At 38.6% G+C, this 144,179-nt stretch overlaps 2 protein-coding genes across 4 annotated transcripts; both read left to right on the top strand.

Moving 5' to 3' along the window:
- The first annotated feature begins 44,868 nt into the window (after positions 1-44,868).
- UFL1 (UFM1 specific ligase 1) lies at positions 44,869-72,223 on the top strand. Of its 2 annotated transcripts, XM_070418058.1 has the most exons (20): positions 44,869-44,975; positions 46,138-46,283; positions 47,338-47,366; positions 49,319-49,416; positions 49,949-50,063; positions 50,856-50,986; positions 51,302-51,360; positions 53,432-53,578; positions 54,899-55,074; positions 56,220-56,399; positions 59,473-59,593; positions 62,128-62,244; positions 65,154-65,271; positions 66,522-66,688; positions 66,772-66,902; positions 67,798-67,878; positions 68,205-68,290; positions 69,486-69,666; positions 70,292-70,506; positions 71,022-72,223. In XM_070418058.1, the coding sequence occupies exons 1-20, from the start codon at positions 44,899-44,901 to the stop codon at positions 71,023-71,025; spliced, it is 2,379 nt and encodes a 792-aa protein (XP_070274159.1). In that variant the 5' UTR covers positions 44,869-44,898; the 3' UTR covers positions 71,026-72,223. The 2 variants fall into 2 exon arrangements, with proteins under 2 accessions (XP_070274159.1, XP_070274158.1); XM_070418057.1 differs by having other exon boundaries at positions 70,292-72,223.
- Positions 72,224-73,629: 1,406 nt separating this feature from the next.
- On the top strand, positions 73,630-106,453 carry FHL5 (four and a half LIM domains 5). 2 transcript variants are annotated; one of them, XM_070419305.1, is made up of 7 exons: positions 73,630-73,723; positions 74,265-74,286; positions 93,899-94,069; positions 95,321-95,495; positions 96,355-96,524; positions 100,391-100,577; positions 105,811-106,453. In XM_070419305.1, exons 3-7 carry the CDS (start codon positions 93,911-93,913, stop codon positions 105,972-105,974), a joined length of 855 nt encoding a protein of 284 aa, XP_070275406.1. In that variant the 5' UTR covers positions 73,630-73,723; positions 74,265-74,286; positions 93,899-93,910; the 3' UTR covers positions 105,975-106,453. The 2 variants fall into 2 exon arrangements, with proteins under 2 accessions (XP_070275406.1, XP_070275405.1); XM_070419304.1 differs by lacking the exon at positions 73,630-73,723 and having other exon boundaries at positions 74,158-74,286.
- Positions 106,454-144,179: the final 37,726 nt, after the last annotated feature.

The following is a 144,179-nucleotide window of genomic DNA, read 5'->3' as shown; positions in this document are numbered from 1 at the left end:
ATGATTCTTTCTCATCATTGTTGTTTCTCTCTCTCTCCCTCTCCCTTCCTCTCTGAAATCAATAAAAATATATTTTTTAAAAAAAGAAGAAGAAGAAACCTCCTTTACTTTCTACTCTGTTATTGAAAGTAATAGAATATCCCTAGGTGTTGTGGAGATTGGTGCCATAATCAAAGAAATGAAAGCTGCAGAGGTGATGATTCCTAACATATCCTCTTTTTACTCCCCTATTTAGCTGGTGCAAAAGCCTCATGTATATTCAGGGATACCAATGTATTGTCATTAAATTAATCAGGTTATGACACCAACTGCAGCTGCTGTTCCCAATGTGGTATCATCAATGGAGCAAATTGTCACAGCTCTTGGCATCTTTTATGCAGTCATTGACCCAGCAAACATTTTCTTTTCTATCTCAGGTAATAGAGAAAATTAGACATGATTAACCTTCACTCTTTTACTTTAAGGCTATGCCAGCTCTGACTCTCAGTCTTATGTACTAGAGGAACCTTGATTCCCTTGATATTCCACAGAATGCCATGCTAGTTCATTACATTGATGGCAATGTGTTAATTAGATCAGGTGATCAGGAATTGGTAATAGAAGATGGTTTTTGAAAGGCATGTGCATGCCAGATGGAAGTGAGATAAACACCTTGAAAATTCAGAGACCTGCCATATAGATGACGTTTCTAGAGGAGCGGTAGCCTGTGGCAGATGAAGATAGCCTCTCTAAAATAAGAAAAATTGCCTAACCTTAGCATTCTTACTATGAAGAAAGCGGCACAGTGCTTGGTAGGCTTCTTTTTTAGATTTTGGAGAGAATATAAACCATATTTAGATGTGCTTCCCAACTCATTTACAAGGTAATACATAAAGCTGCCCATTTTAAGTGGGTTCCAGAGTAAGAAAAGCCTCAACATTGGGTATAAGGTGTGGTGTGAGTGGCCCTGCCATTTATGTTTTATGTCCAAGTATAGTAAATGATTCTTGAAGTGACTTTAGCAGACAGAAGGCTCAATAGAAGAATCACAACACAGATTTTAGGGTTTGGGACTAAGAATATGCTATTACTTTCCAAGTACCAGTCTTCATTTGTAAAGTACATCTTGGCTTGGAACTCAGTCTGGCTGAGGCACACAACACCATGTGACTATGGGATCAGAGCTGTCCATCATGAATGAGGCTTTATTTGATGTGCCAAATTATGAACTTGGACACACGCAATAGTATTCCACACTAAAATTAAAATGGTACACTCAAGATCAGGCTCAAGATGGTCTAGTCTAGACCATCTAGACAGCATAAGTAAATTTCATGCGTTGGTTAATCAGACTGCATCGGACCTACCCCAACGCCTTGGTGCCTCTCCCTCAGCTACACTTATTAATTCATAAGCTGTGCTTTATGACTAGCTGATAGAGGAAGAAAAGCACAGATTTTTTAGGGATACGTCTACAAGGTATTATGTCATCAGCCAAGAGTAGATCAATGCTTTATATTTTTCTTTTCTTTTTCTTTTTCTTTTTTAAAAATATACTTTATTGATTTTTCACAGAGAGGAAGGGAGAGGGATAGAGAGTTAGAAACATCAATGAGAGAGAAATATTGATCAGCTGCCTCCTGCACACCTCCTACTGGGGATATGCCTGCAACCAAGGTACATGCTCTTGACTGGAATTGAACCTGGGACCCTTTCAGTCCACAGGCCGACGCTCTATCCACTGAGCCAAACCAGTTAGGGCACTTTTATCTTTTAAAATCATTTATTGTTTAAAGTGTTACATATGGTATTACACATGTCTCCTTTTTTCCCCATTGGCCACTCCCACCCTGCAGCATATGCCCCTACTTCCCTAGTGTCTGTGTCCATTGGTTATGCTTCTATGCATGCATACAAGTCCTTTGGTTGATCTCTTACCCTCCTCCCCCCACCCCGCCACTTTCCCCTGCCTTCCCTCTGAAGATTGACAGATCACTGCTTTATTACAACCCACTTAGGGTGTCCCTGAAAGAGAGTAGTGAAGGGAAATGCTCCCTCTGAGCAGAAATTTATGAAATAATATTTGCTCCACTTTTTGTAAAAGGAGAGTTTGGCACAAGTCTAAATTAATTATTGGTTAATGGTTAATGGATTGCCTATCTAGTCAGGGACCTTTAGAGATGCAAAGATTGACAACAATATCTGAGGAAAAGGTACACGGATGTGGTGGTCATGAAAATGCATTGCTCAGCTCTCCTGCTTTAGGAAACATAGTTGACTGAATACTCAAGCTATTGGTCTTCTGGATCCACCACCATATTTTTGTCCAGGCCACATGTCCAATGGGCTGCACCAAGCCAATGACTTTGCAAATGAATTTATGGATGCAGACACAGACTTTTTCAGTGGAATATTTTGACTTGAGGACTTCCCATCAGCCTGGGAAAACTTTCCTGTAATTGCATTGCAGCCTGAAACACTTTATACATTGCCCTTCTCTTTCACTCTCTTTCAGAGATGTCAGAACTACATTGAAGGCTTTCCTCACCATCTCTCATTCACTCTCCATTTTTCTTCACAGGTATTCCCCCAATAAATCTTGTACATGTTTTGGGAGGCTATATTTTAATATACAGTGATATCAGGTCATAATCCCTAAAATCTGTAAATGTACCTTATTTGGATAAAGTGTCTTTTCAGCTGTAATTGGTTAAGGATATGGGGATGAAGAGATTATCCTGGATTTCCCAGGCTTGCCCTAAATGCTATCATTAATGCCCTTATGGGAGGCTGAGCAAGATTTGACATAAACACAAGCAGCGAAGAGGGCAGTATGGAAACTAGCAGCTAGAGAGATATTTGAAGATGGTAATTTGAAGGTATGCCAGCAGCCCCCAGAAGCTGGAAGAGGCAAACAACAGATTCTACCCTAAAGCATCCGGAGGAAGTGAGGTTCTGCCAACAGCTTGATTTCAGCCCATTGAAACCGATTTTGGAACTACTGGCCTCTAGATATTCAAGAGAAAAAAATGTGTGTTGATGTTTGAAACTACTAAATTGATGGTAATTTGTTAGGGCAGCCTTAGGACCTGAAGTAACACAAATGGTGACACTTGCCCAAGAAAAGAGACAATGAGATAGGTTTGGGAATGAGTTCACTCCAGCAGACTAGGATGATCCCATTCTGAGTGGTGAATGGGGCATGGATAGTCCTTGCTCCATACACCACAAGGCAGCCCACTTGCTAAGGTCATCAATGGTGACCCGGAAAGCATTTGGAAGACAAAAAGGAGCAATACCTACAAAGACAGCAGAGTTGGCTGGTTACCGATAAATTGTATTGCTAACTACAAAGGAATAACAAGAAACCCAGTGCTACTAAAAAGCTATTAAAGGTTCAGTGTGAGAGCATTGGGAAGTTTAATAGCTTACAGAGTGGAAGAAAAGACACAGCTGAGCAGCAAATGAAAGACCTGAAAGTTAAAGTTGCAGAGTTCCAGATGATTCAATACTTAGTCAAGGAAGGTCTGTAGTCCTAAGGTCAGAGCCCTGGGAGGAAAACCCTGGGACCCTGACCCATACACTCCCGTGCTGAAAGATGTTGCAGACGCCTTTCCCATGTAAAGCAAAGCAGCCCTCTCAGAAGCTGCTGCAGTTCCTCTCCTGGCTGTCAGCCTGATGACCAGGGTTAAATCCCAGCATAAACTGCATGGTGCTATGCTGGGCCCAACAAAGGAGGAAGGAGACTAAATACCCAAGGGGTTGCACAAATAGCTACCTTACACCAGCAGAAGCTGGGAAAGTGTACTGGATTTAGAGAGAATTTCACCAAAGGGACAAGAATATACAATTTTGTGAACAAGGATGTGTTGACTTAGGCTGGAATACCCCTCAGATTATGCTCCACCGGAAGAAGAGGGCAACAATTAAGGTACCATTCAGCATGGTCATGGGAGAGGATCACTCGCATCACTGAGAAGTTCAATAGTGGCCTTCTTTTCAGGCCAGGGCTGACTATGGGAGAGGTGACCACAGAGCTGAGTGTGTTAATATCAATGGAGATGGAGTGCTGGTGGTGTTGCTTAACACCAGAAGCCAAGAGCCAAAATTACCTCAACAACTGACAAGGCCAGATGGGCAACCCAATAGCTTTGACTTGCTGGGAGTTAATAGAGCTTGACGCTTCTAGGGGTCATACACGCAGCCAACTATGATGCTACTTAACCTTTACAACCAGGTAATAACTCAAGAAGCAAAAAGCAGGAAGGTGAGGGTGGTCACTCCAATAAGAAGTCACAATCCCATTCAGTCCCCAAATATAAGCCATTCTTCAGACTCAGAACACATTAACTAAACAGATGAACTGGCACTTCAACTTTAATTTAAAGAAACTGAGACACAGCCAAGATAAACATCTTGTCAAGATCACACATCTAGTGTCAAGCAATAAACTCAAGAAGATATATTTGTAATATCTGTGGCAAAATGTTATTATGTAGAAAGAATTAATAAAGTATATGAATATGCATGCAAAAAATACGCAAAGGAATAAAGGTGATTAATAAATATATGAAAAATTTAGTAAACAAAGGAACAAATGAAAACAATGTGCTATCATATTAAAGTTGGTTAATATATTTTAAAATAATAATATACTTAGCTAAAAGTCAGGAGTATATAAACTGCCACAATCATGTCTGGAGGTAATTTTTATTGCATTTATAAAACAGTTAAATTTGGGGAATCATTTGACCTATTAATTATACATATAGAAAATTTATTATACATGCACTATCAGACATATGAAGAACAGTTTATTTACAAAGACAATAAATGAACATAAAAAATAACATCAAATTAGGAAAAAAAGCCTTAATGTTTAAAAAATTGGTAAAATCTTTGATAAAATCATGTAATAGAATAATATATGCCATTAAAACATATTATCGAATAATATTCAAATGACAGAAATGTTCACAAATCATTGTTAGGTATGAAAGGGAGTTTCAAAATAATTTTTATATTGGTATGCATGAGTTTTCATACAAAGAATAAGTGAAATTTTAATAAAATTTCAAAGATTTTAGGGAGCCTGACCTCAGAGATCAATTATAGCAACACCCTCATTTTTTATGAATCTACTGAAACCCAAAAAAGTTAATATTTTAAAGTAGAAACAAAAGAAATAGATGAGAGCAATTTTGAATCCAGAAAAAAGTGTTTGTGTGTATAAAAGAATTATGAAAGTGTATGCCAAAATGTTACTGGTATTTATTTACCTGTGGTATAAGTATAGGTAAATAATTATTTCATATATTAAGTTTTCCTCTATTTTCATTACTTTCACAATGAACAAGTAGGAACAAACAAGAAATGTTATTTTTAAAATGTTTTCCAAAGAACTAATGTGTGATTAAAAGCCCTCTGTTACAAACTTCTCAAGATCTGCTTGTAAAGACCTGACAGTTCTCAGGTGGACATTCATTAACTGTCACACAAATTCTTTAAGCTCAAAATCACCTTGGTCTGGTTGTAATTTATTTATTTTTTTACATCTGAAGCAACAATCCCATTGCATGAGTATAGGACTAGATTACATGAACAATGGTGAGTACATGAGTAAAATAAAATACTAGAATCAATAAAACTTAGAATAGAGTTTATGTGATGTCTTTAGCTATGTGCATAACTATTACTTTGCTGCTCAATAAATAAACCTAAGTTAAAATTAGATCACAAAAGTATTGTAATCAGTTTTTTTTTTTTCATAGCCAAACTAAAATTTGAAATTTTCCTCCTTATGTTGTCTCTATGAGTACAGATTTCCAGTTTTCCCCAGTGACATTTACTATTTAGTTCTCTTCACCATCATCGTCAGTATGAGTACCCTTACACTGCATTATCATGACACATTAGAAAAGCGTGGACCTAGAGCTCCAGCACCACTAGCTCCCATCTCAAACCCCATCAGTGCACTCCCAGGCTCATCACCACAATCTGAGAAGTCTTTGGGCAGCTAGAAACTAGACCGCCCCTGACACGCCCAAGAACAAGATGGAACTTTAAGGCCCTAGGAACTTTGAACCTATAGATTATCTAACCACTTCTGCTTAAATCACAATGGCACCGAAGTTGAAGAATGAGCCTGTAGATTATTCAGAGTATCAGTTCAGGGAGGTGTGGGTGGTGGGAGAAGATAGCATGAGGAATAACTCTGCATCTCTGGCACCTGAGAATCTAAAGACTGAGAGATCAGAAACAAGAGACTCACATTAAAGAACATGAAAGAGGCTATCCCCTAATGCAGACTCTAGGGCATTCTAAAAGATGACATAGGTTTTACCTTCAAGGTCACTCTTAAACATAATTTAATTCAAGGATAAAGAGGCCACTTGCCAAAAAATATTTCTAACCACTCATGACCAGTATTATTTTACATACACAGAGAAAGCCTTTATTCCACAATGAGAGAAACACAATGAAATAAAAATCCCCAGAAGAGTACATCAGAAGAATAAGTGGAAATTGTATGTAGATTAATAGCATTTTAAGGCCGGACCATAGAGATTAATTATAGCAACATCCTCATTGTATAATGAGCCTACTGAAACTCAGAGAAGTTATATTATGAACAGTATAAGTAGATCTCACAATAATGTAGTAAATTCCAAACCACTGGAACCAGAAATAAGCTTGAAATGTTAAAGAGATTGTTCTAAGACAAAAACAAAAATGCAAATTTTGTGTAGTGGTACATTAATTTAATTGAACCTGTAATTATGCAAATGTCTTTGGAAAACAGTGTTTACAAAACTATAAAAGAACTAGAGGCCAGTGCACAAAAACTTGTGCACTCGGGGAGGGGGGCCTCAGCCCGGCCTGCACCCATTTGCAGTCCAGGACCTCTTGGGGGATGTCCACCTGTTGACTTAGGCCCACTCCCCGGGGGATCAGGCTTAAGCTTGCAGTCAGACATCCTTCTGGCAGCCAGGGAGCCCTCGGGGGATGTCCAACTAAAGGCTTAGGTCCCCAAGGGATCAGGCCTAAACCGTTAGTTGGACATTCTTAGTGCTGTCACGGAGGTGGGAGAGGCTCCTGCCATCACCTCTGCACTGGCCAGCCATGAGCCAGCTTCTGGCTGAGTGGCACTACTCCTCGGTCTGACCTAAACCCTAGAGATTAATACTTCATTTTACAAATTTTTCTCGGTTTATAGGCAGCAGCAAACTCAGACCACACAGTCGGGTGTGCAAGAAATGTTGCTTTCTTTATTGTTTAGTAACCAAACCTAACTTCAACTTCAGCCCCCATTCTGCCAAGTGAAAAAACAAAAACAAAATATTATTTAACTTAGGTTCCCCACCCCCTTCTCTGGAGTTGTACTTCCATGTCAGACAGTTTATATCTCAGGCAGAGGTGCCAAAGAACCGAGCAGGGTCAAGGACATCTGGACCTCAGTCTTCTGTCTGGGCTCGCCCCCACCCAGCTGCCCTTGACCCTCACTTCAGAGCTCAAGTCCATGCTGATCCCTGGTATATTCTCCTCATCTGAGCCTTGAGGCCTCTTGAGTCCAATTCGCTCTCTCTCTCCCTCCCTGCCACCTTCTCTCTCACACACAAAGAGCTATTGGGCTTTCTGGGGTGAGGTCCTCTGACACCTCCTCAGCCCCGTTGCACGGACACCATCTTGGTGCCTGGGTCACGGCCACCAGGTTGTGTGGCTGCTCTCAGACCCTCCGTCTCCTGCTGCCTTAGGGAGTGACTCAGCAGGAGGGGAGGGTCACAGTCCTTTTTACATGGCCACCAACAAACACTCAGTTTTCCTTCCCTCTAGTTCTCCTTCTCCTCCTCACCCCAGTCCAGGCACGTCTATGTGAAGGGCAAGGGAGGGTGGGAGGCAGGGGTGTCTCTGACCCAGCACACAGGCTTCCAGATCCACTGCTCCCCCAGGAGGCCTTCCACGCTCTGGACCTCGACACCCAGAACCTGTCCCCTCTCAGCTGCAGGTCTTTGCCCTCAGTGGTCAAGTCTGTTTAGAGCAGTGGTTCTCAACCTTGGCTGCACATTAGAATCACCTGGGAATCTTTTTAAAATCCTGATTTCTGGGCCTCATCCTCTGGAAATTCTGTTTCTTTGTTATGGGGTGGGGCCACAACATTAGTAACAAAGAAACAGAATTTCCGGAGGATGAGGCCCAGAAATCAGGATTTTAAAAAGATTCCCAGGTGATTCTAATGTGCAGCCAAGGTTGAGAACCACTGGTTTAGAGGCTTGAAGTCAAGAAGAGCCTCTTTGTTCTCTGCTTTCTGGAGGCGGTCAGCGTGGAACATTCCTGTCTGGATTGGGGAGGGGTCTCTGGGTGTTAAGAATACCAGGAGGGGGAGCACAGACTCCTCCGAGAGCTCTGAGAGGGGAGAGGCAGCACCCCCTCACCTCTAACCCCAGGACGTTTCTTTAGAAGCAGAAGCCTCATTCCATGCAGGGGCCTGTGCTGGCTGCCTCAGTTTCTCAGAGACAAAGAATCTGATGAACGTCTTTTCCCCACTGCAGTAGCTGCTTCATTTGTTCGTTCTAGCATTTTTCATTTTTCATTAGCTGCTAAATCACCCCTGTGGCTGCAAACCTGTTGTGCCTGACTCAGCCAGCGGGGGGCTATGGGAGCTGTGCAGGGACAGGGGAAGGGGGAGGGACGTCTGGACTGCAGAGAGGGTCAGTGGTGCTTGCCAGGCTGTCTCAGAGGATGTGGCTTAGGTTAGGTCCTGTCCTTTGGCAACTTTAGGAGGGGAGGCCATGTCCTCCGCTCCCCACTTTGACTCAGGGGCGGAAGTTCTCCTTGCTCTCTGGCCTCATAACTCAGTGGATCATGGTGGGATGCGGCAAGCAGGCGGCTTCTGTGCCGGTTGCGGCCCGGGACCCAGATCCCCGGATCCGGGTCCCGGACTGAAGGCAGGCAGCTTCTGGGGTCGCACTCGGGGGCCTGGATGGTGGCTCACGCCAGCTAGTGCTATCCCGCCCTGCCTGCAGTATGCAAATTAGCCGCCATCTTTGTTGGCAGTTAATTTGCATATCACGCTGATTAGCCAATGGGAGGTGTAGCGAAGGTATGGTCAATTACCATGTTTGTCTATTATTAGATAAGATAGACCTCCAGCAGATTATTAGGAAACTTTGGTGATATTATGATAAGTCTAAAGACCTCTGGACAGAGGTGCGAAGATATGCACTCTCTTCCTATTCCACTCACCCACTGTATGGTCCTCAACAAGATAATGGACCTCTTAGGGGCTCCTCCAGTTACTCAAGTGTAAGAGAGTGGGAGGAATACATGATCTGGCAAGCCCAAATTCCACACAATACTATGAAAATCACACCTTCTGAAAATTTCTTGAAGACTGTGTCAAAAAATACTAGACTGTCTACACCTTTGCTTTTATTCACTATGAATCTCTTATGAATCCCACATAAGCAAAAAAACATATCATTCAATCAATAGATTAGTGCTATTTCTTTTTATTAAAATTGCCTTGATCTCCTATAGCATATCCCAAAATGATGCATACTGCAAATATCTGACACCAACTTAATAAATACTAGAATGATAAAATTCTAAGAAAAATGATAAAATGTATCCCACAAAAAAGAGACAAAAAAATACAATAACCACGTATCCCCATGAATGATGAGCTTATAAATTATAGAACTGGCCTGATAAAGCCTATGAAAATTTTCATAACTAAAGTTTAAAAATAATAAAAAAGTAATTCTCTCTGTAATTATAACTGATAATAAAAGCTTCTAAAGCAACACTAACTTTAAGCAAATACTATGTACTGGCTCTTCAAATATCCAGTCAATTAAAGCATTTCTTTAAAATCACGACTTCTGCTTAAATTCTATGACTATATCAAGACTTAGAAGATTATTTTTAATTACTCCTTGTCCCTTCATGTAAAAATACTTTGTAAATGGTTTTCAAAGGCTTGACATTGCCAAATGTTTCACCTCCCTTCCTCACTCTCTTTCTAAGAGTCATGGAGGGTAGTACAGTGGTTGGTGTAGTGCTTGTTAAACTACTCCTCATACTCCAGAAACAGGAGTTCCCAGAAGTTAACCTCTGACACACAAGTTAAATGTAACTTAACAGGAAATAATTTTTTTTCTATAATTATTGGAAAGAAAAAGAGTCCAGTCTTATCATTTTTTTCAAGGAGTGAATATTTTTCATTAAAATACTCAACCATCTGGAAAAATAATAACTGAACAAGTTCTGAGGGCAATTTAAAAAAATTATTTCATGTTTATAGAAAGATAGTAAATGAAATTCTCTCTTTTTTGTTAATTTATCCAGCAATATTAGAGTCTTGGGCACATTCATTCCCTCAAACGCCTAACCTCCCTGAAGGGCTGGTGCACTCCCAGACATTTATCAAGAAATGTTTCAGATTTTCAGCTGGCCTAATTTACAGTTTCAGGGAAAGAGCCTGACATCGATTTTGCGTGTAACTCTGACTCTAGTTGGAGTCCTGCACACAATGCAGTAGTATAACATGATCCCTCGCATAGCAGTCTCTCCCATAGAGATATTTTATGGTTTCCATTCCTAAGTTTTTATTTTCTGAATCATTTGCTCAGATCTTCAGAGTTTTCTCCCTAACTCCTCTAATATCATAAAGCATAAAGTTCAAAACTTGGGCCAACCACTTTTAGTTTAATCTTAATTTAATATTTACTACACAGTCTCCATGGCTGCAAGTGCCTACAAAGTCCAAACACTATTATTGGCACTAACTTTCCAAAAGAGAAATTATCAATAATAATCTTAAGACTAATTTAGTTTATAGCACTACTATTAATGAGCAGTTGTATATTTTTATTTTGTTGCCAATAGGAATAAACATTTTTTCTTTTCACAGAAATTGGTCATTTAGAAAAAGTTCTGTTTCAAGTTGCAAAATATATGAATTAATATGGCTTGTACTTTAAGGACATTTTAGTATCTCACTTATCAAGACTCCTTGAAGTTTCAAAGTTGGCTACTTTAGCTGCTCAAACATGTCAGGGATCTGGGTTGGCACTTGCCTCATGGTGACAAATGGCTGCAGCACCTCCAAGTCTCTTGGTCTCACACCACGTCTCCCAATGCATGAAAGAAGACTGTGGGCTTCACATCATAATTTATTTCCCAGAGCTATCGGCATGAGTAAAATTTCACCTTACCTGCTTGCATTCCAGTCATATAACTAAACAAACTCATAGTTTTGCTTTCAATGAAGTGGGAAGAAGGAACATAGGCCAGCCAGTCAGTAATGTCTATAGCTGGAACTTCTTGCTCTAATGCCACATTATCAGTTAATCTGTGTGAATTCTCTTGGGGTTCTCATATATGTACAGAAAGTTCCCAATAAACATACAGAGTATATATGTGTAGTGGGGTGGTGCTTAGGCACTCAACATACTTTTTTGCCAATCAAGGACCCCATCTATACTAATAAAAGGGTAATATGCTAATTAGACCGGGCAAAGCCATGGTGGCGAGGGCCAAGGCAGAGGTAGTTAGGGGCGATCAGGCCAGCAAGGGAGGGCAGGTAGGGGCAATCAGGCAGGCAGGCAGAGACGGTTAGGGGCAATCAGGCAGGCAGGGGAGCAGTTAGGGGCATCAGGCAGGCAGGCAGGTGAGCAGTTAGAAGCCAGCAGTCCCAGATTGGGAGAGGGATGTCTGACTGCTGGTTTAGGCCCGATCTCGCAGGGATCAGGCCTAAACCGGCAATCGGACATCACCCAAGGGGTCCCAGATTGGAGAGGGTGCAGGCCAAGTTAAGGGACCCCCCCCCCCCCTGCACGAATTTCATGCACCAGGCCTCTAGTTTTTAAATAAAGCACCATGGTCAGAGATGTTGAGATAACTTACCAATTCAAAAATACCTAATTACCTTTACTGTATCATTAACCATTAGCATATATTTTATTTAACTGTGTATCCATTCACATGAGTACTAAAGGTATAGCCAGGGGTCCTCAAACTTTTTAAACAGGGGGCCAGTTCACTGTCCCTCAGACCGTTGGAGGGCCGGACTATAGTTTAAAAAAAAACTACGAACAAATTCCTATGCACACAAAGGCAGCAAAAACACCCGGCGGGCCGGATAAATGTTTTCGGCGGGCCGCATGTGGCCTGCGGGCCATAGTTTGAGGACCCCTGGTATAGACTTCGAAAAATATTTAATACACTTGCAATGAGCAAATTATATGGTGTGTAAGTTGTAACTTTATAAAACTGTACATCCCACCCTCTAATAAGGTAATGCAGCTTCTGTGTTGGTGTCTCTCTTTGGAATGTGTGCCCTTGGAACCAGCCACCATATTTTAAGAAAGCCCAGGACTGATGGAGAGGCTACATAAAGATGTCCCAACCACAGCCCCAGCTAGGCCCTCTGCTGACAGCCAACATCAACTGCCAGAGAATGAGCAAGCCGGCGGATAATTGCAGCCCAGCTGAGGCTTAAGGCAACCTAGAGCCCTATCTTAATTCCTGACCCGTGGAAACCATGGGAGATAATAAGTTATGATTGCTGCTTTAAGCCACAAAGCTTTGAAGTAATTTGTTACATCAATAGATAGCTAACCACAACACAAATGAGTGCAAAATGATGATTATGGTGAGTTGTAAAATGAAAAGGTGAAAGTATATGATTGGGGATGAATTTATTTCTCACAATAAATTTTAAAAATTCAGGGAGTCGGATGGGCTTACATCTGTGATATGCTGAATAATTGGGCACCAACTGAATTCATTAAGTAAAATGACTTTTTTAGAGAATACGTGAAGGTAGACATGACATGGACTTATTAGACAAATCTCCCAGGTTGGTATTCCCTCTCCACCAAAATTAGCTGTGAGACCTTGGACAAGTAATCTCTCTGAATCTGTTTCCATGTGTGAAAAAATGGGTGTTTTAGAGGACAAATTGAGGTGATGCATGTTAAAAACTTAACATAGTACCAGACTTAATAAATGTTGGTCATTTTTGTTAATATCATAAAATACTTGGGGTACCACCAATAGCATGGCCCCAAATTATCTCTACTTATAAAGTTGCTATGTAACCCATGGATTTCATAGACATGGAAATAATAACTCTCTGAAGTCTTTCTGGACATATTATTTGTATAGTTTAAGAATCTTCACATTTTCTAATTCGTAATTAATTGTTCCAAGTCACTTGTAGAAAATAACCATGGAACTAAGAATTGCAGTTGTTGCTAAACAGCGGTTTCCACATATTTATTGTATGTAATTCATGGAATTAGATGGTAGTGAATATAATTTCAGATGATGCCTTCATTGCTAGAGAGGCACTATTGCCACATCACTGTTTGCATGACTATTTTACCAGGTGATGCCTTTCTCTACATGCTAGTTATGCTATTTTAGAGAAAAAGTGAAGTCAGGAGTCTAAACAAAGATGATCTAAACTGTGTCATTCCACTTCTTCAAGGACATCAGCAAGGACTTGCTCTCTGAGGACATTTATAAAATAAAGAACATCTTTCTATGATTTAGTGTAGAGTCTTACTGTCTCCTGCCTGTCTTTCTGTCCCTGCACCTTATATGATCCTATATAGTAAAACCCTAATATGCAAATTGACCAAACGGCAGAACAACTGGCTGAACAACCAGTCACTATGATGTGCACTGACCACCAAGGGGCAGATGCTCAACGTAGGAGGAGCCCCCTGGTGGTCAGTGCACGCCCATAGGAGGAGTGCTACTCAGCCAGAAGCCAGGCTCATGCTGGCAAGTGCAGCAGTGGTGGCAGGAGCCTCTCCCACCTCTACAGCAGCACTAAGGAGTAGTGAGCTGGCAGGCTGCAAGAGGGATCCTGGACTGCGAGAGGGATGTCCAACTGCCGGCTTAGGCCCGTTCCCGGGGCGCAGGCCAGGCTGAGGGACTCCCCCGTCCAGTGCACATTTTCCATGCACCAGGCCTTTAGTATCTAGATAATAAGAAGTACTCAGTAAATGTTGCTGACCTGAATTCAAGTACCAGGCAAAAAGTAGGCTCAAAAGCTTCAGAAGAATACCCTACAAAGCCTTAAGCATAAAGAAGTGATGTTTTCCACTAAGCCCAATAAAGCTACACTATACCTTCTGCTGGGCTTACCTCACTCTCTCCAGCCTTTTCTCTGGCTAGGACTATACAATAGAGACTAGTAGATAAGTGCAAAATCTCTGGAGCATGATGGATGAGTTAAAATCGCAGTTCTGCCACTTTTCTAGTTCTATTACCTTGGACCACATCACTTCCCTCTCTGAATCAGTACTTCGTATGCAAAATGGAGAATAGCAGTGCCTATCTGTTAGGGTTCTTGTGAGGAATAAATCCATAAGCATATGTTATGTAAATAGATTCAAACTGGCACATAAACAGTCAATAAATGTTAGTTGTAAGGATAAGCATCCAACCTGGCATTGTCTGGTGCATACCCTAATTCCTCCCCTTTGCTAGACTGGTCAGGGAGCCACACAGATGCTGCAGCAGAGACTGCTCTTTGCACTGCCACACTCTGAGAAGGATGGCTAGGGAGAATTTTCTTCCCACAGAACTCTAGTGAGCATGATGGATGGAGAATCACACTGATGGCCCTTGGAAAGCCCAGCTATGAGTGAAAACACAGTCTTATTTTATTTTGTGGGCAGTTACTTTCCTTCCTGTACTATTTCAACTAATGCCAAATATGTCTTGAAAATCCAACAAGTCCTTGATTTTTCTCAGCATATTAAGGAGTCTTATCAAGCTTCCCCCAAATCATTAGTAGTCATATTCAAGCAAGACACCTTTTGTGTATTTTTGACATATTATAAAGGCTTGAAATGCTGCCACCTACAGACAACTGTTTCAAAAAGAAAATCAAGACAGTGAAAGACTGCTAAAATAGAACTTGCACATGCATTGTCACTGTCATTTTAAAATTCTATAATGTAAACTGGTAATTTACCTGTTTTATATAAAATAAATAGGATCCAGTCAGATGGTTACTACACCTATTGTGATAATTATTTTATAAGGTATATAAATGTTGAGTCACCATGTTGTATACCTGAGATACAACTAAGATAATATTGTATGTCAACTAAAATTAAAAATAAAATTTTAAAAATGAATAAATAAGATCAAGTAAAAAAGTGAGAATAATTTTAAGTAGAGCCCTAGCTGGTTTGGCTCAGTGGGTAGAGTGTTGGCCTGCGAACTGAAGGAGCCCAGGTTCGATTCTGGTCAAGAGCATGTGCCCTGGCTGTGGGCTCTATCTGTTAGGATTGTTGTGAGGAATAAATCCATTGATGTTTCTATCTCTCTTCCTCTCTCTTTTTCTCTCTGAAATCAATAAAAATATATTTTAAAAAATAAAAAAATAATAAAGAAGAAATAAATAGCATCCTTCATAATTAAGATTTTTAAACCAGTTGTCTTACCAGCATTATACTATTATTGTATTTGTGAATGGAATGATCCCTCACTCAGAGCATAATGGGAATACACGGGAGTTAAAACATTTTGCCTTTGAGCCTATCACCCATGCCTGGGTGTCAGAGTCCCACCTGCTGTGCCCTGATAGACCGTATACTTTGTCAGGAGAACAGGAACCAGATGGCGTGTGCATGGGCTATTGCCTAGACTAGAGCCTCATTTACAGCTTTCTACATCTCTCTGCAAGTCTCTGTGCACACACTTTGGAGTGACCATTTTTAGACTTCCAGATTGAAATTACACAGTGGAAGATAGGACCTAAGTAACTAGTTAACTTCTTTGGTTACAATTAGAAATTTCATGAGGATCAGAAATTTCAATTTCCCAAAAGAATGTTTTACGAATAGTAGCCATTATGCAAAGGAAAAAAAAATGCAACTGTAAACATATCAAAGTTTTTCACATTTTTCATTACTATTTGACCAGTGCCTCCTTTCCAGCCTCAAATCTCTCTTGCTGACATGTTGCTTTTGTAAAGTATTACTGTCTTTGATTGTTGTTAAGCAAGCTTCATTTTTAAAAAATTATTTTTGCCACTAATCTTTTTTTTTCTATTTTTCTTCACTTGGCATTCGCGTACAAACTCCAGGAGTAGAATTGTTCCACAACCACCAACAATTGTCCACCCTATAATAAGATGGAATAAAACAGAATCATGGAGATATCAGAGGTATTTTTAGATCATTAGATAGAAAAATGTCACAGTTAGAAAAATATATGAATAATTTGAACTCCCAAGCAATGGTCTAGCTATAGTCCAACAGATACTGAAAGAATAAAAGCCAGCATGCCTTTTATTAGACGCTTGGCCAAGTAGCAACCAAATTTCCCAATTATCCTTACCCACTGCTTAGTGGCTGAAATCTCATATAATACATAATGCATTCAGATGTGAGATATAAACTTAGATTTCACTGTTCACAACAGGATGGGATTTGATTACACATCTTAATGCAGGCACAATAAAAATTATAGATTTCAGTTGGGAACAGGATCACAATAAGATAATGCTATATCACATTTGTCTGGAATCCTAGATCAAGGATAAAAAAAATGTATGTAATGAGAGGTTCCGCTAATTTTTTTTCTCCCTATCTTATCATGGTTTTGCTCTGTTACAGTCAATCTTGAGACTATTCCACTCTTTTGAAGAGAATGCAAATTAGGTTCTGGTTTCCCTGCAAATTCCACACTGAATTGAGTATTTGAAGCTACTTTATAATATTTTTTATAAGTAATGCTTTTGAATGCCTTTTGTTAATATTCTACTTCTAAAATGTAGACAAAATACATGAGGAAAGGATTCGTACGCCATGGAAATTACAAAAAGGGAGAAAACATATGGAAGCACAGCAAAGCATTCCTGAGATCAAAAACCCAGACACACACTCTCTCTTTCGTTTGCTCTCACTCTAACTCAACTCCCAAAAATACAAATGAAAATAATCAGAAATAGAGAGGCATGAGAGTAAGACATCTCTAAGCTACTGAGAAATGCAGATAGAGGTCAACATGTGATACTTGCATATTCATTCCTCATATTCCTAAGTGAGAGGCTTCTATTTTGTGGAAATTAATACTTTATTGATGTGAAATCTCAGAACAGGAAGAGATTAGAGCAGTGATGGCGAACCTTTTGAGCTCTGCGTGTCAGCATTTTGAAAAACCCTAACTTAACTCTGGTGCCATGTCACATATAGAAATTTTTTGATATTTGCAACCATAGTAAAAGAAAGACTTATATTTTTGATATTTATTTTATATATCTAATGCCACTTAACAAAGAAAAATCAAACAAAAAGATGAGTTTGCATGTCACCTCTGACACGCGTGTCATAGGTTCGCCATCACTGGATTAGAGGATGGAGTAAAACTTTTTCCTCTCCACACTCCTTAAAGGTTAGTAGATATTAATTATCCCAGAACTTATTAATAGTGAGAATGGCCTGACCAAGTATTTGTCCATATTCTAACAAGAAGGATACTCTTGTGACAGATTTTTTTTCTGATTTATTTTAATGGTCCTTCTAAAACTAGGTCTTAAGAGCTGGAAAATAATTCAAAAGCTATGCTTGAAAATTAGTGAATGTTCTTCAGGTAAAAGCACTTTGAAGCATACAATGATTCGTTCATTTAGCAGTCAGGGCTTCTGACCATCTACAATGAATCTAATGTATTGGGTTTGTAGAATTCTGGATAATATTAAATGATCTCCACATTCACCAAATCTTAATGACACATGTGATTCCAAACAATATACAAATGCTAAAAATTAAAATAAGTCAAAATTCAATGTTTTCCTAGCATTTTCTTCCATAATAAACAAAAATCATATCCAGCCTAATTATTACCAATTTTTTCCTGAAATAACTTAATGTGTAGTGTCATTATGTTATCAAATTGAGAAGTCCTATTCCCTCTTGCTCCCAGGCCCTCCTTTGATAAATAGCTTTCTTGCTATACCAGGGTGACATAAGCAAGGCAGAGTAGAATTGAAGGAAATTTCATTGACTTTGCTGCCCACCAACATCATGGGTGCAGATGCTAGTATCAAAAAAAGAAAAAAGCTCAAAAGACTAAATTTTTCTCTAAAGTGTTTTCAACATTAAAATATCTTTTCCAATTTCCTCCCAATTCAGTCCCTAACTCAATTCCCAAAATTTCATAGAAAGAAAGAAAAGTAGGAGAAAAGCACCTGTGATACTTGTTTATAAGGGTTCTACCTGATGTGCTTATCTGGTGGTGTACCATTTTGCCAACTAGTCTATAAAGTTTCCAGACTCATGCAGGTGCTCTAGATATTTTGGTGCCTGAGTTACATACATCTTTCATAGCAAATAAGTAAAGATAAAAATGTGCTTCCACTTTATCAGAAAGAGGATTGAAATAAGCCTGAAGCTAAAATGAAATGCAGAATGAAAGCCTCTATGGATGCATTATTAATTCATTTTTATTAATAAAAGAGTAAGTTTTTATAGAAACCTTCTATCCCCCAGAGCAAAGGAGAGCTAATAAAGTCATGCCAATATTCACTTTTAAATTCTGAGCCACTCCTCCTGGGGACCCACAGCTGTTCATCCAATTTGAGTTCTAAGCTACTAGGAAATTTAACTATATGATTACTAAAATGTCACAACTGGGGTCACGTGCATTTTCTTGAGCAAAATTTCAGAGATGCTCAGTAATGTGTAATATTCTCATTGAAACAGTTTCACAATTAATCAAGCTAGCATTCATCTGCTTTATAAAGGTGGACTAAAGTAAATATGCTTATTCTCTCTCACATACCTCTCTGTTTTACTCAAGTCCGCTGACTGACTCTAAAGGCAAAATGAGAGAAATCGTCTCTCTTCCAATTCCGGGAACTCTTCAAAACCAGTTTAATTTTTATAGCATATTGTTGTGCCCAGATTACAAGATTCCCAAGAAACCACATCAGGGAGCCAATTCGATGTAAAAGCATAAGAACCTGTATTCAAGCTAGCTTGAGCTCTCCATCCACCAGACCCACCGACACATCGGCTAGCCAAGTGGCCAAGAGAGACCGAACCCCTCCCAGAGACCGGTTATATAGGGGGGGGTTGGAGTAAGGGAGGAGAAAGGACTGCGCTTTGCCGATTGGCCAGGCACAAGTCGATGTCCCGTTCCTGGGTGTGGCTAGCAGAGTCTTAGACTTCCGTGAAGAAGCTCCTTGCCCAACACGTGGCCAAGGTAAGATGGAGGACGTAGCCCTTACCCTGGGGGAAGGTGGAGGGCGTAGCCTTCGCCCTTTCACATATCCTCACCATGTTACTTTTCTCCTCAACCACATCAAGGGCTTCTTGAGGATAGCTGAAACAACCCTGCATTCACTGCCTCCCATAATCTTGGCCCTGCCTGCTTTTCCTGTCTTAAGCACTGGTGTGTGGCCACTCAAACCCTCTGTGCTGGTTGGGCTCCTCAGCCCTTCGTTTTCAAGCACAATAAATTTACTGTGGCACAGCAATGTCCCCCAATTTTCTTCACTTGGAAGGAGCTTTCATCCATTTCTCTACCAGTCTGAGCCTTAGCCATGATTCCAGGGTCAGGGAAAGTCTCACGTTCTCTATAGAGTTGTTCCTAATCAGTCCATCTCACAGTTGTCTATACTTCCTAGGAGCTTGTATTGCATTTATGGTCTTTGCTAGCTAATTAATGTGTATCATATTCCCTGTGTTTTTTATTAACTACTTGAATTGTCATTTATCTCTCTCCACACATTTAAATTTAATAAGGATAGACACTTCTTTAATATTGTTTTGCCTTTAATTGTCCTCCTCCAGTGTACTGCACATAGCAAGTATCCAACAAATTTTGAATTTATTTAGATACACACTAAAAGCAACACAAGTGACTCATGCTACATAAATAACACTCCTTTCCAGAGAAACCTGCTAAACATTGCTCTAAGTTGCCAAGAAGAATCTTATCTCCTGGGTGTCATTAAAAATAGATACACACTATTGTGCTGAATGATATAGAGGAAAGCAATAACTTGGAAAAAAAATAACCAGGGTGTATGGGCCCCAGTACTCTTGTTTCATTATTTTTTAGATATTTCAATGCCTTCCAGACTGTAAACATCCAAAAGAGATAATTTAGTACCTGGGTAGGTGCTGTAGTCCCCAGTGGATGGGAAAAATGTAGTAACCCTTTGATAGTGAGTCCTATTTTTGATTCTAAAGTTAAGCCTGACAAATCTATGAAAGTTCTAGAATACGCCATTTAGCAATATCACATTATATGAGATAATTTTCACAATATATAGCTTCTACTGAATAACATTAGTCAGAATCTACTACCAATGCATCTCTGGTTCATCCTTTTAAATCCATCTCTGTCATCATCAACCTTGCCTTTTGATTGATCAGCTAGACCACTTAAATTTAATGTCATTATTGATTAGGGTCCATTTAAATACATCAGTTTGCTGCTTGGATTTATTTGTCCTGTTTTTTGATTCTCACTTCCTCCTCCCTGCCTTTACTTGGGGGGAGAGGGTTAACCAAATAAGTTTTAGAATTTCATTTTAATTCATATGTTTCCTTTTGAGCTATACTTTTTGAATTTTTTGGGTGGTCATCCTATGGATTAATTTACCACAGTGTAGTTAGACTTAATAGTGTATTAATTCATGTAAAATCAAGAACCTTGCAATAGTAAAATTCCATTGAACTACCTCTTATTCATTTGCTATTGTTGTCATATATTTTACTTGTGTTATAAATGTTCTATAAACTTCAGTCGGTTGCTTTGTTTAAAAAAAAAGACAGAAAGAAAAATAATATTTTATGTTTATGTACATGCTTTGCCATTTCCTGTGTTTTTTTTGTGTGTGTGGTTTTTTTGTTTGTTTGTTTGTTTCTAGGAGCTCCAATTTTCAGCAGGTGCTATTTCTCTCTGGCCTGAAGAACATCCTGTAGTATTTCTTGAAAGCACAGGTTTGATGATAACTGCTGGAGGCGAAGTCCAGCAGGTCATAATAAATGTGAGAAGTCCTCAAAAGGTTGAATGGACTCTTTCAGCAGGACTGAAAATCTGCATGTTATTACCTGCTGCTGGAACAGCTGAAGGCAGTTCGCCCAACCTGATGGTCTTTTATTGTTTACCCACCTTACTTTGATATGTATATTTGCTTTGCTATAGGGCACAATGTGTGAATAAAAAGCCTTGGGTCTGGAGATTCGGGGAGCTTAGTCACTAGAACTAAGTTTCCGTCTGGCACCCCAAAATGCCTTCCAAATTCATATTTCTTCTCTAGTCTCTTCATTCATTTATGCACAGCCCTTCTCCAGATTCCTGTACCCTTGTAGATGCGGAAAAGACCCCAGCAGATAACTAATACTCTAAGCTTTCATTTATCTGAAATTATCTTTCTTTTGCTCTCATTTTTAAAGAATATTTTCACTGAATATAGAATCCCACATTTACGATTGTTAAACAAACTTTCCAAATTTAAACTTATGTTTCCTTTCCAACATCACAGAGAGGTGCCAAAGATGTGGTTCTTTTTGTATTTATCCTGTTTGGAATATACTGAGCTTCCTGGATCTGTAAATTGATGTTTTTCACTTAATTTAGGCCATTGCTTCTTTAAATATTTTTACAGTATTTCCCATTCTGTCTTTTTTTTTTAACTTAAATTAGACATATGTTACACCACTTGATATCATCCCATAGGCCATTGAAGCTGTGCTAATTTTTTTCCCCCAGTCTTAATTTTCCTTCTCTCCTTCAGACTGGATAATTTTTATTGCCCTGTCTCCTGCTTCATTTAATCTGCTATTCAGCCCATTCAGTGATTTTTACCATTTGAGACACTGCATTTTCAATTCTACAATTTCTAGTTTTTTATAGATATCCTTTCTTTACTATTGCAGGAGGTTACCAAGAGGACATGACTGCCAGTTGACCTGCCAACTGGACACAGGCAATCAGTGGTTCTTACCCCTTCCCTGTCCTTAGAATACATGTTCCACCCACCATTCTGCACTAGGAGCCCTTTCAAGGATGCAGCCTTCAGAGAGCAATGTGTTGTTGAGACCATCTGGACTGTATATGTGACTGAATTCCATTAAGGCCTCCATGTAAGATTCTGGCAGGCAGGTATATAAATCTACATGTGTTGCCACCCAACACTTATCAACTCATAGGTAATTTCCCTTGCTTATTAAAATTGGTACCTACCAATGCAGAGTGGTCTGCCTCTTTCTTTGGACTCGCCTTGCCTTCCACAGACAAGAGCCCATTTTGAATTTCATCTAGGGAACTTGCTAAGTTAAAAATTAACATTTACTGAGATTTCTCATCTGTTTACTCTTTATACCATTATTTCATTTAAGTCATTTAACATATTTATAATATTAAATTTAAAGTTCTTATATGCTATTTTTGATATCTGATTCATCTTTTTTTTAAAAAATATATTTTATTGATTTTTTACAGAGAGGAAGGGAGAGAAATAGAGAGTTAGAAACATCGATGAGAGAGAAACATCGATCAGCCACCTCCTGCACATCTCCCACCTGGGATGTGCCCGCAACCCAGGTATATGCCCTTGACCGGAATCGAACCTGGGACCTTTCAGTCCGCAGGCCGATGCTCTATCCACTGAGCCAAACCGGTTTTGGCATGATTCATCTTTTTTGTCTTAATTATGGACCACATTCTTTTGATTTTACATGTCTAGAAATTTGTATTATATGTCAGATACTGTGTTTTATTGTAGATGCTGGAATCTATTATCTTCCCCATAAAAGTGGTGATTTTTGTTCTGGAAGGGAGTTAAAATCACCGATAACTTGTGGAGGCTTGGTAGGGTGCATGAATGGAAAACCCATGAGTTTTACCAAGCTCCCCAGTGAGGTTTATCAAACTCCAAACAGGCTTCTTTGCCTTGTGAAGCATCTAAAACCCTATTTAATTTTCCATCCTTTTAATTATTACTTCTTAAAAGACTTTTTGGAGTTTCCCCCATACATAATAAGAAATCAGCCAAGGATTTGAAAAGAATTCATCTTCATATTTTGAATCTTGGTTTTCATCTCTCTTTCTATGAATCCTCCTTTATGGGGTGTTCTAAATTTTCAGTCACTCTGGCCTCCTTGAACTCCATCCTCTCATTTCTCAAGCCCATAAGATTCTGGCTTTCAGCATCTTACTCTGAAATGTGAGCAAATGATCAGGGACCACCAGACTGTTGACAAAAGGGCCTGGAATGAAGGAAAGAGAACAACACACCCTGTAAAAAGAAATTTGCAGGAAACAAGAATTCTAGATTTTTTTTAAAAAAAACAACTCTTTTTAAAATCTCTATAATTAATATCCTTATAGATCTAAGCTTCACTTCTATAACAGTATTTAATAGAAATTTTAACTGAGGCACAAATACAGGATGAATACTAAATATTAAAATGAGTTAAAAGACAACATCCAGTAAAATGTAAACATTTTAAAGTGGTGTGGTTGAGAATTAGACAACTACAATCCACACAGGGGGTATTAATGGGTTAACAGAGAAAGGATTTGGGAGGAGGGTTACTCTGGGGATAGTTGCTGAGGATATAGAGGATCTTCAGTAGAAGCACTAAGAAAACCTGATCACTGTTCCAGAATTAGGAGGACCCAGTGGCTATTGACTGACTCTTGCCCAGTGGTTATTGACTGACTCTGGGGCCAGAGCATGCTGACAGGTTGCTTTGGTGGTGGCAAGAAAGAGGGATACAACTGCTTTAGGCTTATCTTCATAAAGATCATGTCTGATTTATTTGGACAGATGTGGCCACATATTAGAAAGAAAAAGCTTAGGAGCTATCTTAAGTGCTGTATAAAAATGTTGTCTAAGAGGAAAACAGACCTCAGCAGAAGAGAAGTTGGGGATGGATAGTTAAACTCCTAGAGGTTGACTATTTTATTTGAGGTGTGACAGCTCAAATGCAGTATATTAATTAGTCTAAACCAAGAGAGAGCCATACCAAAAACTTTGTCTTCAAAGAATCTATTAAATTATTGGGTGTGTTGGGGGAAGCAACATTAAATAGCTTCCTGGTCTACTTAGGACAGGACCAGCAGTAAAACGATTGCCAATTGCACAGAAAATATAGCCAAGGTGCTGATAATCTTGGATGTGTTGGTGATGCAGTATTTGAAGCAATTAGAGACTCTGCAGTTTGTAAATAATGATTGAAGTCCTGTGTTACTTATTAGAAAGGATAGCACTAATTACACTGAGTGGCCAGATTATTATGACCACCCCATCAGTACTTCGTTGGGCCACCTTTTGCCTTCAATACTGCGGCAATTCTTCTTGGCATTGACTCCACGAAATGTTGAAAGGTGATGCGAGGAATCTGACATCATGCCTGATGAATAGCACTGTCCAGTTCTGTGAGATTTGATGGTTGTGGAACCAGCTGCCTGATGACTCTTAACTTCGTCCCACAAATGCTCAATTGGATTGAGATCTGGTGATTGTGGGGGTCACCTAAGCAAGGTAAAGTCTCCCTCATGTTCTTGAAAGCACTCCTGCACAATACGAGCACCGTGGCATGGCGCATTGTCTTGTTGGAAGAAGCCATCTCCATTGGGATACGCCATCAACATGATAGGATGAACTTGATCAGCAACGATACTTAGGTATGTTGTGCTATTCAGACGTTTATAATGATCTGGCCCTCTAGCAAATTCAGGGCAATATTATAGCTAATTTGCCTACAAATGTCAGGTGGTCATAATAATCTGGCCACTCAGTGTATATCCCAAGCACTTTTTCATGAAATTTATATTAATTCATTTGATCTTCCCAACAACTGTATTAAATAGTTAATATTATTGCCACCATTTTGCAGATGAAGAATCTAAAGCCAAGAAAGATTAAGTATTGCTAAAGTCATACAGATGCTAAATAGCTTGGGATTAAGCACCTTAGTCTGGCTCCAGAGTTTGTGCTCCTGATTGATATGTTTGAGGGATAGCCCTCTCACTCTAGTCTAGGTAAATGGATTACTCCCTGTCACAGTCCTGATTATAACACATACAAAAATAATATTCTGACATGTTTTCAAATTCATTTTAAACCACATTTTAAGGGAGTAGGTTTCTATGGTTTTTGGTTGCCTTGATATTTTTTTCATTTTTCTTCAGAAATAGAAGCAGAGGAATCTACTCAAGGACTATTGCTACATGGGATTAGCCACTGGAGTGCAGAAACACCAGCTTCCTTATGTTGAATTAAGCCAATAAGTACTTTGTTACTTTGATCAAAAGTTTCTTGGTGAGATAAAATTTAGATTATATGCATAATAACTTAGAGTTAAGTTTGATAAGGGCTGTGTTTTAAACATGTGAACACATTAAAAATTAGCCTGGCTAGAAAGAAGAAAGAAAGAAAGAAAGAAAGAAAGAAAGAAAGAAAGAAAGAAAGAAAGAAAGGAAGGAAGGAAGGAAGGAAGGAAGGAAGGAAGGAAGGAAGGAAGGAAGGAAGAAAGAAAGAAAGAAAGAAAGAAAGAAAGAAAGAAAGAAAGAAAGAAAAGAAAAGGATATCAATTTTCTACTTGGAGTTCATATTTTTAATATGGCTGAGTTTGTTTTCAATCCAAGTAGTTAATAATTTCCTCAGTAATAAATTTCACAGTTCAAGTCATTCAAGACAAAGCTAACAGACCTCAGAATAAAAGTGAAATAGTTTCTAACTTCAATTATGTCTAAAAGGCAACACAGCCTCACAACTGGGATTTTCAGTTCTCTCAGGATATTACACATCTGGTTCCTAGGAAAAAGATCTAGGTTTTCTGATAACGCTAATTAATTTTCATTCACTCATTTACTCAACAAACATTTCTTGTGCTTCTCCCAAATGGTAGCATATGCTGAGCACTGGGAATCAAAACTTAAAAAGATCAATATGGTCTCTGCACTTGTGGAGATTGCAGTCTAGTGGATTCCTTAGGGTTATCTAGATTTACCTATTCCAAATGCCACTTGTAAATTGAAAAAGTAGAGAGTCAGGCATGTAGGAATGTTATATAAAAGGCAGTAAGTAGCTTCTGAATGAGAGCCTGAGAGGATTTCCTAGAAAATAAAGCACATGAGCTTTATGACATAAAGTTTAAACCCTGAAGTGCTTATTTTCTTTTCTCTTCAGATTCTCTATTTTTATTTTATACCATTATCATTTTGTAAAAAGCAGTAACATTTGTCACATTCATACATTAAAAACTTCCTTTAGCCATATTTTCAGCGAGCGGGTTTCTACTGATTTTGTTACCTGGCACTAGGTGCTTCCTTTGCCCAAGGCAGAAACAGAAGCAGGGGATAGATGAACTGAAGCAGCATGCGCTCAAAGGATTAGCGTGTAACAACTGGGTGGGTTGGAATTACTACCTTCCTTGAGCTTCCTAGATTGAGTCAAAATAATGAGTTTCAGAGATTTTTGGTAAAGAAGTGCATATTGATCCTGAAAATATTTTAGTCAGGCCTGAAATACATCGCATTCTAATTCTCCCTGTCTTTTAAAACAAACACCGCAATGTTAAAATAACAAAAAGAAAATATTGGCAACCTATGAAATCCCTAGTATCAAAACTGATTGTAGCTACTAAGTTATACAGAACTCTGTATTACCTAATGTTTTTCATGAACCTCCAGACATTTGCTTGCCAACAGCTCTGAGTTGCCAAGACCACTGGTATCAGATAAACTCCTTCCTTCCTTCCTCCCTTCCTCCCTCCCTTCCTTCCTTCCTTCCTTCCTTCCTTCCTTCCTTCCTTCCTTCCTTCCACTCTGGGTACTTCCTATGTCTAACTCCTTCACCAAATCATATTGGAGAGACTCTTTCTTCTTATTGTCTTTGAATTTTACATCTTTAAAAAACTGCTTTAACTTGTTCACTTTTTTCAACTCATTTTTCCTTTTATTGTTTCAGATCTCCTCATTTTTCTTTATTTTCTCTTATTTCAGAACCTCCTGAACCAAAGTTTTGTTTCTGTTTTTTGTTGTGTTGTTTTTTAGAGGTTATTTTTGTTGTTGTTTTTTCATGCAGAACATGCTAGGAGTGACATCATCAAGGATCTGTCATCCATGCCTCATTTTCTTCACAACAGGTGCTGTGGTGCAGAGCACTCTGCATAGAAATGTGGTAAGGCTTTTGTGGCAGCTGCCATGCTTGTTACCACAAGATCAATAAATGATTAGAACATCTAGCACAGCAAATGATTCCAGTGGCAGCATTGAGATGATGATACAGGAAACCACCTAAAATTCACACATGCACTCAAAAAATTGAGCCACAAATCTGTCATGATCTTGTCCATTCCTAATTCAACATTTCAACATCAGCTTTCCTTCCTCAGGGGATAAATGGGCCTTTTCCCTCAACCGCTGCTCTTTTTTGTTGTTGTTGTTAAAATATATTTTTATTGATTTCAGAGAAAGGAAAGGGAGAGAGAGAGGAAGAGGAAGAGAGATAGAAACATCAATGAGGAGAGAATCATTGATTATCTGCCTCCTGCATGGCCCACACTGGGTATCGAGTCCGAAACCCAGGCATGTGCCCTGACCAGGAATTGAGCCGTGACCTCCCGGTTCATAGGTCAACTCTCAACCACTGGGCCATGCCAGGCTCAACCTCTGCTCTTGATCTTCCTTCTGATGTACTCCAGGATTTCCATAAGTTACATTCCCTAACCCTTCCAACTTAGATCTGCTTTTCTTCTTGATTAGAAACATTCTTAAGTCTATTCCATCTTGAAAATGAATAAAACAAACCAATAAAGCAAAACAAAAACTCCCATTGATGCTGTACCACATTTTAAATTCTATTGTTTGGTGTTCATACTGACTCACTCATGGTGGCTTATTTCTTGAATATTCTGTAATTTTGACTTTTGATCCCAGTTAATTTAAATTTACGAAAATAATAAGGGGATCTGAGTTAAATATGAGTTTTTCTAGAGTAATTTTATTTGCTTCTGCCACACACCCCTGAACATTATTTTAACCTCTAAAATTGGGATTATATAAATCCAAGTACCAATTCCATATGAGGTCAGGGTTATATTTAGGCATTCTTAAGCAATACATTATTTTTGCCTTGCCTAGGGTCAAAGCCAAGGACAAACAAGTAACCTTAGCATGTATCTTTGCTGGTGGGAAGACTTTTTCCCCCTTAGCTTGTCTTTTCACTGAGAAAACATACCAGTGAAGAAACTGGTAATAGGAATCACTTTGCACAGGAACAAGGTATTATTGAGCCATGAAAATATAAGTCTCCTTGTATCAGAAAATACCTTCACCCACCCACAAATCTGGTGTTGGCTTACCACCCAAGATTCCTGATTTTTCTTTATTTTTGGAAAATGAGGAATTCCTTCTTGTGAACTTTTAAAAGTTGTTACATTATATCCAGCTCCTTCTGTTGGTGGTGATCTAGCCCTCTACTTTGCTGGAAGCAAAAATCCTCAAGTTTCTCTAACAGTAAAGATTTGAGTCCTGTTTGTCAAGGTGATGCTAGACTGAATCATTGTGATTATAGGAAGCTCCAAAATACCAAATTTTATATACCTACAAAACAAAACATCCTATCCTATCTAATAAAAGAGAAACATGGTAATTAGCCGTACAGCCGCTACCCTTCCCATTGGCTAATCAGGGAGATATGCAAATTAACTGCCAGCCAAGATGGTGGCCGGCAGCCAGGCAGCTGACACAAACAGGGAGGCTTGCTTGCTCCAGTGACAGAGGAAGCCAGGATCCCCGCCTGCTGCTACCAGCCTCTCAGCTGCACTCTAAGAAACATTGTAACAAATATAGAAGCTAAACAAAACCCCAGAAACCTCCTTTCAGTCAGCCGGGCTTCAGCCAGCCAGATTGCAACATTGTTTCAAATAAAGAAGGTAAACAAAGGCCAGATACCTGCTTTCAGCAGCTGAGGCCTAAGAGTTGGAACCAAGCCTCAGAGCTAAAGCTGGCCCAGAATTTTAAAAAAAGGAAAAAAGGACAGGTTGGGAGCTTCAGTCACCCGCCAGCCTGAAAACGGCCCTCAGCCCCTCACCCAGACTGGCCAGGCACCCCAGTGGGGACCCCCACCCTGAAGGGGGTGTGACCAGATGCAAACAGCCATCATCCCCTCATTCAGGCTGGCCAGGCACCCCAGTGGGGACCCCCACCCTGAACCAGGACACCCTTCAGGGCAAACCAGCCGGCCCCCACCCATGCACCAGGCCTCTATCCTATATAGTAAAAGGGTAATATGCCTCCCGGCACCGGGATCAGCGGAGCCGCGAGGCCTCCCGGCACCAGGATCAGCGTGACAGGGGGCAGTGTCCAAACCCCCTGATCGCCCTGCGGCTCTGTGTGTGACAGAGTGCAGCGCCCTAACCCCCTGATCGGCCCTGCTGTGTGTGTGACAGGGTGTGGCGCGCCAACCCCTCCCCCCCGATGGGCCCTGCTGTGTGACAGGGTGCGGTGCCCTAACCCCCTGATTGGTCCTGCTGTGTGTGTGACAGGGTAAAGCCATAACCTCCCCATCAGCCCTTCCCTGAGTGTGACAGTGGCTGTGCCCCAACCCCCTGATTGGCCCTGCTCTGTGGGTGATAGAGGGCGGCGCCCCAAACCCCTGACCCACCCTGCTCTTTATGTGACAGGGGGCACTGCCCCAACTCTCCTATTGGCCCTACTCTGTGAGTGACAGGGGGGAGCTCCTCAACCCCCTGATCGGCCCTGCTCTGTGCATGACAGGGGGGAAGCTCCCCAACCCCCTGCTCTGTGCGTGACAGGGGGAAGCTCCCCAACCCCCTGATGGGCCCTGCTCTGTGCATGATAGGGGGTGGCGCCACAACCTCCCCATTGACCCTGCCTTGAGTGTGACAGGGGGCAGTGCCCCAACCCCCCAATCGGCCCTACCCTGAGTGTGACTAGGGGTGGCATTGCAACCTCCCAATTCGCCCTGCTCTGTGCATGACAGGGGGCGGCGCCCCAACTCCCCAATCGGCCCTTCTCTGAGCCCAACCAGGGGCTGCACCTAGGGATTGGGCGTGCCCTCTGCCACCCGGGAGCGGGCCTAAGCCAGCAGGTCGTTATCTCCCGAGGGGTCCCAGACTGCGAGAGGGCACAGGCCGGGCTGAGGGACCCCTCCTCCCCCCTCCGAGTGCACAAATTTTTGTGCACCGGGCCTCTAGTCTATAATAAAAGAGAAACATGGTAATTAGCGTACGACCGCTACCCTTCCCATTAGCTAATCAGGGCGATATGCAGATTAACTGCCAGCCAAGATGGCGGTTAACCACCAACAAAGATGGCGGCTAATTTGCATATGTAGGCACAATGCTGGGAGGCGAAAGGGAAAGGACAGAAGAAGCCCCCTGCCACTGACGGTGATCGGAATCCCAGGGGAGAGCTAAGAGCCGGGGGCCCTGGGGGCCGCCTTTGCCCTGCCCCCCAGCTGTGATCAAAGAACCAGGCGCTTTTGCCACCCCGGCCAGTGATAGTGGGAAGCAGGGGTGGAGCCAGCAATGGGAGCTGGGCAGGGACGGAGCCAGCAGTCCGGGGAGCTAGGGATCCCTTGCCCAGGCCTAAAGCCTTGGCCAAAGACATTAGGCCTGGGCAGGGGTGGAGCCTGCAATCATGGGGAGCTGGGGGTCCCCTACACAGACCTAACGCCTTGGCCAGAGGTGTTAGGCCTGGGCAGGGGCAGAACCAGCCATCGCAGGGAGCAGGGGCGGAATCAGCGATCCCTGGCAGCTGGGGGTCTCCTGTCCAGGCCTAAGGCCTTGGTCAGAGGTATTAGGTCTAGGCAGGGGCAGAGCGGGAGATCGCGGGGAGCTGGGGGTCCCCTGCCCAGGCCTAATGCCTTGGCCAGAGGCGTTAGGTCTACGCAGGAGCGGAGCCTGCAACGAGGAGCTGGGGGTCCCCTGCCCAGGCCTAAGGCCTCGGCCAGAGGTGTTAGGCATGGGCAGGGGCGGAGTCAGCAATTGTGAGCAGCTGGGGGTCCCCTGCCCAGGCCTAACACCTTGGCCAGAGGAATTAGGTCTAGGCAGGGGCAGAGCGGGAGCTCGCGGGGAGCTGGGGGTCTCCTGCCCAGGACTAATGCCTCCACCAGAGGCCTTAGGTCTTGGCAGGGGCGGTGCCAGAGATCGTGGGTAGCAGGGGCGGAGCCAGGAATGGTGGGAGCTGGGGGTCCCCTGCCCAGGCCTGACACCTCTGCCGAAGGCCTCAGGCCTGGGCAAGGGGCCGATGCAGTGATCGGCAATCGGAGGGTGATGAGGGTCAACTCCTCTGGCCCAGGCATCAGGCCTGGGAGGGGGGCAGAGCCAGCAATCGGAGGGGGCTGGAGGTCCCCTGCCCAGGCCTGAAGCCTGGGTCAGAGGCATCAGGCTTGGGTGGGGGGTGGAACAAGCGATCAGAAGGAGATGGGGGTCCCCTGCCCAGGCATGATTCCTGGGCCAGAGGCATCAGGCCTGCGTGGGGGGCAGAACCAGTGATGGGGGGAAATGAGGGTCCCCTGCCCAGGCCTGACATCTCTGGCAGAGGCATCAGGCCTGGGCAAGGGTCTGATCCTGCGACTGGAGAGTGATGGGGGTCAACGCCTGAGGGCTCCCAGTATGTGAGAGGGGGTAGGCTAGGCTGAGGGACACTCCCCACCCCCCCCCCCCCCACCCAGTGCACGAATTTCGTGCACCGGGCCCCTAGTTTATATTATAACATTTTTTAATAGAAAGCAAAATTAGTCCAAGTTTCCTCACCTTTATGTTACCAGGACAGGTAAAACTAAAAATCTACTAACCATGGAAATTATATTTGACATAATTTCCACCTCAAACAGATACGAGAAAATGAAACCTTAAAAATTATCAAAGTGCCTCAGGTCACACAACAATTAAAAAATAAATCTAGTATGCAAATCCAGAGCTCCTCTTTTAAAAACACATAATAAGCAAAAAGATTACATCAGAAGAACTTCTAATAATGCAGTAATTGAGTAAACACTATAAAACTATCTTTAGAATAATAATAAAAGGAATATAAGACATACTAAAAAGTCTTTATAGAAAATGTTTAAATGTAGCCAAATTTTACAAAGAATAAAATAGAACTTATAGAAATGAAAAACCCAGTAATTGCTTCTGGTTTTCATATCCAATAACTCCAAGCAAAGTTCTAACCTCATTCTAAAAATAACTTTTAAAGCTGGCAAATATATTTTTTTTAATCTGCTTGATTTTATTTGAGGATTAAAGAGACAGGAATGACTTACATGACAAGGCCTAGGATGAGAAAGACAAGAAGAGCTCTGCATTTGGGGGCACTTTTCCTTGATGGGTTTAGAACATGATGTCAGAGTGTATGTTTAGACTATTTCTTACTTGTTTAAGATGGCAACATATAGAATTTCTGAAACCAAGCTCCATACATAACTAGTAATACCTTATGGACTTCTTAACATGTTTTTTATGTTGTTTTTCTCTACCAATTAACCAAAAGAAAGCTATCATAGACAGAAGTAAAATGTGCGATGCCTCCATATGGCTATTCTGGCTTTTCAAAGTATAGCTATAGAGTTGGATCTCAATTCTGCCTTTAGTGTTAGAATCATAGTCTTGAGAGTAGAACTACTGAACCTTTTTTCTCCCATATCTCCATCTATTCTAGTGTGTATCATTTGTGTGAAAGATAAATATCTCATATTGCAAGGAGCACAGATGTGCCTCTCCTTCTAGGATATAATGATGAAAAACTCCAGTAAGCATTCATTTTGGGAATGGATTTTACAGAATACCAACTCATACTGCAAAACTAATTTATCCTTTTGTGAACAACAAACATGCACCCAAATTTTTCCCCATGTGCCAGAATACATATTGTAACAAATAGAAGATTTTAGAAAAACATGTATTTACCAAGTTCTGGAGCAGTGCTTAATCATAGCAATACCATAGGTTTTTATGAGGAAAATCCATTACTTTAATATGTTGCAGTATCTCCTAATCTAGAACATTGTACTGCTACAGTATTTCAAAGAAGCAATCTTGTTATGAAAGTTGTTTTGACCTCAGGGAAGCAATAGGAAATCTCTAACTTAACTTATGAAACATTATGCATGCCTTGCAGAATTGGGCATTTCATTTCTGACCCTTTGTTTACTGTTTGCTTTTGTTTATTTATAATTAAGAACTTAAAGAAGAAAATTAAGCTTTACTATTTGTCAATGTAAAAGATTAAAACATTTGAACAATGCCTCGATGTTTTCCATTATATTTGGGGTTTGACCTAATTTCTGGGTTCTCTACCAAATAAAAAAAAATCAGTACAAACTGAAGAGTCTCTAATTGCTTCAAATACTGCATCACCAGCACCTCCAAGATAATCAGTGCATAAACAGCCTTACTTTTGTAACTCATGTCTGAAAGGAAAATATCCCCTTTGATATCCAAGTTTACCATCTTCATTAGTTTTCTGTGGCTGCTTTAACAAACTAGCACTAATTTGTGGCTTACAGGAACAGCAATTTATTTTCCCCACGCCTCTTCCAAGGTCTGGTAGCTCCAGCATCCCTTCGCTTGAGGCTGTATCACATTACCTTCTTTTCTTCGAGTCTGTCCCAAAATTTGCTTCTACCTCTCTCTTAATAAGGATACATGGGATTGTGGTTAGGGCTCCCCAAACGTAAACTTTTCATCTCAAGAGCTTTATTTTTATCACATCTTTTATCGTGTAAAGTAATATTCACAGGTTTCAGGAAACTGACATGTCTATCTTTGGTGCTATTTTTCATCCCGGCACAAGTCATCTGTGATTTTAATCTCATACTTTTCTGCCACTTCTGAGATTTTTCTCCCTTTGATACCCATCCTTCCCCCTGCCTCCTCCCTTTCCCTCTTTTATTATGCCTAATTCAATGATTCCTTCCTCTCATCCTATAATCATAACGTATTCATTTTCTAGAGTTGCCATAACACAATACCAGAGATTTGGGTGGTTTAAAAAAACAGATATTTATTTTCTCACAATTCTGGAGGCTAAAAGTCTGAGATCAAAGTGTTGGCAGATTTGGTTCTTTTGAGGCCTCTCCCCTTGGCTTGTAGATGGCTGGCTTTTCTCTGCGCTCATATGGTCTTCTCTCTGTACACATTTACCCCCAATTTCCTTTTCTTATAAGGACTACAGTTATACTGGATTAAGGTCCACATTACTGACTTCATTTTATCTTAACTACATCTTTAGAAACTCCACCTCCAAGGACAGCCACATTCTGAGGTCCTGGGGATTAGGACTTCCGCATATAAATCTGGGGGAACACAATTTACCCCATACACAGACCATCCTTTCCCATGCCGAGAAAACCAAAAACCCAAAATCTTCCATCTAAAGAACTACTCCCTCCAAGTACCAGCTGTAGCAGACATTTACTTCCCATCAAATCTGCTATGCTCCTCCACACTCCCTGTCCCTCTTGCTGTCAGGAGGAGCCTTGGGACTAATTTTTGGGAGGCAGTACTACAGTTCTAATGGACCTGTAGGGGCTTGGACGGTGAAAATGTGGCTATAAAGAAGAAAAGTAATTTCATTCTAGGTCACCGTCTTATACTAGTAAGACTGGCAGCAAATCGATTATGTTTGCTTCACAAAAAGCCATTTCTGTGATATCTCAGTTGCATTTTGTTCTCGTGTCCTCAGTTCTTACCAATGGAGGCTATAAGAAACAGTCTTATGACATCCATTATGCCATTTACTATGGGAAAACTATTTAGTGCATCTGCAAATCTCTTTGCTTCCCCTGTGGGTCCCTTTTCATCTTTTGGTTAATGGTAGTCTTTGTAAATGGGGTATTTGTTTATTTTTTGTTTGTATGTTTGTTTGTTTTTGTTTTGCTTAAAAGCCATATTTTGGATGCCAGTTATAGAATGTAGGCTCATGGGGGTAACAACTAGGGTTGTCTTGGCCATTCATGCATCCCCAATGCCTAGCCAGGTGCTCAATAAACATTTATTAAGTAAATGAGCGAGCCAACTTTATAAGGCAATGTGGTCTAAATATCTGCAGTTATTTTTCCCAAAAAATCTGCACTTTTTTTAGAGAGAGAGATTCTTTTTTAAAATACCTTTTTATTGATTTCAGAGAGAAAGGCAGAGGGAGAGAGAGATAGAAACATCAATGATGAGAGAAAATCGTTGATCAGCTGCCTCCTGCACTCCCCACACTGGGGATTGAGCCACAGCCTGGGCATATGCCCTGACCAGGAATAGAACCCTGACCTCCTGGTTCATAGGTTGACGCTCAACCACTAAGAACAGTGGCCAGGCCAGATGTGCACTTTCTATTCTTACTTGTATTTCTCGGCACATAATTGTTTTGTTTATCCTTGGTACAAGAATGATTTCTGTATAAATAATTCTGGCATGTACTTTCTTTAAATTATGAATGTATTTATTGCAAATGTTATAAAATATATTAAATAAACATTTAATTGACTGAAACGTTTAATCGTTTGATATATATTATTTCTACAAACTGGATACTTTTTGAATGATGCAATGCTGAGGCCAGTCCTAGGAAGAGACTTTCTGCATTCATTTTACAGCAGGCATCCAGAATGGGTTAAGGAAGAGGTTCTGAAAGTGTCAGTCAGAAACCTCCCCAAAATCTTCCAAGGGGGACTGTGAGATCAAAACTATTTTTAAAATAGTACTAAGACATTATTTGCCTTTTTCGCACTTATTTTCTCCCGAGCACATAGTGAAGTTTTTCAGAGGCTACATTATGTGTGATATCATAATAAATTGAATCAAGAAGGTAACTATCTTCTATTAAGCCTGTGAAAAAGAAATCAAAATGAAGCACACAATTTGAATGTGCTCTTAAACCAAACACTTAGAGACACATAATCACATTTTAAAATTGTCCTGATTTCCATGAAATGCTCTGTCCTTAAACAAAACTTAAGCTTTCTCCATACTAGCTTATAGCTTCCTTGTCAATCAAGTATGGGTATTTACAAACAATTCAGTTTATACAGGGCCACTGCTGTAACAATCACAATAGAAGCAATGCACTTCTGCATTCACGCTTTGTAAGCTAAGCCTTAACTGCGGAAAGCCCAGTTTCTACAAACTTTTAGTTTTGAAGTCTCCCTGTTCATGAATAGTTTCTTTTGAGCTGAATAAGATACTCATATCAAGGAAAGTTCTCTGTGTTTCCTTTCGACAAACCTATTGTTAAAAGGATTTGCAAAAACCTGAAACAATGCCAGTCTTCTCACTAAAATTGTTTTGTTCTAGATTAATTTAACAAAAAATATGTTATTTATGTTAATAGGCTTTTACCATAGTCATTTTCAATAGCTATTTTAATTTATTCATTTTAATTTTTAACATGGTAAATAATGGTAGATATAAGCTATATACAAAAGCTCTTTGGGAGATCCTCAAAATGTTTAAGACCACAAAGTTTCCTGAGATCAAGATGTGAGGACCACCGAGTTAAACGAAGGAGCTCCTTCCTCAATGCTGTAGGGAAACAAAACAAAAGTTTCCCCTTTCACTACTCCTTGGACCACTACTTCCATGGAACACCTATGATGTCACAAAAAGGCAACATCTTGAAACGAGAGGAATCTAAGTGAGGGCTACACAATAGACAATAGGTCTCCAAATACACCCCAAAGTGTTTTTTATTTTCACTTCCACCCTACATTCAAACCGGAATTACCTTCTCTCAATTCCTGAGAAATTAAAATGTTTACCTGATTCTCCTGGTACAATTCCCTATCAAAAAGGTTTCTGACATACTCCTTTGAGAACCTTATATTTCTGATGCCACTACCCAGAGCTATTTTTTATTTTTAATATATTTTTATTGATTTTAGAGAAGGGAGAGGGAGAGAGAGAAAAAAACATCAATGATGAGAAAGAATTATTGATCGGCTGCTTCTTGCATCCCTCGCACTGGGGATCGAGCCTGCAACCTGGCCATGTGCCCTGACCAGGAATGGAACTATGACCTTCTGGTTCATAAGTCGATGCTCAACCACTGAGCCACTGTGTCCAGGCCCAGAGATCTTTTTACATACGGCTTATTTCTTAGCAGTGTGGCCTTTCTCTGGAATGACAAATATATTTTCTAGAAGTGCCAACTCTGATATATTGTTAGTGGTTAGCTAAAACATTGTTTGAAAAGGATTCTGAGGCATTTCCAGGCTTAGCAAGACAAATACCATAATTGATTACTCTGGGTAGACTGTGGGTGCTAGAAAAAAGAGTGTTAACTTATGTGTGTGCATTTGCTTACTGTGTGAAATCAGTTGGAATTGCTATGGTCAAACAGATGTAAGAGTGAGACAGTTTTTAGTCCAAGTAAAAATTACACAGAAATATAGTTACCATGATTGGATAAAACCAATAAGATCACCCTCATAAACAAATTCAATCCACTTAAAATATAAGCATAGATTTTAAGATTCAAATAAACAAATTAATTTAAAAGAACACAAGAATTGCCTTAAAAGTTTGCAATAACATATCCTGTGCATCTATACTAGTATAACAGATTTTTTTTTTACCTTTCTCTTAGGATAGATGCCAACTACCCTTGACTTTGGCACTTTTACAACTTTGGCCAGAACTTACATTCAGAAGCAATCTCCTCAGAATGAAATTTCAGAAGGTGAATTTTAGAGATGCCAGCTGTGGCTCTTTACAACTTCCAGATGCTGTGACTGCTGCTATTATAGTGTGGCACCTGCTACAAGTTCTTCATTTCTTTACACTGTATCATCTTGTTGGTGTAATTAATAATTAATACATGGAGAACAAAAACCTGATACTTACAGAGAAGAGGCTGGTGGTGACCAGAGGTGAGGGGGTGTGGGTGGGCAAAATGGGTGAAGGTAGGCGAAAGATACAAAAAGAAAACAAAAGATGAAAAAGAAAGACACACGTTGTTGCTGGAGACTTGAGCCAGTCTGACTTTTTCCTTGCTTGGAAGGAAGCACAGATAACTATATATTTCTTTAGAATATGTTTCTATGAGTATTAACTCTACACACCACTGCCTTAGCAGTGATACAAGCCGGCAATATATTCTTTTAAATCACATTCTGTTGATAAAATAGAAGAATTTTCAGCCCCTTTGAGAACAAGGCCCAAGCACTGACAAGAACATTAACTTAGTCCTTTTTGGATTTGCCTTTTTGTCATTTTGCCTGGGGATTATACTGTGAAGAAGTATACACAGGGAAGGAAGTGAAGCCTGGAGCTAATAAATCTGGCTCTAAATATAGCATTGTGAAGAAATTGCGGGGGGGGGGGGGGGGGGGGGGGGCACAAAACCTGAAAAGACTAACGTAGAATTTGTTCCCTTGGAAACGAGAATACTTATTGCTTTAGAAACACAATTTTCCCAATGATGAGGCTCTATAATGAATTTCTGACAATATAATCACAAAGAACACTAGTGAGAAATAAATTGGCAGCATAAACATATACATAATTTTATAGTTTACATTTGCATGCGTTGACTCCATAGGTCAGACTGCAGAGATTATATATCAAAGATAAAGTGATGTGAACAAGAAGCAATGCCGGTTATTACTTTAATGATGAATGTGCAAGGTCACAATGAGTAGAAATTTGCTCCCTCAACTCCCAGAAAAACCTACAAATAATATCAAAATGGAGTTTTAAACCTCATTTTGGAATAAAAAGAAATATATATATAAAAGAACATTACAAAATCCTATATAATAAAGAGGTAATATGCAAATAGACCATCACACCCTCTCAAGATGGCTGCCTACAACCAGGGGTTAGTGAGGGACAACCAAATGATTGAACAAGCAGGTTGTGTGGGGCGACCAGGCCGGCAGGGGGGTTAGTGAGGGGCGACCAGATGACTGAACAGCAGGCTGCGTGGGGTGACCAGGCTGGCAGGGGGGCAGTGAGAGGTGACCAGGAAGGCAGGCAGGTGAGCGATTAGGAGCCAGTGGTCCAGGATTGTGAGAGGGATGTCTGGGATTTGGCCTAAACCGGCAGTTGGACATCCCCTGAGGGGTCCTGGATTGGAGAGGGTGCAGGCTGGGCTAAGGGCACCCTTCCCCCCCACCCCCGTGCATGAATTTCATGCACTGGGCCTCTACTAGATAATAGGTAGGTGGACCTGTAGGATTTAAATAAAGAAAAAGGTGATTATTAGGAAATAGCATGAGTTTCTTATGAATAGGTCTTGAAAAAATTTACTTCTAAGAGCAATAAATTTGAATTCTGAAATTCCATAAATAAGGTAGCATTCCATGATCTTCCTCTTAAACAAGTGGAGAAATATGGTATTTAAGCCAATCATCTTCAAAGGTACATGTTAAGCCTCTTTTATAAAGTAAATGAATTAGACGTAGATGCCCCTAAAGTCCCCTCTAGCTCTAAAATATTTTAAATCTAGGATCCTAATGGATCATTGTCACCAGCTTATCAGAGGAATACAGCCTTTATTCTCTCTTAATCAATTTTGTTAACTTGAATAAAAACTTTTGTGTTTGTTTTGTTAATCCTCACCTGAGAATATTTTTCCATTGATTTTTAGAGAGAATGGAAGTGAAGGGGGGAAGAGAGAGAGAGAGAGAGAGAGAAACATTGATGAGAGAGAGACACATTGATTGGGTGACTCCTGCACACACCCCTGCCAGGGCCTGGGATGGAGCCTGCAACCAAGGTACAGGCTTTTGACTGGAGTTGAACCTGGGACCCTTCAGTCCATGGGCGGTCCCTCTACCCACTGAGCCAAACTGGCTAGAACAATAAAGTCTTAAACCATATTTTTCAAACTGATAGGTGACAGGTATTGGCAGAAATAACATTGCTGAATGACGCATTTAATTTTTTAAATAATCTCAAATGGTTAGGACAGTTTGTTTTTCTTGGTATCCTCAGGGCATATCACAAAGGCTGGCATAGAGTAGACCTCAAACACTATTTGCTGAAAGAATAATGAATAAGTGGGTCAAACTAACAAGGTGAAATTTATCAAATAAAATTAATTTGTCCAGGTACAGAATAGACTAAGCCTGGTTTGATAGCAATTTAGATAAATACCAGTCAGATACAGTTCATTACCAGCTCAATTTAAGCCAAGAGTCCAATTAACAGAAGTATAATACCTAGGGAAATTAATCTCACTGTCATCTGCTCTAGTCAGGCTATGTGCAAAATACTAAATTCCTTTTGGGTACCACTTTCTAAGACTGACCTTGGCCAGCCAGAGTTCAATGAGAGAGGATAGCCAGGCTCTTTAGAAGTCCGGGAATCTTGTCAGAAGATAGCATTGAAGGGTCTGAGATGTTTAATGTGGGAAAGGAAAACAGGAGGGATATGCCTTGAATATTTGGAGAATTGTCATGAGAAAGATTTATTAGAGTCATTCTGTGGATCACCCAAGGAAAGAATATGAAAGCCACGGGGAAACAGATCTTGCTTTAGTATAAAGAAGAAATTTCTAACAGATCTGTCCAAAAACAAATTAATCTACCTTGCAAGGAAGGGAACACTTCATCATTTTAAGCGTTCAAGCAAAAAGTATAGTCTACCAGGACCTTGCAGAAAAAATTATTGCTGCAGATGGATATTAGCATGAATGATCTGAAGAGGCTTTCCTGACTTGATGTTCTGTGTGATTTGCTGCCTACCTCTCCAACATTATCATAATCTCCCTTTTCACTGACTATCTTCATTTTATTTAATACCGTATCAGGTCTCTCTTTGTACTGTCTATCATTATTCTCATTTATTCAGGAGGTAGTCTTATAATCTGACTTTCTTTGCAAAGATAGAGGAGGAGAAATCACTTCTTAAAAATCACAAAATCTTTGTTCTAATAGCCAATGGACTTGCATTTATTTTCATTCGCTTTGACTCTGTTGAGGTATTGTTAACTATTCCATCCTACCTTCTTGCATCCCTTATTTCTATCTTTTTAAATTTCATAATCTTCTTTAGTGTTCTTTTTTTCTCTTCTTCCACCCATGAATAATAGTGATTTCTTAAGGAATTGATGTTTTCTATGTATAGGATTTACTGCCATTTTTTGATGGTGGGATTAAGGTACTGTTAAATCTCTTACCACAATAAGATAATATGAGCAATATAATTTACATGGTCTCTGTAATTTCTCTACAATGACAAATAGTAAATGCAATTGCAAATAGTAAAGAGCCCCCCACTTATCGTGGTGTGTATGTTCCAATACTCCCAGTTGATGCTTGAAACCATGGAGTGTCCGGTATTTGCTGGCACCCTGCCCCGGGGGCGAAAAGAACCCCTCCCTCTCTTGGGCCGGTGAGAAACTGACCTCACCACACTGACGTCCAGAAACTGCCCCACCCCGGTGGAAAGTCCCTGCCGGACAAACGGCTCCTGGAAATGGCCAAAACCGCAGGACAGACAGCAGGTTTCACCTGACTCCGGAAAACCCCCACTGCCACCAGTTTCTGCCAGCATAAAAACTTGCCCCTGCTCCAGTCTGGCGAGGCTTCTCCTGCTCCCCTCTCTGAGCTGGTGAACCCGCCCGTGTGCTCCCAATAAAGCCTGTTTAATCTGGTCTCTATTTGGACTCACGGTTTTTCCTTGCGGCGGCGTAAAACCTAATATGGAGAGTACCTGACCTCACATGTACCGTGTTTTTTCCGATACATGCATACCCACGACAAAGTTTAATTTATAAATAATGCACAGTAAGAGGTTAATAACAATAACAAATGATAAAACAGACCAACATAACATCTACACTAATAAAAGAGAAACATGGTAATTGGCGTACGACCGCTACCCTTCCCATTGGCTAATCAGGGAGTATATACAAAGTAACTGTCAGCCAAGATGGCGGCCGGCAGCCAGGCAGCTGATGCGAACAGGGAGGCTTGCTTCCTTCAGTGACAGAGGACTCCAACGTTCCCCGCCGGCCTCTGAGCTTCAGTTGGAAACATAGTAACATTTATAGAAGATAAACAAAAGCCCAGAAACCTCCTGTCAGTCAGCCGGGATCTCAGAGCTGGAGTCGCAACATTGTTTCAAATACAGAAAACAAAGGCCAGAAACCTGCTTTCAGCCGAGCCTCAGAGAGAAAGCCGGCTCTCAGCTCCAGAGACAGCCATAGGAGGTAAATAAATGACAGAATGAAAAAAAAGAGAGAAAAAGGAGAGGTTTGGAGCTCCAGTCGCCCACCAGCCTGAAAACAGCCCTCAGCCCCTCACCCAGACTGGCCAGGCACCCCAGTGGGGACCCCCACCCTGAAGCAGCAAGATGGCGGCTAATTTGCAAACTGAAGGCAGGCGGCAGCAGGCAAGGCTGTGTGCGGTCTGGGACCCGGATCTGTGACCCTGCCGGGCGGGATCAGCGGAGCCTCGAGGCCTCCCGGCACCGGGATCAGCATGACAGGGGGCAGCGCCCAAACGCCCTGATTGCCCTGCGGCTCTGTGTGTGACAGGGTGCAGCACCCCAACCCCCCCCCCACGGGCCCTGCTCTATGTGAGACGGGGTAGAGCCATACCTCCCCATCGGCCCTGCCCTGAGTGTGACAGTGGCGGCGCCCCAACCTCCTGATCGGCCCTACTCTGTGTGTGACAGGGGGTGGTGCCCCAACTTCCCTATTGGCCCTGCTCTGTGCGTGACAGGGGGGAGCTTCCCAAACCCCTGATTGACCCTGCTCTGTGTGTGACAGGGGGCAGCGCCCCAACCCCCTGATCGGCCCTGCTCTGTGCGTGGCAGGGTGTGGCGCCACAACCTCCCCATCGACCCTGCCTTGAGTGTGATAGGGGGCGGTGCCCCAACCCCCCAATCCGCCCTGCTCTGTGCATGACAGGGGGCGGCGTCCCAACCCCCCAATCCGCCCTGCTCTGTGCATGACAGGGGGCGGTGCCCCAACCCCCCAATCCGCCCTGCTCTGTGCATGACAGGGGGCGGCGCCCCAACTCCCCAATCGGCCCTGCTCTGAACCCGACCAGGCGCTGCACCTAGGGATTGGGCCTGCCCTCTGCCACCCGGGAGCAGGCCTAAGCCAGCAGGTCATTATCTCCCGAGGGGTCCCAGACTGCAAGAGGGCACAGGCCAGGCTGAGGGACCCCCCTCTCCCCCCCTCCCCCCGAGTGCACAAATTTTTGTGCACCGGGCCTCTAGTACTGTAATAAAAGCTATGAATGTGATCTCTTTCTAAAATTATCTTATACACTGTACTCACTTTTTTCTTGTGCTGTGTTTGTGGCTGTCATCCATGTTTTCTGACTATGTGGCCAGAACACGGGCAAATAATTTTGTTTTTATTTTTGAGAGCACATGGTCTCTTCACTCTGTGCGCTACACTTGGCTTTATTATGTGCCCTACAGCATTGCCACATAGTGCCAGAGTTCCTCTGTCCTTCCATGTTTCATGCCCTGCTGCCTCCTTTGCACTTATGAACGTAGGTTCTATTGGGCATCTTCTTCCAGAAGAGCCTGGTTTCCTTGTAACTAAAGACTTGCTTTGAATGGTATCCTTTCTCCTTGATCAACTTCAACTGTCCTGGAAATGTGACAGCTTCTTCATTAGCAGATGCAGTTCTTCAGTAATTTTTATATTTTTTTAGTCCAAACCTATTCCTGAATCTGTGTAATTATCCCTTACTTGCAATAAATGGTTTGGTGTCACTCGTTTCAGAAAATCCCTTGCCGAAGTCTTCTGTATATGCTTTCTGGTCCAACACATTGCCATCAATCGGAACACATTTTCTGTTCATGTTTTCCACCCACAAATATAATGCCTTTTCCATTTTAACTAAGTACATATCATGCACTGTGGCTATAATTTTTGCAGGTTGAGGTGAAACAGCAACTAGCATGAATTTATTTTTCCTTTGTTACAATTTCACGGATAAAGGATTCTTTCTTACCTTAGATCTTAGCAACCTCAGCATAAATTTTTTTTCCACATCAAGTTGAGAACGTTCCAACTTCTCACTTGAAGAAAGAATTTATGGCTTCTCTTTGACATATCCGAACTGCAGCACAACTACTCTTGTGCTTTGGGGCCATTTTAAGTAAAGTAAGGTTACCTGAACACAAGCACTGTGAGAGGAAGGGAGAGGTAGAGAGAGACAGAAACACCGATGATGAGTAAGAATCGTTTATCAGCTGCATCCTGCACGCCCCCTACTGGGCATGAGCCCACAACCTGGACATGTGCCCTTGACCTTAATCGAACCCCGGGTCCCTTCAGTCCCCAGGTGGAGGGTCTATCCACTGAGCCAAACCAGCTAGGGCCATATACACTTATTACCTTGTGTTTATATTTCTTCATTATTTGATGGGACTGATCAACTCCATGGGAGAAATAGGAAAGGCTCTAGAATGCATGAAAATAATTTCCAGCCTTTATGGTATCCGAATTATTCATCCTTGTGCAAACAAATTACCTTCAGTAATGTCTCCTAAAATATATTAGGAGACATTACTGAAGGTAATTATATACCTTCTCTGAGCCCATGTAAAAATTAAACACGACTCCCTATAGAGGGGATGCTAATACAGGCGCCGGCAGAAGAAAAAGAAAAGTGGTTAATTTGATTATCACTGCGCGGGAATATTAGGGCTAATGCAAACACAGACTAACACTAAAGGAACACCTAAGGACCTTGGCCCAGAACTCTTGGCCCGGCTCCCCTCAAACCACACCGGGCGGACACGCCTCCCGCGCGGGGTGGGCGGGGCTGCGGCTCTCGGCCGGTCCCGCCCTCGCCGGGGCGCGCGTTCGGTAATTGCTTGGGCGGTGGAGTCTGTTGTCCCTCCGCGCGGCCCGTTCCGCCGGGCTCCTGCCGCCCGTGGGCTGACGTGTCTGCTGTTTCTCGGCGGCTCGACCAGTAGGGCCGTGATGGCGGATGCCTGGGAAGAGATCAGGCGGTTGGCGGCCGACTTCCAGCGGGCGCAGTTCGCCGAGGCCACGCAGAGGTGCCCGACCCCCCCTCTCCTTTGGGGCGTCCAAAATAGCCCCTGGGCGGCCACCCCCAAGATCCACTGGTCCCTGGACCCTGACCCCGGACTTTCCCAGCCTCTGTCGCCATCCCCGTCTCACCCCCACTCCTCGAGCCGGGATGGTGGTTCCGAGTGTAGTTCTTGGCCCGGAAACCCGAAGCCTGTGCTCCGATCCCCCAGACATGCCCCAGCCTAGTGCTAGCGCGTCCCGCCCCCACGGGGGCCCGGGCTGCGGGCTGGGAGCTTCCTTCGTGTCCCTTTCTTCCTTCGTGCCATCCGGTCTCTGTGGCATCATCGCCTTTTGTGCAGTTCCCGACCTAGGAAGAGCGCGAGAGGCGAGGGCCACCCCCTCGCACAGTACTTTGCAAATAGTGTGTTGACTCTGAAGAGACATTTTGCCTTTCCGCCCAGCAGAACAGAGGTGCTAGGCCAGACCCGTGGCCCCATCTGTCATTGTAGGGCCTCCTGGATGCTGACCTTTCCTACCGGGCCACTCGTTTGGGGGGATGTGTCCGGAGCGCCCTGACTCTGCTTGTTTAAGAGGACACGTACAATGCTAATAGAATCCCTGTGCAGCCATTGTCTGTTTCTTGCCATTGGTGTTTTTGTTCCTTCTGGGGCTGAAGACCTTAATCCCTTGATGCTGTCTTTTGTAGCACACAGCAAACCAGGACGCGCACTGTGTGCTTCAGAGCCTGGGTGGCAGAGGGTTGCAGTTCTGGTTTCCCTGGGCCAGATCTGCCTGCGGACCGATTGTATGAAGTGCCAGGGTTTTTTCTACCTAAATTATGCGTCCTCGCCTTCCTATTCAGATTTGAGCATTAGAAGCTGGCCTAGGAGAGAGCAAACTTGAAATCCATGATAGAGTGATTTGTACCAATTACGTACATGATTTAAGGGCATGACAACCTGCTTACTCCCAAGTGCTGCTGTTTTTTGTTGTTGTTTTAACTCATTGAATTAGTATCGTTATACTAATAAAAGTTAGAGATATTATAATATAGAGCCTAATGATTCTTTACCCAAACGTTAGTTGTTTGTTTTTTACTTTTAAAAAGCCCCCTCTTCATACATTATTTTAATCTTATTGAGCACCAACTGTAACAAGTGAATTTTAAAAACTTCTTGTTTCCCTCAGGTTGTCAGAGCGGAACTGCATTGAGATTGTGACTAAATTGATTGCTCAGAAACAGCTAGACGTAGTTCATACACTTGATGGCAAGGAATATGTTACTCCGGCCCAAATTAGTAAAGAAATGAGAGATGAGCTACATATCCGAGGTGGTAAGTAATTCCTTAGTGTTGTTTTTTATTTTTTTTCCTTCTGGTTTTTTGGAAGGGAAAAAAAACCCCTTAAAACCATGAATAATAAATTATTCTGAGGTTTTAAGACACCCATCTCAATTGTCAATATGGTTACAGCCTTAATATTTGAACTGATTCAGGTAAACATGATCATATAATTTAAATGAAGTCAGATATTGTCATTTTACAAAATAACATTAATATTTTGAGTTATATGTCTGTGTGTGACTCAATCAGTTATTTCTTTTCACAGTTCCTGAATTTATTGCATGACTCAGGGGAAGGTACTTAGCTGCCTATTAGAGTGGTAATTATGAAGGAGAAACAGATTTTAAAGGATTATAGGTTGTTGAAAACCAAAGCTGTGCTACCATGCCTTTTTATTAAACTTACCTTTAAGTAGTTGCAAATTAGGAAACAATTCAGTATGATGCTACACATATTTTATTGTAGGAAAACAAGCACACACAGTTTTTGTTTTTCTTTGTCTTTTAAAAATTTGTACAAACTACAGAGCTCATTTGAATGCTGATTAAAATAGAAAAGAACTATGAAAACAACTCTTCATTAGATGTTATCACATATACCCTCCTTGCTTGTTTTCTTTATTTTCCTGCATAGTACTCATAAAATATTAGCTATTATTTAGAATACTTAACAGATTTTCTTTTTCTAATGGATGGGTGTCTACCAATTTTAAATAATTGAAAAAAGTTCATCTGAATTTAGTTGTCAATATCTCTTTGGTCACAGTAGATAATTGTGAAGGGAGATAAATAGCCTTCATAGGTCTGGTCAACTTGTACATTAGTTGATGCTCGTAATTGGCCTGATGTGACAAATGGTACATTGAAAATAAATTATAAGCATGAAGACTTACACGGCTAATGGTTTATTATTATCGCAGCCATATGTCTTTTGTAGGAGGAGGACTTCGACTGTCCAAAATGTAAATCTATTAGAATTTACAGTTTCTGGCTAGTGTGTACTTATACATAATTAAAAATAAATGAATGTCTTTTTTTTTTAAAAGGTCGGGTAAACATTGTTGATCTGCAAAAGGTAAATTTTTAATTCATAAAATTTTTTCCTATGATTTGTCCATTTTTTGATACTATGAATTTTTTCAATGTCTTAAGTTTTTACTAGTTACAGGTATCAGATTTTGTGTAATGTTTGTGAAGAAGTAATTACATTTCTCACTAATACATGGAATCAGTTTAATAAGTCCAGATATATTTAATCAATTTAATAAGTTCTTTCTCAGTTGACTTACTTATTCTTTATTTTTACCAAATAAACTCAAAATTGACATTTTATATAATTACAGGACTTATGTAATTTTGGGAGAAAAACTCACCAGTTTCATGTTCACTTGTTTTTAGTATATGGAAGTAATAGACATACCAGGTGTATCGGTTAATAATGCAGATTTTTTTCAATAGATGGAGTTACACATATGTTGATATATATGCGATTTGATATGTATGCTATTTTGTTGTATTGACAACAGGCTTCAAAACTTCATATGTCAAATTTTCTGAAGCTACTAACATCTTAGATATTTTTACACTTACAAATGTTGAATTTTGTGCCAAAAAAGAGCATTTGCGGGAAGTTTTAATTCATTACTTTTATTTTGAAGAAAAGTGCTGCTGAAAGTTATCGTACACTTCGGGAAGCTTATGGTAAACATGCTCCATCTCAAGATACTTGTGAACACTGGTTTAAATGCTTTAAAAGTGATGATTTTGATGTGAAAGACAAAAGAACGTCCAGGTCAACCGAAAAAGTTTGAAGACCAACAATTACAAGCATTATTGGATGAAGATGTGTGTCAAACTCAAAAAGATCTTGCAGAAAGATTAAATGTTGCTGAGCAAACAATTTCTGATTGTTTACAAGCAATGGGAAAGATTTTAAAGGAAGGAAAATGGGTGCCATATCAACTGAACGACAGACAAATGGAAAACCGAAAAGTCATCAGTAAAATGTTGCTTCAACGGCACAAAAGAAAGTCTTTTTTGCATAGAATTGTGACTGGCAATGAAAAGCGGATTTATTTTGAGAATCCCAAATGCACAGAATCATGGGTTGATCCAGGTCAACCATCAACATCAACTGCAAGGCCAAATCGCTTCGGAAAGAAGACAATCCTCTGCGTTTGGTGGGATCAGGAAGGTGTGGTGTATTATGAGCTTCTAAAACCAGGTGAAACCGTTAATACTGATTGCTACCGACAATCAATTTGAACCACACTTTGATAGTGAAACGACATGGCAAAGTAATTTTGCTTCATGATAATGCACCATCACACACTTCAAAACCAGTTAAAGACATGTTAAAAGATTTTGCCTGGGAAGTATTAACCCACCCGCCATATTCACCAGACCTTGCTACTTCAGATTACCACTTGTTCTGATCTATGGCACACACACTTTCTGAGCAGCACTTCAAAATGTACGAAGTGGAAAATTGGGTCCCTGCATGGTTTGACTCAAAACAAGAAAAGTTCTGTTGGGACAGTATCCACAAATTACCTGAAAGATGGGGAAATGTGTAGCTAGCGATGGACATTACTTGAATAAAGCACTTTTGATGTTTCTCTTAAAATTATCGTGTTTTCTTTGATTACAAAATCCACATTATTAACCAGTACACCTGGTATATAAAAAAAATAGAAGATGTTTTTAGAAAATATAAGTGCACATGTCACCACCGAAGTATACTGTATACAAAAAGCTGGTGAATCTTGTTGAAATGGTGCCTATTATATGAAAATATAACTTTTTATCACAGACTTTCCTAGCAAGTATAAGTGTAATTAATTGTTCAGAAATGAAAATAAATAAGCATTAAGCCTCTGCTTTTTTATTTGACTAAGACTTTTACAATATTTCAAATTTAAAATCCAGCTAAGACCAAGTTTTTAAAAAGGTAGTTCTAAATATATAATTTTGAACTTAAGAAACAATATGAACTTATCACTAATAGAGTTTATATTTATTTCCCAGGTAATTAATGTGGATCTGACTCATATTGAAAATAGAATTGGTGACATTGTTAAATCAGAAAAGCATGTTCAGCTAGTGTTGGGACAGCTGATAGATGAGTAAGTATAACATTTAAGAGCACTCTGTTGTGCGTGTGTGTGTGTGTTTTAATAGTGTTAATATTTAAATTTAGAACTATTGTGGCTAATTCAGTATTTTGTTTAGAATTCATGATGCCATTTTTCACTATAAGGATCATTGTACTTGAAAAGTAAGTGCTTAATAGTGTGGAGTACTTGGAAATAATATAAACCTTAATTTTTTTCTATTAAAGCAACACAAAACATAATTTTTACAATCTTCCTATATGTAAAGCAAATTTGTTCCAAAAATATTAATGAAAATGACTGCAGAATTTCTATTGTTTAAAGAAATCCCAGCATTTATCATTTGATTAACCTTATATTTAGCTACATTGATAAGAAAAAAAATGATTTTCCAAATGTGAGTAATGAATAGTGTTTACCTAAACATACTTCATTAATTTGGTGCACACTTTATTGAAACAGAAATTAAACATAAAATATAGAGGAAAACCATTTCATTATTCCTAATTGTTTGTTTTTTTACTTGTTTGTTTTTATTGTTTAGAAACTATTTGGATCGGTTAGCAGAAGAGGTAAATGATAAATTGCAAGAAAGTGGTCAGATAACCATATCAGAACTGTGTAAAACCTATGATCTTCCTGGGAACTTTCTCACACAGGTATTTTTTTCTTAATAGTAAAATGTGTCTTTAGAAAAACAAACAAATAATCTTAATGTTTTTCAATTCCAATTTTTCTGAATATCACAAACAGTATTACGAAAGCTCATTAAGCGGTTGATTGAAAAACATTTTTCTGTACCATAAAAGTATCAGCTGGGCTGACTTGAGTATATTTAACTTATCTTGGGATGTGAAATATATCCAGACTTATTTCCAGACTCCAGTCATATGGTAGCTGTGGAAAAATACTCGCTGGAGGTTACTAAGAAATCAGGTTTTCTGCCAGTGGAGATTTCTGGGTGCAGATAAGTTGTTAATACTTGTGTCAAAGAAGATAATTTTTCATGTCTTGTGTTTCCCTAGCTTTAAAATTCTTGTAGTAATATTTCTCTCTCTCTTTCTCTGTTAGTGTTAGAAGCTGCAGAGAGGGTCTTCTCCAAGACTCATGTATTTGTCTTGGCTGTCTGTATGTTTCACATTGCCTATATCTAGAAAAAGTGGTTACTCATTTTTATTGTACATTAGAAATAGCCCTTATTAGCAGGTAACTAAGCCTTTCAACATATCAGCTCTTTGACTCATTCAGTTCTTGGCTCTGCCATGACATTATGATGTTTCCTAGATCCTAAATCTTGACTTTGACTTACATATCTCTTTATGCTTGTTGGAATTTCTCAATTATATGATTAATACAACATCAGCATGCAGCATGACTTTAGTAAGACTATAAAAATGTGTATGTGTGATTTTTTCTCTCAAATTTATAAAAATTTGCATTTTTACCCCCAGGCACTAACTCAGCGACTAGGTAGAATTATTAATGGACACATTGATCTTGATAACAGAGGAGTAATATTTACTGAAGCTTTTGTAGCTCGACATAAAGCACGCATCCGTGGACTATTCAGTGCTATTACCCGGTAGGCATGTATAAAGTCTGAATATTTCTTTAATCTTGGTTTGTATCAAACACAATAAAGGCAGGGCAGATAGTTAAGTACCACTAAATCTGAGGTAAGAATTTTGGTGGGAAAGTAAATTGATCCTGGATTAGGGAGGCATATCCATTCCCCTGGTATTTCAGTCGTATAGTTCTTATTAAGGGTGTACAACTTGATGCAGTTTTTGCCCTCATTTATTTTAAATTAATTGATGTTTTTAATAAACTATCCTAGTTATTTTTAATTTATAAATATGTATATTAAGTAAGGCTTTTTTTGTGTCTTCCCATAAAGGCCTACAGCAGTGAATTCTTTGATATCAAAATATGAATTTCAGGAGCAGCTTCTTTACTGTGAGTTTGGTTTAAACATTGTCACTTAATTATCTGCTGAATAGACTTAATATAAAACTTACTAATTATAATTTTACCTCTTTTAATCTTAAAACTTATGTAACTAAAATATATCTGGTTGAAAAATTTTTTTATATCAGTTTTCACGTACGTGTCTGTTATACCCACAAAACATTTATTGTTGGCTACCACCAGAAGAGTGGGATAAAAACAAAAATCTGTGTATGTGTGTGTGTGTACTCTGTTATACATATACATATATAGAGAGATTTAGAATTGTAGTATTAAGAATAATTTTTACTTTGTTTCTTACAGATTTTTGCTACATTTCCTAATACAGAAGTAAATAGTGTTTGTCTAAAAAATTTTACAATGATTTTATAGTGGTAATACATTCTTAGCATTCGAACAGACTAGGAATATCTCCAAAATCATTGTGGTTCATTATCTATTTTGTGTGTATTTATGAAGCTTTTTGAGGGTTTGAGAGTTTAAAGCTCTGCTGGAATAATTTTAAAAAGCAATGGCTTGATCTTTTGAGTCAGATATCTGTGCAAATATAAGAATTAAACTGAAGAATGGGAAATCAAGTATAGTACCAAAAATTAATTTTTATTCCCTATATTTTTCAGAATATGGAGTTAAATTTAAATTTTTAAATATTTACAGTTAAAATGACATACTTTGGAATCTACATAAATGGGGGTTGATGGAGTTTCATTATAATACCCAGTTCTTGAAGTAATTCTTGGCAGTTAGATAACTTTGGTCTGAATTTGGCACTTAAAATTATGTGCTGCAGTCTATTGAGAAGTCTAGACTTTTCTGATGAATTCTAGTTTATTCAGTTTAAAATTCTGAATTCATATGTAAACTGATGTTTATTTCTGTTAAAGGCTAATTTTCATAAACCTTTATGCAAGGCATCTTTTGAATGTGCTTGCTGATTCACTTAGAAATAATTCTTTCATATCTGCTTTTTTTTAGGGAATTTTTATATTTTGTCTAATTAAATGTTATTATTTAAGTAAAAACTATAAATTTGGTAATAGTTACAGCACTACCCACTTCTCAGACTGGCGTCAGTCTTTTGATGTTGATGATTGTGGTGGGGGTGGGGCAATTATATATAGTTAACATGTAAAGAGTGCTTATAATATACTAATTATGGATCCAAGCATTTTACGTGAATACAACCACCCTCTGAAATAGGTATTATTATTATCTCCATTTCACAGATGAGAAAATGAAAACAGTAAAATGACTTGCCCAGTTGTTGTCAGCTAGTGGGTGTCAGAATTGAGATTTGGACTTAAGCTGTCTACATCCGGATCCATCCTCTTAACCATGGCATTATACTTCTCTTTATAGATATGGTTAAATGTGTTGCTTCAATTTAAACAGTGAAAATGTAATAACTTATAATTTTTTTTTTTAAGAGAGAGGAAGGGAGAGAGAGAGAGAGGGAGAGAAACATCGATGTGATAGCGAAACACAAATTGGCTTTCCTCCTGCACACTCCACACCAGGGAACTGATACACCCACCTGGGAATCCAACCAGCAACCCCTTGAGAGAGAGGACAACACCTCAACCAACTGAGCCACACTGGCCAGGGCACTTATAAAAATGTTTATGGCTTAATTTTACACTGTTGTTTCTAATATGATCTAGGTATCTTGATTTTTCTAAATATGAGAAAATTGAATTTGGTAACATCTGTTCTCAAAGTATTTAGTCATCTCCTTTTAAGCAAATCATGAGATTAAATAATGGCATGTTTTTCCCCCCAAAAATTGCTCAAACTAAAAACTTAGTGTTATTAACTAGTTTTTACAAGTTCTGCATCTTTATACTTAGTTGCAAGATTTTCTGAATTTATGACCTGAGTATTCTCATAAATGTCAGGAAAATTTTGTCTAAAACATAATGTCTTCATTTAGTCAATTTAAACTTTAAATTGCGTTTTTAAAGGGTAAGAATAACTAAATTGTAAAATAGTAAAGTTTTGGGGTTTTATTGAGATTTATACCTGCTCTCATTTATTTCTATTTGTTTTGTTTTGTTTTAAGCTGTCCTTGAAGAACTTGTTAATAGTGGACGCTTACGAGGCACTGTCGTTGGTGGGAGACAAGATAAGGCAGTGTTTCTACCTGACATTTATTCCAGAACACAGAGTACTTGGGTGGATTCCTTTTTCAGGCAGAATGGCTACCTAGGTAACTTTTTTTTTCTTTGAAACTGAAACTTCTTTCTAATACTATCCACATTCTTAGAACTTTTGTATTAGCCCTAGGAGTACACACATACTTGACTGTTGGCCAGCAAATTATAACGGTTCTCTTTGAGTGTGAAAGTAGCCACACTGCAGGTTTTTGTGGGTCCTAGAAACTGAGTTTAATTCTATAGTATTGAACTGTTATAGAAAAACCAAAAGCTGGCACTTCTTATTACCAACCTTCCAGTGATAAACTATTATAGCTTCAAATATTTTTTAATACGTAAAAAGGAATTATATTTATTATATTGTTTGAAGTTGCCCAGTTTTTCTGTTTATTATACCTGAAAATATTAGGAATATTTTCATTGGCTATTAACTTTATAATGTTCATTTTTATTAGTTTTTTAATATTTCAGAAACATAGACATTATTCTAAATTTGGTTTCTGAGGTTATGTCATTTTGACAAAGTATATTGATTGAATTTAGTCATTAAAGCAATTAACAACAACAACAAATATATATATGTATATATCACTTACTTTAATTTTATAACTCAAGTTAAACCACATAAGAGATCAGTTTCTTTCTCAGTAATAAACTTGTATGTAAGTCATTAGTTTTCAAACACTTAAATGCATTCTAGAAATAGGGTTTAGCTTATGTTTTCTTGACTTTCTGTAATATACTTCCCAGTTTCTTCAACCATAGACTTGGATTAGAACTTTGTTATAATTAGTTTTCTTAAACATGATTACTTGGGGATGGAGAAAGGATGGTAAATACTTTCAATAACCTTAATGGTTTAAGTCTTCATTTTTTTACTTTTGTTTTATATGCTAACTCTCATACTAGTTTAAATTAGACTGGAGAATTACTCTGTCCTAATTTGTCTAATGAAACATTTGAAAAATATATTCCACTCCTTTATTTAACTATAATAAGCAAAAGAAATTCCAGTGTTTGTTTCTTTACTTAAATCATTACATTTTCCTTTACCCACCTTTTCTATTTTAATTTCTCTTTAGTTCTCATGTTTCCCTTTGACCCCCTCAGTTGAAGAGGGAGTAAAGCAGCTGGAATTGGGGAAGTACTTGAACTCATTTTTCTACAGATATGTTTAGTAATAAAAATTTGGGAAAGTGACATAAGCAGGAAATAGGCTGTGGTACATATTTGAGCTTTATTCTTTACAAAAAAAGATATAAGAATACAGTGTATTCACAAAGAATAGGGTTTGGTAGAGGTTAACTTTTTCTAAGATTTCTGAAAAGTGTGAAGATTGACAGTTCTGTTCCAACTTTGGGATGTATTTCTAGAATTTGATGCTTTGTCCAGACTGGGAATCCCAGATGCTGTGAGCTACATAAGGAAAAGATACAAGACTGCACAACTCTTATTTTTGAAAGCAGCTTGTGTTGGTCAAGGACTTGTGGACCAGGTGGAAGCATCGGTAGAGGAAGCCATCAGCTCTGGAACATGGGTTGATATTGCAGTATGTTTATTTCTTCTCAACTTTTCTTTAAACCAATGACACTGATATTTCACTAGTATATGGCCATTTTAAGAATTAGGATACATAAAGGTCTTGGCTTTAGAGCCAAATTATAACAGTTATTGTTTCAATACAAATAATCTTACTTATTTTATGCTTAAAGATTTTCTATCTTTTGAAGTAAGGTAGCATTTTTATATGGATAGTCAACATCCAGAATTCTATAAATCTCAAACAAACAATATAATCCTCATATAAGTCCTGCCATACAGAAACTAATAAGACTTCTCACACTCTTATCTGAGCATTTACATCTTCACTGGCATCAGGAATCACGTCATCGCTTTTATTTATTCCTAATCCGTTAATCTCTGCTAATATGTTAACACAAGCTGCTTTAGCACTGATAGTCTTTTACTTAAGTTTTCAGTATTGACTTGCCTTTATTATGCCAAGAAGGTGAGTGTGGGTGTAAAGAATGAAACAAAAGGCCAATCCATTATACAGCAGAAAATTCCTTGCTTTAGGTACATGAGCTCCCAGAGATTTTAGATATAAGTATTTATTTATTGAACAAATTTTATTAAGTGCCTTCTGTGTGCCAGGCACCATTTTACTTGCTGCGAATGTGGTATTCTGATAAGTTTCCTGCTCTCAGGGAGGGGTACTTTCATTGGGGGTAAATAGTTAATGAAAATGATCTTTTCAGATACTAAAAAGAGCTAAAAAGAAATATATTTTGGAGGTAAAATTATCAAGACTTGATAGAGGATTGTTTGTAGGTTTATGAGAGGAACTGAGTGTGACTTGTAGGTTTGGGACCTGATCAACTGAGTGGAGAATGGTGCCATTCATTAGGATGGGGAAGCAGTGGGGAGGGGTAGATGGAGCTGGGAGTCTGGGACATGTGAAATTTGTGATGTCTTTTAGGCACAGGAATGGGAAGGTTAGGGTAGCAGTAGGATATACAATTCCAGAACTCAGAGGGATGATGAAAGCAGAAATGTAATTTGGGAGGTTATCAGCATATAGATGGTTCCAAAAGCCATTGCACTTAATGAGATCTAGGGAGAGCACATATAAAACAAATGGTTTATCTGTATTATATTACATTTATACAGTGTTCATTTTGTTTGTAATTCCAGCCTCTTCTACCCAGTTCTTTATCAGTTGAAGATGCTTCAATGTTGCTTCAACAAGTGATGGGAAAATTCAGCAAACAGCCTTCAGCTGTAGTCTTTAGTGACACTGTTGCAGTCAGTGAAAAATTTATAAATGACTGTACAGAACTCTTCAGTGAACTGATGCACCAAAAAGCTGAAAAGGTATGCCAGGCTTCCTTTCACCTAGTAGTCTTAATAGTATTTCACATAAGAATCATCTGGTTATCTTTTTAAAAAGTGGGGTAAGCTGTACTCCAAAAAGGAGCACTGTTTTATACATCATTTCCTCTTATTGCATCATTTCTTTCTATTTCCTCTCCTGGATTTGTTTTTTCTCCTTTATTCCCATCAGGACATAGAAATTAGAACTTAGGGAGCTGATTTTATGAATTAAAAGCATATAAATGAAATTAATACATTTCACAATTGTTATATTAGGGTATTGTTCCAACATTAGAATCCATAAATATACAGTGTTTTTAATCTATTACTACACAGTGTATTTACTAAATCTGTTAGAGCCTCATTAATTTTACCTATTTGGGGTGCACAAACTGGATAAGTTAACTGGTTAGTTCCTCAGAGCAATTGCTGTCAAAGTGCTTAGAAGTAGAGGTCATGCCAAGGCTGTTTTAAGGATATTCAATTCATGTTTCTAGTTAGCAGCACCATCGTAGCCTATCTAATAAAAGAGTAATATGCAAATTAGTCATCACTCCATCACAAAGATGGCCACACCCATAGCCACAAGATGGCGGAGCCCAGTCCTCTCAGCCCTGCCACTGAAGTGTCCAGGCCTGTTGGCCAGGCAGGTGGCGGGGGAGGCGAGGGGCGGGGCGAGGGGCAGAGCTGGTGATCAGAGGGGGCAAGGGCAGAGCCGGCGATCGAAGGGGTCTGGGGGTCCCCTGCCCAGGCCTGCAGCCTCAGCCAGAGGCTCCAGGCCTGGGCAGGGGCGGAGCTGGAATCAGAGTTAACTACAGAGGAAACACCTTTTCTGACCGCTCATTGGCTAAGCTCCCTGTATGCCATTGGTAATATTCATAGTAACTTGGGTAATAAGAATCCAAAAAGGTGATCTAGGGTTTTTCCACCACACTCCTGGAGAAAAAAATGAAGGTCCGCTGCTGGTGGGCTAAGAAATGTCATATCCTGCCCTAGCTGGTTTGGCTCAGTGGATAAAGCCTTGGCCTGCCGATGGCAGGGTCTGAGTTCAATTCTGACCAAGGGCGAGTACCTAGGTTGCAGGCTCCTCCCTGGCTGGGGCCCAGGTCAGGGCTCATGCAGGAGGCAACAAATCAAAGTGTTCCTCTCACTTTGATGTTTCTCTCTGTCTTTCCCTTTCTCTTCCACATTCTCTAAAAATCAATGGAAACATATCCTCAGGTGAGGATAAAAAAGGAAGGGAGGGAGGGAGGGAAGGAGGGAGGGAGGGAGGGAAGGAGGGAGGGAGGGAGGGAGGGAGGGAGGGAGAAAGGAAGGAAGGTAGGAAGGTCATATCCTATGAAAGACACATCTTGAAAATGCCTAAAAGTTGTCATTTTTTCATGGTGAAGGGACTGGAGTCCGTGTTGATGAAAACACCTTGGTGGCTGCGGTGACCGGCAGTGGCTGCAGCAGTGGGGTGATGGGGCTGGCACCTTCCCCTGATCAGCCCAGTCGCCTCCCACAAAGGGAGGCCAGACTGTGGCTTAGGCCCGCTCCCCAATGGGAGCAGGGAGCGGGCCTAAGCCGTCAGTAGGACATTCTCTGAGGGCTCCCAGTATGTGAGAGGGGGCAGGCTGGGCTGAGGGACCCCCCAGTGCACAAATTTCGTGCACCGAGCCCCTAGTCTACTTATAAAACCTACTCACAAATAGGTAGAAGAAGTCCATTTATCTTAGACTGTTAATAAATTTATGAGAGCTTATTAAATATTTAAATAATTTGTATTTATCTGTATTCCTTTTAAACTCTTTAATAATCTGAAAAATGAGATAATTTTCTACATTTGGCCTGCTAAGCATTAGAGAGGAGTAAAAATAACACAGGATTGATATCAGTAAACCTGAGTTCTGTTCTCAACTTATTTACTCTCTCTTTGACTTTGGAACAATTGACCTCCAGTTCTTTCTTCAAAGAAAGGATGGTGATACTTACTCTCAAAAGGATAAATGCTCGGTGGCTGAATCAGTTGGAGTATCCCATGCATCAGAAGGTTGTGGGTTCAATTCCCAGGCAGGGTGCATACCTAGGTTAGGAGTTCAGTCCCTGGTTAGGGCGTGTGCAGGAGGCAACTGATGAATGCTTCTCTCACATCAATGTTTCTCTCTCTCTCTCTCTCTCTCTCTCTCTCTCTCTCACTCTCTCTCAAATCAATAAAAACATATCCTTGGGTGAGAATTTTAAAAAAAAGGATAAATGTAAATAAAGGAAGGATGCTATATAAAATGTTTGCTACATGTTAGCTACCAGCTACTAAATGCCTATATTATTTTTATTTGTGACCTTTTGCTAAAATAAAAACTTAATGTGGTCATCACTGTTTTTTCCTTGTGCTCCTGCTTCTAAACACAAATTCAGAAAAAAATGGTGATTCTATCATTTTGAACTGTCAGCATCCAGACATTTTTCTTTTGAAAACCAAAAGGGAAATATTTTTAACATGAAAATGGACTTTTGTCACTACAGATTTACAGTCCTTTTCCATAATACAGAATCAGTTCATTGGAATAGTTCACTGTTCTTAACATAATATTTTTAAAAGCAGAAATCAAGATTGAGTCCAGGAGGAGTTTATATGCTAAGTGTGCAATTCATTTATATATGCTCATTCATTATGGCAAAGTGGGGTAGGGGGAGATTTTTTTAAATCTTTCTAGTAATCCTACGTCTCCAAGTATAGCATTGGATTTGGGAGTCTCAAAAAGAAATGGAGTAAGAGTCATCTGTTAAGCAGTGGTAAACAGCCAATAACAGCTGAAGAAGATTATATTAGATGTTGTGTGATCAGTTGTTCAGAGACCAGATAGGATTTCTCATTAGCTGGTAATAGATACAAAAAATCCAAGAATAGCAAAGAAAGAGACTGATTTGGGGCAAAGAGAAACAGTCTTAGTGGCAACTGTCAGACAGACCTCTATAGTCCGTAGAAATGAAACCAAACAAGAATAATTATGAGTATATAAACAACTTTTGTTTTGTGCTTTTTGTAATGCTATATGTTTTTGCCTACCAAAGAAAGCATGTTTTATTTTAGGAAATGAAAAATAATCCAGTTCATTTAATCACTGAAGAAGATCTGAAACACGTCTCCATTTTAGAAAGTAGTAATACAAGTAAAAAGGATAAAAAAGATGAACGAAGAAGGAAAGCAACAGGTAATAAATTATTAACAGAGATTCAAAGATGAGTTTTTTATTTGTTGCAGTGAACTCTGCATTTGCTAGGTACATTGAAATGCCTTTTATTTGTTCAATTCACCTTTGATTGCTAATACTAACCAAGTCTTTTGCTAATGAATTAAATATTGATTATAAAAATGGAAATATTGGTGATTACTTATTCTATGTTTTATTTGTGAGAGCTAAGTTATTTTATGCTTGGCCCATCTCTTGTTTTCCCCTCATCCAGCCCAGTAGCCTTTCTTTTTATTCTGAGTTGGCAAGTTCGTGTCTACCTCTAGGCACTAGCTATTCTTTCTATCTGGAATGTTCGCTCCTGAATTTTAAATAGCAGGTTCCTTTTTGTCATTTAGAGATCAATTTTAAATGTCAGTTCCTGAGAGAGGCCTCCCTAATCACACAAAATAGTGGACACAGTCACTCTCTATCCTATTATCTTGCCATTTTTTCCCCTATCACTTTTATTATTGTGATGTTTTATTGTTTGGGAAACTTGTCCATCTCATTTTTTTGTTTTTTCCCCTAGTACTGTTTTTTCCTTGACATAATTTAGGTGTTCTGTAAATATTTATTGAATGAATGAATTTTCCAAGAATATACTACTTTTTTAGATTTTTTTTTTAAATTTAGAGTAACCAGCCAAACCGGTTTGGCTCAGTGGATAGAGCGTCGGCCTGCAGACTGAAGGGTCCCAGGTTCGATTCCGGTCAAGGGCATGTACCTTGGTTGCGGGCACATCCCCAGTGGGAGGTGTGCAGAAGGCAGCTGATCAATGTTTCTCTCTCATCGATCTTTCTAACTATCTCTCTCCCTTCCTCTCTGCAAAAAATCAATAAAATATCTTTAAAAAAAATAAAAATAAAAAATAAATAAATGAATTTAGAATAACTGGAATTATAATAGGTAGTACTGCTATACTAGTAACTTGCTTTTGGAAACTAACGTGTATTTTCTATAATTTTTATAGTAGGAACAACTTTTATTTGCTGTGGAAATTCACTCGTATTTCTTTGAGGTCGTTTTCTTTCCTCTTGAAAAGCCTTTTTCTATAGTCTTTCAATAATGATATTTTGAAATTTTTCTCTGTTCTTCTAGGAAAACTATATAGTAAATTACTCCAATAAATCATAGTAGTATTCACAGCCATGGATATTTTATCATATTATTTGAAGATATAGTTATAAATTCACCTTAATTAATTGGTTGCACTATGTCAATATAAGTAGTCTATTTTATTTTCTTCTAAAAACTCAGAGTCGTTTGGTGTTTTCTCTCTGGTAGTACTATTGTATTATATTAGTTGAATTACAATGCATAGAATAATGCCAGGTATGAATGTCTTCCCCATAAAAAACTTATTACCAATGCAATAAAAAGTACATTCACTTTAGACTGGTGTTTTTTTAAAAATTGTATTTTTCTATCATAAAAGTAAGGAAAAATAAATTACAACTTAGAAGTATCTGATATGATGAAATTTATGGTAATTTCACTTAGAATTAAAAAATCTTTATATAAATTACTTAATTTTATTGAAAAATGAATTTTTTATGAAGAAATATATTTTCAGTAGTTTTCAGTGTTTCAATCCCACTATTATATGAGTATTATATTTTGTGAATACATATTTTAAGTGTAAATATCTAATAGAGAAACACCTCAATAACATTTTTTACTTTTATTTATAGTGTTTTAGTTTGTTTCATAATTTGTGTTTTTTTAGTCTTCATTTAACCAGTAGGTGATTGGAATCTATATTTTTCTACTAAGCCAGTTTAATATTAATGGTCCACATTTTTAGGTGCTCTATAAATACAGGAGTGGGCAAAAGTAGGTTTACAGATATACTATAAATAAATAATACAATGATTAATAATATAAGAAAGAGTACACTGCAGTTTGTATACTCACAATTGTAAACCTACGTTTTCCAACTGCTTTATTGAGTAGTTATATGTGAAATATTGCTTTAACCCCAAGATACAAATATTAGTGAGAGATACTTCAAGAAGTTTATCTTGTTGGATTGTGGAAGAATCAGAATGTCTCCTGTAAAGATGGGTAATGATTTTTCAACTAAGAAGACAAAACCAAGTATAATTAAATTTGTGAAGTACTGGAATAGAGTATATTCATGAGACTGTGGTAACAGAAGGTCAAAATGAGGGCACATTTCTTTTGGGGATGATAAGAAAGGAGGTAAATGAATGAGTTTGGCAAAGAAAAAGCTCTCTAATGACAGAAAAGTGTCATTAGAGAAGGAGGAAGAGACTACATTTAGAGCACAGGGACTATCTAATAACTGAATTGCTCAAATTCAAGAAATTTTATATTTATTTATTGAATTTATAAAACTTTTTTTAATAAAGATACTTGCATGTTAAAAAGTGACTAAAAGTTTAATTATTTGATTTTTATTTTTCTGCTGTAAAGTATGACAACATAATGTCATTATTTTCTTAAAATGGTAATTAAGTTAGAGAATACTAACTAATGTCATTTTCCACCAGAGGGCAGTGGAAGTGTGAGAGGAGGAGGTGGGAGCAATGCCAGAGAGTACAAAATTAAAAAAACCAAGAAGAAAGGAAGAAAAGATGATGATAGTGACGATGAGTCATCTCACACGGGTTTGTAGCATTGTTTTACTCTTTCTCTGTATATGCATGCTTTTTTTTTAACATTTTCTTAAGGTGCATACAGTTAGGTGTATATGCTTATACAAGAAGTCCTTGCTATGCACAATGTCAGTGGCCATAAATTACAGTTACCACAGTTTAGTAAAATGACATTAGTCTCCAAACAGCATGGTTCAAGGTATGAAAAATCAACATGGTTCAGTGGCCAAGGTATATTAACTGTGAGTAATTGCATAAAGTACTAACTTTACCGCTAGCTCCTGAACCCACAGTTCAGCACATAAATAGCAGATGTGTCAGGATCTATGACAATCACATCACATTTCAGTTTGTGAGCGATTGATTATGCATCTCTTATTCACTTTATGCACAAAGCATGTAGTTGTGTTGCCTCATTGTTTCCCAGTGATAAATCCATGTGACATTTTTCAAAAATGGATAATCAAAAGAGAATTGGCCGTCAAAGATGAAAGTGCAGCAAATAAATAAAAAGTGATAACACTGGAACTAAACTATGAATCGAGAATAAATGGAGTTGTAGAAAAAGTAGCTGATTGTGAGAATTGACATTGTCACCGTTCAAGGGACTCCAGCTATGCAGCCAGTGGAACTTGATAAAGGTGCGCTTGACATAAATGAGGAAAATGGAAAAAACTTTAAAGGAATTCTCAGAGATGTTTCACAATGTTGAAAGGGCAAAGGATAAAATGTTGTAGAGTTAAAAATGGAGTAGGGCAACTTGCCAAGGCATAGAAAAGATATTTGCTTTGTATTATAAATTACAGATGAGAGGGAGCAAATGTTTAAACTATTCTTGATTTGTTTTTTTGCAGAGAAATAAAACTTTCATTCTCAATGTTTGTGATGAGTTAAATTACTGTGTACTAAATTATAAATATTAGTTTTGTTTTTCTCTTCCCTATACACCAGTAAGAACTTTTAATGTTTTCACAGACATTTTTAAAAGGTCACAGAACAATTGTAAATTTTCCCATTTTTAATTAAGAACACTTTGCATAGTTTTGGCTTGCATAGTCATTTTTATGGTCTTGCACTGCTTTGCAAAACAAATTATACTATTTTGTGAAGAAGGTATTTCTGCAAATTTAAGTAGGAATCTAATTGGTTAGTTGCTTCTACCTAAGGGGGAGAATTAAGTATATCCATCTTTCTTTCCCTACGCTTGTTAGTGTTTGATGTGGTTAAGTTAGCAAGAGACATCTTACTTTATTTTTCCAAATAAAATTAAGATACTTTGTTTTTGTTTAAAAAAATAAACTGTGAACCGCACATCTTCTCTTTCCAAGCAAAAAGAGAAAAAAAATTGAAATGATAATAATTTGAGATTTTTATTTTACCTCTTCCACAAAGTTCATTATGTATGAGCTAGAGCTGGGAGATGTAGACATCAAGTGACATGGCTTCAGCTATTAATGTGCTACTACTTGTAAGAAACAGTTGCTTAAGCTCTGTCTTTAAAGTATCCTAAGATAGGTAAAAAATAGCTATTGTTCTTGTTGCATAAAACAGTGTTAATTAAAGGAAAAGTATCTTCATAGAAACTACTAACTCTACTCTTATTTTAGATATTATTGAGACTATCCTATGTGGATTTTTAATTTTCATTGATAAATAGATTTCCCCTTTCCCCAGATGCAGTAGGAATAGGACTGAAAGTGCATTTAAGAAAAAAATTTCTCTAATATCTGTGGCCTTAAGTAATTATTAAATGAGGCGTGTGATACTCCTTTTATATGTAGATTATGAAGAGGAGCTATAAAAGTATAGATAAATCATTCTACCTTTAAAAAAAAAAGTAATTTTATTGCTTTTGAAAAAGGGTTGTATTGTAATCTCTAAAATCAGGATATGTTAGTTTCTCAGCTAATATATATAATCAACTCAATGTGAAAGATTATTAGAAGGAAATACAATTTAATAACTTTAAATGCCCGTAGGAAGCTTAGACACTATTTGGTGTGAAAAAACAAATAGCAGATCTTAGAAAGAAAGGATAGCACTCATCTATTTTAAAGTTGTGATCTCAACTACTTATATCTTGATGCATGGTAAAAATTGATTTTTGAGCTATTTTATTTTTTGCTAAGATTTTATTTTTAGAATCAGTACCTAATTTAGCTGAAAATAATCACTTTTACACTTTTTTAATTAATAAGGGAAATATTATTAGCTTTCTTTATCTACAGCCTATACTTTTCCAAGTAAATGAGTAAGCATGACATTCCCACAATTAACAATTATTTCCATTACAGTAGCTACATATAAATTTTCCTTGGCAAATAATTACTTTTGAAATAAAAAATAAATTATTGGTATAAAGTTATGAGGTTTCTTTTTAATCTATGCCTTTGCAAAAAAAGACAATTTTTATCTTAATTTGACTTCAGTTGTGGTTCACATGATTATAAAGAGTTTTTTCTGAAGATCTTAGGTAAATTATAAGGATGATTTGACTTTTAGTAAATACTCATTTTTATAAAGAAAGAAATTCTGCTCAGTATCTATTGTTCAACAAAGAGAATTTATCCTTTCCTAAAAGATTTCCATCCATTTGATTGATTGGATATCTAACTTTTTTAGGTCAAGGCGAAATTATCTTTATTATTTTCTGACTGACTTGTAAAAAACAGTCATTAAATGAAGTTAGTAAAATATAACTCAAAAAAAATGCCACTATATATCCTATTTTTAAAATTACTTCTGTAAGTTATTGTATTCAACATTGGCAATTGGTGACAAAAAAAATTAATATCAGAGTCTGTAGTGGGCAATGAATTAATTACCACCTTATTAAATATGTTAATGAAAATAGTTTCCTTTATGTTGCTCGCTTGTTTGTTTTGTTGTTACTCTTTTCCTTATTGCTCATTTCTTTATAGGAAAGAAGAAGCCAGAGATCACTTTTATGTTCCAAGATGAGATTGAAGATTTTTTAAGAAAACGCATACAAGATGCGCCTGAGGAGTTTCTTTCTGAACTAGCTGAGTACTTAATAAAGTACGTATAAAACACATTTTTCTGTTTGATGGTAGAAATTGAGTTATTAAATTAAATTTTTACCAAGATGATAGAAAACATATATTTTAGGTGGGGGTTTTTTTCCCAAAGCTTAGAATTTAGTCACCAAATTACAGACTTTGCCTGCAGAGGCAGTTCAATAAACATTTGGGCAAGGCAATGGGAAATAAAAGACAAGAACGTGGAGGTGTCCTTGTTCACTGATCTTACAGTCGTATTTGGGTGGAAACCACCAGCACTAATCATTGGCTGGTCTCTTCCATGGCATGAAAAGTAACATCTAAAAGGAAGAAAGGACCATTTTCTATCTAGATTTGACAGGAAGCACACAGTGCACTATTAGGGAGAAAATAAAGTAACAAACTGCCTTCAAAGAGAATAAATTTAGCCCTGGCTGGTGTGGCTCCACTGGCTGAGCGTTGTCCCGTGTTGTGAAGGGTCACTGGTTCAAACAGCCAATGTTTCTCATATTGATGTTTCTCTTCCTCTTCCTCCTTCCCTCTCTTTAAAATCAATAAAAACATTTTTTAAAAAGAATAAATTTGACCACACTAACTTAAAATGAATCAAGCTAAATTTATAGTTACAGAAGTCAAAGAAATTGAGGCCTACTTGACCATTAATAAATAATATGATCTTTCTTCAAATTGGTAGTCCCAATGTGTAAGGTTGTATAAATACAATCCAGGAGCCCAGTGCATCTAACTTTTTGAATTTAGAAATTTAGCTTTTGTAATTAATTTTTTTTGTTCATGAATTTATTACATAATCATATTTTTATATGTAAAAAGCTGGAGTACTTACTAATTATTTCCCATTCTTTAAATAATCTTTTCTGAATAGAACATCAAGTTTTTTTTTAATACACTAATAAATTGGAGAATTTAAGGTATTATCCCTGAGGATGGGGAACAGATTTAGAGTCTACTATTCTCCAAATTAAATTCGAAAAAGCTGCTCTGAATTTAATTTGAATTGAAGCTTTTGTTGTTTTTGTTGTCCTTAACACAATAACTTTGAGTATTTAAAAATTGAGAAAAATAAACCATTTAAGTTGTAATTTGTGGGATGGAGGACAGATTCTTATGAAGTATTCTCCAAATTAATCTTATTTGTTTCAAAAAAATAGAGATGTTTTCATAAACCTTATTTCCATAGAATCAAAAATTTGTATCTATGTAAACCCAGTACATTTTAAGAGACTGAATATATTTATCTTAAATTCACAGACCTCTTAATAAAATTTACCTTGAGGTGGTACGTTCAGTATTCATGTCTTCAACAACTTCTGCCTCTGGAACTGGCAGAAAGCGCACAATCAAGGACTTGCAAGAAGAGGTTTCAAACCTATACAATAATATTCGATTATTTGAAAAGGGGATGAAGTTCTTTACAGGTATACTTAATGCTATTTTTTATTCATTGATTCTCATAATTTTTCTTGTACATTCATTTTAATAAAACACCTTTATTTTTCAGATGATACCCAGACTGCCCTTACCAAGCACTTGCTAAAGACAGTCTGTACTGATGTCACTAATCTCATTTTCAACTTCTTAGCTTCGGATTTAATGATGGCATTTGACGATCCTGCAGCCATTACAAGTGAAGTATGTTAGTGATTTTCTTGCCACTCTTTTTTTTAAATATATTTTTTAAAAATATATTTTATTGATTTTAGAGAGGAAAGGAGAGGGAGAAAGAGATAGAAACATCAATGGTAGGAGAGAATCATTGATTGGCTGCCTCCTGCACGCCCCCTACTGGGATCAAGGCCGAGACCCAGGCATGTAACCTTGGCCAGAATTGAACCTGGGACCTTTCAGTCCGCAGGCCGACACTCTATCCTTTGAGCCAAACCAGTTAGGGCTTTCTTACCACTCTTGATGTGTTTTGTTTTGCAATCTGAGCATATTTTATTTTCTCATATCTGAAATAGTTTAAAAAGTTAATAAAATACAGGAAAAATTTTTAGAAAAAATATTGAGGTTTTTAGGTCAAGTTCAGTACAGTGTATATCAGGATTGGCAATATAACCAGTCTATTAAAAGTAATGCTGCTGAATTGCTTGGGAACCAGTGGTTTTATTTTTCCTAGTTATTGTTATGTCACATCCCTTTTTCCTGCTGAGTTGCAAGTTTCTTAATAATGTTCATATTAGATTCCATAACTTTGCAATCATTTTCATTTAGGGACACCACTTATTTCAATATTTACACTAATTCTGAAGAGAGTATCTTTCTCTCCTTTCTCTTATACTGCTTGACAGATGGGAGGAGTAAGGCTGTAGCTATTCTCTTTGGCTGACCACTATTGGCTAGCTCTCTGATTTGAGAATGTTTTTAGCATATTATTATCCCTCGTTTGAACTAAAAAATTCGAGAACAAAGATAAATACCTTTCAATATTCTGTATAGTAATAAATGTACTTTTTTTTCCTTTTTGTTTGATCCTATATCTACCACCTGTCAAAAACACAATGCCGAAATAATTTCTCCTCCATAGGTAAGAAAAAAAATTTTGAGTAAATTATCAGAAGAAACTAAATTAGTCCTCACAAAACTCCATAGCTCCTTGAATGAAAAGGTAAGTAAAGTTTGAGTCTATATAGATATATATTGGAGCTAGCATTTGTGATCTTTGAGTAGATTTTTATAAAAAATAATGGTGAATTAAGTCTGAAACTAGTATTCTGCATTCAGATACCTTTTTGGGAGGTGAAGGGCGAGACCAAGCTAGGGGCAATTTACCCTCTTTAAAGTGCTAAATCACAATTTCACATTTAATGACAAAATAACCTTTTTTAAAAATTGTATTTAGGGTGTAAAATTATAAAACATCATTAAATGGCTGTATTTTCTTTAGGCAACTTTGTATTATAAAGTTAATTGTGGTATTTAACACCTTTTCAGAGCATAGAAGACTTTCTTTCTTGTCTGGATTCTGCAGCAGAAACTTGTGATATTATGGTGAAAAGGGGAGACAAAAAAAGGGAAAGGTAACACTGAGTTAATCTATCTTATTAATAAACTAGAGGCCTGGTGCACAAATTTGTGCACAGGTGGGGTCCCTCTGGGTGGCCTGTGGGGATAAGGCCGAAACCTGCAGTCCAGCGCCACCGGCAGCTCCTACCTGCCACTCCCGCTTATCCAGGCCCCACTGCGCCTGCTGTGGGCTCGTGCCTAATCAGTCCCAATCAGGAGAGGGTCGTGCCGCCGCAGCAGCACTCACCAGCCATGAGCCCTGCATCTGGTGCCTTCCCGAGGGGAGTGGCCTGCTCTCTGACATCCCCCAAGGGGTCCCGGATTGCAAGAGGGTGCAGGCCAGGCCAAGGGACCCTACTAGTGCACAATCGGGGCCGGGGAGGGGCCACGGGAGGGCTCCAGAGTGTGTCCGGCCCCGTCTCACCCAGTCCCAATCGGCCAGACGCCAGCAGCAAGCTAACCTATCGGTTGGAGCGTCTGACCCCTGGTGGTCAGTGCACGTCATAGCCACTGGTCGACCGGTTGACTGTCTGCCCCCTGGTGGTCAGTGCACATCATAGCAGCTCGTCGACCGGTCGACCATCTGCCCCCTGGTGGTCATTGCATGTCATATGGAGTGGTTGAGTGGCCTTAGCATATCATTAGCATATTGCGCTTTGATTGGTTGAACAGTTGACTGGTCACCAAATGACCGGACACTTAGCATATTAGGCTTTTATTATATAGGATTCTTAGATGTGTTATATCTGAAATTGGAATTTGACTATCTGAATCTTGCATTGAGAACTGTTGTGTCTAAATTGTTGTATACCTTGAAGCATTTTGGTCTTAATAAAATTCAGTTTTCCTCTCTGACTCATCTTGATAAGGTAGCAGAATTGTCTAATCCCATAGTTGATCAAGCCTGGCAACTTTTTATTAGCTTTGTGACTTTCTTTACAGGAAACCTGTTTAAATCAGGGCTCTTCTGTTTGATCCTCTACACTCAAAAGGCATACTTTGAATATCCCTGCTATATTGGTTTTTTTCTATCTTTTTCTAGCACATTAGTTTATTCATGCCTTTTAGAATTATGAGTATCTGAAACATATTTAAAAGGTCCCTTAAAATATTTATTTAACTAGATAATTAAACTAGAGAAGTTAAAAATGAATATAGAAGGGAAGAACTGAAATTGGTGAGAATTTGTGTGTTTTTGTTTTTGTTTAGGCAGATTCTGTTCCAGCATCGACAAGCACTGGCTGAACAGCTAAAAGTCACAGAAGACCCTGCTCTTATCCTGCACCTCACATCAGTCCTGCTGTTTCAGTCCTCAACCCACAGCATGCTCCATGCACCTGGAAGATGTGTCCCACAGATCATCGCTCTTCTTAAGAGTAAAATTCCAGAGGTATTACATTTTCAATGCACTTGGAACTATTAAAGCTTTTAGGTTGCAAATATTTTTAATGGATAGATGTGAATCATTGTGAACACCAAGACATATAACATCATCTTCCTGTTTCCACAAATGCAAACAATGAATTAGGAGATTGATTTTAAGGATACTCTTTTAGGATTCTATCTGATCCATGGTAAAGAATATTCTGAATTTGGAATTTAAGCTTTTGGAAAAGACATAATAATGTTCAGTCTTTCATTTCAGCTTATTCAGGTTTAACCTGCCCTTCAAGGGCCCCTTAAAATTCTTCATAAATTCTGCATAAATTCTTCTGAGAAACTCCTCAACTAAAAGTAATTTTGGCTTCTTTGAACTTCCATATCACTCTGACTATATCTTTGGTGATAGAACCGAGCCAAATCAGCTATTAAAGTAACCTGCATTCGTGTTTTCTGTCTCCTAAAATGTAAACTCCTTGAGAGCAAGGACCTTGATACATTCAGCTTTCTATTTACATGGCCAGGGATTTGTAAAGATGAAGACCTTCAGTGTGTATTGGTTGAACAAATCCTACTTTGTTCCACAAAAATTAAATCATGTTTGTTAGCTTTTCTTCTCCTTTCTCTGTTCACAGGACCAGCATACACTTTTGGTAAAGTATCAAGGATTGGTTGTAAAGCATTTAGTTCATCAAAATAAGAAGACTGGGCAGGAAGAGGATCCCTTGAGTAATGAATTAGACAATGAAGAAGAAGATAGCACCAGTACTACTCGGAAAGAGCTTCAAGAACTTTCTTCATCCATTAAAGACCTTGTTCTCAAATCCAGGAAATCATCTATGACAGAAGAGTAATGAACTTAATTTACTTTTGCCATGTAGTAAATGTTTTTCCCCAAAGTTATTGCTGAGTTATAAATAATGTTTATTTCACAATCTCCAATCTCCCATTAACCCACAATTTAGTTAAAACAGTACTGTTGTATTCATTGTAAATTTTATAAAAATGTGAATTTTTGTAAATGAAGTTCTCCATGGAAGATTTCTTTAGACATTATAATTCTAAAAATTATACATTTATTTTCTTTCCGTGTACTGAATGAAGAATAAATTTTCTGATGTCTTTCATTTCTAGGAAAGGGCTCATTTGTTGTGTTATATTTCTAGTGACATCATCATATTTTTACATTATAGGCAAAAATTTAAAATGTGGTCATGTTTTTTTAAAAAGAAAAATATCCCTCTGCTGTCAAAAATGAAAATTGTGTATTTTACTTTAAAGTTAATATAAAATGCTTCAAAAATAACATACAGAAATTTGCAAAATATTTTTTTATTGCTGAGCCCTTGCTCTTATTTCTGGCAGATAGAGGTTCTTCCATCTTCCCACAGAAGTGAACTATTATGCGGTTGGAATCGTTAGGGATGCTTTTACAGCGGAAGAACATCTGAGTGACCCATGCGTTCCTGTGTTCTATTCTAAAACAAGATGCTAACAAAAGTAAGAATAAAATTTGCTGCTAATAGGTATGTCATAATTTACCAATGGAATAACTAAAAGTGTTATGCAAATATTTTTTCCATTTGGCATTAATCCATTTTGCATTTCTAAATGTCATTTCTTTAATCAGTAGTCACTCTAGCAACTAATGCTTTGTTGTGGAGAGATTTCTTAGTGTATTTACATCATTGCAAGCTTTTTAAAAAATAAAAATAAAAACCCTTATAAAGAAGTAGATATTCTTGTTTTTCTAAAGATTATTAGTAGTTAAAACTAATTAAATTAATCAAGCTAATTAAAACTAAAATAGTTCCTTGGAGTAATCAATCTAAGAAACAATTTGTTATATATCAAAAGGAATTTATTTTGAATATAATACTAAATTAAATCTCAAATATTAAAAAATACTGTTGTATATAATTTCTTGTGTGGCCTTTAAAACTCTATGTTTTAAAATGTTTGAATACAAAGATCAGTCTGCCTACCTCTATTCTAATTTTAGACGAAGTGTTAGTAACTGAGTAAAAGGAATTATATATTTACAGACTATTATTAAAGTTGATAGGAATGTAATGTAAATTTTAAAATGTTTTTCCATTGGCATTTTTTTATTTATGTATTTTCAGAAAAATGAAAATCCTCTCACCACAAACTCCAGTTAGTTTTATGTGCTTATTCTGCTTTCAAAATATTGAGCACCCAACAAAATTTTTTATTCAGTCTTTGCTTAAGAACGTTATCATTTATGTTTCAGCAGATACCAAAGTAATCTTTGTTTTTTTCAAACTAGAGAATAGTTTGTGAAAATAGAATACCTTAATTTTTTAAGATAAATGATAAAATGAAGCAAATAAAAAGATTATTCTTATTTTGTTGGCATTAAATATTTTTCATTTTTCAAAATAGTTCTTATTTTTTCATAGTAAATAAGAACAGCTTTGTTTTTGTAAATAAATTATATGGCTGACTTTTTAATGTAAAAATCTAATTTGTTAATAAAATTAAATTGTTAAATGTTTATCTACTATGATCTTCATGGGAATTTAAAAATCTTATTTAAAATAAAGTTGCCTGTTGTTTCTATTAAATATGGTATTTTGAAGCTTCTAATATTTTCAGTATTACTAGTTTAATTAATGCACATGTTATACGTACATTTTTAACTATTATTCTAAACATTTTAAAAGTAGTTTACTATATTCCTCTTATATAAAAATAGTTTCATAGTCCTCAGTGTCCTTCATTCCTTGAAACTTTGCCATTCATGAACCATTTTACCTTAGTAAGCCTTTTCATTGAGCTAGATTTCAGCATCAGACTAACAAGTGGGGAGAAGATGAAGGGGTTTATCTGGGACTGAGTTTGAGATGCCTGGGAATCTCTAAACAAAGATGTCCAATAGATAACAAGATACAGGCCTAGAATCTTTGAGAGGTAACAGTTGAGAACAGAGAGTAATAACAGTTTGGGAGTGATAGTAATTGTTTGTTGTTGTCACAACCCATGTAGGGTGTACAAAGAAGCATTCTGAACTGAGGTTGAAGCTCTGGGCAATGATGAGGTGAATAAAGGGGGAGGAGCCTGAGTATCTAAGAGCTAGAAAGAAATAAAAAAATATATAACTTAGTAAGCCAAAGGAAGAAAATTTCAAAAAGAAACATAGCCAGAGATGAGAAATTTCTGGCAAGATGAAAAACAGTGCTCTTTGGGGTATTAATATCATTTATGAGCTTAATGAAGCATTTTTTTGTGAAGTGGTTCAATTGGAAGATAGATTGCAATAGCTTGAGGAGCAACAGGAAGATCAGAAGTTGAATCAAGGAATGTAGATTACCCTCTCAGGAAGCATAGTGTAAACAAAGACAGTAATGGCCCCATAACTAGATGGGGACTTAGGCATTTTTTATATCCCAGACTCCACTTCCTCATTTATGAAAGGAGAAAAATAATGCCTGGTTAGTAGTATCATGAGGATTAAAATCTATTACTAATTGAATGCTCTTGTGTCCTTTCCCTAAATCAAGTTTTTTTAAATTTTTTTTTTTGTACATACCTGAGTTTGACCTCAGGAAATATTAACATCATTCCTTTAGCACTTAGAACAAGGACAGTTTAAGTTTGGTCTGGGAATAAATGTAATTAAGGCAGAATATTTCTTACCCACCTTGCAAACCAAAGAAATGGCCTCCAATGGAGATACTAGGAGCAAATGCCACTTGCTTTGAGTCAGTTTGACCCACTAAGAATCCCTGTTATGGATTACTTCAATATTCAAACATTTCTTTAAATTCAGTTCTTGAAATTTCTTGCCACTTCTCATGTTTTGAATTGAAGATTTCAAAAAGCCAAATGAGCCTGTGCTTAAATGGACATGACATAACAATCGCTGCCAGCTCATAGGGACATAGGCAGAAACAGGGAAAGCTCAGTCCACGCTGCAGGTGCAGGAAGCAGGTAACAACCTTGAGTTACTCTATCAAATTCAAGGCTTGGAGTTCCCAGATTTCCCAAGAAGACAGTGATAGAGGCCACAACGAAAGGCTCATCTCAAGTTACCAACTCTTCAGGTAAGAACAAGAAAGCTCTGTGGTTCAGCCATTTCTAATGTAAAACAAGGGTTCTGTTAGTCACCAGGAAAGAGAACCAACAAAACATTAATCAAAGAAACAGAAAATACATTATCCTTTTAGAAATTTTTAAAATGTGAACGTGCCCTTAATTTAGCCTAGGCAGTGAGAATTTCTTGAGTGTGTATGTGCGGTTTGTAACTTAAACTTTTTGGAGCTTATCCAGATCCTACTTCACATACGAATCCAGGATTGCCCTTTAAGGATGTCCTGCACAGAACTTGTTACTCGTAATTTTAAGTAAAAATTGACAAGGAATGCTTTTGCAGCCCAGTAGGAGTCAGCTATGTGCACGTCACCAGACTTGGAGGAAACCCATTTAACCCTCCTATTTTCTTCTACAAAGTTGAAAAAGCTGCAGTTGGGAGGGACACTCAGATAGCTCTGGTGGCTCGTTCTGTTCCTTTTGGAGTTGACCTATGAATGCGCTGGAAGAAAAACAATCATCTTATTGTCTCCTTTCATACTGTTTAAATTGCAGGAAGAAGCAGCTTTAAGAGAAAGTAAGTTTTGTTTTCTTTCCCTTAATGTTTCCTACATGTTTTTTATGTGGTGTTTTGGCTTCTGAAGTACAAGAAATTCCTATAAACTTTCTAGTGACTGCATAAGAGAAAACTTGTACTTGGCAGATAAGTATAGATCTTGAAGTTTCTTAGAAACTTTTTAAAAGCCATTTGAGCCAACAGTTATCAAACTTTATATGCTGAGCTGTTCAGATTTCTCATTTTGATGATATGCATGTGGAAGCAACATAGTGTCCAGCTAACTCTTTGGAGCTGCCTCGTGAGTTCTGAAAATAGTCTTTATTCACGAGGCATAGTTTCATTGTCATAAAGGGGTGGCGGGTTTCATTTGACTTCATTTATTTGAATGACTAATTTTATCACTGAGATTTATGGTGGATTTATATGTCCAGAGCACACTTTGAAGTCCTTTACATATTTTAAGTGTGATTCCTATTTTCAAGAAAAATCCGCCTACTTTCCAGTAACAGGCATAGAGACGATTCCTAATTTTAGGTGTTCTAAGATTAAATTAAAATGTCTGTGTGTCTAGCCCACACATATATAATATGCTTCATGTATCTAAAGCATTGCTTCTTGAAACTGAGATAGCGTTACTTAAGCAAAAGCATGTATCCCATGTTTATGCTTCCTCCTCTACTATTTTAGTCAGACCCTCTTTCATGTCTGTCATCCATTTGAAAACCAAATGCAACTTCTCAGTTGTCAATTTCGGTTTCAGGATTGTGAAAACTAAAAGAAAAAAAAAAGTCATTAATAAAAATGGATAATTCTCATAAGTAAAATGTGTAAAAAAAACCCTTAAGTAATTTTAGCCTTCATTTCACATCCATAATATGGCATTCTAGCATTTTTATTAGCAAAGTGTATGGATTAAAATACAACACAAATATTGCAAACATATGTCATACAAGAGAGTTCTTAACATATTTATTGTGATTTATGCCTAAATCCAGAATCCAAATTGCTTGATGGAAAAGGTAAACGCTGATGTCTGTTTTCTACACTTGCTCTATTTATTCCCACATGTCATCATTAGTTGCCAATTCTGGGGCCGTTCTACCTAAACAAGAGCAGAGACTTGTGCTTTAATGTAACATCACCTCACTGACAAGTTTACTTCTTATTTTTATTGTACTTGCCAACAACATTTTGAGTAAAGCTGGATTAATTTGGGTTCCTTAGACAAGCCCAATAAATTTCTACTATATAATATTGAAAATAAATGGTTTTCTAGAATATGTTAGAGAAACCTTGATTTGTTTTCAATCTAGGAAACATGATCTCTTTAAAATTGAAAACCAAATACTTGGGTTCACATGGGAAGCTCTGAGTCAGATGTCAGTTAAACAATCTTGCATTTCCATGTTCTTGTAAATTGTCTTTTTCCTGTCTGATTGTCATCATTTTTCTGTACCTTTTGGTACCCTGAGAGGGCTGGAGGAGGGGAAGAGGAGAGAGGGAGGAAACCTCTTCCTGCCATAATATCTTGAATCCCTCCAAAATGATCAGCTTGAGCATTTTATCTACCCCTACATCTTTGGGATTATAGATCTCAATAGGATCAATGGACCCTCTTCTCAGAAAAGTCCATTGCAAATAGATATTTCAGTGGCATTTCTGGCATTGAGAGACTCCTGAAATCTGTCCTTGAGTATTCTCTGCTGTCCTTATCATGAACCACTATTCTCCATGAAGCCATACAACTCAGCTTCAAACATCCTGGGGCAAGGGGTTCACCAACTTGCCAAAAGGCCTGGGGAGGGAGTATATGCCTAAGCTGTTTCTCTAATTCCTCACCTGAGGACAGGTAAGGTTTAGGCAAGAATTATAGCTGAAGATGAAGTTCAAAGGTTAACTTTAAAGCAGGTCCTGATCTAATTCATGGTTACCCTTGTTCTGGGCATGTCATGGGAAGAACAGTGGAAGATTCAAGTAGCAAAATAAGGCTTTCAATGGAAGGTGAGAGTGTTAAGCCTCTAAAGACCCCAGAATGTGGAAAGGAAGGCTGCAGCAGATCTCCCTGTTTCTCTGGCCATCCTCCTGAATCGCTGTGCCCACCTAATAGTGGATTGGAAGACAGAAGGGAAGATCTAAACGAATGCCCATTATCTTCTACCCTCCACTTCAGGGATCACAGTCTCTCATTTTTCTTTCTGTATTATCTCCTTCCATCAGCATTTAACCATGTTCAAAATTTCCTATCTTGCAAAGCATCTCCGTTATTGAGCTCCAGTGACCCTCATTCCTCAGCCTCACGGATGAATCTCTTGAAGAACCTCCCCTTCCTCAGCCCACACTTCTCAATCTACTGCACTCTGGCTTTAGTCCTCATCAGTTTCCCTCGGTGCTCATTGAGGTCATCAATTACTAGTGCATTGCTAAGTCCAGCAGCCATTCCTCATTCTCTATCGACTTGGTGTCTCAAAAGCATTTTACCCTATTCTCTGCTTTCCCCATCTGGAAACACACTTTACCCAGGATTCCCACAATAACAAACTCCCAGGTTTCCTCCACCTCTTGGACCACTATTCTCAGTTTGTTTTACAGAGTCCCCTTCTCCCCTACTTTCTAGACTCCCTTTCTCTTTCTTGGCAATTGCATTGCTTCACTTATCATCCATTCCATATGCTTATGAATCCAAAAGTTTTATCTCTGTCTTTTCTAAGCTACAGACCTAACTCTGCTGAGTACAGGACTGCTCAGAGCAGGTTTGTACACCAGTGAATATAATGAGGAAGGGGGCGGGGAGGGGGAATATCAGAGACAAACCAGGTAAATGTTTTTATTGATTTCAGAGAGGAAGGGAGCGGGAGAGAGAGATAGAAACATCAATGATGAGAGAGAATCATTGATCAGCTGCCTGTTGCATGTCGAACACTGGGTGTTGGCCCCACACTGGGGATCGAGCCCATAACCCAGGCATATGCCCTTACTGGGAATTGAACTGTGACCTTCTTCTGGTTTATAGGTAGACACTCAACCACTGATCTACCCTGGCTGGGCCAGGTAAAATTTTTGACATGGAATTTGCCATAGGATCCCTTCCAAAATGCCCAAGTAACTTATATGGTTTCTCTGCCCCATCTCTTTAGCTCCCAGCTGAACAAACAGCTCTACTTGGCTGTCCCTCAGTCTTCTCAAATGTTACCATTTTTTTAAATCTAAAAGTAATTTCATTATTTCCTTCTCCTATTCCCCACCCTACTTCTTTCAAGTATATTCTTGTATAGTAAATGGCACCACAATGCAACCAGAAACTTGAGATGAACTAACTCTTCTCCCTCAATCATATATCCAAAGAATCTCTCTAAGTTCTGCGAGGCACCCTTGGACATTCACCTACTTTTTTCCTTTGTCACTGCCACCGCCCTATTTCAGGCTGCCATCTCCCTTTACTTGTCTAAGAGTAGCTTTTCATTGGCCTCCCTGCATCCAGAATTGCCCTCTTCTGCATTCCACATATTGAAGCCAGAGTGATTGACCTAAAACAACTACTGGTCTAAAAACATTTGATTTTGCCAACCTCTTACTTCAAAACTTTCCCTGACTCTCTACAGGCCTTCCAATAATAATCAGATTCCTTCTCCAGGTTAAGGAGAAGTAGCACAGTGAATTATATAGCCCATCTCTTCTACCTTGAAGGTGCTCAGGAACCAGCTCTGGGTCTTTGTAAAAACGCAGGTTCTGTAGATCTGGGTTGTGTTGGCGCCTGTGTTTTCACATTTGTAATAAGCTCCCAGATGATGCTGATAATAGTGCACATGGACCATAATTTTTATGCCAAATTGGCTGAAGCTCAGATCTCAGTTGTGTTACTCATTAAGTCTGGGAACTTAGAAAGGTCACTAGCCTCTGTGTCTAGTTTTCCTTGTACATAAAGTGGTCATAATGGTGTACCTTCTTAGGTTTGTTTTGAAAAATAAACATGTTATATTAAAATTACTTGCAACAGAGTGTTACCAGTAAGTGCTAGTTATTATTACTAGTTAAGATCTTGAATAATTTAGCCTCTAAATCCTTTTCCAAGCCACACACACACACAGTCTACTAATTAATAGAAATAAATGCATTCCATTATCAAAAATCCACCTGGGAAACTGATACATGAAATCCAAAAATCTTATAAACTATAACCTAAAGAAAAAATAGATAACAAGATAAATTCCCAAAAGCATTTAAAACAAGAATTAATGGTTATTCTGATCAACGTAATTAGAATATTTATTGTTTTGTTTGTTTTATTAGCCAAGAGCTTAGAAATGATGCTATTCATTCCTTCATTTTATTTTTGTTAAGTTTTAAACTACAGAGCTAGCGCAATCGGAGAATCATTTAACATCCTGGTTAATAAAAGCTTATCTATACTAATAAAAGGGTAATATGCTCATTAGACCAAGTTGACTGGACATCTTCCAGACGTCTGATTTCCTTCTGGACAGTTAGGGGGCAACCAGGCTGGCAGGGGGGCACTTAGGGGGCAACCAGGCCAGCAGGGGGGCAGTTAGGGGGTGACCAGGCGGCAGGGGGGCAGTTAGGGGGCAATCAGGCTGGCAAGCAGAGGGGTTAGGGGCGATCAGGCTGGCAAGCAGAGGGGTTAGGGGCAATCAGGCAGGCAGGCCAGCGGTTAGGAGCCAGCAATCCCGGATTGCAAAAGGGATGTCCAACTGCTGGCAGGATGGGGCCTAAACCAGCAGTTGGACATCCCCTAAGGGGTCCCGGATTGCAGAGGATGCAGGCTGAGCTAAAGGACCCCCCCCATCCCCATGTACGAATTTCATGCACCAGGCCTCTCTATATATATCAGTCTCTCTTTCTTCTCCCTTCCCCCCACTTATACAGTACAACTGACTAAAGAATAAAACCACCTTTATTGGAACAGGTATGTGGTTTTGAAAGTTCCAATTAGTCATGTGCCCCTCCATTCAGAGTTCTAAGACAATTGCAAAATAGACACAGGTGTCATATCTGGATCAATTTGTCATCAATTGTATTATTGTTAAAGCTGAATTGGAAAACAAAGCCTTTTCTAAAGACTGTACCACCAGCCTGATCCCAGGTGTATGTGTGAGGGGGGTGGGGGTGGGGGGTAGAACAACTTGGACCCCTGCAGCACTCCTTTCAGGGGAGCAGAGTTTTGGGCCCTGCGCTAGCATTTCCACTGAAGTGAGGGGGAGTAACACTTTGCCCAGTTACTTCTCACTCCTCAGTGGAGTAGAATCAGTGAGCCCAAGGGAGGGACATTGTATCTCCAATGCTTTCAAAAGAGAGGATTATTTTTTATGACAAGTATAGAAATCTGGGGGAAATAAGAGGTTCTCTCATATAATTATTTTAAGTATTCATCTTTTAAAACTTTTTAATTATTTTTTTCAATTACAGTTTACATTCAATATTATTTTGTATTAGTTTCGGTGTACAGCATATTGGTTAGGCAATCACACAGTTTACAAAGTGTTTCCCCTGCTATTTCATATAATTTTTAATTTAAAAAATTCCTGGTTTCTTATACATTTACTAGAGGCCCGTTGCACAAAGAGATTCATGCAATAGGCCAGCCGGCACTGGTTTTCCTCTGGCACCCAGGACCCAGGCCTTTGCTCCAGCTGCAGCGGAGAAACCAAGCCTCGAGGCTTCTCCGGTCTGACCACAGCAGAGAAGCCAAGCCTCTTCAGTTTTCTGTCGTCTTCAGTCTTCGGTCTTCGCTCGGGCTGGAGCCTTCAGTCTTCGCCCTGAGTCTGCATATGCAAATTAACTGCCATCTTTGTTGGGTTAATTTGCATACTCATCCTGATTGGCTGGTGGGTGTAGCAGAGTGACACCAATTTGCATGTTTCTCTTTTATTAGTGTAGATCAGTGGTTCTCAACCTTCCTAATACCACGACCCTTTAATACAGTTCCTCATGTTGTGGTGACCTCCAATTTTATTGTTACAAATTGAACATAATTAAAGCATAGTGATTAATCACAAAAACAATACGTAATTATATATGTGTTTTCTGATGGTCTTAGGCGACCCCTGTGAAAGGGTCGTTCAACCCCCAAAAGGGGTCACGACCCACAGGTTGAGAACCGCTGGTGTAGATCATCAATATAAATTGTTGAAATGCCAAGTAGGAGAGATTTTAGTTGACAGCATACATCACAGACCTACTTTTACAAGGTGCCCTTCACTTGGCCAAGAAGAAAACACAGTGAACTAAATATATTCATAGCAATGTGTAGCTGAGTTTTTAAGGCTCTGACAGGTAAAAGTATTATGTTTCATATGTGGCCTTTCTATTATCAATGTTCGAGATGCTGACCTCCAGGTGTGGCCCCTCCAACCTCACCAGCAGTGCTCTCTGCTGTAGCCCACCCCCCTTGGCATGCTGTTTGACCACTTACAGAGGTCTGTGGACTCCCCAGTGCTTAGGAGCCTCCCCCCACCTTCCTTAGAGACTAACTTTTTTTCAAGTTATAGCTCCAGAGGAAGCTTTACCTGACGTTTTCTAGAAATTTCCTAAAATTTCCAGAGCACCCGATGCATACGTTCAAGCATTTCCATATGTCCTCTCCCTTTCTTCCCTCACCCCCTTCCATCCACAATATTTGCTGAGTGCTCAGCATATGCTAGTCATGCTCAAAATTCCAGCAGCCTGGAGGTAACAGCACCTGCCTGTGGAAGCTTACTGTTGAGCAGGAACGATGATTAGGGCAAATGGGCAGTATGTGTGCTCAAGTACCAAGGGCCACAAGAATTTGCAGCCAGGGTCCTAATCTGATGAAGAAATTACTTGTGAGTCTCTCCCATGCCAGCATGGAAGCTTCCCGTGGGGAGATAACTGGTCTCACCCACCAAGCTCCGTGGATGGCCCAAAGCTGGCATTTGAGAGCTCTTTGTGAAACCCACAGAACCACAGTCCACTGTGTTCAGAGAGCTAGCTGCTTATGCTTTTGAGTTTAAAAGTAAAAAGGAGCCAGACCAAGGCCGATGACAGATTGTGAAAGCTAAAGAGCTGGAGCATGTGCGTCACAGAAAGTAGTGTGATGCAAAGGCTGGGTTGGCCTCTATTTATAAAATGGAAAGGAAGTGACTGTTTGGCTCTAAACCTTTAATATCCCATCACCAGACATCTGACCTTTTTCTTCCTGCATTTACTCAGTATTCACTTGTGCCAGGCTCTGTTTTAGGTGCCAGGGACACAGCCCTGAACAAGGCCAGGAAGGTCTCTGCTCCTGTGTGTGTGACATGTTCCTATGCCTTAAAAATCCACACACGGGGTGATGCTTAGGGTGAAAATTTAAAAAACACTAAAATGTATTTGTCAACGCACACTGTGAACATTTGGTTTCCAAGAGAATAACAGATTGTCCCCTTTCCTTTACACGCCAAGCTAGCATAAACAACTCGAGATCAACACATTGTGTTTCCCAATGAAACACAACTATAAAAACACAACTGCTGAGTGAAAGCTGCGAGTACTCACTACAATCACTTTCCTTTGACAGATGCTAAGAACCAACTTTGAATCTCTGAGACTAGGAACTGATAAAAATTAAAGCTGTTTTTAAATACCACCATGGGACGCTTTAAATGGTCACTCTCTCCATCACAACAAATGTGAACTACATACACCCATAGCAATGCGTAGCTGAGTTTTTAAAGCTCTGACATGTAAGAGCATTATGTTTCATATGTGGCTTTTATTCCCCATCTCACAGGAAACTAAGAATAACTATAATAAACAAAATCCTGTAGAAATTGAGTAGCCTTGAATGTCGCAGGGGCTATGTACTTGCTTTTCAGGATAATTGGTTCATTTTTACAGCTGGTGGCAGCCCAGCTTCAGGCATGGAAGGAATCTCTCTGTTCATGCATGTGAGGCTGTTACCTGGTCAGCAATTAAAACCTGGAGTGCCAGATAGCAACAAGGAGAAGGTTTCTATCTCTTTTTTTTTTTTCTTTCTTTCTTTCTTTCTTTCTTTCTTTCTTTCTTTCTTTCTTTCTTCCTTCCTTCCTTCCTTCCTTTCTTTCTTTCTTTCTTTCTTTCTTTCTTTCTTTCTTTCTTTCTTTCTTTCCTTTCTTCCTTTCTTTTCTTTCTTTCTTTCTTTCTCTTTCTTTCTTTCTTTCTTTCTTTCTTTTCTTTCTTTTCTTTTCTTTCTTTTCTTTCTTTCTTTCTTTTTTTCTTCCTTTTCTTTCTTTCTTTCTTTCTTTCTTTCTTTCTTTCTTTCTTTCTTTCTTTCTTTCTTTCTTTCTTCCTTCCTTCCTTCCTTCCTTCCTTCCTTCCTTCCTTCCTTCCTTTTCTTTCTTTCTTTCTTTCTTTTTTTTCTTCCCTTTCTTTCTTTCTTTCTTTTTTTCTTCCTTTTCTTTCTTTCTTTCTTTCTTTCTTTCTTTATTTCTTTCTTTCTTCCTTTTCTTTCTTTCTTTCTTTCTTTCTCTCTCTCTCTCTCTCTCTCTCTCTCTCTCTCTTTCTTTCTTTCCTTCTTTTTGAAAAATCACAGCAGGAGTCTAAGTTTCCCATACAACTCATCCCATACAAGTTTTTTGCCCATTTATATATGAAAACAACATCAAGAAAAGGCCCCTATTAGGAGCCTGGAAATCTGAATTCTGGGTGAAGCTTTTTCACTAACCACTTTATCAGGTTAAAAGAAAGGCAACAACCCAATTTGCCCTTCAGTTTTCCTCACTTCTTAGATGAGAAAAACAAACAAGACAATTTCAAAAGTCCCTCTCAGCTCCTACATTTAGTGATTCTGTGAGAGTGGGCCTACATCAGAAGCATGTTTTATTTTTTAAAATATATTTTTATTGATTTCAAAGAGAAAGGGAGAGAGAGAAACATCAATGATGAGAGAGAATCATTGACCAGCTGCCTCCTGCATGCCCATACTAGGGATCGAGCCTGCAACCCGGAGACGTGCCCCAGCTGGAAATTGAACCATGACCTCCTGGTTCATAGGTTGCTGCTCAAGCACTGAGCCATTCCAGCCCAGCCTGGCAAAAGCATCCTTTAATAACAAAGGAAAACCATCAAAAAGACAGCGGGACCAGGAGGCTTTATTTCTAAATAGCTTCCTGTATTCATAGGAGATTCCTTTTTCTGATTTCCCCTACAAGTCTCTTCTGTGCTTCCCCTTCTACCTCCTTTCTCTCATCTTCCTTATGTAATGGTTAAGATTTAATTTTTTTAGTAACCTGTTACAGAAAAGACTGACTGTGCCACCAATATATTGAAGTGCAAAGGTCAGTTCTTTCTTTCTCCTTGAGAAAATGAGGTCACACAGAGCAAAGCTGAGAAACAAGTTATTCAAAATTATGGTGAATGTAAGATTCTTTCAATGAATCACCAAACTGGCATCCACTTTGGCCAATCTTAAAGAAAAGCTCACTTTTATTTAACATTCTGGTCCTAAATAGATCACCATTTACAAACTAGTCATCTAGTCTAAAAAGAGCTTGTAACAGTTTCTTTTAATTAGCAATGTGGGTATTTTCTATTAAGTATTTACAAATTGTTATTTAGAAGATAGATTCCACTTTTCTGAATTTTTTAGGAAAGGAATATTAGCTGATTAATACCCTCTTGGGAATTTAGTTTCAATCTGTGTAAAATGAGGAGTTGACATTGATACATCTCTTCTAATTCTTATGTGCTATGATCAAGAACAAGAGATTCAGGAGAAATAAATTTAGTCATTTGATTTGTGTTGATTTTGTTTAACTTAAAAAATAGGCCACTCATTCATTTCGTGCAAAATTCAAAAGCTACATAGTCCCACTTCACACCCGCATCCAAGTGCACTCTGCTGGTAAACTTGCAAAGAGAAAGGGTGCTTGTTATCATTTGACTTGGCCTTCCAGTTCAAGGAAAAGAAAGAGGATCTGGAGCATCCTCCCTAGAAATCAAGGAAGGAATGCTCGCCTGGAGCATTCTAAGTGGCTTCCAGTCACGTAGGGAATCACAACGATCCCTCCCAACAGGAAATCCCAAGACTGGAGGTGCTTCCACTTCTTTTCCTGGTCTTGAGCCATCATCACTTTCAATGAAGTATAAATCCTTTGAAAATTATCATCAGTTTTATTTGAGCCATCTCTCAAGGTCACCCAGTAAGTGTTGGCCACTTTCAGGCTTCAATTGAAGTTCAGAAGTTAAGTAAGACACAAAGGTTGTTCTCAGTGAACTTACATTATGATTATAAGGAAAACAACAAATCCCCAAAACATGTATAATACATCATAACACAACTTATAAACATGCCCTCAGATACCTTACAATTAAAAAAAACTTTTAAAGGTGAAATAGAACTTGACAAACTCACCTTCGTTCAGATTGCCCAGAAATGAGCTCTTCTTTCATTATTATGTTTTATGAATTTGAAGATTATAAACCAACAGAATCTATAATACCCATTAATGTCAGAACACAGGAAAGTCAATATATTACATGGTTAGACTTGGCTTCGTCTCAGGAAAAGAGGATGTGGTTGACTGTGGAATCTTATTTATTGCTCTAAGTTGAATGCTTGAAAGGTCTTTCTAATGAATTTGTTTAACTGGAGTTGTCATTAGGCTAGTCATGGATTTAAAAAACTACTGGGTAGATTCCATTAGATAAAGAGTACATCTATCAGTTTATACTGGTTACCTGCCAAATAAAGCATACTCTTCATTTTATTGGACAGTTTCAAATACAATCTATGTGTGTTCAGAATATAATTGATTTGTTTCTTATTTTTGAAAATGTGCTTGTTTAAGAGAAAATTATAGAAAATAATTTTTGCTTGATTCTCCTGTATTATGAATAGCATGCACTTTTAGTATTCATGATTATGTAGGATTAAGATAAATCAACGGTACCATGATGTTTAGAGCACAGCACCTCTAAATTCCCAGATCCATGGTTAACCTGACATGCTCTCAAGCCACTGTTGGAAAATGTTTGTCATCCTCTTAAAGTAAATTAATTAAAGATTGAGTTTTCAAATCACTCTTTATGGAAGAAAATTGGACAATAAAATATGGTGATTACAGTGACCAAGTTATAATCTCATATCACAGGATATTGAACTCAAAAATGGGAAAAAAAAGTTACAAAAGATATTGTCTTTCCTCTCTGATAAAGTGTATCTGCCTAGAATATTCTCCCAGACAGCATATTTTTTTTTCATGTTATCTTGTGCACTCAGATACCTGACCCTTGGGGGTTTTCAGCTGATTAGCATGGGTTACAGATGTGGCCCTGGTTGCAGATTTAGTCCTTCCTCACTAGCCTTAGTTTTTACAATGACTAAATAAGCTTGAGTTTGCTATTAGACACCAGGAAAAGTAGGTTGAAACAGTGCTACACAGATGGATTTATGGAGCTCCCTCTCCACTGTTAAGAAAACTACTAAGGTTCAAATACTGATAGTAGTTAAGGAGCATGATGAATAAGGTGATCTTCAAATACAAAGGAAAACTAAAAACAAGCTACAAATTACACAGTTACTACCCTTGAGAAATTCCATAGAGCACTTGTTGGATTTTCCAAGAATCCAGAGTCAGGGGAAATAGTTTTTGATGTTTATATTAGATCTCCAGTGACCTCATAGACTCCATCTCTAGGAAATGGGGTTGATTTGGGGGATTCAAATACAAGAAACACTTACCCTGCCCCTACCCTGAGATGAACCTATGCTAAATAGTTTTAAATTAGTTTTCTCTTTTAGTTCAGTCCTTATATGTACCAAACCCTAGCACTAAATCAGAGACTCAAACAAGACCTTGAGGCAATGTAGGAACTACATTTTGCTCTTTCAGGACACCTTTTACAGAAATAAGAAGTTTTCAAGGATATAAGGGAAGATTCGACTTATACCTACTGAAATGATGGTGGTTCCTTTGGAATCAAATTGTAGAGGCAAGCCAAAAAATGGATTTAAAAGCAGAAACTTGGGATCCGGCTAGACTGAGAGCCGAGTAATCTAATTTTATCTTAAAAGGCAATACTCTTTTTGTCTTGTACTTTTCCATATATCCCAGTGATGAAAAAAACAGGATGGTATTAAACCTACATATATTTTAAGAGTCCTTCTTTTTAAAAATTTCATAAAGAATACAATGTTTGATAAAATACGGTTATACTTACACATTACCATGAACCGTATCTATTTCAGTACTAGCTGCCAAAATTACATGGTTCTGAATGTAATCCCTCCAAGAAAATCATACAAAGCACTTTTTTCTTTGCTTAGCATCTACAGAACAAATTAACCACATGGAAAGCTCTAGTCAGCTGTTTCTGTTTCATGGGAGAATAATTCATCAGCTCTCAGGAGAATTCATATTTGACCTCTCCACACAAGACATTCAACTTCCAACAAACAGGGCTTATGAATGTGTCCCTAGAGATTAATACCAAACATTCCACCACAATTCCACAGTGCTTGTTTTAGGTTATTTTTGATTGATGGCCTGAAGTTATGGCTTTAGTTATTTTTAACATTGTTGAGTTTTTTAAATATCATGTGTGGGTATGTGGTTTTTGTTGGTTTTTGGGGGGTTTTTTTGGGGGGTGGGGGGTAGGGGTGGAGAATAGCCTCCTTCTTTAAAATGAGAACTACAGTTCTAGTTGCACATGGCCCTCATCAAGGCCAGTACACCAACAGCCGACTTTTCCATTCGTGCATCTCATTTGATCCTAGAGTAGGATCATAAGCCGCTGATATTGTTCTCATTTCACAGTTAAGGAAAGTAAGGGCCATAAAGATTAAACAGGTTCTATAATAGTGGCTTAGTTATATGCTAACTGATGCTACAGCAACCAGTGCAACAATCTACAGCTCTGATTTCTATTCCAACACTCTTCTCATCTGTTATGTCTTCGGTTACAAGCAAACAACAGATACGGAAGTACACACAGGTCTGCTCAACTCCATCCTCAGAACCAGGAAAAGAAATGAAAGAAAATGTAATAAAAGTAGAACTTCTTTACTAGTTATTCTAACTCCTTGATATTTTCAAAATTTGTGAATTTTAAATGTTTATGCTATAGAACATATACTTATCCCATCTGGCCTAGTTTATACAGACTTGAATAATTTATTTTTTCGTATAATTTAACTCCTCTACATTTTGTCAAATTCAGCAACCAAACAAAACTTCATTCAAACAACACTTCAGTTAAGATCGTAGATCTCAGCAGACAAAGACCTTGCAATCTTGGTAAAGAAATGGTTTGTCTCAAAGTGTCATATGCACAGACCCAGAAGGGCTCATATAGCTTCCAGCAGAGAACTGAAGTAAGTGATCAAACAGTTGCAAAACTGTTAGTGAAAGCTTATTGGTGCCACTAGTTTCAAGTAAAACCCTTTAATAATGTCAACAGATTAAGCATCTACTTCTGCTGTTTCTTTGATATCCTCCTCAGCTGGCTTTCAAAGGCATTCTAGCTGTCTTCTTCAGCTATTCTCACAGGGAAAGAAAAAGGATTCTCCTTGCCATGGACAAGCCCTTACCCTCTGTTCTCTAATCTTTATTCTCAGTCCTTTAACATATCTGCCACAGATACAATAGATACAAATTAATTCACAACTCAAGTAAACATATAGCATACAAATTCTTAACTGTCTTATACTTGAGCCTTTATCCTTCATTCTGTTGGTTGAATCTTCTTTGCATGTGTTTTCATTAGGAAAAGAGATGAAAGAAAAGTGTAGTAAAACTACACTTTTAAGTAGAACTTCTTAACTAGTTATTATATTAAGTTATTATATTTACTAGAAGCCAAGTGCACTTTGTGCACTGGCCGGGGGAGAGGGGGTCTCTCAGCCCAACCTGTGCCCTCTCACAGTCTGGGACCCCTTGGGAGATAACAACCTGCTGGCTTAGGCCTGCTCCCCTGGTGGCAGATGGCACACCCGATCCCTCGGTGCCTGCCCCGTCTCCCCCGGTCACACACAGCAGGCCTGGATCCCGCACTGGGGCAGGCAGCAGCTGGGGATTTCGCTGCCGCCTGCCCCCCTCCCTGCCTCGGGCCGCACACAGCAGGCCTGGATCCCATGCTAGGGCGGGTGGCTGCTCGGGATTGCACTGCCGCCCAACTCCCCCACCCTCCGCCCCGCCCCGCACACAGCAGGCCCGGATCCCGCGCTGGGCCAGGCGGCAGCCGGGGATCGAGCTGCCACCCGAGGAGGGTGGCGCAGTGGGATCTGCCTGCAGTATGCAAATTTAATGGTCATCTTTGTTGGGTTAATTTGCATACTCTTCTGATTGGCTGATGAGTGTAGCGAAGGTATGGTCAACTAGCATCTTTGTCTTTTATTAGTGTAGATTTGTTTCCTCATTCATAAAGCATCTTCTAAAGTCCTGCTTTGCTCAGACCTGAGACACAGAGATGAAATAAGCAACATCCTTACTCTCCAGGAGCTAACAAGTGAGGAAGACACACACAGGGCAAAGCAACTAATACAAAGTGTGGTGCAAGAGAAAATAGGCTTCTGTATGAACTACTGAGAACAGCTACTCTGTCCTGGGAGATATGAGAAAGTTACTGAGAGAAGGATTTTTAACTGGACTTTGATTAATGAGGAGTATCATCAGGTGGACAAGCTCAGTGGAGGACAAAGAGGAGGGCATTAGAGATAAAAAAAAGTCATGTGTGAAGGCTCAAAGGCATAAAATACATAATGTTTTTAAAGAATAAGAAGTCATGAGAAGTGGCTAAAGCATAGGTGGGGTGTGTAAATATGTTGCACAGTGCAGGGTTAGGAAAGGAATAGAGAAGTAGTAGTAAAAGTCAAAAAGCTAATACAGGGTCTCTAAGCTAAGTAATGGGGTTTAGACTATTTCACAAAGAAGAGCTGTTGGGAGGTTTTCCATCAGGGAAGAGAGACCAAATGAGTCTGAGAAAGATTTTTCTTGAGCATTGTGGAGGAATTTCTGGAACTCCCTGGGGATATTGAGCTTATCATCAGAGAACAGAAGTCATGTAGTAATGTGCTTGGTTCCACTCCAAAGAGTAAGAAATCTTTAATAATATCTTCAGTTTGATATAAGCCACTGTAATCCATCAGAGATATGTGGAGAGCCTAAATTAAGATTTATGTGATGTTGCCCTGCTGGCATGGCTCAGTGGTTGAGCATAGACCTATGAACCAGAAGGTCACAGTTTGATTCCCAGTCAGGGCACATGCCTGGGTTTTAAGCTTGATCCCCAGTGTGGGACATGCAGGAAGCACCCGATCAATGGTTCTCTCTCATCATTGATGTTTCTACTTCTCTCTCTCTCCCTTCCTCTCTGAAATCAATAACAAATGTTAAGACAAAAAAGAAAATATTTAAGGGATGCTTCTGAAGTGGAATCAATAGACTGTGTAGTACCCAATAACCTTGTAGGGGTGCAGGCAGTGTAGGAGAAGGGAATGATTGAACAGTCGCCTTAGGAGACTAGGTGGCTTGAATAACTAAGCATTATCGATGGTTTCTGTAACTCTGTATAAAGCATAGAGCACTGTACCTTGTTCAGTGAGGCTTCCAAAATGCTCTTGACTGGCCATCAACCCCCTGCCTACCCTCAGAGCAGCAATCCTAATTAAAATCCTAAACAGGAAAATGACCACAAGTAAATTCAGTTAAGTATAGTTCAAATTAAGATTCTGCATCCAGTTTCTGTCTCCATCCAAGTTTGATATATCAATCAGATACGTTTCAAAGACTTCAACATTTTATAGTAACATTTCCCAAGAGCAATTTAATATTCCTTATGCCATATATATTAAAATTATTTCAAGTTCTTCCCTAAAGAAAAACAGAATCAAATTTGCTTTACAAAATCAAGGAAAGACCTGAATGGGCAATTGAAATTAAGCCAGAAGTCAAACTGTACAGAACAGTGCACTTTAGCGTATGTGCAAAAGTAGTGATTATGGCATCACTTGCATCTATTTAGCAAAACTTACAGATCATGTATTAGAGATAGAAGTAATCTTAGTTATCACTCACTGTATATCCTCTATTTTAATACATGTAAACAATGTGATGATTTTACATAGTATTACTGCTTTGATGGGAAACAAAAAGCTGTAATCAAATCAATGTAGTAACTTATAATTGATATTTATAATAAAAGATATATGGTCATTTAATTCCCTCAAGTAAATAAAATTCCTCTAAAGCACATCCACAGAGACACATTGGAAACCAGAATGCCCATATTATGATCTAGTACATTTCAACTCCATCATAAGATGGAAGAGCCCTCTCATTTTTGAAACCTGCAATCTATGGCAGGAAAGTAATAGGACATATACAGGTTGTCCTTAACTTGTGCAATGTTCATGTATGAAGCTCGTGTATATTGGAACCATGTCCTTGCTTTGCACATTTCCATGGTAACTGAGTACTGAGAGACAGAGAGGGAGAACTTTATTGTCTCTTCCCTGCTCTTGCATCTCAAATGGTCCCCCTCAGCAGTCGACCCTTTGCATCAGCCTACAGCATCCTAGGTCTTTCTTGTCTGGACAACTTCCATGCCTATCATCAGCTCCCAAAACCCTTCTCTGGTTATGCTACACCCATCGGGATTATTTCTCTGTTGACAAACATAAGGAAAGGACATATTACTTCTTCTTATTTATCATCCTCTTATTTTAAAAAACCTTTAGAAATTATATTAAGGCTTTACCTCTGATCACTCCTTTGTTTTTTTTTTGTTTTTTTGCTTAAAGTATTACAAAGGGTATTACATATGTGTCCTCCCCCCGCACCCTTGACAATCCCCTGGCCTCCCCTACCCCCCAGTGTCTTATGTCCATTGGTTATGCTTATATGCATCCATACAAGTCCTTCGGTTGATCTCTTACCCCTCTCCCTCCTGCCCCCCAACCCTCCCCGGCCTTCCCGCTGCAGTTTGATAATCTGTTTGAGGCAGCTCTGCCTCTGTATCTATTATTGTTCAAAAGTTTATAATGGTCTCTATTATCCATGAATGAGTGAGATCATATAGTGCCTTAAGATACTTGTGCTGTTCATGATGGGCATTGATATTGATTTACTTTAGAATATGTTAATTTATAAACATATGTGTTGAAAATTTTAAGGAAACAATTACTGAAAGAAAAAGTCAATACTAAGGGCAAAAAAGTCAGAAAAATAAGTATTCTAATCAATGGTTAGTATTTTCTAACTATTCTAATTAGAAATAATATGAATGATTAGACAGTAAAAATGAAACAAATATATCAATCTTCTGGGGAAAAAAACCTTTAGAAATTAAAACACAACATGTAGAAAAGAATATCTCTAATATATGTAAAGTATAAGAAATAACAATTCGACTTAAGAAATTAAACAATTCCTATATATTTGAAACCATCTACCAATTTGGTAATCTTTTTGGTTGTTTCTTCATTTTATAATATACTAAAAGCCTTGCAAAGTGAAAGTACCTTGGGAGTGTCCAGTTCTGAGAGGCTGTGCTCCAGGGTGCTATTATATACATCTAAGGGTAAATAAATATCATGAGGAAAATGGCATTTTTTCTATTAAGTGATAAAAGTTAGAGGTATATGCCCTATTTCACTATTAAGAGATAAACACTTCATCACTGTAAATGAGAATAAAGCTTGCATTTTAAAGTCTTTCAAGGGAATCAGCTCTCTTTCTTCCTGTCTCCACTCCCTCGGTAACACATTGAATGTACGTGCACTCACAAGGAAGGGGCATTTCTGTGAAATTAATCAAATACAGAATTCAATGTTCCTTGCAGATAGATAATTTTGGGATGTTCCATTGGGAACTTTCTAGTCTGAATTTTCATATTTCTCGGGGAAAGACTCACATGTTCCAAATCCTCAGTGTTTCCTCTATTAGTGAAGAACATTATAGCAAAACAACTACATACAGAATCAAGGTATACACAGCAAGACACTCTGCGGGAAATGTCATCATTAGAATGAAGGAAGGCAAAATGTGTGGAAATACAATCCAAATGTGGCAAATAAAAACTAGGATATATAACGCTGTAAAAAGCATTTACTAATTAATTGACTTTCTGATTTAGCTAAAATTAAAAAAAATCTGAGATGGAATTTTTTTATTTTTATTTTATTTTATTTTTTTATTGCTTAAAGTATTACAAAGGGTATTACATATGTGTCCTTCCCCCCGCCCCATGACAATCCCCTGACCTCCCCTACCCCCCAGTGTCTTATGTCCATTGGTTATGCTTATATGCATGCATACAAGTCCTTCGGTTGACTGAGATGGAAATTTTAAAAATATTCATAGCTCTTAATATATTACAGTAAATTCAGAAATGACAAATCTCACTTAAGAATAAAATCAGTGCTATTGCTTTTGATGATGATGGAAAACACATGTTCAATGCCTAATTAACTCTTTTGACATCTTTATGTTTTGTTCTTTAATGTTTTCCTAAATTTATAAAATAACTCGAATTCTTATTCTGGCTTTGGCTTTATATTTCATATCAGTGTTTCATCCTGTAAGATGCTGCTGCTGCTATTTGTTCTATATACATGCTAGTTTAGCCCTAAAGCCTAAAGAAGGCTATAGCTCTTTCTATCATTGATGCTTTTATCTGCACTTCTGCATCTGGGCAATTGCTCAACTCCAGTCACAAAGACCTGGTGCTTGGACTGCATCCTCCCAGCTGAGGAGTTTTATTTGGTCATCTTGGTATTGGGGTGGGACATTGAAATGAGATGTCCAGGAAGCAAGTCATAAACAGGCTAAAGCTATAGGTTTTGGAGTCAATGGAATATTTGAAGCCACAAATAGGTAGCATGTCCCAAAGGAGAGTATATGGTACAGGAAGATCTTAGGACTAACGTGTCTAAATCATTAGGTACCCAACAAAGATTTAAGAACTAAAAGAATGGCCTAGAAAATGTACTGTACTTGATTAATAACTTCTATTGCAGTTAGAGTAAAAAAGACTTCTTATTTCCACGGAATTCCGCCTCCAGACCTCTCCAGCAAAATAGTGATGACAGCTAGTGAAAGCCCTATCAACACTTCATATTTATATCCCTGAGGTGGAACCATCCTATTTCAACACATAGCACATTCTCATTGAATTCCACATTTAGTGAATGATGAATGCAAGACGTTTTCCACAATCTGGCTGCCCACTTCATGCATTTTGTTAGCAAAGCACACAAAACTGGCAGGATCAGAGAGTAGCCTTCCCCAAATCCCTCCCAGTGTCAGCATGGCTACTGAGTGTGTTCCTAAACTGGTGAATTTTCTCTTAAGAAAATACAAATTCAACCCTCGCTGGCTTGGCTCAGTGGATAGAGCGTCAGCCTGCAGACTGAAGGGTCCCAGGTTCGATTCCAGCCAACGGCACATGCCTGGGTTGCGGGCTTAATCCCCAGTAGGGGGTGTGCAGGAGGCAGCTGATCAATGATTTTCTCTCATCATTGATGTTTCTATCTCTCGCTCTCCCTCACCCTTCCTCTCTGAAATCAATAAATATATTTTTTTAAAAAAAGAAAATACAAATTCATTTCAGTGCTTGACTCACATTGTATTGAGGCTTTATAATCTCTCTCATCAACAAAACTTGCTTTTATATACGTGGATCATTTTCTTATTCACAGGATTGAAGCAAAATGACAACTTCTCAATTTGACTGTCAATACTGCTCAGCATCACTTCTTGGGAAGAAATTTATGCTAAAGGATGGCAATCCATACTGCATCAAATGTTATGATCGCGTCTTTTGTAACTATTGTGAGGAGTGCAAAGAAGCAATTGAATCAGGTTCCAAGGTAGGTCTTCTGTCAGTTCACAGAATTATTGCATATGAGCAGACAAATGCTTTGGAAAGCCTCTTTTCCTTTAGTTAACAGTTAATACTCTACAGCTCTGCTACTGGGTATAAGGATCTTCAAAGTTACCATCAACCAAATTCTAGGCAATATGCTTAGCACTATTAAATATAACATATACTTTAATCTTTGCAATGATTTTAGGAGATAGTTTAGGATGCTAAATGTTAAAGAGGCTATTTGTCCAAAGTTACACCAATAAAATGTTGAGTTATTTCTGGAATCACAAGAGTATAAATGAATAAATACATAGATAATAGGATGTGTAAAGAATAAAGAATCTATTTTCTGGCTTCAAATCAGCCTCATTTCCACACCCATTGTGCCCTGATGCCTTTCATACATATAACTCATTCCTCCTACAAAGCAAATTATTGCATTTTTTCGTTTTCATTTATTTTGCCTCTGTTTTAGCTAGGTGGTGTGGAGATTTTGTTTACTTAAATCTCAAATAATAATCTATGATAATAATACCATAATATGCTAATTAGACCAGACGTCTTTCCAGTCATCCTTCCAGATAAAGCTGGGGCTGCAAGGGAAGCCCCGGTCCCGGTTGCCAGAGGGAAGCCGGTGCCGGCAGCCATGGGAAGGAAGGCCTTCCCTTGCATGAATTTCATGCATCGGGCCTCTAGTAAGATATAACACCCTAAAAGTAAAGATTGGCTCTAGCCAGTGTAGCTCAATTGGTTGGGCATCGTCTATGCACGGAGAGGTTGCCGGTTTGATTCTGGGTCAGGGCACCTGCCCAAGTTTTGGGCTTGATCTCTGGTAAGGGGTGTGCAGGAGGCAATGATCAATGTTTCACTCTCATATCTATGTTTCTCTCTCTTTTTCTCCCTTCTTGTCTCTCTAAAAAACAATAAAAATATTTAAAAATAAAATAAAAGTAAAGATTATTCCATGACAAGCCTCTCTTGTTTATAAAAGGAAGGTAGAGGAAATTTGAAGAAATAGGAGAGGGTCCACTTATTTTCCATCTGTCTTCAGTAATCAACCAACAAAGCCCCAGGCTCTAGCTCTTAATTGCCCCAGTCTCCTCTCAATGGGTAACAGTATCAATAACAACTTTCCCTCAAGCTACCAACACAACCTACTGGCACCAGAGTCCCAGGAGTGTTTAGTTTTGTCTTATAAAATGGCTGGTTTTGTTGAAACACATTTAATTAACTTTTATTCACTGTCTCCAAGGATCTTTGTTACAAAGGCCGGCACTGGCATGAAAGATGCTTTAACTGTGCCAAATGCAATCACTCTTTGGTGGAAAAGCCTTTTGCTGCCAAGGATGAGCGCCTGCTCTGCTCGGAGTGCTATTCTAATGAGTGCTCCTCCAAGTGCTTCCACTGCAAGAAGACCATCATGCCTGGTAAGATCAACAGGGAGTTCTGGTCACTAACTGAAGTAACCGTGCTTTCAATTAAGCCCAAGCACAGAAGAGAATACTAGCTAACAACAAAAACCTGCTTCTGAGAAAAATACCTTTCTTTCTATCTCTTGATCTTATTTAGTGTACTGTAGAAATAAATCATTATTATTTCTGTCTTGAATGGGTAAATTAAACTTAAGTCATAGAAACATTTTGAATGAGAATGTGAGCCATAGAGTAAAGATAAAATCTATACCAATAATGCTAACATAGCATTACACACCCTGTCCTAGATATAACCAATGGCAGTGTTGTTCTCTCTTAGGGAAAACAGGATCCATGTAATCATTACACGTTTAGGCAAGCACTAATTCTCTATGATTTTGACCCTCTTTTCAATCCGTATAGACATCAGCATAAGAACATGACTCTTTTATTTTCTTATTATGGATTCAAATATTTTCTAGTTGATCATAACTGCACAACATCAATCTTATGAGTTTGTGCCCTTGGCATTTCTAAAAGTCCTGTAAGGATGATTATGGCCCAATTTATCTAAACTACATGCAGCCTTTCAGAGTCTCTACTTATAACACTTTCACATTTCAAAATTGTAGCTTCCAAAGCACAAGAGTTTTCAGTGAAAGAGTGACTAACCGTCATCATGTCTGAACTCTATTTACTTTTTATTCCCCAGATAAATATTTTGGAAGCCAACAAAACATTATTTTTATAAGGATAATTAATTTATCACCTTAACTTTAAAATATATATTTTAAATAATTTGACATATCTTCCCTTAAAAGGCTATAAAGTTATGCTTGATTTGTACTAACAGGTTATTAATTTTGGGGTGCAGGTTCCCGCAAAATGGAATTTAAGGGAAACTACTGGCATGAAACCTGTTTTGTGTGTGAGCATTGCCGTCAGCCAATAGGAACTAAACCTTTGATTTCCAAAGAGAATGGCAATTACTGTGTGCGGTGTTTTCAAAAGGAGTTTGCTCACTACTGCAACTTTTGTAAGAAGGTAATTATCTAAAGAGGATAAAGTTTGTGGAATCTTCCAGACCACTGCCTTTTAGCTGTACTATATAGTGGAAGTGAACTGATACCACCCAGGTTACATTTGTCTTTAGTGTGAATTCCAACATGTCCAAAGCACTACCTGTCGCATTGAGGATGGTCATCTATTTTTCTCACCATAAAATTCCACCCAGAACATTAATTTAATATTCCAACATCTCAAGTGACTTGAGATTCCACTTCCATTCACTGCTTTCCTCTAATTTCATGTATTCTAGTAAAGAACACACATCTCCCTTTGAACAAAATATTGCAAAGAAAATAATTTTTGATCTATTTCATTGCAGAGAAATATGGGTTTGTCTCACAGAGTGATGAAGTGAACCAATTTAAACAAGATGTTTAACTCCTCACATTATGTCTCAGCAATACAAATGTCTTCTGGCTTGAAGCTTTTATGTTTCTAAAGAGTAGATAGGGAGGCTCAAGGGAGATCATTAGGGAAATTCATTAAATAAAAAGACAGAAGACTAAGACCTTTGTGTGGCTGCCTTCACTTCCTTTAACTTTGATATTCATTCCAAACATATTTTCCAAAAGAAAAAAAAAGTCACTTTTTTTCGAGTAGACTTTGCCCAATTCTTTTTTATCCTCTAAGCTTCTTTTATGAAAAAGTCGCTCATCTCTGTCACCTTTACAAAACCTGTCTGTAGTCTATAAAATATATATTGATGTTCTCGAAGAAATCCTTGACCCTGAGGCATCATAAGTTTAAAATAGCACTATAAATTATGATGAGAAAGCTGAATCATGAAAATACATTGGATTACTACAGTGATTTCTCAACACTTTTGATATATGGGCTACTTTGGCAGATCTTTTAAGACCTTTTGTATTCTTGCATCTGGAAAGCTAGTCGTCTCATTACCACTTTCTACAAATGCATAAATAAACATACATGCATACAAACACACACAGTAATTTTCTAGGTATATTTAAAATACTACTACTGCATTTGAGGTGGCATCAATAAACCCCTAAGTTATAATTCTTAAATTACACTATAATGATGGATGAAACTTACAAATGATAGAACCTGACATCTTATACCAGGAAACTTCCATTACGCTACCAGAAACACTGACTTGGAAAATGACTTCAAAAGCAATAGTCAGACCCTATGACCCTGTGACATGTGAAGCTCCAAAGAATTATCAGAGTCAATGATAAATTTAGAAACAGATGCCCTAAATAAAAATGAATAGATTTATCTCACTGTTTTGAGTGGCAATGAAGTTGGCCCTTTTTTGACTGTTTCTTAAAGATTTACTCTAAAATAGTAATGAGACTTATGGGAATTATCTTAACGTCATTTATTGGGCACACAATTTAAAGTTCATTAGAATACTGTAAAGATTCAAGAAAGGAACTTCTCTAGTACATCAGCTGCTAAGCACTGTCTGGGGCCAAACCTCTGGCATTTCCCAGGTTATAGGAACCTGTCCTATATTTAGGACATGGTTTGAAGTCACTTAAAATTTATAAAATGTTTATATTGGATAGTAGACAGATCATGACAAGCCAGATTATTTTCTGTTTAATTTTTTAAGCCATAAATCCTTTAAGGAAAGCCAGATATAAACGTTTCTCATCAAAATGATCCAATCAGAAGAAAAACAATTCGTTTCAATCTAACCAAAGATCAAATATTTTTAAAAAATTAGGCAAAAACTACTTGTCAATCAGGCTCTTAGAAGTTTTTTCATAAATTTTATTTTGTGAAACTAAATTTTATTTTCTACCCAACAGCAAGTAACCTCAAACTACAAGTGCTTTGAATTCAAACTTCTCAAGGTTCAAATAGACTATTCTGCAATTTATCAGCTGTCGTCTACTGAATGTAAAATTATTATTGCCTCCACTTTGTCAGAGAATAAACTTCATCTAAATCCTGGCATCAATCAGTGGGAAAAACTAAGCTTAGATATTAGACTTCATTTTAGCCCACCTGCTTCTTCAAAAGGAACATGATCACAAGCAATCTGTTTTAATGCCCCAGAGTGTCTTCTCCCTAATTAAACAGTCTTGGCGGTACATTTCAAGTTTTACTTTGCTGTGAACACATTTTTTCAAGTTTGAATCTTTTAAGCATTGCCTGCTAATCATTTGACCAAACAAATCAAAGGAATCTTGAATTCTGCTGTGCCTGCTCTAAGGCATTTAAAGTCAGTAGGGAGTATTTTAAATTGCTTGTGTTCACACACACCATCATGTGTCCCATTTACTTATTTAGAATAGTGTACTTTTTTCCGTTTAGGAAAAATAACTTTTCTTCATAATACCTTTAATTTTTAAGATTTTTTTTTATATTTTAAAATACCTTTAGAATAATCATTTTAAAACCCTCTATCACAGGCAAGTGACATTTTAATGGCTTATCTACTTCAAGAACCATCTCAGCTACAACATTGCTTCAGTCATTATAAGACAGCGGTTCTCAATCTGTGGGTCACGACCCCTTTGGGGGTTGAACGACCCTTTCACAGGGGTCACCCAAGACCATCGGAAAACACATATATAATTACATATTGTTTTTGTGATTAATCATTATGCTTTAATTATGTTCAATTTATAACAATGAAATTGGTGGTCACCACATGAGGAACTGTATTCAAGGGTCATGGCATTAGGAAGGTTGAGAACCACTGTCTTATAATGAACCACTTATAATATAAGACATTTACATGAACACATTCCAAGTTCCACAGCTACTGCAGGTCAATAGCCATGGTTCCGAAAGGTGCTATGACTTAAAAATTGTTACACAAGTTTTTACCTATATTATCCCAAAGAAAGATGTCTCTGCCTTTTAAAAAGTAGAACCCAAGGATTCAACTGGTATAGAAAAACACCTGTATTTTATGGAGGAATAATAACCATCTCTGACAAAACTCTAGCACATCACACATCAATGTACAACCAGTGCTCTTAGAGCCTTAACGCTGAAAACTTATACTGTTGCCCACAGTATACCATTTGTGCTAGATACAATATTGGAATTGCTTTCCAAACACTTTTCCCCTTGGTGTTTATTCACTCATTCAACAAGGACTTATCAACTGTTTACCATTGCAAAGTTATCTTGCCTCAGTATTGTATTAATGTTTAAGCACATGAGCTCTGGGATCAGATTGTGCAGGTTTGAATGCTAGCTCTGTGTGTCCCTGGCAAGGGACAACCACTCTAACCCCAAGTACTTGCTCATCTCATAAAGGGGAAAGATAATAGTCCCTACTGTGTAGGTATGTTGAGAATAGTAAGAAGAGGCCATCCCTTAGCACAGGGCTGAAGACCGAAAAAACACTTAAGTTTAGCTCGTTACTAACAGATGATGGTGCTTATCCATTCCATTCAGGGCTGTTTCTGCTGGATATTCTTGAGCCTGGAGGAAAGCCTTCAGGAAAAAAGCTTTTTATTCGGCATCCTTAAAAGGTAAACATGGAAATAAGAACAGAGCATAGAAAATATTTTAGATCTAATGGCAGATCTTTGGAGACCAACAAGAAAGTCATAGAAAGATAAGAAATGAAATCAATAGCTGACTTCTTTTTCTTTTTTCTGGATCCATTATATCCCTGTTTCCTTTCTGTTCCATTATGGGAGAAAAATTAGGATATGTATCACCAGTTCATATCTCTATAGCCTTTTGCTTCTCATATCCATCCTCCAAAAAATCTTAGAAAAAGGACAGCCTGACATAAGATGATGAAGTAGCCCAAAGAATCACCTGTGGACATAGAAGAGCATCACAAAAGGTCTGAATCCTTACAGCTCCCACGGTCATTACCTTTTTTTGTGATCCTTTGGCAGGTGATAACTTCAGGTTGGATAACATTTCATGACCAGCCATGGCATAAAGAGTGTTTTCTGTGTAGCGGCTGCAGGAAAGAGCTCTGTGATGAAGAGTTTATGTCCAGAGATGATTATCCATTCTGCTTGGACTGCTACAACCGTCTTTATGCCAAAAAGTGTGTAGCCTGTGCCAAACCCATTACTGGTGAGTTCTTTAGTTGAATACAGTCCTTACATGAGACAGTTATGGCTACATAAATGCTATATAGTTCACTCTGAAAATAAAAAAAAAGGTAATCTTTTCCTTATGTTTCTTTTTCTAGATAAACACAAAATACATAAGCAGAAATATTACACAGACCCTTCCAGGCAAATATAGATTATAACCAGGGTAACTATACTCTAGAGGCCTGTGAAATTATTTGGTATCAGGCCAATGAAATCATTTGGTTTGGCCCTGTCAAGGCATTAGGGGTGAGTTAATTAAATGTTTGACCAAATATAGCAGGCTAATTTTTAAGTTGATAATTTTATATGGCCCTTGAATGATGTTATAAATATCCAAATGGCTCTTGGCAGAAAAAAGGTTCCCCACCCTTGCTCTAGAGGATTATTAATCCTAAATGTAATGGTACTAACTCTCAATAAAGGAATAGTTCAGAGGAAGAGGAGAACAGGATGAGCTGAGACATAGAGACCTTCATGAGGAGGCCTGGTCTGAGCCGGACCTTTAAGGACTCGAGTGGAAGGAAGGGATATTTGAAAATAAAAATCCTGCTTAATTCCAAACAAAGACAAAAGGGCCTTAAAAATGGAAAATGTTTTAATTAAACGTAAGTATTGTACTGAAATCCAAAGCTGTACTAATTAGGGTAGCATAGGTTACGAATTAATTAAACTTCGTTTTAAGATGTTTCTAACAAATGTATTATTCTGTTATTTCCTCTTTTCCCTTGCATTAAGTTTTAATTATGAATAGATGAAATAAAACCAGATAGTGTTCTGCTGAAGAAACGAAGTACACGTGGCATGTTTGAAAATAACATAAGTGGTAAATCAATCTGTGTTAAATAGATTTTCAAGGCAACAAACAAAGCATTACCTTTTCCTCAGAGACCCTTCTAAAATGCTTACCCTGTAATAAAAGAACTAAAGCTAGCACGGCCCCTAAGAAGCCCCACCATCACTCTGCTAGGTAATTTACAGTCACTGAATGATGTGGCAGAACTCCCCATGCCTAGTATTCTTAGATAATATTTCATACTAGAGTCCCAGTGCATGAAAATTCATGCACTCGGTGGGGTCCCTCAGCCTGGCCTGTACCCACTCGCAGTCTGGGACCCCTCAGAACTAAGCTGGCAGCTGGACATCATCCCTCTGATAGCCTGGGAGCCCTCAGGTGATGTCCGACTGCAGCTTAGGCCCGCCTAAGCTGCAGTTGGACATCCTTAGCACTGCCGAGGAGGTAGGAGAGACTCCTGCTACTGCCTCTGCGCTCACAGCTGTCAGCCCGGCTTGTGACTGAGCAGAGCTCCCCCTGTGGGAGCACACTGACCACCAAGGGGCAGCTCCTGCATTGAGTGTTTGCCCCCTGGTGGTCTGTGTGTGTCATAGCGACTGGTCATTTCTGGCTGTTCCACCATTAGGGTCAATTTGCATATTATCCTTTTATTATATAGGATTTTAGCTCAGTTTATGTAACATGGAATTAAAGATTATTGTATCCCTCTCCTTCTCCTCCATCTTCAAATGTTTCACAAAATAAAAGTTGAATCTTCATGAATCTTTAAAGAAAGAAAACAGTTTTTTTGCACACCCAGCGTAGTAGGCTTTCATTGACTTGCAAGCAGGGAGAGAGTGTTACCTGGTACTCGGAGCACAGTTCTGCTCATCTATGTGGGGCACCAGGCTTTTCACAATCTCTCACTGGCCCTGAGGCTACATCTGGCCAGCAGCATGTTTTGTCTGGCCTGCACATGTTTGGAAACAATGTAATGTAATGTAATGTGTAATGTGTAATGTAATGTAATGTAATGTAATGTGTAATGTAAAATCCTACCCAGGTGAGCTGACTGCCCTTACATTCCAGAGCTAGGTCCCTGTTACATGGAACTACGCTGCTGCCTCCTTGTGTAGGGCATGTCCTCTGTTCCTCACACCTTGTTTTCATCACTCAGCTACATCACCTGTCAGCCCTTTCAAGGCCTTGCTTTGGCAATTCCATACAATCAGGCTCCAAAGCTTGGACTCTTAACCACTCTACTTTCCTGCCTTTTACACATTTGACAACTCCTAGAGTCAGGAGAAAAAGCCATTATCTTCCCTGATTTTATCTAGAAAATGGGTCTTACAGAAATGCAATAGTACCTGGAGCTCAAAAATCTCCTTAGTGGAATCTGCCATCACAACCCAACAGATTCAGTTGACTTATTCTAGAACACTTTTCTTGAACTAGTCAGAAAAAAATGGGGGGCTTCCATGAGAATATTAGAAAATTACACAACTCAAAATGGGTTTGAAAACTTTTGGGGAACCCAATTGGCCAATACTAGTTTGTAAAGAGCCTACACAAGCCCTGAACTTGATGAGTTTCAGTTCTGATCCATACAGATTCATGTGTCTAGGAAATTTTTTTCTGATGAATTGTAGCACGTTGATCACTGAGCTCTGCTTTTTAAGGTTCAGACAGAGGAACCACAGTGTTCTGAATATCACATAAGGATGATCAGAAACCAGAGATTTGACCCAAAAGTAATACAAGATTATCTATTTAATTTGGAGTAACCCATCTTTTGATAATTATCTTTATCTCCTTTTGGCTCTGTGACTGAGAGATACCAGGTACTAAACTTCCAACTTGCTTTAGTATTTTTATCTAATTCTTATACTTATTATATATAAATCCTAGAGTAGTGCTTCTTTTAAATTGAGCTATTTGAACTAACATCCAATAGAGAATTCTTATACTATCATATCTTCTGAGAGTTGCACATTCAAGCAAACAATATATCACTTGTAAGGAACTATGTTAGAATGTATTTAAAATACTATTTTATATTAACTAAATCTCTAAGGCATCTGGTAAAAATTTTTAATCCCATCACAATGAATTTGAGTCATTGAACAAACTTAATGTAAAAATATATTTTTTTCCTCCTCTAAGATAAGACTAACCTTTCAAACTTTTGGGGATAAATGAAGCAGCTTGATGTAGTGCAAAGTACTTTGGACTAGAGAGTAAATTACATACCTTAGTCTTGCCTCTGCTCCTGACTATTGTGTGAAAGTGAGTAAACAATTCTCCTCTGAGGTCCTCATTGGCCTTATTTTTAAAATAAGGAGTTGAGCAGGATTACATCTTAACTTTCTTTCATTTCTGTTTATTTTAAATAAAAGTGGTTTCAAATATTATGATTTCTTCAGAAAGGGATGCTAATGTTTCAGGTTATGTTTTTTTACAAAAGATAAATTCAGGCTTAACTTAGTGGAGTTAAGAGCATACATAGGCTCTGAAACTAGATGGCCTTGGATTAAATCCAGATCTGCCACTTACTAGCTGGGTGATTTGGGCAGAGTTGAACCCCTCTATCAATTTCTGTATGCAAAGTAGGGTTGGTGATAACATCTTCCCCATGGAGGTGAGGCGAGCGTTATATGAAGTAATACATGTAAAGGGCTTAGAATATTGATGGGTTCATCTTTAAGTGTTCAATCAATGTTAGTTCTTATTTTACTGAATTTTCAGGAGTAAATGAAGCCAGATAAAAACAAGTGCTGGAGACCTGTTTCCTGGATGACTCTCTTACTGCAGATGACCCTCATGACCTGAGGGCGTAAGCATATCTAAAACTGAAACAATTTATAAACATCACAGGATCAGTCAGGCCCTTCTTAAATTCCTGCTACCAGATGCTCCTATTTTTTCCCTCTTTGTAAAATTCTAGACTTGTTTTTACATTTGCCACTGTACAGTCTTACTAATAAACTCAAGAAAAACTCATGAGCATCAAAATGCTAGATGTGTAATAATTAGTTTTATGAACAGAGATGATTTACATTTATTGAGAACATCATTCTTACAATCAACTTGTCAATGTCTTGAATAACATTAAAAGAATTAATTGGTTCATTATTGATTTATTCTTATTAGAAAGTGATGATTAGCACCATAAGTAGCAAGCTATAAATTTATTTAATCAAGGAAAGTAGAAACATTTTATATAAATGTATCTATGAACTAGTAAATTATATGTACTATAATTATTACATAAGGATGTAATCTGAGTATTACATAAGGATATAATATTGATATAGACATCAAATAAATGTTTCTAGGGTGGAAATAAAAGTTTATTATAATATTAAGGAGAGTTTATCTGAAATAGAATGCTTATTCACTATTTTTGCTTCACCATCCCAAATGGACTATTTGGAAATTATATGTGGATAAGCACATGAACTATTTTAGCCTCATTCTATGGTATAAATCACAGGAAGTTCGCAGAACTAAGGTCACTTGAAAAAAACTTGGCAAATAAATAAAGACCCAAGCTTAGGGATATTCCAACCCCTTCCCAGTTCCTAGATCTTTCTCCTTTTCTACAACTCCTCAAAACTAATTCCTTGTACTATGTGCCTTAGATTCATATTAGGGATATAGAGATAGTGTCCACTGAAGACTCAAATTCTACCTTTCTTCAAACACCATGGCTCAAATGAGGCCTAAGTGGTGAAGGCTGGCAAGGCACTTCTTAGGAGCTAATCATGGGATAACATGGTCTTAGAGTGATCAGATCCACAGATCTTTGTCACAAGCTGAAGTTGTCTCTGGGCAAGGTAATGAGGTCATCATATTAGGCTAGCTACATGATAATCTGGATAAAGTTCTAGATTTGGGGCTTTTGGAAATTGTATCCCAAACCACAATATGAGCATAGAACTTTATCCTAAGTAAAATTTAAACATGGAAAAAGAAGGAGGATAACTAAAAGTCATCAAAACATCAGACATCAGGCTATGAAGTACAATTTTATTTTATTTTATCCTAATATTGCCTCTAAGAAAACAAGGGCACAACAAGAAAAAAGAGAAAGATATCTTATTTGAGTATCTATTCCCAGTGCACTACACTGTATTTCCTTATCTGTCTTAGCAGTCCTTATCTGCTTCCAAAATTATGTGCTTTTTATATCCAAATTCTGCCTACTTGTGTAGATAATGGGAAGTTTTCTCTGGGAATCAGACTGGATCTCATCAGAGGAACCTGTTGTCTGTGTGATAGTCCCAGATGGATACAGAGCACCGGGGCAGCATTCCTGTTGAGGTTACTTGCCTCAGTGTCATCTTTCTGCATCTCCAGTTCCTAAAAGAGATCCTGATTGAATGCTCAATCTATTCATGGAAAGAATAGATTATTCTTTTTCTCCTATTTTTTACAGGTCTCAGAGGTGCCAAGTTTATCTGCTTTCAAGACCGTCAGTGGCACAGCGAATGCTTTAACTGTGGGAAGTGCTCGGTCTCCTTGGTGGGGGAAGGCTTCCTGACCCAGGACAAGGAAATCTTCTGCCGCAAATGTGGCTCTGGGGTGGAGACTGACATCTAGATGGAGACAGTCCTTCTCTTCCTAACATCCACCTTGCTTTTGTTCTCACTAAATCCAGAACTTGGTTGAAGTCGTATTTCTGACTTGAGTTTTAGAAAATATTAATGTAAACTTCATAGCAGAAGGGTTTTGCACACATTTTGATTGAACTGTATTATAAGAGCTCAAAAAAAGCGCACAGTCTAACGGAAATGAATGTAAACTAAATCACAAAGGAACCTCTGCTTGCAAAATACTGCACTCTGCTGTTAGAAATAATAGGAGCATATTTCTTTATTGTAACCAGGTAGAGCACCTATACATAGAAGTCATGGATGTTAGTACTGAAGACAGATGTCGTTCAAAACTGCAGAGTAAAAAGGGAATTAAGAGATCAAATTAAAAGGCATACGTAAGACTAATGTTTGTGCTCCTAGCAAGCTAGTGATACATATGGTGATATGAATAATAAAACAGTGATCCGGGAAAACTGATCAGCAATGAGCACATTTAAGAATTCTGTCATTTTATCATTCTTTTATTACTCACACATACTGGCTTTGAAAAACAAAACTGCAATTTGCCCTCATCCACACTGCTTCCACAGCTCGTTGGTTCCCATGGTTAATCAATGTCTCTGATACGCTATATAAATATAATGGGTTCTCTCTACCTGGGGATAGTCAAAACATATTTTATTAAATGTATTTTCAAAGCCCACATAATTTTTCTAAAGAGTTACATATTTCATGAGAGAAAATGTCTATTCTTTCAAGCTAGCTAACCAGGATAATCATTGTCTCCAAGGCAAACCTTTAAAGTAAATAGATCATTAAATCATCACTTGTGGAAATGAGTTTTAGGGAAGGGACTGAGTGTTGGAACATGACTTTCATCCAGATTTCTAAAGGCATAATAGAATGCATAATTAGCTCTGAGCCTCATGCATTTTGACTTCTAAAATTACATAGATGATTAATGGAAAGACATAAAAGCAGGCTTTAAAGAAATCTAATATTAATAACTGAAAAAGAATAATTCACTGCTGGTAATTCAAGACCTGTAATGCCGTAGAGTAGAGCAATGTGGGCTATAGATGAGCCCTCCCACTGTTCCTTCTCATCTGCGCCACCCACCTCACCCATGCCAGCCACACCCCAGAGCTTCAGTCTCCGGCATGACCCAGGGGTACACTCTCACCCCTAAGCAGTCATTCTACAAAGAAGCCTGTTTTTATTGGTCATAAGGGAAGTAACGGCCTTAGTGAAAAGTCTAGCTGCCCTGGACAACACTTTCCACGTTGTGTGGGACAAGTGAAAGCAACCTCTGCTCTCTACAGTCAATTATCAACCTTTTAAGTGCACTTGCGTGGGATAGGGGGAGGTCAGGAGAAGAAACCTACCTAGATGTAACTTTTATGCATCTACTCTCAGATTATTACATAGCATTAACGTTTCTGATTAAAATCTAATTATATGCTGTGGCTGATTACCATGATTAAACTAGCATCCCAGGAGATTCAATTAAAATTGTTATGGAAACACCAGTTTTGGAATAGTTTAAAGAGCAAGGACATTTAGAGATGCTAACCACTTAGAGATACTAATAAAAGGTCAGGCTGCATAGGTTATTTGAAAGTAATAATTGCCTCTTTTTATATTATCAATGCCAGGATATTTGCTTACTTCTACTTTATAAAATGTAGAAAAACCTATCAATATTTTTCCTGATTTGTTTAAAATTTCACATAACAGGTAAGGAACTAAATATGCCAATTGTTCTAGGATCTGGAAAATGATAGTACATTACATATTTAGAAAACCAAGTCATTCTAAGTCTGGAGAGAGATACAGCATTGTAACATTGTCTCAGTTAACCAATTACATATAAATATACAAAATGTAATGTTTTCTTGGTTAAACAATTGGTAATATGAAGGCATTTTGCTGTGTGTGTGTATGGGGTTGGTGAGTGCACGTGATCAGGCTTGTATTCTATCCATACAATTAAAATTCACCGAACCATTGCTGAGGCAGAGATGTTATCATCCTCTGGTGTATATACTTATGTATATACACTTCTTCATATAAATAATTCCATATTTAGAATGTAGTTTAGTCATCAAATATGTATTAGGCATGTCTGTGCACAAAGGTAGAGTTTGAGTGGTTGTGGTTCTGGGATGAGGGGTGGGGAGGTCAGGTTATGGAAATGTGGGAATGACAGATATAAAGATCCTCCCCTACAGCTTTTAAGGGTGCCACTGTAGACACAACACACATATGCAAAACAACTAAGAAAGAAGGCCTCCTTAGACTGACATGCATACAATGGTAACAGTAAAAACTTTATGCTACCATTGATTTCAGGTTAATAAAGATGGAATTGACTGACTCAGGAAGAGGTGGGCTCCCGGTGACTCAAAGAGTGATATCTGAACAGGCAGGAAGCAGTTAGAAGCAATTCCCTTGCTAAAAACAACCAGATGGTTTGGAAGTAACAGAGAGCTGCTCCAAAGAGCAAGAAGTGAGATTGCTAAAGAAGAAGGGGCAAAAAAAAGGAGAATGTTAACTCTTAGGGCAGAAGGTTTATATTTGACATAACATGCAATAGAAAGTTACTAACTATTCTTAAATAGAGGAGAAAGCATCACAACAGTATTTGAGAAAGATCATGCTGCTGATTCTGTGTGGCCTGGAACTGAAGAGGACAAGGTCCAAAGGCTAGGCCTCTTAATGCAGCAATATGTGTGGTTAGTGGCAAAAGAAGTGAAAAAATAAAAACAGTAATGCAGGCCAAGAGCTCTATCTATCAATATAAATGTGTATGCAAGACAACAAATCAAAATATTTTATGTTGTCATGTTGAGATAAAAGATGACAAAAAAAATGCAGAAAAGAATTTCTGCTTCCATGATAACAGGTAGGGTGTCCACGGGTTCAATTTTCATTCAACCAATGGACATTGGAACAATCCAGGTCCATTGGTTAAAAGAAGTGTGACAATTCTACCATCATCAGTTCAAAACTTACATAGTCACTATAACTGTAAAAAAAAAACACCTCAAACTCTGTTGTGCATTGGAGATACTGATCACAATGGCCTTGGTTAAAAACCATCACAAAATTTAGTACCACAAATGACAAATCAACCCAAAGATAGGTCTGATTGTTAGTGACACCATTTTTTAATTTAAGGAAAAAATACTTATTAGTCTAACTGGCATAGTAATAATACTTCATATTTTATTTTTTTTATTTTTTTATTTTTTTAAAATATATTTTATTGATTTTTTACAGAGAGGAAGGGAGAGAGATAGAGAGTTAGAAACATCGATGAGAGAGAAACATCGATTAGCTGCCTCCTGCACATCTCCTACTGGGGATGTGCCCGCAACCCAGGTACATGCCCTTGACCATAATCGAACCCGGGACCTTTCAGTCGCAGGCCGACGCTCTATCCACTGAGCCAAACCGGTTTCGGCAATACTTCATATTTTAAATAAGAAAATGATTGTTACAGTATGTTTAAGATATATTTAATTGAGCACATAAATTATTCTCAAGTATATTTATCAGTAGATGTTTGTTATTGCAATAATACAGTTTTTACATTGTTTCTTCAATGAAGGAGTCAGAAAATCAATAGGAATTATACTTGCTAAGATATTACTTTTATCCTGAGCCTTTTCCACTGGAAGCATCAGACCTTTGGATCATAATTCTACCAGAAACATTTCAAGAGTCACCAGGGATAAGTGTAAAGAAACGTTGGAGGGACTTGAGATCCTCTTTCCAGGGAGAGATAAAGAAGATCTATCAATACTTGAGGAAAATGTCATAAGGAAAATTTACCTTACAACTTCTCCAGAGTCAATGTATGTGGACTTTATTATCCCAACACAATAAAGTACAAGGATACCAGGAATCTTCATTTGAACCATCCAATTCAAGAGAAATTAAGAAATCAGTCCATCCACTCAGTCATCCATGTGGCTTCCTTGATGTTCCTAAAAATGCATCATCCCCAGAGAATTAGAGAAGTTCTTTTTCAGAATTATGAACAATCTAAACTTTCCCAGATGACTAAGCTTTAGGACCAGATATCCTGTTAAAAATGGGTTGGGAAAAATATTTCTCAAATGGGGAAATAAAAAGGAGGAGAAAGAAACAAAAGAGATTCATGCTCAAGTTTGAGTCTATAAAAGAAATAATAGGACTTATGTGTCTTTGGAATGACTGGATTATATATCACTGTGGTTGCAAAAGGGAACAGCTCACTGTAATAGAATTATGATCCATGTCACAGGGAGCAGAGAGTATTTGGGTCAAATATTTTCCCACGAATGGTAATAAACTTATGAAGTAGATGTCCATAAAGGGTTCTCTGAATGAGAGACATTAATGAGCTCAACAGACATCCATTCAATGACTCAAGCAGTGACATTAAATGCTATTCCCACCATACGCAAAAACAAAAAATCAGCTTTGATATTTATGGAAGTCCACACACTGAATCCAAAGGCTTATTCTTTCTTTATACAAATGATAGCCTATCCCTGATTTGTCTCTGTAGCATCATTTATGAAGCTGTCTATCTAAAAATTCCAACCCAAGCTTTCAAACAGGAAATGATTGAGGAAGGATGGATAAGGAAAAAATGGAAGAAAAAAAGAGTGGTGATGAACCACGGGTGGGTAGCTCAGTTCGTTAGACAACAAATCTCTCTCTCTTTCTCTCTCTCTCTCTCTCTCTCTCTCTCTCAAATAAATTTTCTGAAAATTAAAAAAAAAAGTGGTGATAACAAAAATTTACTGCTGAAAAGGTAAAAACAAATTGTGTGTTTTTTTAATTTTTCCTTATATATTTTTTTCAAAACTACAGAGTTTTTCAAAGGAAGCAAAATAAATGAACAAAAGAAAAAATTTGATAGAATTCTGGATTTAGGAACTGTATCTTGGTATCTGTTACCTCCCCTTAAGGGAAATCACTTTTTCAGCCACCAATGGATATGTAGCCACCAAAGTCAATAATCTTCAACTTTCTATGCTGCTGTGAGGTATTTTGCTATTGTTGACTTTCCCTTGTTCCTTCAAAATTTGACAATAGTAATGATTTTACTATGGATACATATATCAAATCATCATGTTGTACTTCTTAAATATACACAATTTTCATTTAAAAAATTTTTAAATTAAAAATAGCAAAATGCTCATAGGCAATTGACATCAGGTGGTAGAGCAATCTTAAAAAACAGATCCTCTCCAATAGTTATGATGTTCCATATTTTCCTTACATTTATAAAAAAAATTTATGTTCAACATATATGTCTCATTATTTTCATTCACTACTGGGTAGAGAAAAGTCTTTCTGAAAGGCGATTTGAGAGCCTTAAATTTTTTTCCTACACTTTGACCAAGAAAATTCAATTTCTAGGAATTTATACTGGGAAAATCATTGATAAGCGATACAACTTATTTCAGTTCTGGAATGTTTTTTGACGTATTGTGTGTGTGTTTAAAGCCCCAAACAAGAAACCAACTTAAAGACCCAAAATAAAAATGAATTCATTCTGGTACCTATTTACAATGGAATACTTTAAAAGCAGCCATTACATTTTTTTGGCCCTACTCAGTTTTACTCAGTGGATAGAGCATCGGCTTGCCGACTGAAGCGTGCCGTGTTTGATCCCAGTCAAGGGCACATGTTCAGGTTGCAGGTTCCATCCCCAGTGTGGGGTGTGAACGAAGCAACCAATCAATGATTCTCTCTCATCATTGATGTTTCTATCTCTATCTTCCTCTCTCTTCTTCTCTGAAATTAATAAAAAAATATATTTTTAAAAAATTTTAGGACTACTTAGTGACATGTAAAAATGTAAATGATATAAGGTTAAGTGGAAATATGATGTTATAAAACAACATGTACGATATCCAATGTGGCTAAATTTATTACAATAATTTGTGTGTGAAGAAAACTGCAAAAAAGTACAATAAAATATTAGCATTAGCTAAACAAAAACATTTTATGCCAATGGCATCCATAATACCAGTCTCTCTTTGTCTCCTAAGCTACACCATCCTTTACCTATTTCTCTGAAACAGATATTCCTAAATATTCTCTCCTCAAGCTTCTTGCTCTACATTTTCTCTGCCGGTGAACTCATCTAGTTTCATGATTTCAACTGCCCTTTTGTGTAGCTGAGTCTAAATCTTTGTGTTCTGCCTTAAATTCTTTTCTGAGTTCCAGATGCAAGTTTCTCTCTGTTCCCCGGACAACTGCAACTCAGAATAATGTGGACAGCTCACAACAACTTTATTATTTTTCCTACGAATTCCACTTATCTCCTTATGTCCTCCATCATAGTTAAAGCATGATCCAAATGGAGCCTTTAGGATTTATGTCCTAGGCACATAAAAAGATGCTCAACACTGTCCATTAGTTATTAGGGAAATGCAAATTACCACCACAACAAGATAGCATTTCACACCAATTATAATGGCTATAATATATAAGGCAAGCAATAACAAGAGCTGTTAAGATGGAGAGAAATAGTAACCCTCATAAATTGCTGGCATGGGGGCTCCACTTTGGAAAACAGTCTGGCAGTTTCTCAAAAAGTTAAATATAAAACTACCATGCAACCCAGCATTTCCACTCCTAGGTATCTACTCAGCAGAGTGAAATGAAAACACATGTCCACATAAATATTCATGTCAGCATTATTCATAACCACCAAAAAATGGACAACCCAAGTGATCAGCTGATGAATAGGTACACAAAACATACAATGGAATATGATTCACTCATAAAAGAGAATGAAGTGCTGCTGTGTGCCACCACATGGGTGTACTTTAAAAACATGCTAAGTAAAAAAAGCCAGACTAAAAAGGCCACATCTTGTATAATTCCACTTGTCTGAAATGTTCAAAAGAGGCAAATTTATAGAGACAGAAAGATTTGTAGTTTCCTGGGGCTGAGAGTGGAAATGGGGATGCATTGTAAATGGGCATGAGGGCTCTTTATGGAGGGATGACAATATTCTGCCACTGGTTGATGGTGATAGTTGCACGACTAGGTAAAATTACTAAAAATCAGTGTATTGTATAAATTGAAATTAGTGAATTATATGATACATAAAGTAAATCTTAATAAAGTTGAGTGCGTTTTTAATCTGTCCTGGCACCCCCTTCTCCCCAATCCCTTATATCTAAATCCTATTCTAAAAGCTGTAATTTTAAAATTTTGCCTTGCAAGCTTTTTTGTTTCCCCAAAATACCATTCCTTTTTATTTTTCTGTAACTAGGATTCTCCTCTTACCTGCCTGTCAAATTCTTAATCAACCTCTAAAGTCCAGATCAAAGTTACCTTCTGTGTGAAATCTTTACTACTATCCCTTAGAAAGAAGTTAATTTTCTTCAACTTTTTTTACAATTCTGTGAGCAGTTTAAACAACTTGATTTATATTATAGCTGGGAATGGGGAGGCAATCTAATTAGACTCTAATTATTAGAGGATGATGATATTTAGAGCCAGCAAAACTGGGTTCAGTTCACTTTTTTTGGTGTATGACATTTGGTGGTTACTAAATTATCTGAGCCTCAGTGTTCCAACCTTTAATTGGGGTCTATAATATAAATTTCAAAAAGCTCCTGTGAATAGTAAATGAAATAAAAGCAATTTGCCTCACATCGTCCTAGAACATATTAACTTATTAAAAAGTTATTAAATGTCAATTACCTTACCCTTTCTTCCCACCCCTACTCAACCTCTAAATAATGCATTTATTCATCTTTTATAAATCCAACTCCTACCAAAATGTCTGACTCTTGGTAGACAACCAATAAATACTTGCTGAATTAAACTCTAGTTGTGAAAGTATTGTTTCTATAATAATATCCTCCCTATATTGGTTGCCAATAACCATGATAAGTATATAAATCCCTTTTGCTACTCACCTTGATCATGTTATATGGAATTGCCCATGCAAGAAGCAACTAGATTGCAAATCAACATCTGCAATTTCAAGCCTCTGCTTTGAAGTTTTAAATTTGATATCACTGTTTTCTCTGTCCATAGATAACTAATCTGTAGAGTGTGCTTCTCTCAACCAGCATTCACATGGGTGTCTTGAGACACTTGATTTTCAGGTTCTCTGGGGAATAATTGCCTATCCTGAAGTTTCTCCTCTGGACCCCCTAGTAGATTTTTCATGCATTCATACCTCTTGGGTTAAGCCAGGCCATTTTCAAATGTGCCTGCCAAATTTGGAGTCAATCTGTCCTACCAATTTTTTATCCTGTACTTACATTAGAAATGTAATTGTACTTACTTTTCTTAAACTGCAAAATACATCCTCTCTGTCTCAAAAATGCAATTTTCCCTCAACCTATTGCTGAGTATGCGTAGCTTTGGGCATCTTAAATTCTCTTATCACACCGGAACAGCATCCATGGGCTGCCTCAGTCCTTCCAGGGTACAGCGTTTCTCTGTTCCTCCTCATTAAGCTTCCCCTTTTCTTGACAATTTCACCTCTCCTACTTCAGTGTCCTCTTTCTCTTAATTTGCATTATTTCCCTCTGGACATAAATTCAGACTATTCACATAATTACTCTAGAAGGAATTCCAAAAAGTAAACATCTAGGCACATGTTTTAAATCTACATAGCCTGGTCTTTAACCAGCACCCATAATTCTGCTGCCTGGTGACTCTGTACTGAACTCCCAATGTGGCTTCTCAGGATGGGATGAACGTCTACAGCCAGCATATATTCAGAGACAGGTCCTGGGATCGGGGGAAGTAAACACTCGGGTATTGAAACGTCAGTATAATTCACATTTTTAGTTTCTTCATAAAATCTCTCTTTATCCCTCCTAAGAGGTGCATTTCTATCTGCTGAAATGAAGCCTTTGCCAGTTTATGAGGAGAATAATAGCAAAAAACAGAACTATTTTGACTCCCAAATGCAAAATATGGTTCTTTAATTTGTGGTTTCTTTTTTTTTTTTAAGTTGTAAATATTTTTTAATTTATTTTTCAATTACAGTTGGCATACAATATTTTATTAGTCTCTGGTGTACAACATAGTCATTAGACATTTATATACCTTACAAAGTAATCATTTCAATAAGTCTAGTACTCATCTGCCACCATACATAGTTATTACAATATATTCACTATGCTGTACTTTATATCCCCATGACTATTTTTATAACTGGCAATTTGTGGTTCATTTTCTTTTTGTAAAATATATTTTTATTGATTTCAGAGAGAAAGGGAGAGGGAGAGATAGAAACATCAACGATGAGAGAGAATCATTGATCAGCTGCCTCCTGCATGCTTCCTACTGGTGATTGAGCCCTCAACCTGGGCTTGTGCCCTGACTGGAATCAAACCCGGGCAGTCCACAGGCCAACACTCTAACCACTGAGCCAAACCAGCTAGAGCTTGTGGTCCATTTTCTAATGTGGAGTAATTGTTGAAAAATTCTCAGCTAATTATCTTATTGTGAATAATTGCCAACCTTAAGGTGGGAGCCACCTCTCCTCCAAATACATCTAACTCTAAATGCAGGTAGTGTATGTGACTGTCTTACCTTCTCTACATTCCCCAATACAGCCTCAAAGCTCAGCCTCGAGGGTCGAGAGCTCACCACGTCCCTAGTAATATAAGAACTAGCATTTGTCCTTATTTTCCACACTAACCTAATAAAGTGGTGCTTTTAATTATTCCCATTGTGCTAATAAGGAAATTCAGGTTTAAAGAGATAAAATGGTTGCTTTGAGTTATTACCATACAGGTGGGTCTGACTTGGGAGTCTATGCTTCCAGCTTTGCTAACAATTCACTGGATACACTTGCTTCCTGTCTATGCAGCAAGCCTAGCATCATCATTTCCCACATGCCCACTTCCTGCTGGTACCAAGCACTGCTCTATGCCTGTTGGATGTGTTTTAAGTCTGTCTCTCCCTTTTCACTTTCACAGTTTTAAGGCTTCATTACCTCTCACCTGGATTCATTACCTCCTGCTGAAATATTTTCTATGCCTGCAAGGCCTAGGATCCTTTTATCTATCCTTCACACTTCCTCCACCAGATAAGTATTTCTTAGGTAGTGCCTGATCATAGCTCCATCTCACTCAGCAGCCTCTGTGGGTTCTCCATTAGGTCCCCCCCCCAAAATCTAGCCCTGCCCTCTCTTCCCAGTCATCTCTCTCCATATTCCTCCCGCATTGAAATAGATATCCTTGGGAACAGAGTCTTTGTCTATTCTACTCACTATGCACTACATAGAACAGCGCCTGGCACAGAGCAGATGCTTAGATAAATGTTAGGTGAAAGAAGGAAGAAATTGTATGCTTTAGCAAGATCTTATTACTCATTGCATCCAAAATAAATAAATCCTAGATTTTTTCCGACCTGATTCCTTTGCTTAAAATACCTCCTGGTGGAGTCCTCCCTACCATCTCCACTTATGCCATTTAATTTCCATGAAAATGTACCCATTATTTCAGTTACAACTCATAAGTCAATTACTCCAGCTGAAAAACAGCCTTGCCCTTATCTGCACTTTGTTTATGATAACTCTGGTCTCACACATTATCTTTGCTTTGAATTATAGCAAATTCTCCCCCAATAATTTATGAGAACAATTACTCAAAAACAGGGCATGTCTTATTCAGCTTTGAATTTCCCATGATGTTGAGTATAAAAGTAGCTTAAATAAATGCTTGTTGATTTTTAAATTGAATTGAATCTCAGAAGCCACTTCTGAACTCCTTCCTCATATTAGTAAATACTGATACACATGTAAACAACAACAATGGTAATTAATATTTTTACCATTAATACATTAAACACTAAGTGTTTTGCCTGGATTTAACCCCTCCAACAGCTCTATGAGGCAGGTTTTATCACTATCAAATGGGGAAAGAAGCTAAGTTCTCCAAGTTCCCACACATAGTACAAGGAAAAATCCAAGGTTTGGCTTTGCCTTTCAGGCTCTTAACCTTGAGTGCCTCCAGCATTTCAAATAAAACGTTTTTAAAAGAGCCAAATATAAACACATTTATGTATGTCACAGGCCTGTATGTATGCAAACTTTTAGGAATTGATCACATTTGCATTTATACTTTGTGGGTTCACAAATTTCTTGACAACTTTAAGAAAAATAACAGAATACAATGACATTTTTACAACAAAAAATAAGTCAAATAAATCAAAAAAGGAAGAGCACATTTGAAAAGAAGGATCTCTTACCCTTTGAAACCGCATGAAAGGACCTAGAGAGTATTATGCTAAACAAGAAAGGCTGGTCAGAGAAAGACAAGTATCACATGATCTCACTCATATGTGGAATCTAATGAACAAAGTAAACATAAACAAAATAGATTCAAAGACATAGAAAAAGACATAGAAACATGGAACAGACTGATAAATCTCAGAGGGAAGGGGGGAAGGACAGTGGGAAGAGATTAACCAAAGAATTTATATGCATATATACATAGCCTATGGACACAGACAGCAGGGCAGTGAAGACCTGGGGGAGGGAGGACTTGGAGGGAGTCAATGGAGGAAAAAGGGAACATCTGTAATACTTTCAACAATAATGATTTAAAAACAAATAAAAGGAAGAGTACATTTGAGACATAGCTTGTGGAATACTAGTTGTCTTACTGTGGGAACCATGCCAGGTCCCTGGATAGTCAAGGCCGGTGGGAGCACAGAGGCCTTGTTATCAATACAGCAGAATGGCCCGAGGCCGCTCTGGGCATGTGCCTCAATGGGTTGTTCAAGGACTCTGAGCCTGGGAATCCTAATCAGGCCAAGATACCCGGAGCGGGTGCAAGGACACCCAGTACACTGTGCCCTTCTGTAGCCGATATGATTGATGTAACTTTTGGCACAAAGCCTTCTTCGTCTAAATGGTATAAAAGTAGGTTACTGACCAGTCTAGTTGGCTGAGGCGGGAGTGAGAAGAAGTCTGCTGGAGTATGGAGAGAGAGCAGCTAGGATGGAGTGTGTAAAGAAGTCTGCTAGAGAGCAGCTGGGCGGGAGAGCTTAGGTGCCGCTACAATGTGAGGCAGTGAGGCTAGGTCCGGCCGCGTGTGGCTGCTCAGGTAATAGCTGAGGGTACAGAGACGGATGCTGCTTTATGGGAAAGATATATGTTCACCAGCCGGTGTCCGGCCGCCTGCCTGTATGGACTTTGCTGTGAGGACTGTTCCTGCCTGATGGCTATGTGGCCACTGGCTTCAGCAATAAAGACTCATTCTTATACACCCACAACCTCTCATGGCTTCTCCATCTAAGACCTGGCATCCTGGGAGGTCCAGCCCCAAGCAGGGGGGCTCGAACCCAACACCTGTTACTAATGAGCAGAGGATAAAGGAGGAACTTGAACTAAGTTCCCCACAGTTGTACAGTGGGCAGGGTTCGGCAGGAACCAGCCCTGGCGTAGTCGAATGGGAGAATTTATTTATTTTTTTAAAATATATTTTATTGATTTTTTACAGAGAGGAAGGGAGAGGGATAGAGAGTTAGAAACATCAATGAGAGAGAAACATCGATCAGCTGCCTCCTGCACACTCCCTACTGGGGATGTGCCCGCAACCAAGGTACATGCCCTTGACTGGAATCGAACCTGGGACCCTTCAGTCTGCAGGCTGACGCTCTATCCACTGAGCCAAACCGGCTAGGGCTCGAGTTGGAGAATTTAGAAGAATACATGGACTCGCAGCCACTCAGAACAACTCAGAGCACCAGAGCTCGGCCAGGGCTCTGACACTCACACAAAAACATTTCCTGTCAGTAGCAGGAGACTTAAAAATTATAGTGTGATAATGTTAATTTTCTAAAAATAAAGACATGGTTTATTCTTTGAATCCTCCACTAGATGGCAGAAAATTGTTACTGTCCAAAGTAACGTTACTGGATTAGTCCAGGTTCTCTAAGGTTCAGATTGATACAAATTACTTTCACCTCAACCTCTAGCAATGCTGGCCTTTTCCCACAAGCCATTTTAAAACAAATGACTATTTTTAAGCTGGGAAAGAAAAAGGTTTCACAGGAATAAATAGTAGCTATCAGTATGCTAATTATATGTTTGTGTTGCTCTGCTTTGACATAGTAGGAACAATTTTCTTGACAACTGTACGGACATGTTGGGAGGAGGGTTGAGAGGGAAGAATGTTCCATTCAGATGTAGGATATTAGAGAACAGATTTCAGTCACTTTCAATCACAGTTCTCATCCCTGGCCGCACGTTAGACTTACCTGGGGGCCCTCCCCCAAACCTCAGTCCTCTGATGATGGAACCTGGACTCTGGCATTTCTTCAAGCCTACTCAACTATAAAGTAAAATGATTAGACTGGGCATCCTAGCCTTTTTTCCAGAGCTAACATTCTAGTATTGAAGTCTAACAGCTAATCTCTTACTATAAGATTCATGAGAGAAAGAGCTAATTCTGCTCTAGATCCTTTATGATTTAGTTAATCCACAGCACTAGGACAGAGCTGGGGGAAGGTGAGACAAAACTTGCCCAAGGCCACACAAGTAAGAAGGAAAGTTGAGACTCAATCCAGCAATCTGACTCCAGAGTCTGAGTCTATCACATGATGCCATCGTTCCCTCATTATTAGTTGATTAATGAAAAAACTACATCCATCTCCCTGTCTAATTTTCTACCTATATCTAATTTTTTTTCCTGAGCTAACATAATGGTTTCTACATTGTTATTTAAGCCATTGCTGCCAGCTGGGTTAGAAAATTAGCATAGGATATTCTGGGAACAGCTATAGCAAAGGCCAATTCTTAAAAAAAAAAAAAGTCAGTACCTTTGGGAGAGCTGTTGTTTTTCTGGATGAATTGTAATTGAATTCAGTAACTTTGCAAAAGAAGAGCATTTGAAATGCACTTATTAGAATTCTCAGGAAAACTAATTGAGCAAATCTTATAAGCATCGATTGACATGGGTTTGACTCCAGGGCTCATGGAGACTAATAAAAACTGGATTCTGTCCACACTCTGTCCTCCTGTTTTAGAACTTTGTTTTTTGGTTTGTTGTTTTTTTCTGGAATCTGAACAGGTAGGTCTCCTGACCCAGCAGGGACAGCTTTAGAAACGTAGGTGGATGTGGTATAGATTCTTCCACACACGAAAGATCAAGCTGAATTCCCTGGGGCTTCTCTCTGAAAAGTCAGTAATACTTTTTATCAGCATTGCTGGCTAAATAAAGACCTAGCAGGCAGAGCAGTGTGAGCCTGAAGGACAGTGGCGATGAACTTCTGCATGATTTATCTCTGAGGAGAGTAATCATGTTCACAAGAACTTAATGCCTCTAAGGGTGATCATTATAAGCATATGCAAAAGTATAGTAAGCACGCACATACCCATCACCCAAATTCAACAATTATTAACTCCTGGCCAACCTTTTATCTGTATTTCTACTTAGTCCTGTCTCCTCACACATGGATTATTTTGAAACAAATCCCAGACACCATAATACTTCAGCTGTATTTAGTATGAATCTCTAAAAGAAAAGGACCTTTTAAAGAAAACATGACCATTATATAATATTTAAAGTAATAATTAAATTTTAGAGCCTGTTTTATCTAGATTTCATTCTTTATTAAATGCCCTGGCCCTGAGGAGAGTGAGTGAACATTGAGGAATTAAATTTTATTTCCAGGAAGTAGTTTATCAGGCCAATTTTAACCCAGAAAAATATTAAGGGCCTCAGTACTGCACCAAAAACTACCTTATTTTCCCCTCGCACTTTGTCCAGACTTTAGACTATGTTTGGTTCTTCTCAAATAGTTGTAATTTCCTTAGTAGCCATTTACTTTAGACAAAATTATTTCTTTTTTTTCTTTTGTTTCCATCACCATTTTTAAAATTTTTTATTTATTTTTAAATATATTTTTATTGATTTCAGAAAGGAAGGGAGAAGGAGGGATAGAAACATCAATGATGAGAGAGAATCATTGACTGGCTGCCTCCCACACACGCCCCACTGAGGTGGAGGCTGAAACCCAGACATGTACCCTGACTGGGAATCAAACTATGACATCCTGGTAAGTAGGTTTCTGCTCAACCACTGTGCCACACCAGCTGGGCTCCATCACCATTTATTCCCCCGATACTCTATTCCACCTCCACCAATCCCCTACCCCCTGGTCGGCAAACTGCGGCTTGCAAGCCACATGTGGCTCTTCGGCCCCTTGAGTGTGGCTCTTCCACAAAATACCAAGTGCGGGCGCGCACATACAGTGCGATTGAAACTTCATGGCCCATGCGCAGAAGTCGGTATTTTGTGGAAGAACCACACTCAAGGGGCCAAAGAGCCGCATGTGGCTCACGAGCCACAGTTTGCCGAGCCGCAGTTTGCCAACCACTGCACCAACCCCTCAATCACCACACTGTTGTCTGTGTCCATGGGTTCTTTCTCTTCCTTTTTTCTTTTTAGATCAATCCCTCCACCCACCCCAACACCCACACCCCCTATCAGAGCTCTCTGCCTGTTCTCTGTGTGTGTGTGTGTGTGTGTGTTAATTGTCTAAAGTTTTACATATGTCTCCTTTTTCCCCAATTCACCCCCTCCCCGCAGCCATTCCCACCCTGGGCAAGCCCCCACTGCCCCAGTGTCTGTGTCCATTGATTATGCTAATATGCATGCATACAAGTTCTTTGGTTGCTCTCTAACAAACACCCCCCACCCCCGGCCCCTGCTCCCCTGCCACTTGTCTCTGGATCTATTCTTGTTCATCAAATTATGTTGATCATTACATCCTACATATGAGTGAGATCATGTGATATTTATCTTTCTCCATCTGGCTTATTTTGCTCAGCATAATGCTCTCCAGTTCCATCCATGCTGTTGCAAATGGTAAGAATTCCTTTTTTTGTATAGTATTCCATTGTGTAGATGTACCACAGTTTTTTATTCCACTCATCTGCTGATGGGCACTTAGGCTGTTTCCAAATCTTAGCTATGGTGAATTGTGCTGCTATGAACATAGGGGTGCATATATCCTTTCTGATTGGTGTTTTTGGTTTCTTGGGACATATTCCTAGAAGTGGGATTACTGGGTCAAATGGCAGTTCCATTTTTAACTTTTTGAGAAAACTCCATACTGTTTTCCACAGTGGCTGCACCAGTCTGCATTCCCACCAGCAGTGCACAAAGGTTCCTTTTGCTCCACAATCCTCACTAGCACTTGTCGTTTGTTGATTTGTTGATGATGCCTGCTCTCTTATCTATGAGTCTGTCTCTGCTTATTAGTTCAGTTTGTATATTAGATTCTACATATGAGTGAAAACATATGGTACTTGTCTTTCTCTGACTGGTTCATTTCACTTAATATAACACTTTCCAGATCCATCCATGCTGTTGCAAAAGGTAACATTTTCTCCCTTTTTATGGCTAAGTAGTTTTCCATTGTGTAAACATATTACAGCTTTTTTATTTTCATCTACTGATGGACACTTGGACTGCTTTCAAATCTTGGCTATTATAAATAATGCTGCAATGAACATAGGGATGTAAATATTAATTTGAATTAGTATTTCAGGTTTCTCAGATAAATTCCCAGAAATCGAATCACTGGGTCATAAGGCAGTTCCATTTTTAATTTTTTTGAGGTAACGCCACACTGCCACTGTAGAAAGCAGTATGGAATTACCTTGAAAAAATCATCTCTTTGTGTTAAATATCAGTAGCATAAGTTGTGTGAAATACTGGGATATGGTGATTTAACAAACCACAGAAGTCTCCTGAATGTCCCCAAAACTGAGGATTGGGTGATAATTTTTAAGCCATGGAGAGACTTCTATTACAACTGGACGATGCAATGAAGTGGGGCTGACTTCACACGAAGCTCTCAAAACAAGGAGATTGATCTCGACAACAGCCCTTTGGGCACAGACTTTCTCCCTCGAAGACAAGATGGAGGCATCTTCCCAGACAGAACTTCCTATGTGGTCCTCAAAGTCCTGAGCATGGGTCACAGCAGGGAATAGTTCTCCATGGTATGTTCAAACTCCTTGAAGTCAATGGGAGAGAGTCTTTTTCTAAACCATCATCCTGGCTCAGACTGGCAGCCACCCAACCCTTATCTGGGAGACCCAGGTATAAATTCAGGCCTCAGTAAGTGAAGAGGTGCAGGAAGGAAATGAGACAATTTACAATTGAAGACTCTATCTTTGAGGTTCCCAAAGGGCCATAACAGTTATTCTAGAGTTAGAATGGGACTTAGCACTAATTATGCTCCGGTTCCCGGAGTGCACTCTCAGCAGAAATCCAAATATGAGGAGAAGCGGAACAGAGCAGGCTACATGAAAGCGATATTTCTTTCAGCCCAAAATTAACTGAAAATTATGCACTGATATAATTCAGCAAGCACAGGGAAATGTTCTTCGCAAACAGATATGCAAAAACACATCTGATATATTTTTTCAAAGACCTATTTCAAATCTATCAGTCTATCACCAAACTGATTTACGGACAATTCTCTCTCCTCGGCTGTTTGTCTATGTTGGGAGTCTGGTTCTCTTAATCTTTGTTCAGCACTGCACTTGTCTTTCCAAGTATGCCAGCTTTTTCAGCCACAAGGCTGGAATGTACGAGGCACAAAGAAAACACAGGACACTCGCCACCTTGTGTTTCTGGGCCATAGATTCTTCGATGGTCTGCTGTGCCTTCTGTCCACCCTTCAGACTCTTCCTGTGTGTTTGTTTGCTTACATATATAATGTCCAGGATTTTTATTTGTATTTAAGAGAGGAATAGGAAAAAATTACATCTATACTATCTTCCTGGAAAGTGTTCTTTACCTTCTCATTTAAATATCAAGAGGTATCTGTGCCAGTACATAAAGACTTTCTCAGTTTTACAGCTACACGCTATTCTTTTGCAAGTACCAGAATTCATTCAGCCCTAATTTTTGAACTTTTTAGCAATCATCTACCATCATTAACAATTCTATAAGTAATACATTATGCATGTGTTATTTTGCATGCATACAACATATATCTGTTAGACAAGTTCCCTAAAAGTATAATTATTAGGTTCAAAGGGTATATGCGTTTGTAAGTTTGTTAGTTATTGCCCAACTACCCTCCATAGGAATGGTACCAATTTATACTTCAACCTGTTAAGTATGAGAGTACCTGTTTTCCCATACAATGTGTTTGTTATCAATTATTTGGCCCAGATTTATAGGTGACAAAACTATGTCAAGCTGTTTTAATTTGCCTTTTCTTTATTTTGAAAGGAGTCTAGCATTGCTATAGTTTTTTCAGCATCACTTGTATTTCCTTTTTTGTGAATTGATTGCTCATATTCTTTAAAGACCAGTCTATCAGTTAGCTGGGTTTTACATTCGTGTCTTTATAAATTAGGGGCAAGGTATGATTTAAATATATAAAAAACACATCTGTGATTTGTTTTGACAAATGTATTCACTCATGTAGCCACCAGCACAATCAACATATAGGACATTACAACACCCAGAAAGTTCCCTTGGGCCCATTTATAATCAATTGCTTCTCCTCAAAACATTCTCAAATATCATCTATTTATAAAAAAAAATCTTACTTAAGAATGACTAGTGAATGTATTGTTTTGCTCACAGCCTGTCACTCTCCATTGGCTCCAGTGGGACAGTAGGCACAGGTATCTTATTGTCTTAGAGTAGGCGCTGTTAGATGACAGGAAACATGGCTCCATGTGTTTTATATCACGCTTAGCATTTGCAAGTGTTTAATGCCTATTATCAATCAACACTTGCTTCTATCTTGAAAGTAGTCATCAATTGGTCATAAAAATGAGGAAATAATTGAATCACAGCCTGTAATATAAGAACAATCCCCTACTTACCTGATGCTTTGTTCCTGACCAAACAATTGTGAGTAAATACTTATATTCTTGCAAAGAAAAAGGATGACAACAACGGTATACAGGCAAAAGCTCTCTCATTAAAATGAGTGTGAGCAATGTGCCAGGATCTATCATCCTCATACGGAAGCCTGCTGGTGCAGAGCTGATGTGAAATCACTGATCCGCAGCCAGCTTTGCCGGTCTGAACAGGAAAGCCATTATGCACCCTCAGCCCAGAGTGGCAGCTTTTGCTTACTGAAACTTGACTTATTTTTGTAGAGTGTTTGTCTCAGTGTAGGAAGAATGGAAGTCTAGCATCTGGAGACAGATGGAGGTCATCTGAACTCATTTTCTATACACTACCGTAGGCAGCATACGGATATTGAAGCTTTTGTATCAGTTATCCTGGTAAATAAGTGGGAACCTACTGTAGGGTGCTGTGTTTCTAACACCATCATCATTTCAAAGAGATTCCTCTAAAATTAAAAGCAAACAAACAAGAACTATTTTCCATTAGAAAGATCAAAATATGATTAGAACGAGGTGCCCCTCACCATCATATTTAAGGTGAAGTTCTATATCAGTGCGGCATTCATCATCCAAAATAACAATTTGCAGATTCAAGTAAACTTCCTTCAAATAGAAAGTCAAGGCTATTTTCTAAAATTATCACAGAACCAAATAAGGACTTAGAGTTTCTGGAGAGAATACTTCTCCAAGCAGCAGAATCCCTTATTTGGGCTGCCTTCAAAGACATTGATTCATCACTATTGATTTTGTATATATTTAATAATAAAATTCCATGTTTTGAGGACGTATTTTTTATTTCATTCAACTAAATTATAAGATTCTTAAATTGTATCTCATGATGTTTTGATAAGATGAAAAATTCTTAGACATAAGCAGCCTCCCCTACATGAGGATATTTTCCTCATATCTTAGTTGCTCCAAAGTATCACACAATTTTTAAACTGGTAGAAAGACTGGTCTCCCATTCGAAGCTTTAAATCCTATACAACAAATCTCAAGATGTAGAATAGTCATTTAGTTGAGACTTAAATTCCTCCTCTTCTAAAGAAACTAGTGTCTATGGCAAGGGATTGTAATCATTAAGCCTTTTTGAATGCTTTTGAAGTAAGTAGCACAATGCCTGAGCAATAATCAGAATTTACATGAGGACCCCAAATCATAGTATTTTTGCCTAGAAGGGCATGTGTTTAGTAATCATGAAGTCCATTTTTATTGACCTTTTAATTCAATTTCTCTGAGTGATAAATGTAAATAACCTTTTCCTTACATGTCAAGCTACATATGCATTGAAAACTTATTCAAAATAATTAAAAGATAATCATCTAATTCTTGTCCTCAGCTTTAACAGCCGTTCATTTCCTGGGGTCAATCAGATGCTGAAGCAGAAAAGCATATTGGTTGTCCTAAGGGCACTGTTCCTATGTATAGAGCAGGCTATGAAACAGGACTGTGGGAGCAGCGCTCTGTGGGGGAGCCACCTCTCAGGGGCTGCCCGCATTTACTGCTGGTCCCAAGAAATGCCTGGGTCACATCCTGAGATCAAATCTTAGTGTATTTGTGATTGTTTTCACTGAAAGATTTAAAAGTATATCTTTAATTATTTGAGTTTTATTTTGACCCCCAAGACTCTTTAAACAGAGGGAGGGAGAGAGAGAGAGAGAGAGAGAGAGAGAGAGAGAGAGAGAGAGGAACTGCTACCTTTATAGACAGATGAAATCACTCAATTACCTTCTTTTTGGAGACTTTAACATAGAAAACAGTTTTCTGACTGAGGCACAGCACCTTCCTGCTCTTCCTAGAGGTGGTATATTAACAGGAACAGCTATCAAAAAGAGCTATTTCTGTTTGGCATAGAGAATGATCCCTAGACATGTGATGTTTCTATCTCAGTGTTCCCTTGCATATGTCATTATTTATTTTAAGAAAAAATACAGAAAAGGTGTATATAGCAGGACAAAACACATTCCCTCATGGAGGCATGAAAACAGATCTTACGTAAGAAAGTGCCAAGAATAACAATTCATTATTATTTGAATTTACAATTTTTGGATTTACAATTCTTACTTATCTGAGAAGTCAAAATAGAAAAATCAAAGAGGAACAGATCCTCGGAGACCTGCTTTTCCAGATGTATTCTTTCTCCTCTATCTTATCTCTCTTCCTTTCTGAAATATAATTTATATGTATGTATAAACATTCCCAAATCTCTCCCTGTTCCCCAGTCCCAAGCAAGCTTCTAGAAACAGTGGCCCACACCCAGAGGCCCAGTTTGCTTCTTCATGTTGCAGCCCCTCTGCTTCTGGCCCTTTGGCTCCTGTGCTCCTCAAACTAAAGTTGGCATCAGTCCCTTAGGTGCTAAAGCCAATGGGAATGTCTAACAGCTGTGTTCTGCATGAGCATGCTGGATAGCTCCTCGAAATGGATACTTTCCTATGTTCCCAACTAGTTTTCCTCCCAAATTCCTGATTTCTCATTCTTAATTTTTTTGAAGCTGCCCCTTTTCATAAATATTGGTGTTCCTCCTTTTATTTTTCCTTTCTCGTGTCTCAATACATTATTCTCAGATGTAGAACTAATTAATTCCCATAGCTTCAACTTCCTCCTGTTTGCAGCCCAATTTCTCTCTTATGAACCTTTTTTATTGGATAAATTACTTAGAGCTGGTAGCTCAAACTCCACATTTCAGAACAGAATGTAAGATCTTCCCACTCCCCGCTGTGAGACTTTCCCTGATCTTCCTCTTCTCTGTGAATATATCAACCTAGAGCAGTGATGGCGAGCCTATGGCACGCGTGTCAGAGGTGACACGTGAACTCATTTTTTTGGTTGATTTTTCTTTGTTAAATAGCATTTAAATATATAAAATAAATATCAAAAATATAAGTCTTTGTTTCACTATGGTTGCAAATATCAAAAAATTTCTATATGTGACACGGCACCAGAGTTAAGTTAGGGTTTTTCAAAATGCTGACACGCCGAGCTCAGAGTGATCATCATAGCTTCCATTCCAGTCTGCACTGGAAGGTTGCTAAGTTCTCCATTATGTGCTCTTGCATAGAATGTTCACTACAACTCTAAGAAGGAGGTGCTATTATTACGCCCATTTAATACATGGGGAATGGGAAGAACAACATCATTACAGAAACTCACCAAAGTCAAACATGTAGTGACAGGCTCGGACAGCAGCCCAGAGACAGGGTCTTCGCCACGTGTGGCACTGCCTCTCCTCCATGTCTCACTCTGTCCTTGTGTATAGAAGCCCTGCCCTCCCCAGCTCACCGGGTGGAGGCAGAGAATTAAACAAGCAATCTCCATAAAATGAGATAAGTACTAAAGGCAGTGAGGAGGCAGAAATAAGATTCATTTGAAGTTTTAGTCAGACTAATTCATTTTGCCAGGAACAGACATCCTTATCTAGGATGCAGATAATCATCATCACTGCCGTGTCTCTGGAGGCTACCTATAACATTTTCTTTTCTGTGAGATTCTTTTGGCTCAGTGGAGAAGATGATTCGCAGAATAAATGGGGGTATGGTCTTTTTATTTTACATTGGTAAGAGTAAGGGATGCTTTGAATGACAAATATTGAAATGAGAAGTCTCTACACCAAGTTTTCACTCATTTATTTTCTCAAGAGCTCTACAATTTCACTCTCAAAATGGAACTAGAAGTGCTCAGAAGTAGCTCGGCCAAACAGGTACCGAACACTCTTCAAACTGAACATAGATCGTTTACACATGCACTCATTCTGTCAAATCTACACTAATAAAAGAGAAACATGGTAATTAGCGTACAACCGCTACTCTTTTCATTGGCTAATCAGGGTGATATGCAAATTAACTACCAACTAAGATGGCAGTTAATTTGCATATGTAGGCACAATGCAGGGAGGTGAAAGGGAAAGCAGGAAGAAGCCCCCTGCCACTGACAGTGATGGGAAACCCAAGGGGGAGCTAAGAGCCGGGGGGCAGGGCAAAGGCAGCCCCCAGGGCCTCCTTTGCCCTGCCCCCCAGCCATGATGGGAGAATCCAGCGCCTTTGCCGCCCTGGGAAGTAGGGGTGGAGCCAGCGATGAGAGCTGGGCAGGGCGAAGCTGGCAGTCCTGGGAGCTTCCCAGGCCCACACCCAGCTTCTGCAATCCGTGACCACAGAAGCTGGGTGAGGGTCAGGGAAGCGTCAGCCGCAGAAGCTGGGTGCGGGTCAGGGAAGCATCCTTCGCAGAAGCTGGGTGCAGGTCAGGGAAGCATTCGCCGTCAGTGTCCCAGGCCGTGGCTTCCCAGCCCCGCACCCAGCTTCTGCGATCCATGACCACAGAAGCTGGGTGCGCCAGCTCCCCAGCCATGGCTTCCCTGCCCCGCACCCGGCTTCTGGGATGGGTGACCCCAGAAGCCCAGTGCAGGGGCGATCACAGAAGCCAGGTGCGTGGGCAGGGAAGCAGCCTCAGCCAGCTTCCCTGGCTGGGGCTTCCCTGCCCCACACCCGGCTTCTGCAATTGGTGATGCCTATTTCTGCATGACACTTAACTGACTACCCTCCCTTGAAGCACAGAAGAAGAAGAAGCCCCCAGAAGAAGAAGCCGCCCACCTTTGGTCCTGGCGCCAGTGCCTGGGGCTGGCTGCAGCCCAGGAGATGGACAAGCTACTGGCCAGAGGTCCCAGGCTGCAGCCACCCAGAGAAGCTACCAGCCCTGTGGTCCAGGGCGCCAACGCCTGTGGCCAGGGAAACAGGTTCCCTCTTCTCCTACTGTAGTCATTACTTCAATATTCCCCTTCTGAATTTCTCTCCTGTGCTGCAACCCAACTCCACTTTTTATCGAAAGGATACGGAACAGAGAGAGCAGTGTTAAAAGCTTACATTTTTAAGCCGGTAAGGTTGGTACGTAAACATATAAATGGAAAACTAGAGTCCTTAAGGTAACAAAGGCTACAAAGGACAGGGACAGCGCATGACCTATTATATCCAGCAATCCTTATGGGGACTGAAAACTTTGCAATGATGACAATTACTGAAGATATGAATCAACTAAAATAGTTGACAGGGACAATTCTTCCATCTTTGAAAATATCTACATCAAATCTGTTTAAATAGATTTTCATCTGCATAATATAACACATTCTGACAAGACCACCACCTCTACCAATGTGGTCAGTGTTGTGCTGTAAAATGTTTAATAACTGAGGGACCCCCCCCCTCGAGTGCACAAATTTTGTGCACCGGGCTACTAGTATAATATGAAGTGGAAGAATGACCCAAACTCCTCATTACATAATCCCTAACTGGCTTTTTACTAACATGTTAGACACATTTTAGTGTATTTTTTAAAAAGTATATTACTAACATTATTGAGTTGTAAAAAGGAACTAATTATTTTACAGATTACGATCATATTTAAAAGTGGATTTTCTTTTTCTCCTCTTCCTTATACCAACACATACACATCTATCCCAGAATCCAGCGTTTTGAAAGAGAGAGAGAGAAAAAAATGACTAGACATTGGAAATGGAAATTAAATTAATAAGTGTAGGAACTTCACTGCAAGACCTCTTGTTATTACTGTGAATTTCTAAGGAGATTACCTTAAAAGTTGCCAAAACCTGGTTTCTATGTTATTGTTTTTTCATTAAAATGTTTTTTCTTTTTACAAGAATGTTAGAAAATAACCTAACCAAAACTAAAGTCCTTGGTCAAAAGGGTAGAAACTGTTGCTTCAGTAGCTAAGACTTATTTCTTTTGAAATAGTCAAATATAATTCTTTAAGTTACTAAACAATAAGAAATACCACTGAAAATATTCCTTCACTCTGAAATAACTGAATAACTTAACATACTGAAATAAATATTCTGTACTCCAATTGCTATAGTATTTTATACATTTTTCTCCCCAAATTTCAGACTCATTTCTGACCACTGAAATCTTTTCATGCTGATATTTGAACACGAATAGAAGACCTTTTATCCCAGTTCTCCCTTTTATCACCCTCCCTACCGTGTCAAATCTTTAGTTCCACATTCCCGAGTCCTAAAGATGAGAGGTTCACTGTTTGTCAGGGTGCTAACAAGATCATCTAAAATAAACCTGGTGGGTCGCACTTACAGATAAAATACAGCATCATGAATATGGATGGACAGGCACATTTGAAACCTTAAAATTTCACCAGCGCTACTGTCAAATCTTAAACCTAAAAAAAAAAGAAAGAAAGAAATTTAGTATTTTGCTGCTTCTGTCTTTTAATGAGCTAAACACTCTTCAATTCTGCTATAGTAACATTTCTCATACACTTAAAAATGGCAGCTGAAAATTCCCAACTCATGATAATTTGACTCATTACCATAAAACCCACCAACACTGGTGCATCTGTACATTCTCATTCTCAGAATTGAAAGCTTCTCCTCCTCTTTAGCACATAACTGGTAAATCAGGTAACTGGGAATGTGGTTCTGACTCGTTATTGTTATAGGTGCCTCCTCTAATCCCAGTGGAAAGTAAGGACATCCTCTGAGATACTTTCATGGGTATGGAGTTGTAAAGGTACCAGACTGCAAAAATTTCATTTCACAGATAAAGAAACCAAGAGCCAGAGACGTCATTACACTTGCCCAATAAAAAACAGATGGCTAACCATTAACAAAAACTGCCTTGATTTAATTAACCTTTCATTAGTCCCTTATTCCACCTTACTCCATGCAGGTATATTATCTCAAAACAGCAATTAGTTTTGGCTTGAATGCAGTGGACTAATATCAGTAGTCTGTAATCCAGACATGCCAAAGACAAGAAAATAGACCAGAAAACTAAAAAACATTTTTCATTTCTGAAATTCCATAGAGTGGGGATCTGCATACCTTGCTACTTTAAAGGTACAGTTTTTGTACTAAGAAAAATGATTATAAAATGAATGGTTAAATTATGAATTCCTTTTTTATCTCTTCCCACAGAAATGTTCAAGTTCTTCTTATGAATCACAGAGCAATCTATGCTTTTTTTTTTTTCAGTTAGAAACGGATTTACTCATTTCAATTTCAAGCTGCTTATCTGTGCCTACTATTGGTTTGCCTTATAAGCCTTTATCTTGTTGCCTCTCAGAGCCAAACCCACCTGTCTCTTCCCTACTTTATAATGCTGGATCAGAACTCTGCAAACTACTGTTCTTCTTTGCCAGCTAACTTCATGTTAGGCTCTGCCAATAGCGGGTGTTGGAGGAGACGAGACTAGAGAAGAAGACTTGTTTTCCAGCAATATCTGCCACGTAACTTCAAGAAATTAAAGATTCTTTTATATATGCTATGGAACTCTTTGGTCCTCAGTCTGTGACTTGAGTTGAGCTTGTCATTTTCTTTATGCAAAACCTCAAGTGGATTCAATAGAATCTGTCACACACCTGAGTCCGTGTTGTTTATCATCGTTGCCACCATCATGTCCTTACTTTGCTACTTTAACTTCGACATTAACTTTTAGTCAGTGTTTTAACAAATGGTTTTGTAAGTTATGTTCTGTAATAGCCAGAAACTGGTCAGGAGACAGAGACACCAGTAATCATCAGAACTGGAAAAACTTAATTTAAATAATTAACTAAAATTAAATACAAAATTTAATATCTGGTTACAAAAGTGGAATCTGAAGCTTTGCCAGCTTTCTCGTGTAAAATTTATGGCACTATTTGGACCTTGAACCAGTTAATGGGATATCTGGCTCCATTCAAACAAAACTGAGAATCTTCAAATCCTGAGTCAATCATTCTCTCCTATCAGGAGAATGAACTTGCTCGCCTATGTAAGGAGACTGTCCTTCCTTTACTTATAAATCCTATAATAACTTCACCTGAGACAGATGTCTTACTAGGGATGCTTATTCTGCTCGAGATGCACCTAAACCACCCCCTTGCCACAAGATGAAATATAAACTTACAGACTCCAGAGGGTCAAATATAAGCATAACCAAAGAGAAAGTAGTAGTACACCATAAGAATTGCAATAGTATTTTGCTAATGTATATTGGAGAATCCTGGAGAACATGTATGTGAATAATTTTTTAGGTTATTATACCTAGAAGACATATTATCTACATATATATATAAAAAGCCAGGACCAGAACTCCATAACGACCAGAATGCCATAACGACCAGAATGACCAGTCACTATGATGCCCATTGTGGCCAGTGAACCAGCCGGATCTGGGGGTGGGGCCAGCTGGCCAACACCCAGTGGCACCTCCCCCCATCTGGCCCCACCCCTGATGGGCCCCTCACCACCCCAATCATCCCACAGCCCCTCCCCCCCAGTTGGCCCCCACCCCAGATCAGCCCCCCCACCTCCTCCCAACAGGCCCGGCCCCTATCTACCCCGATTGGGGCCAGGCCAGACGGACCCCACCCATGCACGAATTCATACACTGGGCCTCTAGTAATTCTATATCAGGCTGAATTCTTTGATATGAGTACATTTACTAGAGATACTGGTTTCAACGTGCTAGCTTGTATGGCTAGAATGTGCTCTAACAGTTTAATTGGTTGACTGAAACTTGGACTCAGTGATGGCCTAAGTTTAATGAAGTAGAGATGCTAGTGTTTTCCCAGCACAACATAGAGAAAGGAATACTAAGACAAGGATGGTTTGTTGAAATGGATTTATCTTGGATAAGCTTCATACCCACACATACCAACCAAAGCTAAGAAATCTATTAGTAAGGATATCATTAAAAATATCTATGTTTGCCCTCATTTCTAGGCCAGTAATGACTTTGGTATAATGCCATTAAGATGGGTTCCCTCATTATAGGGAAGACTCCAAAATAGCAGAGATCAAATGTCATTTTATTATCAATGACAAGGTAAGACACTTTAAATTTTAAAAGCTCAGTCACCTAGTGATACTCAGAATATTTTGACCCGTAGGGATGTTTGATGATGGCCAGTAGATCATGTGACTCTGGTAATGAAATATATTGGCAGCTGCCAGATATTGCTTGATCTATAAACAGATCCTGATTTTCATAATCAAAAGCCTGTCATAATGGTTATCACTTTTCACCCAATATCAACATGGTAAAGGGCCTGGATATAAAAAGGGGTGAAATGTTAGGGACAATAATGTCATATACCACAAGAACCTTAACTAAGCAATTGGGGTAGGTCACACTTTCAACTGACTCCTACATCTGTGTCTAACGTCAACAATCCATTAAACTCAAGTTCATTCACAACTTTTCAGAGATCGCCAATAAAAAACACTAAAAATAATTTGATCTGATACATAGTTGGCTGAATCTATATTTTGTTGAATCTATTCCATAGATACATAAATATTTGGTAATTTAAAAATCACAAAATTGGAATTTTTCTCATTAATGTTAGCTACACTTATAAACAGCTATTCAGAATATTTATGGTTCAATATTGTATTTATATTCATCATAAAACTCATAAATCTTATTAATATTTATAATTTCTTTTAAGGAAAAAAAACTATCTGGATAGTTGGTTTTGTAGGTCAATAGTATACTTATAATCCCCAGTGAATGAAATGTGTACTTCCTCATCTTAAAGTGTCAAGAAACAGTAGTTCTTTTTGAAAGGCAAGGTACGACATTCCAAAAGAGCAAAAAAATTTAGAGACCATGAACATCATCTCATATTTTAAGTGCTTTCAATTTCTAGCAAGATAGCTGACTGAGAGATTTCCCATAACTTCAAGGATAGACCTCTGATTTATTTCTACTATGGTTGGATATTCTCATCAGGCACTGCCCCTTCATTCCAGCAGCCAATCGATGCTGCTGCCAACATGGCAGAGTTTATCCTTATCTGCCATTACCTACCTATCTACCACCACCACCCCGGTGTGATCCCACTCACTTCCAAAGCTTACACCTCCATGCCACTCTCCTGCAGCTCAGAGAATCAGTGAGGTGGCAGTGACAGAGCATGGTGGGACCCCCCACTCCCTGCTGCCTCCTTCTCTCCCTTTCCCCTGCTGGAAGGGAAAGCTATTTATTTCTAGGATCAGCTTATACTTATTTTATAGTTTCATTCAGATTATTCAATACTTTAGTCTCTCTATGTGTGTGGCTCATTTCTCATGTTACCTGCTGTTCATGTTGAGAGCTTATCTTCCACAGAGCTAAAATATTTCCTGGTCTTTTTCACACATGTACTGTACTAGTAAGGCACATGGGAGATGCAATAGAAACATGACTCAGAAGACCTTTCCTTCATGACTGAGGGAAAGACAAAAAACTGGGTATAGCGAGAGAGAAGCATGTACACATTTAAAGACAAAGCAAAAATGGGTTGAGTAACACAACAAACTCTGGAGAAATGAGATTTCAAAATATTGTGAAGAGCAACTGGTGTACAACTTCAAAGTACCTGTTTGCAACTTAATAAATAGAAGTAAATTGAAAGCAATTTGAGAACAGAAAGCTTACGGCCTAAGCACAGCTTGGTGAAGATTATTTTGGCAGCTGTGTCCAGTACCAATTCTAAAGGGGTGATGGGTGGATGTAGGAAGTTCAGCCAAAGATGACTGCAGTGGTCTAAATGAAGCGTGATGAGTGCTCAGTCAGTGGGGTAGGAGGCAGAGAAAAGAGGAGCAGTCAGAGCAGAGTAGTTTTTCCACAAATAGTTGAGTGTCTATAACATGCCAGGCTCTCAATAGAACATTGGGCAAAAATAGCCATGGCCTCTGCACTTACAAAGCTTAAAACATAAATAGCATGAAAAAGGGTTCCTTGAGAAACTCCCTTTCCCGAAGGATAAGTCAGAGTTAACTGAACAGGTTGGAAGTGAGGAGAACATACGTAGAGTTTAGAAAATACTAATTTTCATCAGACTAAGTTTGTAAATTTTTGGTTACCTCATTATCATTTGTGTTCCACAGATGACCTCATGACTTACTTAGGCCTCATCATTCACTCATTCAGCAAGTATTTATTGAATGGTGCACTCTGTATGGGTCATAGTTCCAGGTGCTTGGGATAGATTTCACATCAAATACAGAATAAAATCACTTAAGACACAAATCTTAAAATATGGTGGAGGAGATAAAAAAGTAAAATGACCATTTCAACCCATTGTAGTAAGTGCTGTGTAATTCTAAGAAAAAGATAGAATGAATAGTAGTAACAGCATCTCCCATTGCAAAATAATAACTATTATTACCAAGTTCTTGAGAATCATCCTCACCGTAGATTTTTAAGTTGCATTAAACACCTTACACGAGAGCCTGCAGTCTCAGGGATGCAAAAGATGATTAGAACATTATGTCCTTGCCTGCCTCGGTTGGTGCATGGGCACTGTCATCTCAGACAGAAAGGGGCCCGGGTAAGGTTAGAAGCGCCTTCTCTTTGTCTCAGCTTTGTGACTCCTGCTGCCTTCATTTCAAATACAGAATAAAATCACATAAGAAACCTTTTCATAAACAGCAGGCGGAAAGTGAGGGGGGGCTAAAGCTAATGTAAAGCCGATACAACCCAAGGCAATAAATTTAAGCTGCTTATCCTCTGAGAGAAACAGTTGTTTTGCCAGCAATCACCCTTATCACGGTGAGTGGGCATGCTGAGTAACCACAGGCCTTCTGGACGATGGAGGCAGCAGGTAGGAGCCTATTTCCTGAATCCGGCCTCCCGAGCCCCCGCAAATACGAAGAGCTGAGAGTGGGAATTTTTGCATATTTACAATGATTACTTGGGCATCTTCCATCACCAGAATTGTGATGTCTCACATTTCACTTATTTAGCAATAACACATTTAAGGTGCCAATTTCAGACTTCTCAGGAAACTGTAGTGCTCGTGGAATTCTGCCAACAGCCTACGGAGGTTTTATAGGGCTTGGCTGAGAAAAGGAATCATGTCAGAATAATCCAGCATGAAAGGTCACACGAGTCAGTCTGTTGCCAAAATGCTGCTACTGAGGATTAATTAATATCAATGGAACAACCAAGAGTGTCTGGCATTTTACCAAGACTGTGTTTCTCAGCCCTCCCCCGCTGAAAATGATTATGGAGATTAAAGCTGCAGGGCCAACAGACCATCACCTCTCTGGCCATAATAGAATGAAAAAGAGCTGATGACAAAAGATCAATTTTGTCATCATTTATCCAGGAGCGATTCTTTTATTATTATTATTATTCACAGATAAATAAACAAAATAACTAAAAATATATATATATCGCGTTCTACATATATGTCAGACCCTGAGTTGGGCCCATATTTATGTTTATCATTTACCCCTCACAATAACCCTGAAAAGTATTATTATCCTCATTTTATAGATGAGGAAACCGATGTTTTAAGTATGGGCCAAAAACACATATCACACAGGAATTCTCTACCTGCAAAGCTGATGCCTCCCACCCCACCATGCTGCATGTGTCTTGTTGGGCCTAAGAAATTCATGCTTTGCTGCGAAAAACTTTGCATGATGACCAAAATATTGTCTATCCTGTTGACTAGCTTAGAGTGGGTCATATCTCTTTAGCACATTTAATGATTAGTGTGGAATCATTAGTGTGGAGTCTTGGTTTAACAGTTTACCTAGAACCAGAGGAATCCTTGCCAGTAGCAATAAGTCACCATAAATAGAGGATAAATTTCACATTGGAATTATAGCATGGTTCATTGGAAGCAGAAACATGCAAAAGTGAGTTTTTTGGTGGGCAATGAAACTTTAAGTGCCTCTCTTTGTCTGCATTTCTCTTGCTCTAAGATTGGCCATTTAAAGTGACACATCTGTAGGACATGGAGGATTTTCTGGTGGTGGTGGTGGCGGGGGAGGGGGTCTTTCCACTTCTGCAAAGGCACAACGTCAAAGCCCAGAATTCTGATTACATAGGCATTTTGGAGGGTGCAATAGATATTCTGTGAATTGCGCTCAATTTCTCACATGTAAATTTTTTAACGATGAAGTAGTACACATAACATTTCAAAGAAGCATGAAGTACTCAAAAGAGAAGGAATGGCTAAGATGTTGAGTAGGATGGGACCACGGATATGCCATAAAACTAGTGTAAGTCATGTCTGGTTAGTTATCACTGTGTCAGTCTATCCTAAAGACTCTGTTGTATTTGTTTTTATTTTTTGTCATCTAAAATTTTTTTCTGCTTTCCTCAAGCACATGAGAGATGCTTTGGATTGTAGAGAGACTGAGCATTCAACAAAACAAACATGTAGGAACTCCTGTTTTTCCTCCTTTTTTGCAGCCAATCTCTACATAGCTAGTAAATGGGCTGGGAGAATGGGGTCTTGCTGGTATTTGAACCTGAATGATACATTCCAGAGTCTGGGTTCTTCACCACTATGCCCCGCTGCTTCTCCCGCTTTAAAGGTAATGACACAGCAACCCATGAAGGTTAGGTGGTCTGCTCAAGACCACATATACAAACAGGCAGAGTCAGGGTCTTTACAAGTCATTGTATTTCTGCTATGTTCCTTTATCTCCCTTTATCTGCCCCCATTATAACTCCTGTCTCTCTGGATTTTCTAAGTCTGTTGGCAACTTTATTGTACTCTGTTACCCTGGCTAAAACCCCTGACATCTTTTTCCTACTCTTTCCTTATCCAACTAGTTGCCCAGTCCCACAGATTTAATTTTATAGCTCTCATCTACTCTAAATCTCCTTTCTTCACTGCTCCTGCCTCAACTCACACTCAGCTAATTTTAGACTTCCTCCCACTTCCTTTTCCTGATCCCCACAGCCAACTATTTCTAGTTCTTCTAAATACTTCTTTTGGCATGTGTACATCCTTTTAAATAACTTGTGTATATCACTCCTGCTTGACTTTTTAATGTTAGGCATTGACTATTGATTTCTTACAGTAGATGATGAAAATTTAGCTCTTTCTCCCCAGCTTTCACCACACACTTTGCAATCTTCATCCTTCAAATATAAATATACTGGAGTCTTGATTGGATAAGTGATTGCATTGCTGCGACTTAGTAAATGCTTTTATTGATTTAGGTACCCTAATATGATGTCTTTCTCTTCTCCACTGAACAATTTGTTTCCTCGTAAGTTTTTTTGCTTATTTTTTTCTGTCATGAGCTCAACCACAAATTCTCCCCTGTTGTGTCAATATCTTCTCGATACAGTCGAAGAGCTCAGCTGTCCTTTCAGCTTGATCTCACTGGAACAAGTGAGACTTCTCTCACTGAACCCTAGACCTGTTCCTTGAAGACTGGCACCACCTCCCAGCCCCACCCAGGCAGCCGCATTTCTACCCTATTTAGACTCCTTCACCATCCTTCTGGCGAGTTCTTTCTTCCAACTCCTGGGATGGTTCTGTTTTCCAGACCTCAGGTCTCCTTTCCAGGTGCAACTCCTCATTTTGCTGACATAGCATCCTGCGAAAAGGTGCATAAGAGGTACATTTTCCCGGACTTTTAAAATTCTACCTTCACATTTGCTTGAGACTATGCAGGAGTGTAGAATTCTAGGATAAAAATAATTACCTTCTCATCTCCAGTGTTGCTATTGCCTGTAATATTTTTATTCTTGATCATTTTATGAACACCTCCTTCTCTTCCTCATAGTATTTTCTATCTCTCTGTAATCGTGAAGGACATTTCTGTTGTCACTAGTATTCTAAACTTTCACAAGGATGTGCTTTAGTGTGAATCTAGTTCTACCCATTTTCCTGAGCACTCAACTCAGAGAGAAATTTATGCCTTTTAATAGTGGGATTCATATATGAAGAGTGTCCAAAAAATGTATACATACTTTAACAGCTGACAACTCACTTAATTTTCACTCTTTTTTTAAGCTTTAACTGATTTGAAATAATGGGTGAAGCCAAAATAAGCTTTGAACAAAGAAAATTTACCCTAAAGTACCACTGAACTTTTTTTATGGGGATACATAAAAAATAAATTTTACAGTAAAAAATTGGCAACAGTCAAAGAGTTGAGGGCACACAAATACTGAATGAAATGATTCTTGATGTTTGTGATTCCATTGCTTTGAGTTATCAGCAGTGTCTGGACCAGAACAGTCATCAGTTTGAAAACAGGCATTGACAGAAAAAATTGTTCATTTCTGTAGATTCTTTTAAATTTAAAAAATGAACTGTATGTTAATAAACACTGGCTTTATATAATCATTCAAAGTGTGTATACATTTTTTGAACACCCTGTATACATGTGTGTGTGTATATATATCTATACTATATGTTTTATATAATCTATGTATATAGATTATGTACTTATTATATGCTATAATTGGAATATATATGCACATATATAATGGAAAATTAATCTTTTCTGTATTCCCTGTTTCTCTTTCTGAATTTCCTAAATATTTGGATGTTGAACTGCTTGGAATGTTCCTCTTTTCCACTGTATTCTGGGAGATTTTAACTTTTACTTTCAATCTTCTTACAGGGTCTTTTTTCATTTCTTCTATCACATTTTAAATTTTCAATAGTTTTTTTTGTTGTTGTTGTTCTCTTTTCCACTTCATATTACTGATTATGTTTCATGGACACAATCTCTTTTGTCTCACAGAACACCGTAATGACTGATCTCTTTGAGGTCTTTGCGCATCGTCTGTTTCTCTGTTTTTGTTTTGGTCTGTCTTTCATATCAGAAACTTTACTGGTCCTGAGGTGGCAGCTTATATTTCAGAATGGCTCACTCAGTGGGCAGCTTGGAAGCCTGGTGCAAATAAGTGGGACTGTCAATGAGGAGCTCAACTGGAGGGCCAGACTGGACTTGGGGAGATACATCCGACATCAATTTTTTTAAAGCTTTTCTTCGGGGCTGATCAGTTTCCCCAGGGAAAACCCTCCAATTTCTGCACGGATGGTGCAAGCTGAGCTACCAGCATTATGGTAAACTAGAGGCCCGATGCATGGAATTCGTGCAAGGGGCTCTGAGGGCCGAGGCAGCAGCCCCTGCCGCTGCCCCTGGCCCTCGTAGCAGGAGCCCCAGAAGGACATCCGGAAGGATGTCCAGTCTAATTAACATATTACCCTTTTGTTATTATAGATGAGAGGAAAAAGAACACTTAGAGTCTCAGAGTGAGACTAAATTTTCACTTAATACCCCTGGTTTCCTACAATAATCTTTTTTAAAATATAATTTTATTGATTTCAGAGAGGAAGGGAGAGGGAGAGAGAGAGAAACATCAATGATGAGAAAAAAATCATTGATCAGCCACCTCCTGCACATCCTACACTGGGGATAGAACCTGCCACCTGGGCATGTGCCCTGACAGGGAATCAAACTGTTACCACCTGCTTCATAGGTCAACACTCAACCACTGAGCCACGCCAGCCAGGCTCATACAATAATCTTGCCTTCAAATCTGATTGCTGTTGCCCAATCCAAAGACCCTCTATTTTACAATCCACAAGGAACAAATCTCTGGTCTCCTGCCAATGAGAGAGATTGTCTTGGTTTTATACAATAGAAATAAAAATAGAGGGGATAAAGGAAACTGGAGTACATCACCCCAAAGTATGCCTCTGGCATAAAAAGCATTTTGATCTGAATGTAATGAAGAAGGAGCAAACCCAGAAAGGCTCCTGCTTTTCTGCCTTAGGCAGAATATAAATTCTTTCACTGGAGATAGACTCCTATCAGCCCAGAGAGGGCAGCAGAGGAATCTGCAAACAAACTTCACTCTGTTAGTTTCCTCCCAGAGTTTGCTGCTCCTGAAAGCTTAGAACTACCTTCCTGTGTCATGTCATTTCTCCAAAAATGTATTGTTCTTTGTTGAAAATGCTGTATAGCCTGGAATTCTAAGCTGCCACTATGACTGACTTTTGGTTTAGGTTTCTCCCGTGTGATGTGAACAGCCCGTGTTAATACACTTGTTTTTCTCTTTTTTTTAAAAAAAAAATCTGTCTTTTTGTTAGAGTCCCTGCTGAAGACCTAAGATGGGTAGAGGTAAAAATTTTTCCTTCCCTATAAGACTGTCTTCTACCTAAACAAACTTTCAATTAATTCTTCTGTTTATACTAGTAGCCCCCAATTCACTTACATTCACAGAGTCACCTGATGCCACCAATCTCTCTTGAGAATTGTGTAATGTAACTTGGTAATTTTTCTCCTCTTCCTATTTCTCAGGTCTGCTAATTCAGTTTTTGTTCATCCATCTAGTTTGCCAGCTTCAAAATTGTTGCCATTGGCTCCTCTCCATTGCCCTTTGTCATTTTAGGTTTAAAAAACTAAAATCTCGTTACTGTCACTGTAACGTAGTTTGGAAGAGAGAGCAGAGGCTCAATTAATGTGTTTAACTGCAGTGTGTAACTAGACACTTGACTTCCTTTCCTCTTGTTTAGTGAGTTACTAGAGTCTCCTTACTCCCCGATCAAGTCAATTCTCTGCTTAGAAACAGTCAGCTTTTCTGTTGACTAAAGCAACTATTTCCAGTGACTAGAGCAGTTATTCCCAACCTGTTTATTGTCTCCACTTCTATTCAGATGAACAATTTTTCCATGAGGATTACCTCTCAATACAGTGGTTCATTTGCTTACAACTCCTGAAGTTATGATGCCTCATGTATGTCCTTAGTCTTCCATTACCACTTACTACATATGATTCTTGGTACCCCCCCTTGCTCTAGCCAAAATTGGCTATTTTTTTGTTCCCCTAATCTACCATGTATTTTCTTCTCTCTGTGACTTTGCCGACGCCTTTTCTGATGAGTGGGATGCCCATTTCTAGAACACAAATTCTTCTGAGCCTCCAAAGCACAGGTCAGATATGCCTGTGTACTTTCCCACAGCACTTTATACATCTCATTTTCTTTTTAATAAAAATATTAATTATATCACGTTCATTTCTTTATATAAAATCCTTGAGAGTTGGAATTAGGTTTTATCCTTATATCTTAACCAATGCAGCAAACACATTGGCTCATTTCATCACATTAAGACTTTCCAAACCATAATATGCAAGAATGTATAAGAATTTCTAAGACCTTAAAACATTTTTCCTAACACCTATATTGTATTCATTGAAAAAGCAACAACATTTTAAGAAAAGAAAAAGAAAGCAAGGAAACAACAAAGAAAAACAACACCACTCATTTCTTCATCTCTGTTAGTTTAATTGACCCAGAGCAATTGTATCATTCTAAGCATGATCTGAAATTTGATTGCAAGTTGTGTACCTATGAGGGGAAAAATCATTATCTAAAAATGTAATTTTTCCCATAAAATATATTGATCAAAATTTCTGTGCAGCTTGCTGCTGAGAATTTGCACATGACTCACTAAAGCAATTTCCTCAGATAAAAGAACATTGCTGGCTTGAGGGCTTCATGGGTATTATTGTAGTAACTTCAGAAAGATAGCTAAGCATCCACCCTTGAAACATTTTTAAAATCTACTTCAGCATTTAAAATATTGTGTGTCAGCAGGAGGAAAATTGATTGACATTAGCACATACTGCAGTAGAAATATCTACAGCGTTGTCAAAATAAATTCAGTTTTAGACTCAACAACCCCCCAATTTTTATTTTCAGGGCCACGTTTTAATAACATTTCTGATTAACCATTAGTCGTTCCATATAATTCCATTTAACGTAAACAGTTTCTGTTCATTGAGCATTTTGTGTTAAGCACTTTATATACATTTTCTTATTTAATGGTACATAATCCCGTTGGGTGTTATTATTCCCATTTTTACACATATGTAAACTGAGGCTGAAGAGGAAGCTGAGTAAATTGCCTAGGGTCAGATAGCAGGTGAACAGTTCTTTCTCTTACTAAATGGTTTTTACTTTGAGGTTATTTTTAGATACTATTATCAGTTTGTCCATATAACTTTGCTACTAGGTATTACTTTGGCTTTTATCCAAGAATCAGTGGAAAAGAAATTATGCATAAAGGTCATCTGGAGTGAACAATTAAAAGGAAAACTATGGCCCTAGCTGGTTTGACTCAGAACATAGAGTTTCAGCCTGCGGACTGAAGGGTTCCGGGTTTGATTCCGGTCAAGGGCACATGCCTGGGTTGTGAGCTCAATACCCAGGCAGCCGATCTATGATGCTCTCTCATCATTGATGTTTCTATCTCTCTCTCACTCTCCCTTCCTTTTCTCTCTGAAATCAATAAAAAAAATGTTTTTTTCAAAAAGGAAAACTATCTACATAGTTTCTAAAGTGCAAATCCTTTGCACGGTATTTGTGTGGTCAGTTCTATTTTTCATCTCTGTGCACCCAAGAGAGGTGGAAACTGTTGTTCAGGGTTGGCTGACTTTCTTTTGCACTTGTTGATAGAGGCCTTTGTGCCTCATGCTGCCTCTAGATCCAGTAGTAGTCTTATTATCCACAGAAGTTTTAATCAACTCATCACAGTCTGTCTAAACTCTTTGCTTCCTATCAG

This window comes from Myotis yumanensis, unplaced genomic scaffold, assembly GCF_028538775.1.
Source record: "Myotis yumanensis isolate MYYU_CA2020_CCGP unplaced genomic scaffold, mMyoYum1.0.hap1 SCAF_6, whole genome shotgun sequence".
NCBI classification, from domain to species: Eukaryota; Metazoa; Chordata; class Mammalia; order Chiroptera; family Vespertilionidae; genus Myotis; species Myotis yumanensis.
This window is presented reverse-complemented; position numbering and strand designations above follow the sequence as displayed.

What these genes read in the sequence shown, in the direction of transcription:
- UFL1 (XM_070418058.1), top strand. Translation starts at nt 44,899, where the DNA reads ATGGCGGATGCCTGGGAAGAGATCAGGCGGTTGGCGGCCGACTTCCAG. An exon ending in ACATTGTTGATCTGCAAAAG is followed by an intron (nt 47,367 to 49,318) that starts GTAAATTTTTAA and finishes TTTATTTCCCAG; the next exon opens with GTAATTAATGTGGATCTGAC. An exon ending in CTGGGAACTTTCTCACACAG is followed by an intron (nt 50,064 to 50,855) that starts GTATTTTTTTCT and finishes TTTTACCCCCAG; the next exon opens with GCACTAACTCAGCGACTAGG.
- FHL5 (XM_070419305.1), top strand. Translation starts at nt 93,911, where the DNA reads ATGACAACTTCTCAATTTGACTGTCAATACTGCTCAGCATCACTTCTT. An exon ending in CAATTGAATCAGGTTCCAAG is followed by an intron (nt 94,070 to 95,320) that starts GTAGGTCTTCTG and finishes ACTGTCTCCAAG; the next exon opens with GATCTTTGTTACAAAGGCCG. An exon ending in ACTGCAACTTTTGTAAGAAG is followed by an intron (nt 96,525 to 100,390) that starts GTAATTATCTAA and finishes ATCCTTTGGCAG; the next exon opens with GTGATAACTTCAGGTTGGAT.